Source organism: Glandiceps talaboti, chromosome 18 (assembly GCF_964340395.1).
Source record: "Glandiceps talaboti chromosome 18, keGlaTala1.1, whole genome shotgun sequence".
Taxonomy (NCBI): Eukaryota; Metazoa; Hemichordata; class Enteropneusta; family Spengelidae; genus Glandiceps; species Glandiceps talaboti.
This window is the reverse complement of record NC_135566.1, coordinates 5,123,397-5,267,575: the sequence shown is the minus strand read 5'-3', so window position 1 is coordinate 5,267,575 and position 144,179 is coordinate 5,123,397. Positions and strand designations below refer to the sequence as shown.

General features: G+C 36.0%; 14 protein-coding genes and 1 long non-coding RNA gene across 17 annotated transcripts in view; 10 read left to right on the top strand and 5 right to left on the bottom strand.

Annotated features, from left to right (window-relative positions):
- Positions 1-7,376, top strand: part of LOC144448870 (synaptic vesicle 2-related protein-like) — a 27,402-nt gene extending 20,026 nt beyond the window's left edge. Inside the window, exons 8-15 of the mRNA XM_078139184.1 lie at positions 337-410; positions 964-1,040; positions 1,803-1,910; positions 2,363-2,474; positions 2,891-2,972; positions 3,197-3,286; positions 3,831-3,944; positions 4,421-7,376. Of these exons, the coding sequence (XP_077995310.1) occupies positions 337-410; positions 964-1,040; positions 1,803-1,910; positions 2,363-2,474; positions 2,891-2,972; positions 3,197-3,286; positions 3,831-3,944; positions 4,421-4,486 (723 nt within the window). The 3' untranslated portion in view covers positions 4,487-7,376. The remainder of the gene's footprint in view (positions 1-336; positions 411-963; positions 1,041-1,802; positions 1,911-2,362; positions 2,475-2,890; positions 2,973-3,196; positions 3,287-3,830; positions 3,945-4,420) is intronic.
- Positions 7,377-12,205: 4,829 nt separating this feature from the next.
- Positions 12,206-13,725, top strand: LOC144448908 (uncharacterized). Its single transcript, XR_013482146.1, has 3 exons — positions 12,206-12,295; positions 12,739-12,824; positions 13,628-13,725. It is a non-coding gene; the product is annotated as an uncharacterized LOC144448908 (long non-coding RNA).
- Positions 13,726-14,960: 1,235 nt separating this feature from the next.
- On the top strand, positions 14,961-19,300 carry LOC144449283 (RPA-related protein RADX-like). The gene is made up of 8 exons (XM_078139798.1): positions 14,961-15,038; positions 15,391-15,585; positions 15,799-15,919; positions 16,203-16,356; positions 16,792-16,915; positions 17,942-18,170; positions 18,482-18,658; positions 19,065-19,300. Exons 1-8 carry the CDS (start codon positions 14,961-14,963, stop codon positions 19,298-19,300), a joined length of 1,314 nt encoding a protein of 437 aa, XP_077995924.1.
- Positions 19,301-22,740: 3,440 nt separating this feature from the next.
- LOC144449282 (carbonic anhydrase 7-like) lies at positions 22,741-31,404 on the top strand. Its single transcript, XM_078139797.1, has 8 exons — positions 22,741-22,798; positions 23,032-23,058; positions 25,178-25,360; positions 26,428-26,573; positions 27,324-27,419; positions 29,157-29,223; positions 29,865-30,025; positions 30,793-31,404. Exons 1-8 carry the CDS (start codon positions 22,741-22,743, stop codon positions 31,402-31,404), a joined length of 1,350 nt encoding a protein of 449 aa, XP_077995923.1.
- A 7,245-nt stretch (positions 31,405-38,649) lies between these two features.
- Positions 38,650-48,091, top strand: LOC144449280 (uncharacterized). Its single transcript, XM_078139795.1, has 9 exons — positions 38,650-38,829; positions 40,880-41,083; positions 41,906-42,001; positions 42,781-42,874; positions 44,973-45,334; positions 46,041-46,244; positions 46,579-46,674; positions 47,106-47,202; positions 47,844-48,091. The coding sequence occupies exons 1-9, from the start codon at positions 38,653-38,655 to the stop codon at positions 48,089-48,091; spliced, it is 1,578 nt and encodes a 525-aa protein (XP_077995921.1). The 5' UTR covers positions 38,650-38,652.
- A 1,743-nt stretch (positions 48,092-49,834) lies between these two features.
- Positions 49,835-72,793, top strand: LOC144449237 (carbonic anhydrase 14-like). Of its 2 annotated transcripts, none has more exons than XM_078139749.1 (8): positions 49,835-49,960; positions 67,654-67,692; positions 68,016-68,183; positions 68,732-68,877; positions 69,592-69,687; positions 70,908-70,974; positions 71,416-71,576; positions 72,175-72,793. In XM_078139749.1, exons 1-8 carry the CDS (start codon positions 49,891-49,893, stop codon positions 72,280-72,282), a joined length of 855 nt encoding a protein of 284 aa, XP_077995875.1. In that variant the 5' UTR covers positions 49,835-49,890; the 3' UTR covers positions 72,283-72,793. The 2 variants fall into 2 exon arrangements, with proteins under 2 accessions (XP_077995875.1, XP_077995874.1); XM_078139748.1 differs by lacking the exon at positions 49,835-49,960 and adding an exon at positions 62,658-62,831.
- A 1,712-nt stretch (positions 72,794-74,505) lies between these two features.
- On the bottom strand, positions 74,506-81,847 carry LOC144449279 (carbonic anhydrase 3-like). Its single transcript, XM_078139794.1, has 8 exons — positions 81,727-81,847; positions 81,304-81,345; positions 80,338-80,508; positions 77,793-77,938; positions 77,064-77,159; positions 76,119-76,185; positions 75,442-75,602; positions 74,506-74,637 (listed from the first exon to the last, which is right to left on the bottom strand). Exons 1-8 carry the CDS (start codon positions 81,788-81,790, stop codon positions 74,506-74,508), a joined length of 879 nt encoding a protein of 292 aa, XP_077995920.1. The 5' UTR covers positions 81,791-81,847.
- A 4,243-nt stretch (positions 81,848-86,090) lies between these two features.
- Positions 86,091-89,530, bottom strand: LOC144449277 (uncharacterized). Its single transcript, XM_078139791.1, has 5 exons — positions 89,237-89,530; positions 88,453-88,572; positions 87,498-87,653; positions 86,741-86,812; positions 86,091-86,177 (listed from the first exon to the last, which is right to left on the bottom strand). The coding sequence occupies exons 1-5, from the start codon at positions 89,249-89,251 to the stop codon at positions 86,091-86,093; spliced, it is 450 nt and encodes a 149-aa protein (XP_077995917.1). The 5' UTR covers positions 89,252-89,530.
- A 1,585-nt stretch (positions 89,531-91,115) lies between these two features.
- Positions 91,116-95,493, top strand: LOC144449276 (RPA-interacting protein A-like). The gene is made up of 7 exons (XM_078139790.1): positions 91,116-91,211; positions 91,640-91,840; positions 92,238-92,313; positions 92,853-92,964; positions 93,645-93,708; positions 94,400-94,537; positions 95,401-95,493. The coding sequence occupies exons 1-7, from the start codon at positions 91,116-91,118 to the stop codon at positions 95,428-95,430; spliced, it is 717 nt and encodes a 238-aa protein (XP_077995916.1). The 3' UTR covers positions 95,431-95,493.
- A 2,753-nt stretch (positions 95,494-98,246) lies between these two features.
- On the bottom strand, positions 98,247-104,458 carry LOC144449396 (INO80 complex subunit B-like). 2 transcript variants are annotated; one of them, XM_078139924.1, is made up of 8 exons: positions 104,375-104,458; positions 103,385-103,571; positions 102,649-102,713; positions 101,688-101,914; positions 101,009-101,164; positions 100,807-100,863; positions 100,386-100,501; positions 98,247-99,494 (listed from the first exon to the last, which is right to left on the bottom strand). In XM_078139924.1, exons 1-8 carry the CDS (start codon positions 104,412-104,414, stop codon positions 99,356-99,358), a joined length of 987 nt encoding a protein of 328 aa, XP_077996050.1. In that variant the 5' UTR covers positions 104,415-104,458; the 3' UTR covers positions 98,247-99,355. The 2 variants fall into 2 exon arrangements, with proteins under 2 accessions (XP_077996050.1, XP_077996051.1); XM_078139925.1 differs by having other exon boundaries at positions 98,247-99,491.
- A 223-nt stretch (positions 104,459-104,681) lies between these two features.
- LOC144449273 (rab GTPase-binding effector protein 1-like) lies at positions 104,682-106,365 on the top strand (the record flags this gene model as incomplete). The annotated part of the gene is made up of 3 exons (XM_078139788.1): positions 104,682-104,812; positions 104,980-105,120; positions 106,286-106,365. Coding segments are annotated over exons 1-3 (273 nt in total), but the record flags the coding sequence as incomplete, so codon positions are not given.
- Positions 106,357-120,227, top strand: LOC144448889 (rab GTPase-binding effector protein 1-like). Its single transcript, XM_078139231.1, has 19 exons — positions 106,357-106,459; positions 106,760-106,922; positions 107,665-107,758; positions 108,345-108,461; positions 108,840-108,965; positions 109,720-109,855; positions 110,663-110,931; positions 111,268-111,429; positions 111,855-112,044; positions 112,393-112,520; positions 113,317-113,439; positions 113,598-113,696; positions 114,252-114,350; positions 114,532-114,570; positions 115,436-115,727; positions 116,090-116,256; positions 116,776-116,892; positions 117,564-117,677; positions 118,028-120,227. Exons 1-19 carry the CDS (start codon positions 106,372-106,374, stop codon positions 118,190-118,192), a joined length of 2,688 nt encoding a protein of 895 aa, XP_077995357.1. The 5' UTR covers positions 106,357-106,371; the 3' UTR covers positions 118,193-120,227.
- Positions 120,228-120,919: 692 nt separating this feature from the next.
- On the bottom strand, positions 120,920-128,707 carry LOC144449158 (transducin beta-like protein 2). The gene is made up of 12 exons (XM_078139632.1): positions 128,566-128,707; positions 127,585-127,785; positions 126,839-126,890; positions 126,326-126,388; positions 125,559-125,670; positions 124,689-124,788; positions 124,175-124,261; positions 123,718-123,853; positions 123,378-123,427; positions 122,302-122,484; positions 121,734-121,923; positions 120,920-121,342 (listed from the first exon to the last, which is right to left on the bottom strand). The coding sequence occupies exons 1-12, from the start codon at positions 128,612-128,614 to the stop codon at positions 121,288-121,290; spliced, it is 1,278 nt and encodes a 425-aa protein (XP_077995758.1). The 5' UTR covers positions 128,615-128,707; the 3' UTR covers positions 120,920-121,287.
- Positions 128,708-129,229: 522 nt separating this feature from the next.
- Positions 129,230-132,034, top strand: LOC144449495 (DNA polymerase delta subunit 4-like). Its single transcript, XM_078140037.1, has 4 exons — positions 129,230-129,391; positions 129,923-130,018; positions 130,785-130,896; positions 131,072-132,034. The coding sequence occupies exons 1-4, from the start codon at positions 129,289-129,291 to the stop codon at positions 131,094-131,096; spliced, it is 336 nt and encodes a 111-aa protein (XP_077996163.1). The 5' UTR covers positions 129,230-129,288; the 3' UTR covers positions 131,097-132,034.
- Positions 132,035-133,526: 1,492 nt separating this feature from the next.
- Positions 133,527-136,609, bottom strand: LOC144449272 (mitochondrial import inner membrane translocase subunit Tim22-like). Its single transcript, XM_078139787.1, has 4 exons — positions 136,375-136,609; positions 135,345-135,529; positions 134,512-134,584; positions 133,527-133,914 (listed from the first exon to the last, which is right to left on the bottom strand). Exons 1-4 carry the CDS (start codon positions 136,607-136,609, stop codon positions 133,832-133,834), a joined length of 576 nt encoding a protein of 191 aa, XP_077995913.1. The 3' UTR covers positions 133,527-133,831.
- Positions 136,610-144,179: the final 7,570 nt, after the last annotated feature.

The window sequence follows — 144,179 nt, the reverse complement described above, 5'->3', positions numbered from 1 at the left end:
CTATTGAACCTTTAGAATCTTAGTTCAAGTAATACAGAACCAGTGATGTAGATGCATGTTACCATGTCAAAGAATGACTGAAAAATATATCCTGTATTTTCTGTTCAAATGTGTGCAAGTTGGGTAGCATGTTGTATCTGATACCAACAGACAACCACTTGTTCTTCTGATGAGACTCAATTTTATGAACACATTGTACATACTATAAAACTGGACTTTAAACTGTAAGTGTAACTGCATTCTTATCTTAAAATGAAATATGGGTATTTTTGACATGATCAGTTTTATCACGGGTATGGCTTATTCTTTCTCTTACCTTGTTTGTTTCTTTTCCAGGAAAAACGAGGCAAATTTACTGATTTATTTACACCGGAGTTACGAGTTACAAGTATAATGTTAATGTTTATATGGTAAGTTGTTTGTCATTATTGTGAACATAAGCATTTAGAAAACAAAAACGCATTAATATGCAGAATTTTTTTTTTATTTATTCTTGAAATTTTTTGTCACAATTGCACAACTTAACACATGGACTGAAACATCTTGGCTATTCAGATTTACTTTGTAAATTGTTAGATGTGTGTCTGTGCTGTGAAGTTGCACAAGTTCTTTGAAATACCTAACATGCATGTTATCCATCAAAGTGACAGCAACATTTTTGGGTGCGGACCCAAAATTCAATTTGATTGGATTTATTGTAGTTGTATCATATTATGTGTAAAGCTATCCAAATATGTTTACTCACACTGATTCAATACTGTTCAGCGTGTCCGATATAATGAGAAAAAGTAATTATATATTGATAAAGTAGAGAAATGGTTAAATCAACATTTATGCCTAGATGTATTTGGTATTCAAAGAATCAAAACGGAGAATTTTTTCTTAAAGTGCAACTTTAATGTACAATATTGTATTCTAGTGTACCCATTTTTTGATGATACTAAATCTCTTTACTTTGTTTAGGTTTGCCAATGCTTTCTCCTACTATGGTCTTGTTTTAATGACAACTGAATTATTCCAGTCTGGCACTACTTGTCCAGGTAAGGCACAACACATAAGGCAAAAAAAATAGTTGTGTGTTTCCGATAACATGCCCTCAGAAAATAGGATAGGTAGGTCAGGATTTTATTTCATTTTATCTTTTCTTTAATTGTTTATTTTTGAAAAATATTTCTTCAACCCAAAAATTAACGAAATGTTGATCAGAATAACCCTTGTGTGATACTTTGAGGAAAGAAAACAGATGTGTATGAAGGTCAAAAAGACAAAGATTTTCTTAGTGTTTTACATGTTGAAATAATGTCTAGGGTTGGCGTCTTAAATTAGGGTCGATCAGGTTATCGGAAACACAATTTTCTTTTTATTTTGCCTAATAGAGTACTTAATTTTCAAGGCTGTTTTCTTGATGCTTTCAAAAATCATACATACAAAATAAAATGTGTAATTATGTTGTACTTAAAAATGACATCTGAATTATTATGTGTGTGTGTGATTTATAGATTGCCAGTATTTATGCAAGCAAATGTTGTTTATAGTAGAGTTATATGATAACATAGTTTGCTAGTTTAGGTAAATTTTAGGCATTCATAAGCAGCATATTACATGTATATGAATTAGTAATGTTCCCCTCACTGTACTTTATATAATTTATGTAATATGCCACACACTTGCAAGTGCACACACACATCCAACCATCCATACCTACCCATTGACAGACTTCTGCTGGCTGGCTTGTTCGCTCACATACATTCTAACCATTAGTACCTTACAATATGTTTATACAATGTTTGGTATAATTTCAGGAGCACAACAAAGTGGAGGTGACCAACAAATGTGTTACACAGAATGTAGAGGCTTAAATACTAAAGATTATATCGATCTACTGTGGACATCAATAGCAGAGTTTCCAGGTGAGTTAGTTGAATAATTTACACAATGATACATATTGGTGTATACAAAACATGGGTCTTTTTATTCAAATATATATGCAGACAATTACATATGTCTTTCCCAGTCTTGCCTTCTACAGTGCTGTAAGTCTCCCTACTATCATTTCAAGGGCGATTCTTATGCTACATTAAAAGATTTTCTCAGCTATGACACATCAGCTTGATAGTACCTGCTTAATACAAGCATATCATCATATATTGAAAGCTTATGATCAAAATGTTCATTTTCAAAATTCCACTAATTTCTACACTTTTGTAAAAAGAGTATGCTCGGTAATTTAGTAAAAAAAATGGTTGAACTTCCCTACTAGTTGCATGCCTCAGCATATTTAATATGATATAGCCTTACCGTACTAATTTACCAATAGTATCAAAATAATTTATTTATTTGTGTTTGTATGCTTCTTTCACAGGTCTTGTTGTTACATTTTTAATCATAGAAAAAATTGGTCGCAAGAAAACTATGGCATTAGAGTTTGTTATCTTTTCCATCTTCACATTTTTAGTGTGTATATGTACAACAAGGTAAGCGAGCAATTTATATTTTGTATATTGATGTTTATAAATTTGACTTCATTTCCACCAAGACATACGAGAAGCTCAGCAAACTTTTATCATGTATCCACAATGGATTTGTCAGTGTTTTCTTAAGTCATGCATGTTTGACTTCAGGCAATTGTGTCAATTCTCAGACGCTTTGTAATGTTTCCCATCCTGGTTCATTGAGGGTTGTAATTTTAAGTCTATATATGAATTGCTTCCTTTATCAATCCTCCCAAACCAGTCTGGTTGACAATTTGTGCAAATTGACTGAACATTTGCACAGATGAGGTTTCATTACTTATCAATTTGGATGAAATGGAATGGCACAAGATAACTTTACCTGTCAAGTAGTCAATATTTCACCTTTCATGATATTGTATTTATTTATTTATTTTCAGAGCGGTGTTAACTTTGTTCCTGTTTGTAGCAAGAGCTTTTATATCTGGTGCATTTCAGGCAGCGTATGTCTACACACCAGAGGTAAGTTTTCAACTTTATATCAATGTTACTGAACCTATTTTTTCTAAATTTACACTCACACTTGTTGGATTTCCTGCTGTGCTTTCATTTACTTCACTCATGAAAGTACTGCCATAAATACTGCAAGCACATGTGGACTTACCCCAAGTTCACCACATGAGCATGACAGATTGTTTTGTAAGCCACACACTACATACTAACTGCAACATTTCTTTTCATCCTAGGTGTACCCAACAACCATCAGAGCAGTTGGGCTTGGCTCTTGTAGTGGTATGGCAAGGGTTGGGGCAATAATCACGCCATTTGTAGCTCAGGTATGTTATAAGATACAGAAAAACAAAATATTTTACAACATTTGACACTTGAGGGCGCTCTTCAGCACCCCAATGTCTGAGTATAGTGATCACCAATCTGATTAAAATCTGATATGGTGAAAGTGGCTAGATGTCTTTATTTACTTCTATTTCCATCTTCCCACATCTAACCCAAAATGATAGAAATAGACGTAAATAAAGGCATCTAGCCGCTTTCACCACGTCAGATTTTAATCAGATTTGGCTGCAATAAAAATGATGGAATAGGGAACTTGCAAACCCGCCATGTTGAATGTTACATCATAGGAAATGTGATAATAAATACCAATGAATTGGTATTGTAAACAATACTGTTACATTGTTTGCAACCACAAATGATCAATTCATAGTCACACCTGGCCATTGTGGGAGGTTAATTTTATCGGTAACTCCAGATAATCCCATAGTCCTTTGCGTCTGAGCATGCTCCCTATTGTTTAGATCACTGAATGACAAGGTAAAAACCATGTAAGATCTTGCATCATCTATCTTTGTCTGATATTAGGTTATGTTGAGGATATCAGAGTACTTGGCCATATCCATCTATGGTACTATATGTCTGTTGGCTGCTGTAGCTGCTTTGATGTTACCTGTAGAAACTAAAGGTAGAGCTATGCAGGTAAGTTTGTTCTACAATATTCAGGATTGCATAGTTTCAACTTTTATATGTAGTTTTGACAAAAAGAAAAAAAAAAAAACTTGATGGTCACAACAAAACTCAAGTTTGTAAGTACTTTGATAAGCTTTGCAATGTTCACAGAGAGGAAAGCATCATGAAAATGTATACTGGTTGATTTTATTTTATACAAAAGGTGATAAAATAGTACTGGGAAAGAGTGGGGAATAGGTTACACTCAAAAAAGATCAAGTTTGTCCTTTCTCTTGAATATGAAATAATCTTATGGAAGTTGACTGTCCGTACTGAATGATGTCACACACATGTAAGCAAGTTTAAGATGTGGTATGAAATTTGTATATTTTGGGCCAGAATATAGAATCTATTTTATAGTGAGCCAACTCAAAAATGAAATTAGTGCATCACTTTGTACTTAAGCTATGTTGAAAGATAATGCTCTTTCATGAATTGCTTTTCAGGAAACTGCTCATACATCAAATACACAGACAGATTCAAGAACTAATCAACCTTCATCAAGTGACTGAAACACTGACAGGTGCAATTTGTATGAAGTACTATTTAAGTTATCAAACATTTATCACAGTTTATTTTGTAAAAAGTGAACTCTGTGTGTAATAAGGCCATAATGTTGGCCATTGTAACTAAATTAATACTATTAATAAGGTCATCTCAAACATTGAGATGGTGAAACATAGTACTAAATAATGTCTTTATGTTGGTAATGCAATGCAAGTACAGCAGCAAGAAAGATGCTGTATATATATGGCTAAGAGGCTTAATGAAATGATAAAGAGAGTATACAGAAATGGGGGTATGTAAAGTATACCCTCTTAGTGTTTGTAAAAGAAGGGAAACCGTTCACTCAACACACCTGTAGAATGAATAGCATTAAATTTACCCATATTAGCTGTGGAAACCAAGCTGTCAGCTTTCTAGGATAAAGACATACACTAACACTATTGTTGTTCAGTATGGTAGATTACACAAGTGGGTGATAGCAGTACCTTTCTTGTACTGATATAATTACACTGAAAGTCCCTACAAATATATACAAGTCATGAGAAATTCCACCCTGTGAGTACAACAATAGATATAGTTTGTATCAGTAGTAGGCTGAAAGCTAGGTTTCTGTTGTTGTATGTCATGAGCTACATTTTGTATATATGAAAGACTTCATGCAAAGACCAGATTGGTATACATGTAACACAACAAGATCCCTGTGTGGATATCTCTGATGTAGATTATTGCAATTTTTTCTTATCAGCTGGTTTGTCTATATCTGTGAAAATTACTCGCACAGGAAATTGTCTGCCAATCAACTTTTCGAGTATCAATAAAACACAGTTGGTTGGAAGCCCAGGTGTTTGATCAATCTTGTCTCATTGTTAATCATTACAAATGGGCAAAATCAATGCTTTTCATTCCATCCTATAACATGGTATGCATGAACTTGCAATATTTCTCTTTACTCTCAATATTTTGTAGAATCACTATTGAATTGCACACCATCTTTTTCAGGGTAGTTTATCCAAAAACAAAATGTATTCCGTCAATTTTTGATTTTCCAGGGTGATACTCTTGCTGCAAAGTAGTTGAATAGTTCTAAAAACTACTTAAAAATGTGCACAAGAAATGGTATGTATATTTGATGAAAAGTGTAAAACTTGAAGTGCAATAACGTAGAAGTATATGCAAAGCTTGTTTTTTTTTGGTATTCAGGGTTTATGTATTTTATATAAAAGTCAGTTAATTATGGCTATCGAAAGACTTCTTTGTTTATACATGTATGTGAATGTGTCAATATTTCTAGAAATTGAAATAATATTAGCAGTAATAGTATGAAATATAATGTATGAAAGTTTAACAAGTCATAAATTATGAAATATTGTTGTACTAGTAAATGTTTATATCTTTTAGTGATTTACATGATCATCAAGATACTTTTTTTTGTTTTGTACGAATTTAATTTACAAAAAGTGATGAAAGAGTTAGGGTTGGTTAACAAGATTTGTTTTCTTAGCTAAGAAAAAATTAAGGGAAACATTTGATTCCTCTTAATGCACCAGTTGTAAAATATAGAAGTGTACATTGAGTACTGTACTGTTGTTGAAAGTTACAATCTTATTTGTGCCAGTTGTGAATATACAGTTTCTACATTGAATCAAAGATGCTACATACTATGAACTAAGAATGGCAATTAGTTTATTAATGAAATATGTCCTGGTACTACAGAGATAGTAATATATATATTAATTGAAGCCTCCTACTAGGTCATGGAAAAATATTTGTTTGATTTCAAACTTTGTATTTTTGTGTATAGGAAAGATAATTGAATACTTGTAAAGAACAATATAGGTATAATTTCGTTTCTAGAGGTACTTACCGTATGACATACAGGGTCAGTGAAGTGATCATCAGCAAGTCAAAGCGACAGCAACTAACTACAACATCCTATGATTTATGGGTTCTAGCATGGAAAGAAAGACATTTTATTAGTTTTGACGAATTTAAGAGTATGAATGGTGGAAATTATCAATTTGCCAATGTGGTGATAGCTTTTTGCTACTGCAGCGATTGCTAGCGCTAATCCTGCATATACCAATATTTACTTGTAATGATATCAAAAGAAAACTTCTACTCTAAAAGTCTGGAAGTGAATCTGATGTATTGCCAGGGGTATACTTCAGTGGGTTGTTGTGTGTACTATAGTGAGACACATAATAACAGCACATCATTAGTATACTCCCGACAATGCTGATGAGATGTCAGCGAAAATTTTGGATTCACCTCAAAAATTATTTGATACTGTGTAATGCTATATAGAAATCATGAGCTTCTACTCCTCTAATAAATATCATGCATGGCCCACATTACCCAAATAAAGTCATTGTATCTATCAAACAGCTTTGCTTTTATTACAGTTTTTAACCAAATGGTAATTAACTTTCAATATCACGTCCAACATTGACACCAAATATACATGTATGGTTTATATTTATCAAAAACATTCAAACTTTTCATTGGGTACATGATAAAACCATTACAGACTGGACATGGATTTTGTGGACCTTGGTACATGTAGTAAGCCCTCCCATACAGACTGTTATTAACTAGGATGTTTGTACAGTAAATTCTTGCATGTGAATTTGAATAATGAATAATTTTAGTTCGTAACCGTCAAATAAGAATCTCATCAATGATTGTATCTTTGAGATCTCTAATAAAACTATCAATTCCACAATTTGATCTTTGACTTGAGGTGATGTGACCACCAAATAATGAAATGTAAGTAATTTGTACTTTGATGTTTACCACATCCCCTGTATTGTATTGTCTTGTCATGACTTTCAAACCTAGAGGAATACCAAATGATGTAAACATTGTATATGTATGTATATTTATGAGAATTAATACATGAAGTATAGTTTATTTTTTAGACTACTAATTGTTGTCAAGTCAGTCAGTTTTGTGAAAATGTGTAAAGTACTCCCTACTTGTACATGGCATGAGTGCCAGAAATAAACTAAAATGTACAAAGACTATTCCCAATGAATGTGTGATTTTTCAGTTCATGGATGTTACTTTCTCTCCATTACCCAACATGTGAAAGACATATCTATTTATCAGTATAGTATGAACCAGGTATGTTTATGCTAAAAACTTGAAAGATAAAATGATCTTTGCTCCAAAAATGTTATAAATAGTATGATGTCTGGGTTACATCCATAAAACAAAAATAAAATTTTACTTTTTTTAAAAAGTTACCCTAAGGCCTAAAAAAAACAACTGTTTGGTTCCGGTTACCCAACCCCCACCCACAGGGGGCAGCGGGCATGTAACTGATTGATCGATCGGCTGATTGATTGAATGATCAATTTTTGTGGTGCAATATAACATTTTGTGTGTGATATTGATCAATTCACTCATTGAGTTTTAAAACTATCTCTTTTTCTTTCCCTGGTTACTTTGCTCTCAGCTATATCTCAGACCACTAGCAGTCTGAGGCTGTATGTAATTCTCTCTTTTCTTTATTGACTAAATAAAAACGCCTTGTCCATTCTTCTCATCTTATCTGAATTAAAACATTCCTAATCTTATAATTGGCGAGAGATCACTTACATTAACAGTTTGCTTTATCTCTCATCTGCTGGGAGATTATCACACTGGACAAACATTCGATCATATATATGCATGAAAAAAAATAGTAAAATCGTAAAAATTGTGTCTCACGAGAACTAGTGGATGCAGAAACTGCCATCAACTTAAAAAGACACTCTAAAACTGTTCTTCCAATCTGTAATGGCTGTACATCTGACAGGAAGAAATAAACAACACAGAGACCATTTGGAAAGCCTGAACTCAAGTAGACACTCACACAGAAAAAAAACATAATACAACAAAATAAAAAATCTACCTACCCCCACCTATTCTAAAATTGAGCGTGAGCGTAACCGGAACCGGAAGCACACAGTTTTTTTTTTATTAGGCCTAATCCCTCTAACTGTATATGAAATTATACAAGTATTCACCAACCTATTTTAAGCCGAAGTTGAAAACAAAAGATGTGTGATGTTAGTGCTTCATACCTGTAGAGGGCGTTTTGGGGGCGCCATGTTCGAAAACGTCAACATCGCATCTACGATATGGCGTCAAGGAATCTTGAAGCGTCAGTTATTGATCAGTCCACAATTTCTTTACACTCTGTACATAACCTAAAGGAAGAATTAAGGGTCTTGAAAGCTGTTGGCGGTAATATCAAACCCATCAACCTTCTGGTAAGTCTGGCAACATAACTATATACATTCTGTCATGTCTGTCCAGCTTGCACTCGCACTGCAGACGAAGTTAGGATTCTGTCTTCTGACATTGTCCATGTTTTGGTGTACAACTACAAGAGACAACGTCAGAATCGAGTCCCGACTTACTCCGTCTGCAAGCTGGACTTTTGTTCCTGCACAGCTAATACTTTTTTCCGCTGTATTTAGGCTCAATACATGTATGTTTCAAACATATTTAGACACGATGGGATAAGTCCCCTTTGTTTTATATGCATGGATCTACTAGTAGTATCTCAATAATAGATCTATAGTTTATGAACACTCTCTTTGTACAAGATTATCATCAGTACATGTACTGCAATGGTTTCTTTTTGTTCTCTGCATAGGTGTATGCAGTACAAAGGTACCAGGTTGATGGCAATTTTTCAGCTGAAACGGGTCTGAGCCATGATGTAGGAAGTGATGGTTATGACATCACGCTCACTGATGGCACACACCTCATCAAATGTCTGCTTGCTCCAAAATTAAATACTTATGTCCAAAAGAATAAGGTACTGTTAATTACTTTGTTACTCTGAATAAGGTACTGTTAATTACTTTGTTACTCTGAATAGGGTACTGTTAATTACTTTGTTATTCTGAATAAGGTACTGTTAATTACTTTGTTATTCTGAATAAGGTACTGTTAATTACTTTGTTACTCTGAAGAGAACACGTTTATAATATCTTCTACAAAACTCACACAGTTATAGTTTGTTATTAGAGAAGGCAAGCATCAACAGTTATGAAAATTATATGATACAGTCATACCTCTAGGTTTCTGTAAGTAATAATAACTTTGAGTGAAAAAATATTATAAACACAGCTTGTGCTGCTTCAGAACTACTTTTATGTTTTAGGCGAGAAGGAAGTTTTGTAGACTTGAGATTTTTTGATATATTTTGCCAATGTAATTCAAAGTGATATGTATATTTTTTTCTATTTAGCTGCATGCAGGATGTGTGGTTAGATTACTGGACTGTAAACTACATTATAATGAAATGAGTTTGAAAGCTGAAAGTTACCTGATACTAGAAGAATTAGAGTACTTACCGATTGAAACACCACATATACAGAATGGTAGGTCTTGTCTTCAATTTGTTCTATAATTGTAATGAGAAGATAGCATTGTAAAACAAGGGGTAATGTCATGGATTGGGGACATTGCCCTGGGTAGCCTCAGTCGGCTGTGTACCTGTCTAGTATTGGGGAGATCTTGGGAAATGTTGAGACACTGATCCAGGATTGAAAATTAGCCCTTCAAGCAGTTATTACTTGTTTTGTAAACTAAATAGAAAGTGAATTAAAACTCTTTCTGGATGTCTTGATTATTTCCCTAGTGGATCAACTGTTGTTCTGGCCTGGTGCAAGTGATCTGGAAAAGTCAAATCAACCATTGGCAGTAAGTAGGGAATACTACCTACCACTCTGGAATGATAATGATCCATACGGAGAACAATGGGAAAATGAAGGTGGGAATAACATACATTTCTAAGTAGCTGTTTAGTTATTCTTTATTGTAATATACCCTATATGTGGTTAGATTTAGCAGTGTAAAGAAGATTTCTGTTTGTGTCAGCATCACAAATTTACATTCACATATGTGAAAGAAGTAAAATTTGCTGTTTTGCTATAAATGTAACTTTGAAGCGTTGTGCCGTCTAAGCTGACATGCCACTGACAATCAACACAGCAATTTGAAGTGATGCACCAACATCTGGTTTTCCCCTCTCCCTCGCTAATGTAAGTGGTGAGTCACTGAAAAACCAAGGTTTTATCAAATTGAAATCACATGATATCTATTGTCCCAGCGTACAGTGGAAGAAGGTTTAGTACACTAGTAATTTTCAAAGTGTAGACTCTTCAGATATCTTTGAGTACATGTTTCAGTGTTTTTACTAAGGTTAGGGAACCCTGGTTACAGAAAGGGGGAATATAGTAAAACTGGCATAGTTTCTAATAGATTGTACCATAATTTTGGAGGGGAACCCTGGTAAAATGACTTAGGAACTCGGATAGATTTTACCTGCTTAACAAAAACACTGTTGTTTCAATAATCATAACATTACCAAAATATTCATTTAATTTCAGTGAAACCAGTCAAAATATCCAGTCAAGTTATTCCGTCCATTACCAAGATTAGTAAGGTTGTTGAAAGATGGCAACGTGGTCATCTACACAAACCACATCCACCAATCCTAGGCAGGATACTTAGTGTGGCTAGACTTCATTATTATGGTAAAGCTGATAAATTTAGGGAAAAGTGGCCATATCAGGTAAGGAGAGTGTTTACATGGTCAATATTATATTGAGTTCATATTCATTTTTCCAAGAAATATAGAATGTAGAAAACAAGATTATATACCAACAAATACAACGTAATTAAAAACTGGAGAAAAAGACTCAGTGCTTGTTGACTAGCAAGCTACAATGTAATCAAGTCTAACTCCTGCAAACATTAAAAAATACAGCTAAAATAAGTCAAAAGTTGTTTTCTATATAGAGAACAGAAATTACATTTTTTTTATCTATCTATATCATTATGTCATATCATGAGTTTAGATAAGTGTAACGGTCTGTCTGTCTGTCTCTGTCATTTGTTATTTACCTAGGCTCTGCTTAAAATGCATCTATATTGTATCTTGTGTGATTGTTAAATAATGCAGTATATCTGAACAGTATACCTCTGGTAACTATCTGTAATCTTGACATACAATATTGTCATTATCAGGTGTATTTAGACATAGCTGATAGTTCAGGGTGTCTACCGACTGTACTATGGACAAGACTGGCTCCAAAGTACTTCAATAGGTATGTATGATCACAAACTTCCTTGTCTGTGGTAGGATTCATTCTCTTGGCCAACAGAAGGAACAATTTACTCACTAAATGCAAGAAGAGTGTTTGGTATTATGGAAAATGTGTACCCAGCTAAAATACATGTTGTACTACCAAACGGTGACCAGAGTGACTTTAGAGTTTTCAATTACTACCAAACCAGAGTGACTATAGGGTTTTCAATTACTACCAAACCAGAGTGACTATAAGGTTTTCAATTACTACCAAACCAGAGTGACTATAGAGTTTTCAATTACTATCAAACCAGAGTGACTATAGAGTTTGTCTTGTTCTACTTTGACCCTCTAACATGAGTTAAAATGCTATTACAGGTACTGAGAATAAGTCAACCTTCTTGTTCTATTTTGACTATAATGTGAGATAAAATGCTTTTCAAGTACATGCACTGAGAGTTGTGATTTAAATCAGTTTCGTTCTATCTCTCAGCCTGACTGTTGGAAATGTGTTACTGGTTGAAAACTATGAGGTGAAGAGAAGATACAGTCTACACAGCAAAACAGTACTACACAACCCAGATGTGATTTTTTTAGAAGCTGAACTGAGTTTAAATTCTAGTCATCCTGAAGCAGTCATCAAAATCATCCAGCCATCGAACACATTAAATCATTTCGATTTACCAACAGTCAAGTACAAATTTCTAACTAGGAAACAGTTAAGGTAGGTTGGTACTTATATATGTAGGGATTGTCTTATTTTCTAAAAATCATTTCAGTGTCATTTTGGTCAAAATCAGTTTTCAATGTCCCCTCTACGACTTATTTGCACAATAAATGCTTTGTCACCATCAGCTATTTATGTAAAATTTTGTGTTCCAGGTAACTTTTTTGAGTGTTTTGATATTTTAGACATTAGACTAAAAACTGAGAAAGAAAAAATATCGCATTTTCCTATAATTTTGATCCATGAAGAAGTACTGCATTGTACTTGTAGACACAAGTTTCATGTGATTGAGAAATTGTCTTTGTGAAATGTTACATTTGATAATTTCAATTCACATCTGACATGTGGAAAGCAGACTTAGGTGTAGATAACTAACGTTTTGAAGGATCTGCTGCCTTTAATACATTGTATTAATGCGATTGTACTTTCACTGCATTCAGTGGTGCCCCAGACCAGTTGATATGTGATGTGTGTGGCATTGTTACATTTGTTGGAAGATGGCATAGGACAAGGAATGTTAGGAAAGGTAAACATCATTTTAACTATTTGTATTATTATAATAATGCTATAACAATAATACTAACTCGTATATAGCACTTTCCCACAATGCCCTTTATAATTATTGCCCCAAACAGGAATCTGTAACATCTCTTAGTCTTTGACTCTATATTTTCTCAACTTTCTGAGGAGCATACAATCTCATTTGGAGCCTCTGTAAGACACATAGGATTAAAGCCCTGCTTAGCAACCTTTATCCTACCAGGTCCCCAATTATACAGCAGGGTTTACTGGGACATAATCATGGTTCAAATCTTGCACAAGGACTTTAGCTATTGAAAACAAAGAAGCTGAAAGCCATAACCTGCAGATTCCAACCAGTAACTCTATTAAACCATTAACCATCATAACTCATAACCAATAATGGGTATCACCTTTAAACTTCACCAGCTGCAACTGGAATACTTTTTTGTTAGAATTGAATCACCTGTGGACAAAAATGTATCTGTGCCACTGTACACATAGTATGGTACGATAAATTCAATCAAATTGATTTTTTGGTCCACACCCAAAAATCAGTATCCCAATGCAAGCATGATTTCAACCAGTTGCTGTACTAGTTATAGATACAATCGACCCCTAATTAACACATACAATGTCTAATTATTGGTATTTTAACAATTTTCTTTGAATATATTGTTGGTTGTCTGATAACAAAAATAGTACCCCAGTTAAAGTTAGTGCAGCAGTCAATAGTGTTTCATAACAGCATTACTAGTATCTTTGTGCTCACATTCACTTTTATGACTATTCTTTTACTTCAACTCATAGGACCTCAGAGTGATTCTTTTTGGTGCAGTAGATGGCTTCACATAGTTGACCATAGCAGTGACAAACCAATCATTCTAGAAATATTTAGTACATCACAGGTAAACTTTATTGCTAACTGAATCAAACTTTTATGCATTGTTCAAGTTCTGTGATCAAGTGCAATGCATCATGGGTATGCTTATGTTTTGAGATGTTTACAAAGAAGAGTTTAACACTAAAATTCAAAAGTTTTGCATTTTAATAATGCATCATGTGTTATCTCAAAGTATATCTTGGTGTTCTCTTGTACTGATTTGCTTCTCTTTCTGGCCCCCGCTACTCAGCTGAGCATAGTAGCCATCCAAGTCACATGTTGGGTCCCCACACAACAGAATTTTACTAAGCAGCTTTGAATTATAACTCATAATTTTAAAAAACATGCAGATTTCACACTTTTAATAGTTTCAACATTTGTTTGTAAACATCCCAAAAAGACATGTGCACAGATGTGCAGCGTACGACCACTGAGCATTAAACCGACTTTAGGAAGTGTTGCTCCAATAACTTCTACTTGTAAAATTTCAATGATTTTTGGAAAGTGAACCAAATTGATAATATAAATTAGAAATGAGGTCATCATGAAAGTTTTCCAGCTAACTAACTTTTGAATGGAAAATGAAATGTCCATACGAATAGAATAAAACAAAGCAAAAAATGATAGCTGAAAAAATAGAAACTGAATAGTACTTGCTGTGACAGTGTAAGATTTTCATAATGGTTTTATTGAAAGAGCAGGAAAAGAACAACTGATCTGTGTAATAAAAATTCAGGGTCATCTTGCTTGGTTTTTAGCTATAGCTCAATTTATAATCACTAACTGTCACTTAAATGCAAACGTTATCATTGGAATCAATGTGTGTGGACATCCATCCAAATCATGTCACAAACAGAATGTTGTCATATGTCTAATACAGAGGGAGTACCAAAACTTCTTGTGATAGATTATTCTTATATCTCTATGTAACTGTTGCTTCTTCAGCACAATTTTGCTGTAAATCTATTGACTGTTAAAACCATTTCTCTTTGAAACTTTTAAACCAGTTACGACTATTTTACAAAATGTAACAGAATACAGAAGGAATTTGCACCATGTGAATATAAAACCCGCAGAGAAAATACCAAATCAGCATTTTCTCTCTCAAACAAATTTAGTATGTTTCCACTGGGATATTTGCAAGGCAGTATCAGGTCGTGACCTTTTATCAGGAGGTCATGACCTTTTATACCATTGATATCTTTACAGCCATCTGTACACAGTCAGTTGATGCCTGGTATGTTACTAGTGTGTAATCAGATGAAGGTGATTAATCAAGTTGGTGATAATTCAAGATCACAAAGACATGTATACCTCACATCAACTAATAAAAGTCGGGTAAGAAATTATTACACATGAACCACAGATTACTGGCACTGTTGCATGCACATACTAGTGGTATTTGCATTACTGAAAAGATTATTGCATACCTGCATGCAAATGAGGACACGATTGTTCAATGTACATGAAAGCACACAATTGCACAGTATTATTTTTACAGAAATTTGCTGTTTTGGATAAACATATGTAATAATAACGGAACCCGATTCCGTGTGAGTTCATTTCCTGGTCTTCCTCAATATCAAGGTTGCCAAACCATAGTAAATTCATATGTAAATTATCTTTCTGCTGTTATTTCCTCAGTAGTAGCAAGGTCACGACAAGAATTTTTTTTTTTTTCAATTGACAGTTGTACAGTAATAACCATGTACACAACGCATACAAAGATGAATTTATCATTGGTGTCTTACAATCATGGAGTAACTCTGAAGCCATCAGAAGACTACTCGATGTGTCAATCATTGGTGGTTACTATGGCTACCCACCACTAACATCAAGTCTAGAGGAGTTTCAAACACAATTTTCAGCAGATGGTGTATTCAAAGTACGTAATATTTTACTTTTTGGTGTTAGCATTTTTTTGAATGTATCCAATTTTAATAGCACGAAAATGATCATGACTAAGTTTTGCATCCAGGAAAAGTGTATCGTATAATGTACGTGTGTGTAACATTTAAAATTCCTGTAAAGGTTTATGTTTTGGGGTTGTTTTTTTTTATAAAAGTTTTGGAAAAAATCTGTTGTCGTTTAATTCCAGTTATTACCAATGGAAGGATTAAAGTCTGAGTTAGACCATTTACAGTATAGAGAACACAAGAGAGTGGTTATACAGGGACACGTAGCAGCTATCAAGATTGTTCACCGTTCAAAACATACAGGTTTGTTGTCACAAATCATTAATATCAGCCTAGTTTTAAAAGCTATCGGTAGGTGTGAAAAATAGTTGTCTGGCCATGATATAGAAAAAAAATTATGATGTAAGATCTGAGCTATGGGAATCGTAGATGCAAAGAAATCTAGTAATATATATCAGTGAATTATATTCTTGCTTCAACTAAAACTATATAGTATATCTGCTGTCAAGACCATTATCTTTCAATTTCTGTTACAATTTTTATAACAGGACATAATATGAAACTTATTTTCCTAAATATCTGTTAGATTCATCAGTGAATGCTGCAACACAACAGCTGGGTGATTCACAAGCTCAGTCAAAGTCAGACACAACGCTTGTTGGTGGTATCTCTTCTCCAGTACAAACAAGAGCTTCAAGAAAACAAGAACAGACAAAATACACCGTAGAGAAAGTTCTCAGGTACAGCATAATTTAGTGTTATTTTATTCTGATAGTTTTCCTGTAAGGGTAGCTTATTTATTTATATATTTCTCATCACCTAATCAATCCTATATTTCTTCAAATCAGCAAAATAATAATAAATTGGTAAATCCTATGAAATTATTAAAAATCTCAACATCATAAATGGTAAGATGATGACCTCAAAATCACAAGGAACCCTGGGGTGTGCATTGTATAAATCAGACCACTATTATGTTTTTATGTGTGCCAGTACTTAGTCGTTTCTTTCATTCACTTTTCAATTCATACTTTTTTGTGATTCACAGGGTTTTAACGTGAAATATGGCTCAGAAGTGGTTAGAAAGTATATGATGTTGTCAACAAAGCTGTGCACTACAGATAAACCATTTCGTGTAATAAAAAATGATAACATGTTTTTCTCATCACCTCTAGGAATAGAAGGGTTAAAGTTATGATAACAGCACCAAAAAAACGTCTACAAGATGGTAGGGAAATGATTGATAAGAAACAGAAAACAGCATCTGATCAAAGTGACAAAGATGTTGAAGGCAGTCAGGTAAAATATATCCATTAATGAAAATATTATGCAAATAAAATCACACGTAAATATTATGAAATTGTAACAATCCTGTAAGATTTTAGTTTGAATAGCTTGTAGTCACTTTATCTACTTTCATAATGAAAACCCAGCCATTCTTAACCATGACACAAAAATGGTTTAGAATGTATGATGATGTCATGGTTTATGTATGATGTCATGGTTTAGAATGTACGATGTCATGGTTTAGAATGTACGATGTCATGGTTTAGAATGTACGATATCATGGTTTAGAATGTACGATGTCATGGCTTAGAATGTACGATGTCATAGTTTAGAATGTACGATGTCATGGTTTAGAATGTATGATGTCATAATTTAGAATGCATAATGTTGTGGTTTAGAATGTATGTCGTGGTTTGGAATGCACGATGTCATGGTTTAGAATGTATGGTCATGGTTTAGAATGCACGATGTCATGGTTTAGAATGTGTGATGTCATGGTTTAGAATGCATGATGTCATGGTTTAGAATGCATGATGTCATGGTTTAGAGTGCACGATGTCATGGTTTAGAATGCACGATGTCATGGTTTAGAATGCATGATGTCATGGTTTAGAATGTATGATGTCATGGTTTAGAATGCACGATGTCATGGTTTAGAATGTATGATGTCATGGTTTAGAATGCATGATGTCATGGTTTAGAATGCATGATGTCATGGTTTAGAATGCATGATGTCATGGTTTAGAATGCATGATGTCATGGTTTAGAATGCATGATGTCATGGTTTAGAGTGCACGATGTCATGGTTTAGAGTGCATGATATCATGGTTTAGAATGTATGATGTCATGGTTTAGAATGCACGATGTCATGGTATAACACTTAAAGTGACTGTGTTGACGATGTAACTCTTAAACTGACAAGCCTTCAGAATTAAAAAGCCCTGATAATGAATGATTACTCAACATTTCCTGCATTTCTATTGAAATTGTAAAATCTGTGTGATATGTATATCTATGTGCATGGTTATACCTATACAGGACATTAATGAATCATCTACAACATTCCGTCCTCAACAAGACCTGTCTTATGATGTAGACCCACAGTGGTGTGTACTAGAACAAAAAATACCAATCATAGGTAGCCATCATATCTGTCAACAAACCCTTCCTAGAATATACTCACAGAAATACAGTGATGTACTGCAGTATTCATTTGGTTTGCAACCATCTGTGGTATCAAACACTATGCTTAAGGAGACACTGGAAGGTATGTATATATTTTTTTAAAGGAAGAATTTGCCTTTTTTAAAACCAGAGTTGTCCAAATTACATGTGAAAACTTGTTACCCAGTGCATTTCAAATCACTATCAATTTAATTTTCATTATCTTGTTTTCAAGGGTCAAAAAATAAATAGTTGCAGGTCAAAGTACTAGATCTAACAGTTCACCATAAAACAACAACAAAGTGCTAGATCTGAAACATTGTTCGATCCCACACGATCTAACCTTTCACAAGAAAAACCTCCACTGCACTGAAATTTATACATCATTGAATTTCTTTCTTTTTGTGTTTCTAGATGTTCCAGTGTCTGAAACGCTACAAGACTATTACCATGTAACGTTAGTAGGACTTAACCGGACAGCAGCGGTAAATACAGTGTTTATACCAGACATTTCAATGACCAGTAACAGAGAATCACTAAATACTGACAAGATGTCTTTCTTGACATTACTAACTGGGACCAAAACTACAGGTATTATGACTTTAATGTTTGTGTCTCTTGTGTGGTTTACTCAGACACTTGTCCTTGTGATCAAAATGAAAGGGTTTATCTTTACACAGCTTACAATATGAAAGGGAGTGTAGCCAGCTGTGAAGTTTGAACTGTTCAAGTTTATGAGACAATTAGCCATGCTATCGTTGCTGTCCGTTTTCAATGAAAGTTCAGCCTTCTTTACTTTAAATCAATCAATCAATCAATCAAATTTGTATAGCGCCAACCTCCAAAGCTTTGTTGAAGCTACTTAATGTTTTCAAATAATTTAGTGTTCATGAGACCACTCTCACTTACACAAGCAAACATTCACCACAATACAGATGTCTCATGTATTTGGTAATAACATGAAGTAATTTTGATTTTATCACATTGAATAACACAGAAAGGGGAATCTCAGTTGAGAGTGACCCACTCAGAGATACTGGTCCACAAACACAGCAACAACAGGCCAATAAGACTGGCAATGCTGCAGTTGTCCATGGAAGAACAGCACCTAATGAAGGAGTTGAACATGACTTAGACAGTCTCAGAGGTGTTCGATTGGTTGCTGTACTGGATTTATATTGCTGTGGAGATGGGCAGACTGAAATAATTCTGAATAGAGCTTATACTGTTTGAAGTGTAGGCTTATCCCCAGGATCAGTTTTCTATACCTCTGAAAAACTGTTTTTCACACATAAATTTTAATCAACTTTGCCTTTACAGGAGATTTTGTCTTAGCTTGCAAATGCTATGAAACAATGTATCAAGATCAGTGAGTGAGTGAGACTGATCACAAGGTTTCATGTGAAGATAGACACAATAAAGATAACGCACAAACATCCCTCACACAGTGTCTACTCTGTATTTTGTTTTACATTTGTATTTGTTTTTAATATCGTTAACTGTTGAATACAATGGAATGAACAACAGTGCTGTAAATAGGCACGAAATGAAAAAGTTCAGTGCAGGCAATGTACATATATATGTATATACATTTGATGATGTCAGTTATTTAAGACATTTCTAAGTTTGAATTTAAAGATACCATTCATATATTTATTTGTAGCTTTAATGACATTCATATGAACACATGTAACATAAACCATTTTTAGAAATATTACCAATATTCATACTCCTTATGAGACTATTTCAAAATACTCAGAGTTTTGAAAACTGTCATCAGACAAATCTTGACGATACATTATGTATTATATTGAATTCTATGCTTGTCATTCACCTATGTAACCTATCAGTGCCAACTCTGTCCTGATAAGTCAAAGTGAATGAAACCAGCACATTTTATCTCATTAAACACCCAAGTTTTTATTGAACAATGAATTCACAAACTTTACCTTTAAATGGAAAATTAAGACAACATAGAATCATTTGTTACCTGCTGATGTGGTATCTTCTTTAGACATTTTATATTGACTATTAAATGTATGGTTTATGTTGTTCAAGTGTATAACTAGTTATTACCACAAAGGATTTTTGAAATACGTAATATTTCAACTTTTGCTGTACAGCAACTAGAGGTTTTTTTGTATTTAAATATGACAGTGTTGTCATTGTAAAAAATTATAGAATGCATTTATTTGTGAATAAAATTATGTTTCTCCTATAGAGCAGATACAATGTCTGTCATACTATAGAGTAATTATTTATGTTTTGTTGTTATTCCGAGACAAAGTTTGAACAATATCGAATCTCACTCCCTCTTTTTAATTACCTTTGTATGTAATGGAGTTACACAGCAGTGCCATAAACAAGCTGATATATCTGTGTCTGTCTGTATGCATGTATGTGTGTATGCCTGTGTATGTGTGTGTATGTATGTATGTCTGTCTATGTATGTGTGTGTGTGTGTGTGTATGTATGTATGTAGGCATGCATGCATGCACTGATTGATGGTTGTACATACATACATTTGTACCTATGTGTATATAGCTCTGCATGGTTTCAAATTCACTTATTAGAGAAATGAGAAGACAGGAGAATTCTCAGTACCTGCAATAGCTTTTTACCTCATCCTTGAGGGTCAAAATAGGACAAGAAGGTTGGCTTATTCTCATGTGTGCTTATAGCAATGCGCATGGAGCAGAAGCTATAGTGTTGACCAAGAAACTGAATGTTCATTATTTCTATAATGCATCAAGATGGTAATATTCTATTTAAGGTACGGAAATCATGTATAGTATAGCATGTTTTATGTTTATCAGCAGGAGAAAGAAACATGGAGGACAAAGGGTTATGAATGCTATATTTGGAGTTGGGTACAGAGATGGGATTTATATAGTCTTTTGCAAAATATAGTTTGTAATCTCTTCTGAGAATAGCTTTTAAAGTGCAATATTCCCATTCATCCAGTGTCATGGTTCTATATGAAATGCTGAAGTTTTACTAAATTACAGATTGATAAATAGAAGTTGAATATTAAACAGTCATTATCGGTAGTTAGGTAAAAACAAGTTCAATATTAAATAGTCATTTGCTTATTGTTAATTAGGCAGAAATGTTGCATATTCAAGTAGAAATTTGCATACTGGTGGTTTGGTAGAAACGTTACATGCATATAGTCATTCGCATATTGGTAGTTTGGCATACATGTTACACGTACATATTGAAGTTATTTGCATAAGTTGGGTATTTGTATATAACCGGATATGACCCTGTTATGAACAGTTGAACCATATTCAACAAAGGTTTTTAAGGAATTTAATAGGCATTTTAATGAAAATATGATGGACAGGAGTCGGTCATGAAACAGTAATTTGCATACATTAAGTTATATTCATATGCAACTTTGTGTTGTGACAGTATATAATTGAAGCAAGTAAACGGCAATGGCATTGGTGGGTTTGAGGTGAAGGATGTTAATCAGCAGATTTGAATGATACAGAGTACTTGTCGGGATAAATTCTCACCTTTTTAATTAGTCATTAATCTAAAATACAAGATAAGACGACGTTTAATTTGCTTATCTACCACGGTGACTATCTTTACTGTCAGCTCAGACAACTAACATTGTGGTCTGAGCCGTCAGTTAGATCAGAGGCTTGGCGTAGACGGTGAATCTTATCTCTCACCCTAGAGTGATCTCCCCACGTTGAAGGTTTACATGTATGTAGGTTGTAATCACTCAACATTCCAAAACTACTGTGGAAATTTAAACTATATAAGTGTACATCTGAATTCAATACTTAATACACTGATTAAAACGCTATTTGAGCAACGTGTAACCTCCAATTAGATGTTCCGATGCTCCAATTTTTTCTTGGTTAGTTATATTGGCAGGTTTCAAATGACAGTGCAACATATTTCATGTACTTTTAACGTTTCCCTTCAAACCCGACTAGATAGTATGGTTGTTGTTTGTCTGCTTCTTGTGGGTGTTTGCTAGACACAATACGTGACAGAGTTCAAAATGATAATATTCCAATCATGATTAGTGCGTGGCGGTGCCTCTTCCTTTATTTGTAGACGAAAATAAGTTCTTTCAAAAAGATGACAAATTTAAGTAAATCTTTTCCTTAGAAACAATTCCGCTATTTTGATAATAACTCAATAACTATCGTTCGAATGGTTTCTAACCACAGATCTGATACATATAAGGTAATTTAAGGTAATTTCCAAACACGTAATTCAATTAGTTAAGTATTTTCTCAAAAGTATTTTCTCAATTTAAAAATGTTCTTAATTTCTGAAAATTTAGACAATGAAAACGCCTACTCGAATATTTCACGCCCCCAAAGAACGCCTGTGAGTGAATCACTATTGATGTCGTTTCCAGATAACGACTTGCAGAAGTATTTGTCCATGAGATGCGATGTACACGATTAAAATTAGGTTTCTCGTACGACCTTTGTGTTACTACAAATATATCTATAATTGCGTGCACCATTCCCAATCAATCTAAGCTTAATTATTAATTTGGAAACCCAGGGCAAAGTGTCGCGTATTACTCCTCTTCGCATTTATTCTCTTTAAGGACGTACGGTTCTGGTGTCACGGTTGTAAGCGTAGCAGTACCCGTGAAAAAAAACAACCATCTATATACCGAAATCAAAGCGTACGATATGTTAAAATTGGCCGTATTTCTGTGTCTCATCGCTGCCTCGGTGCATGCCAGTGGCGGTAAGTGTCCAATTGCGTTTTGTTTCAAATAAATTGATAGATGTGGTAAGATCGAGTATAATCGCCATGTCTGACATGTTAAAGTCATTTTGCCAATCTTCAAGCTGATCATTTCGACTCTCAGTACGAAGTTCGTGGTACAGGCATAATATCGTCAATATGAAGCGTAATAAAACAAATGAATAATGTTTGATTTATATATTTATGACCATTTACTTTAAATTATTTTACAGGTCACTGGGAGTACAGCGGCGAAACAGGTGAGAAGCGTTGATTTATATATGTTCCCACATCTGACAGTTAACCCCAAATCTGACAAAATAAGTCAAGGTTGTCTAATTTATCATTACACCTAAATCGCATAAAAAGTCCTAAATCGTGCAGTGACTAGAAGTCGACAGAAATCATACAATGTCTCAAATTTTGTCTACAACGTGTAAAAAGACTGATAAGTTAGATTTAACATTAACTCCTTATCTGTGCAAGTTAATGTTAGAGAAGAAGGAATTCAACAGATACAGATGAGGAAAGCATGGCATAGAATGATAACCGGTTTTGTAGTTTGAGCTTCGATAGTAAACTTTACAAGTTTTTCTAATGTTGGAATTTTCTCGTTCAAATATCCCTGTCATAGAGCGATCAATAAGTGGCTCCTCTTGTCTAAAAATATACTTACACGATGTCAAAAATAAGTCAAAAGTGACATTTCTAGAGGACAGGTGTTAATAATAGTACTTTAATCTCATTGATGACAAAAAGTAAATATTGGTAAAGGTCAATCGGGGTCAGACTGTGACCACAAAGGCTAAGATAGTCCGATACACGTTTTATCCGTTTTCTTAACCTTATTTCGAATATTAAAAAAAACCCTATTATTTTCGTAAAAGTAAGGATGAAAATAATCGATATTAAACCAAATGTGCTGTCTATGTTAACTATCGTAGAGCATAATTGTGAAAATGCAGAGACAAAACATTGTGATTCTTTACTATACCCCTCAAAAACAAAATGTCAAAGCAAACATACATTTATTGTCAGTAAATCATGAGTTCGTATTTCTAATCCGTGCGCGCATTGACGTGTTTCTCTTTGGCGCTTTACTTAATATGACGTTATTGTTGTTGTTGTTGTTGTTGTTGTTGTTGTTGTTGTTGTTGTTGTTTTTGTTGTTTTTGTATTAGTATAGTTTGTAGAAAATGATACTTTTACTGTCCTTGTGTTATAAGTACTTTTCGCAATGTACTACTACTCGTCTAGCTACTCATATTGACAAGGCCCCTTACGTCACTCGTATTTTCTTGACTGAACGAAGACAAATATTGGGGGATAACATCCAAGTATTTCTTTTGTATACATATTTGTATTGTATCTGTTCTTATATTTAATTAATTCATTCATAAAATCTACATATATCAACTGACAAGAATTTGCTCCCAATTTGATAAATTTGAAATCTTTAGTACTGCGTTTCGATTCTGTACAGATAAGAGAATGTATGTTGTATATTATATTAAATAAACTATAATTCAACTTTGATAAATTTAATAACTCATTCCACAAATACATGAACTACGTTCAATAATGACGCCCTCGTAATACAATTGACCTCAACAACATTGAGTAGAATTATTTTAGAATTTTTGGGGGATTTTTTCCTGACTATGAAACCATATGGATGAGAATTTATTTTGAATGTTTTGAATTACTAAAACAACTTTACAGTATTTTTCTATTTAAAAAAAATGTGAAACAAAGTAGACTAAGTTCATGTTTATTACTCGATGAATAACAAAAAAATAATATGTAAAAAGTTCAAATTGAACAGTGCGATACTTGAAATGGGAATCATTGTCAGATAGGCGACTAAATGCCAGGTTGATACTACTGTTCCAAATTGTAAATGAGAAGACAACAATCACTAGAGACACTGATCTCCTAGCACCGGGTAGAAAAGGGTTTCAAGCACCTTGAGTTTAAACACCAAGTGTATCAACACAGTTTCTTTCCTAAAACCATTAGGGACTGGAACTCACTAAACCATAATATGAAAGCCAGTCAGGACACTGATACTTTCAAGGCTAAACTCCCTAAGCATTACTACTAGGTTTTTGTGTGCATCCCTCCCCCAGCTGTGATATCCATAAGGAGATTAGCTGGTATTAAGATAGCTAGATAGCTACGTACACACACGCACGCACGCACGCACGCACGCACGCACGCACGCACGCACACACACACACACACACACACACACACACACACACACACACACACACACACACACACACACACACACACACACACACACACACATACATACATACATACATATATACCAGGTGATAAGTTGAAATAAACGTACCTTTGTTTTCTCACCAGGCCCAGAACATTGGGCAGAAATGTACGAAGATTGCGGTGGTGAGAGCCAATCACCTATAGATATCAAAAAGAAAGATGCCGTCAAGAAAACTATGGGTCCTTTTGTTTGGATTGGCATGAAAAATCAACTCTTAAACGAGGCAAGACCATCTCAAATGAATATCATCAACAATGGACATAGTGGTAAGTGTAATCGTTGTATGATGTCATCCGTGACAATACTGGTGAGTAAAGTCTTTGTATGACGTCATACATGGCAATAATGGTGTGTGTGATCGTTGGATGACGTCAAACATGGCAATAATGGCGAGTATTGTTGCCTGACGTCACCCATGGCAATACCGCCGAGTGCAGTCGTTGTATGACATCATACAAATATCTGACACTAAAAAAGGTTAATTTTTAACTTATTTGAATTGGTTCTTGCAAGGTCAAAATGAATTGTTAGACTTTGAGACTTAAGAACGAATGAGCTGCAACTAAAGGCTTGGCCATTATATTTAGGCAATATCTATGTGCCAAATAAACGCTAAATTACACCATTACATTACACAACATAACATAAACAATTGTACGATAAATGTTTACTCATTTGTCATTTACCTCTATGGTTGAAACACTCAGTTGTAAGAATTCGAAATACTCTCCCGATATAAAGAGAATGAGGTTGATAAAGTACTGGTCGGTACAGATCTAACTGACAGTTTGTTTAAGATGATACAAATAGAGAGATGTCGTGACTTATCGTATAGTATGCTAGTACTACGCTACGCTTGTGTCGTTTATTGATTGTGATTTGTAAGACTTTTAGTGTGATTGTGGATTTGTAAGAATCAATGTGAGTTTGATTTTGTTTCATGCCTTCGTTTATATATAGTCGATATTATTGCTGTCCGATATATGTAGGATTTGGAGTATGTATCCCCCTCTTGGTTCAAGTGTCAAACACGTAGATTAAACTATAATTCTAGTATAATAATTTATTCTTGAGGCCTGAAAACTTTCTTCTTAGCACAGTCGATGGCAGATGACTGCAGATTTGAGTTCTGTCAATGGCAAATAGTGGTAGAAGTATAGACAACTATCGGTGAAGGAGGACTACAATGTCTCACTCGCTTAATATGAAGCATATTATAAGTTACTGCGCAGACTCATAACTCAGCCCTTTATTTTGTGTCTGTGGTAGTTTTGTGTTTGAAATATCGCCGCCTTTTGTTTTTGACATGTTCTGTCTCTGTGTTTACACACAGTTCAAGTCAATCTCCAGGGTGACTACTACGTATCTGGTGGCGGACTCCCAAGTGCTTACAAGGCAGCCCAGTTTCATTATCATTGGGGTAACGATAGTATGAGAGGGTCTGAACATATGTTGAATGGTAAGCGGTATCCGGCTGAGGTAAGTTTAAATGACCACTGGCAGAAACGAAAAGACTTTTCAATAAAATTTCTTAATTATCACATGATTACATATTATTTATAATTATCACCACTAAGTAATCACACTGTAGGCTAAACCTCTAGAGTTTAACTGAAAACAACAACAACAACAACAACAACAACAACAACAACAACAACAATTAAATTCAGTCTTTAAAAACTCAAAAACGTTACGAGAGTAAGCAGAGTTATAGTCCTAAGGATGTTGAAAAGAAATAATGACCATTAAAATAAAAACAACTGATGACATCATTCTGTTAGTGAATCTGGTTAAAATGAGCGTGATTGAGTGTTCTGATTCACGTTAGTCTGTAAGGTACGCCGTGACGGAGCGCCCTCACACATCGGTCAGCTCCGTCAACCAGGCCAGCCGGTGAGGGCGGAGCACTGAGCACGACGTATTTTACAGTCTGTATTCCAATCCTACATCAGATTTAGATTGCTTAGATCTAAGACATCAGCAGACTGAAATACGAGCGAGTGCATGTTTAGACAACTTGTGATTGGATTGTTTTTTCACGTGTAAGATGTATTACGAGATTATGCATACAAATATAATAGTGAAATCAATACCAAAATCGTCTAGTATTTCTACATAGCGTAGTAAAGCAGATTACACATCAAAACCAGCTAGAAATAAGGACAACAATTGTAATAATTGTACGTAGTTTTGAGCACCGTTCACCATAATTTCTCATATTCTTTTCAGATGCATTTAGTGACGTACGATTTTATCCAATTCGAAACTATTGGAGAGGCAGCGACACAGCCTGGTGGATTGGCTGTGTTTGGCTCATTTGTTGAGGTGAGGATATAGTTTATAGTAGAATTATACTATCCAAAATCTGCAATTTTGATTTCTGTGTTACAAAAGTTGACGGTGAGGCAAATTTTATCCCTAAAGAATGGAGGCAACAGAAAGGGCTATGTCACGATCGTTGCCAAGGGGATGTGTGTCGTTGACAGTAGTGTCGGAAAGTTGATATCCCAACAATGGGAAACGCATATGGAAGCTTTTACTGATACATTTTGTATGGTTGACTAAATGACAATCATAATGATAATGTACGAATTGCATCTAAATATTAGGGAGTATATAAAATTATATTGAAACCTCCCATCCCACCCCACCCCCAACACATACAAACAGGGACATTAACATAGTCAACGGTGTTCCGCACGCACTTTTGGTTCTCCACTTGTTAAAGTCAATTTACAACAAAATAATCATTGTGAACCACGACAAGTATATGTTTTACGTTTGCTCCGTGACAGTGGGGTAAGCAATACAATCTAAATTCCCTTTGTTATTCAAACTAACCTACTCTCTCCCATAAGTACGAATGTGACATTGCATAAATTGTAAATATCTGTACACGTTGGAGAGAGACTTCGTTTCTATCGTCTATGGTTTAAACTAATAATTTGAACACTTCCCTTGTTTCACGAGTACATTATTTACACGATTGTATCACTTTGTGATATTGCACTGCCACTGGTTCGGTGTAATATCTAGACATTGCACTGGACAGCACCGTAACGAGGGGAATGCTCTACACTAGAATGATTATGTTTTGTATATCAGACAAAATGCGAGTGCGATACAGATTTTGAAAAATGTACCATACTTGGCAACACTATATAATTGCACTGATTGTTCGTGAAATGACGTAGAATTAATGTTCAATTAGTAAAGACCCTCGCTAACGATCGGACTTACTTACAGAGAAGCTATATTAAAATTGGCAAAGTTTGGTTAGTGAACTCACATAGGGTGTTGAGGCACGCAGAGTCGATTTCGGGTCTTGTGGACGAAACAAATTTAGGAGGTGTAAACATTTATAGAGGTCACGAGAATTTTACTCAGTTTTACTCACCAGTCTGTTCTCGAAATTGTGAAGAAGCCAAACTAGATTTACTATCTCTACAAACGGCGAAACGCCCTTCAACTATGATAATACTTGTAGAAAGACAGGGGAAGGTACAGTGCAAACACGCGACACGTGCTTTCATTAAAACCAAAACTCTCAATAACAAAATTTACAGAACCATGTCTTCCTCAAGTGCCATGTGGTTAAAATGAATTGGCCAATCATTGGCCTGTTCTCAATGACTTGCTACTTTGTGTACACATCCTCAAACCTGATTGGCCAATTTGTGACCACACACAGGTGTGTATAGTCTGTCATTCAAAAGTGTAATCTTCCTTTCTCAATACTCACAGTTGTGTGAAAATTAAGCTTTTTTTATCGTGTTATTCAGTTTTTTATCGATATTTTGCCGAGAAATGTTATCTTTAATCAAAAGTTTTTAAGCAACTGTCATGTGATTGCTGTGAACGTGGTGTAAGCTGCGAACTCGAGTCGGGCTATAGTGTAGATCCTGGACCAACCTCGTTCTCCGCTGCTACGTACTCGGTTAGAGCTGTATAACACTCCTCTCATTAATAACCATTACTTATATCATTCGATAGTCACTTACTAAGTATTGGTATATTACATATCCAATGGACTTAGTTTTGTTTATCTCCATTTGGTTTTAGGTTGGCAAGAAAGAAAATGATAATTATAATGAACTCTTTGATGGGGTCGATGAGGTGGAGTTCAAAGGTGAGTTATAGAATGATACAGGGCGCCGCCACAGTCAGATGCTGCTTACACTTCACATTTTGTTTCTGTCACAGTACCAGTATGTTTTATACATACAACGAAAAGACAATTTGGAAAACGATGGCGTATGAGATAATAACAATTGATGTGAACCGTTTTTCAAAGCCTTCCTACCATGACTGAAATCTAAATACGTGTAATTTAAATCTCACCATGGAAATAATCACAAAATATAACTAGACAACACACATGGTTTTGATTGTTGCTTTTTTTAAGGATTCAATACATTGTATGAATGTTTTGATAGAAGGTTCCCATCAACCTTGTATATTTCTGATAATATCGATGTGGTCATTCGCTTTATGTAATTTTATTATTCTTCATGGTAACTATAATTTACACAACCTTTACTCGTATCATATCGACACTTGCACCTGAAAGGGCCACAAAACTATGTAAAATACACTCTCAGTAAAAACCCAAACATCACGAAATTTAGACATCGCTCAATTGTTTTCACTGTGAAACATAGCGAATGTTGAGATGAACAAATGGAGTTCTCGCTATTTGTCTCGTTTGATGAATAAATAATCCTTATGTCGTTTTATTTTGTTACCAATATGTTTCTTATTACCTAACAGATGAAACCTACGACTTCGAGGAATCTTTTCCTATTTTCCCACTGATGTCTAACAACCACAGAACTTACTTCCGATATGATGGTTCTTTGACAACGCCAGGGTGTTACGAGAGTGTCTTGTGGACAGTATTTGAAGAGCCTGTGAAAGTATCTAAGAAACAGGTAAGTAAAAGAACGCCCCCCCCCCCCTCTCCCCTCCCGGGAGTTCACTTGTTCACAAGCGGTTTACAGACGGGGACATGTTTTTGCTTGTCACATGTGTTCAATCAGCGTGATACATTACAGCAAATTTCACCCAACCTCGCCTCAAATAGTGTCTGTCTTAAATGTATTTTTTTATTCTGGTTCATACAATAGTAAGGACAATAGTTCAGACATGCTCAAAATACAACATTGTTGTACCACTGAATCCATTGAAGTATGGGAAATGCATACACGTTTACCTCCTATGTAGTCTATTGCTGTAAATGGGCCAAGTATTAACAGTGTATCACAGTTTGTTTGTTTTTGCATTTGTAATGTGTTGGTTTGTCTGAAGTGTTGTCTTTATCGCTATCAACCAAAATAAAAATACATTTATGGCACACATTGTTTGATGAAATCATGTGTAATGAATGAATTATTCAAATTCGGCTTGGCTCGTCTATGTATTAGTCTCACTATCAATATAGCCGTGGTCCGTCACATACCTATTCATGTTATTCATTTGAACAAAAGTATTTGCGTATTCATAGCTTGCAAAGTTCGAAAGAAGCCAGTAGAAATGTCATTATAAAGTGAATTAAAGTGAAGTCACCATCAAAAACATTTCTGATAAAATCTAATTTTTTGAACTGTCTGACAAGCTAGGATTTATATTTTCTATAAAACATCACGCTAATCTTGAATATAATCATAAACATACCATGTTTAAAAAAATTAATTTGCAGATGAACTACTTCAGAGACGTGTTAAAAAACACGGTGGAGGAATACAACGCTGCCAAGGAAGCAGGACTGGTTACCGGGGACAACCATGAGGGCGCTGCTCCAGAAACTTCACCAGAACATGGTGAGGTTGAACATGGAGATGTTGGACATGATGTTGGACATGATGATGGACATGATGATGGACATGACCAGATGCCGGTAGAACATGAGGAACATGGCGAACATGCTCCGGCAGAACATGATGGTAAACACGGCGAGGGTGAACACGGTGCAGCAGAGCAACACGGCGGTCACGGAAAGGATACACATCACTTCAAGAGAAGTGCTGAAGCAAATAATACCGCAGCGCCTCAGGCTGCAGATCACGGCGGACACGTGAAAGGTACCGAGGTCCCCGTGCCTGTCACAGTAGGCCATGATATGCATAAGAAACCACTAGTCAATAATTACAGACCAGTGCAACCATTGAATGGTCGGAAAGTTTACATTAACGATGTACCAAAACCAAAAAAGGCAGCTACTGTAGATTCGGATGACAGTAACGCGAATTCGCTAACTTCATCACTAGTTGTTGCCATGGTAACAACTGTAATTGCTCTTTTTATGAGTTGAATCCAATGTTAAGAATGGTTGTATGCACTAGTCTAGATCTCAATGCGGTGTTATTGGACATTGAAAGTAGATAACGAAATCTACTTTTAATATTGAAGAAATATTCAACCAAGAACAAAAAAATTGATCATACACGGATGTAAATTTAATAGAATGTTTTTTGTATGCCCATTTTATATGTCAAGCATAAAATTCTTCAACAACTTCACTATAACAGTGGGGGTTGACTATTAGACACGTCGTGTCGTTCAGTTCTAATCAGGTACCTGTTAGGATGACATGTATGGTACATCGTGTCTAACACACTAACAATGGGGTAGCGTGGATAGATACAATATTTGGGTGTTTGTGGATTGATTGATTGATTGATTGATTGATTGATTGATTGATTGATTGATTGATTGATTGATTGATTGATTGATTGATAAGTGTAGAAACGTTTGTTGTTAGTTTTTTTTCCAAAATATAAAATATTCTATCGACACCACAGTATTTTGAATGATTTCCAATTTAGCATGAATAATATATTCAATTGGTGTATGGTGATCGAAATGTTGCCTTGTTTACCTAGTATATTACTGTACTTTTAGTTTGCTCGGGTTTTTCTTCATTCCTGGTGGAATTACTGTTCTTGTATTTTGTCGACTATTAAACCAAGTAAAGAACTTTGCTTTGTTTGTATACTTGCTTCAGTTCTGGTTCCGGTTCCGGTTCTGGTATCAATTTAGGCGCAGGAAACTTTATGATGGAAACCTCGTTAAGCTATACTTAAATTTCACGTGATTATGAATTATGTAGCCTTTTGTTAAATTAACATAAATATTACATTACAATAACATGAGATGTAGAAAAAGTAAAATACAAACTGAACAGAACATACACAAACGAGGTAAAATGAAAACTGAATAAAAATTACTTCAAATAATTGTGTATGAAAACTGACCATTTTGATTATACAAATGCATATCCCCCCTTTTTTTCAATAACAAGTTGTACTGAATAGACTTTTATACAATCAAAAAGGAAAATGGAATTCAAGCCTAAAGTGAGGCTCTTCACTTGTATTTTCGGTGCTACTTTACGCACCACAGAGGTCACCGGCCTCGCTTTCGCACTAAGCACCATGAATAATATAAGGAATGTACGATTGTGATAATTTAATTCAATTTATTGCATTAGGTCTCTTGACAAATGAGCACATCATATAAATGACGTAACAACAGAGCAACTATGCAACAGCATGTTTAAGTGCTGAAATAATTCAACACAAAACCCCCAACAAGGTTGGAGAAGGTACGAATATACCACCTTCAACAGAAGTGTGTTTACCAAGCCCTTAACAAAAGTAGACGTTTATTGCCGATTGTGTCAATACTAAGAAGTAGTTATTTGTCATTAAGACGATTAGGTTTTACACATTTTGTCGACACTTACGCGTATTTGCTTTTCCTTTCAGAATGGTGGGTATTACAAGTGGCCTGTTGGTTCACAAGTGTTTTTGTATTGGTATACAATTGTAGGTGTTTGCCCACATTTGGTCGCTTTCGGAATAAAATGAAACAATATGGCGAACATCCTAAAACTCGTCTCATTGTGCTAGAACTCCGAATAGTTTTTTTAGTGGAGTATTCCTAATAAGAAATAAATAATAATAACTTTATTGCAACCTTATCTATGTTACCAGATATCAGTACAATACAATAAAGTATATAATAAGAAATTTTACGTATATGACAATCAAACCACGACAAGCTGATGTTAATGTTTAGGAGTGTCCTCTTATTATTCGCATGGGGATGCGTTGATAAAACGCGAGATGAAATACTGGGATATGATTAAGGGGGTTGGAGATTCCATAAATTTTAAATGACATGACTGCGAAGATAAACGGGTATCAGGATAAATTTTAGTCTCACTATTACCCATTACGGTTTACCTTGAATTGTTCTTTATATTATGTGTCCAGGTTTTGGTCTCGTTGCCATGTCTACGGCCGACTAACACTGAGCAACACCGAAGGTAATCGAACTGAACAACTAGCCAACCACGTCATCGGGTTTTAATCAGGCTGATCTAATCCACATGGTTCAACTCATAAGATAGTAGTCATGGGATGGAATCACGGGCCTTTAACATATTGAACACTCATGATATCATAATCACGGGCTGTATTAGTCTGGCTGTCACAGATGGCATAGCAAGGCACTGTCGAGGACTTGTTCAACGTACTGTTATTGGCTTTAGTTCGCAAATCTTCCCAGCGCAGATCCAGGGTCTTACCATGCACCATGCTTACTACTAGGACTGTCCTGTATCTGGAATACACACGTATCCATCTTTCCCATCCTGTTATGTACATAGCTAATATGGTCCCTTTACCTATATACTGTGCACCATATGGTCATAATTGGACGCCTGAAGAGTTTTATATATGAACACGTTTGACAAAGAGATATGTTAGCTAGTAGATTGTTTTCCTGTTTATCATCGACACTTTCAATCTTGATATAGTGGATACAAATTCAAAATAAATAAATACCCCAATTCCTCATCCATATTGTCACGAATAACCACCAATGGAAGTTTGGAACTGTTCACAAATTCGTTACCCATCGCAATGGCAATCAATGTTTGTATGTCAACTAGTAAACGCACCTGTTGCAACACACGAATGTCTACAGGATTAATGTTCGTGTGTTTATGATCTTTCCTCCAATCAATGAAAAAATTATGCGCTTAAAAGAAACCATCTTTTAATGAATTGTCTACATTATTAAAACGATTTCGTCATATTATGCTAAATGTACAATTATATTGTTTAAACACTTACGATTTAAAAGTTGTTTTCGAAATTTGAACTGAAAAGGTCAGTTGCGGCCAGTTACCCGAACTCGTTTTTCAATCAGATTTTGCAGATAACTTCAGCATCGTCCTGTTGCAACTCAACTAAGAGTTTGTGTGTTAGTTGCACATCACGTGTGTAAACCTTGGTTTTACGAGTATATCATTTACACGACCACATTGTGTAATATTGTACTGGTTGGGGCTAATATCCAGATATTGCAATGGTACGATGCAAATAACTTTAGTGCAAACCCACGAACAGTAAAAAGCTCAAAACAAAACCCAATGCAGAAATTACTGTAACTAGTCTCAATCTTTACAACTATCACGCCTTGTTTACATCAGAGCCATAAAGAATTTATGTAGCACATTCGAGGTCTTTTTACGGGTCGAAAATAGCAATGTAACACCACATTTGGGGTAAAATGTCCAATATTAGTAAAGACTGTAGCTAGCAATCCCGAGACGCGATAGTGACAGTGAAATCACGTAAGATTTTGAGGCACACATAGCTGCAATAATTGTAGCGTTTGATATGATTTTGAGGGATTTTTCTTTCCGAGGTTTAACCCGAATCAAACGCTACAATTCCTCTAACGCAAACACAAATAGACGAGACCTAATTGAAAACGTGAGCGAGGTGTCATGGTACCGCCTGTTTCAAAATGCTGCATGCCTTGCTATATTTGCCGATTTTGACGGAATTGGGGTACCTCTGAACACTTCTTGGGTCTTGAAGGCTCCGTAATTAATGTTGGCGTTAGGAAATGACCGATATTTTGCCAGGTAAGGCGTAATTTAGCAGAAAAATCCGCCCAACTTTGCGATTCAGATCTGAATCGGTTCCGTCTATTTGCGTTTGTGTAAGAGGAATTGTAGCGTTTGATTCGGGTTAAACTTCGGAACGAAAAAAGGCACAAAAACAGACGAAAAAAACCTAAAAGCACATCAAACGCTACAATTATTGCAGCTAAGGCACACAAAGCTGGTTTCAAGTCTTGTGGACAATGACAACATATTCAGAAGGTGACGTAAAAATTTAGAGTACACGGGGATTAAATTTTACTCACCAGTCTGTTCCCGAAATCATGGAGAAACAAAACTAGATTACTACCTCCAAACGTCCCACAACGTATAGTGCCTACGGCATGACTGTCCTCTCATATCAAAATCAAATCCCGGAATGACAAAACTGATAGAAACACGTGTTCCTCAAGTGCCAGATGGTTTAAAATGAATTGGCCAATCACTGGTCTGTTGCATGCAATGACTTTCTAATTTGTGTACATATCCTCAAACCTGATTGGCCAATTTGTGACCACACACAGATGTGTTTGCTTTATTTCGAACACTTTCAGTAGTTATTCAGTTGCATTTAACTATAATATTGGGCTAAAATGTTTTTATAATACGTTTATAAAAATGTCATTATTGTGAACGTGGTGTAAGTTGTACGTTCACTATCACACCTATTGGATTGTTCGATGACAACGTGTGCTTCGGATATCCTCGTTACTAATGAACGGGCTCGTCGTTTCACTAGGTCAAAATCTTCATGATTGTCCTAAAATTGTGTCAGCTTTGAACGCAATTTTTGCTCGCCACTGCAATAACTGACGCGACAACATACTTTATTAGAAGTCCACAGTCTGCGCTCATCTTCAGAACACCCAAACCGAAAGTGACGATAACAGAATTTCGAACAAATATCGATCGAACATATATACTCACGAAGTAACCTGGTTCTCAGTAAACATCATGATACTATTCGGCTAATAACTCTTAATGATATCTCAATATCAAATCAAACTATCGTGTCTTTCAATACTACATACCCCAATCCTCTTACTTCACATTCCACAGTTCTGGGTAAACACCAGTCCTTTAAAAGTCAGAATAAAGTGGCGAATTCTCCTTCCTGTACCTCGAGTGTTTATTTTCAAGTCACCGCTTGTTCGTGAAGGGGGGACGTCGCAATTAAGTTTATTTGTAAAAGCCCTAAGGCAAGTTCGCAGATGTGAAAATTGAACAACACAAGACTTCACGAACATGTTGTATTAAAGTCACTTTCAAATACATATGCCATAACCATGTCTGGGTTCAATGTATAGCAGGAGTACTGTAGTTTAAGATATGCCGTGTTGGGGGACACTCATCGACCCGCCCCTTCGGTGAAGTGGTGCCTGATAGGGTGTGTCCGGCACGATACAACGTACCTTACCGTCTAAATATAGCGTACTACTGTTTAAGCTAACAACATTCAAGGCGAAAATCATTTTTGACAGTGCATATATAGTCTTCTCCGGGGAACGTGGCTTTAAATTATTGGCATATACCGAGTTGGGCGATAACATTACTGTTATAAGGATACGTAACAAGGTAAGAACTGTCGATGTCGTACAATATCACAGATGAAATGTAAATATAATATACTGGGTCGTGAAACCCAATTGATATGAAACACGTCTACAAGTATCTGACTAAATTTACTATCATAGTTTGGCTAGTCAAAAACTTCTGACCAAAATTGTCATCTTTTATCGTCGTTTATGACAAAAAAATAGTCGAATCGTTTGTTTCAATCCCTTTAATAAGGATATGTGGATCACCTAGAGATAGCTCACACTAAATGTAGCAATGTTGATGAGAATTTTTGTTACTCCAGAAAATTGATTAAAGGCCAGAAGAATGATTCATAAGTGGAACCTAGTAATAATAGTTATAGCTGTCTGGTGAAGCAACGTGACCTTTCATTGCATAGTGGTAATCGAGGAGGGAATGTTATAGAAGGCGTCCCTGCTAGATTACTAGTAAACAGAAAGACTGCCGAGTTTCAATTAGGCAGCACGATGTTTTGTTTGTATTTGTAAACAAAACTAACTGAGCCTGAGCTCCCTATGATGAAACGTTATCTCACTGTGAAGGCAAACAAATACTAGTAGTTCTGTGTTTGAATCGTCCTTGTTTAATCTGACATTGATGTTGATTTTTTGTGTTCACAGTGAGATAAAATATATCAATTTCTATGCTTGTTTGCTATCAGTGTCTGTACTTTGTTTTATGGAATTCGTTCAAAACTGAAACATTGTGTGAGACGTAAAAAACACATTATTAAGTTATTATGCAAATTGTGAAATGTTATCAACAAATATGGCTCCCATTCAGCCTTATTTAACAGGGTCGAAAAACAAAATGATGTCTCACATAGTATGTTACCTTTGTGCCAAGTTTGGTTGAAATTAGTCGGTGCATGCCAGAGATATGAGGTTAAACAAACGCACGCACAGACGGACAGAACCCAATGTAAAAAGACCATGGGAAATACGTATATTTACTGTTTTTGTTTGTAAGATGTGTCATGTGACCCTATAGTATCATTAATAGGGCTGAATGACATGACGTACCTTCCATTCAAAGGGATTCAACTTGACAAACTTCACTTGGCGTACCAACAGAACATAACTTTTAAGAATATTTCCTTTATTCGTCAAAGTCTCCCTTTCAGTAAGCAAAACATAGTTTTAAACGCCCCCCATTCAACCATCATTTATTTCTTCCCCCCCCCGCCGTAAATTTTGACCGCAGCCTTAGGAAGTAGTCATGCAGAACAAGTATCCCAAGTTCGTGTAGGGTCTATGGTTGCAACTACTCGCTCTATAATGTCTACAGGTGTAAAGCTTTACGTAACAATTGGACGCCATTTTTTAAAGTGAATAAATGTAATTCATCTGTATGTACATACGCAAATGGCAATTTATCCCTACCTCCGTTGTTTATTTACGTCATGTACTCGGTAAGGAGAAGAGTACTGTCTTTATACCGGACCTTTTGTACTTTCGGATTGATCAAAGTACATGCTAAGTAAACACTGCCATTCCATCATTTAGCCGCTCGAGTTGTCAGTAAGAATTTAGTAACTGCATGTCAGTGGTTCGAGAGTCAAAGGGTCAATGGACGTTAGTCTGTGATTTATGAAAAATATAATGGTTTCAGCTTTACAAGCAGCAAGCTGAAAGAGGTTGTTCAACTCGCCCCATTGCCTCATGAATAGTTCTAGAGCAGGGTGTCTTGTACATCTACACTCTATGGAGTTAGCAGCTGTCCTGTCAAACACCTTAGATGCGTATCATCTTTCAATAGATAATGCTATGAATAGGTCCGTATGAATACAGTGACACCCCCGTCCGTCGCCAACCATAGTGCTTCGGTGGCATACAGCTCTTCACATTCAGGATTGTGTGTTGAAAATCGAAATTTGATTGTTAATTTTTTTTCTCCCTACAGTGCCTGTACTTGGCTCGAATCAAGAAAGTCACAATGCTTGGGAATGCTCATCCTGTTATCCTCCAGATTTTGACAGCATTGGTGGTTGTGTCGTTCGGGGATGAGTCTCCGTTTCTCGATATGACGTATTATTTCAAGGAAGGAGAAACCATTTATTGGCCAAACGTTGAAGAACCGTTCAAGCTCAAAAATGTGGCAGGTGGAGATCAAGAAGGTGGTTACTACCTGGAGATGAATAATTTCTGTGCACCGGAACACGGCGGTACACATGTTGACGCACCTTCCCATTTCTACCAAGTAAGACGTAATTATGTTATTTACGAAAATGATTTATAATCAATGACATGTACTTTTCCGGTCTGTTTAAATAACGGCGTCAGTTAACACATAATATTGTGCTTAGACTTGTTACCATTTTATAGCCATTTCCACATGCAACTAATATTGAACACAAATGTTGGTTAAAAGTAAGCCCCGGATAAGAAACCACAGCTAAATTAATTCAAGTTGAGTAATATACCCAATAAAGGATTTACAAGACAGTGACACTGTAACCTTTTCAACTTTCGATTCATTGAGATCAACAACTGAATGCCACATACGTATTAAATGACTATAGGCTATCCATGGCTTCGACTCTCAACTGAGATCTCGCTTGATAACAGGCTAATTATAATCGGCTAGAGTAAAAATTCGAAGACAACCTCTAGACAAAAGTAATTCAAACAAGTTGAAATTGTCACTGAACGTGGTGGCGTTCAAATTATGCGTGATCCCTCCATGGTTCTATCATCATCATACGCCTTGAATACATAAATCAATTTTACATGAAATGGACAATGGAAGTCAACATCAGTATTACGTAACCACTTTCAGTTCAAGCATTCCTCTTCTGTACGTGTATAGCGTGTTACATACAATTTTGATATGAAGATATATTTACAATTTTAAAACTAGAATGTAACGATTTTGACATGAAAGTATATTTACAGTCTTGAACAAGAAAAAGATTCAACGAGCTATGGCCAAACGTATCGATATAATGGCTCCTATTGTCTTTTAGCCAAGCACTTTAGCAAAACCAACACACAATTATAACTACAAAAGAGTACATTCCAATCAAGTACAAAGACACGTGAATAACAAAAGAATACAATTGAACGAAACAATGGAAAAAGCTACCAGTAACGAGAACAATAAGTGCCTAAAAACCTAATCTCCGGTGATGTTATTATAGCTTTTGTTAGTGATAATGTCAAGTTCAAGTTAGAGTGCTGGGCTTGAAACAAAGGGAACCATTGGATGAGCTTTCAACTCTAGAGACATCGGATGTTTGAAACGTCTCTTGACGCCGGATGCAGATTTAGAATAAGAATTGTGTTGTGATTTTAATATGCTTTGCATATCGAGAAACGCCCCTTTTCTGGGCTATAAGATAGGATAACTATTGTAACTAGGGATAGAGAGATATGGGTGGAGAGATGGATGGTAGCTTGAGGCTTGTTGGGGAGATTCTAAGATTTTAAATCTCCCGAGATCTGTATTGAAGTGGTTATCCAGCCGGTGTCAGCTAATAAATCATCTTGAAGTTTTATTCTGGTCGTGTCCCTATACAGTGATTTCGTGTGTACCTCTTGCTGAGTGTAATTCCCTAAAATACGTTGATCGGTAATTCTATTTGACATATCGAAAAGAGATTCATAGATTGTAAAATAAGCAGATTTTATCGATTTTCAACAAGCGATTTGCGAGTTTGAATCGACACAGCCTGAATGCATACATCTGGCTTTGAACTATAGTCTGTAAAATATAACGAATCGTTCTACCCTGTCAGATATCACAGGTAAGCCTAGGATTTGAGTTGAACGGCGGGACTCATTCATGAAAAAATTAAAGGGGCACAAGCCGAGTTGATATGTTTTGGGCATTTTCCTGCATATTCAAAAGGTACTCACAATATTCTACTTACTAATGCATACCACCACTTGCAATAGATTGAACTCAAATCTGGTATCAAGATATAACTTATAAACGATATGATGACGTAATTTTTCATACGTATCAAAATAGTACAGGAACTCCCTTCTATGCAATCAACAATTCTAATAATGCCAGAACACAAACTGTAATGTCATAGAAGGCATGCAGAATAAACATTATACTAGCATAGTTTGATCGACGTTTTTTGCAAGTATTTTCACTCCAGTAAAGCGTATAAGCTCAGGTTGTGTCACTTTAAAAACACGAGTAGAATTTGTTCAAGAGTAAGACTTATAGTTCCATATTTTTTATCACAAATTTTTTTACAAAACTTTCTCTTTTCTGGCCATTATTTTCAATAATACAGGGGAAGTGGAGAGTTCATGAGATAGAATTAGATTCGCTAATAGGACCAGTCATCAAAGTTGACATTAAAGACAAGGCAGACAGTGACGTCAATGCACAGTTGGAAGTAGCAGACCTAGAAGCCTGGGAGGCAGAACATGGCCAGATTCCTGATGACGTCATTCTTTTGGTATACACTGGTTGGGGTAGTAGGTATCCAGATAGAGTAAGTAACGTCACACTATCTGATAATTGTTATCTGATAGTTACAGTATAGCCCTGTCCCAATTAAAAGGGAATGCCATTTGTTAAAAGAAATAAAAGTATTTTCATTTCAGTGTTACTAGGTGTAATGACACATTACATAGTTGTGGGTTGGAGACCTTGTGGCGGTGTTAATGAACTGTTTACGCAAACTTTACTAGAGAACGGGTGCATAGAGTCTTATGGGTGTGGCAGCATATGTACATACTAGTTGAACTGTTATTGATTGTGATGGCTAACGAATTTGCCAGCACTTTCACCGTGATAGCTAAAGCGCACGTGGTTTGACACAATTTCATGGTGATAGCTAACGTGATTTCAGACACTTTCATTGTGATAGCTAACGTGATTTCAGACACTTTCATTGTGATAGCTACTAGTAACATGATTTCAGGCACTTTCACTCTGATAGCTAACGTGATTTCAGACACTTTCACTCTGATTGCTAACGTGATAGCTAACGTGATTTGACACACTTTCATTGCGGTAGATAACGTGATTTCAGACACTTTCATTGCGATGGCTAACGTGATTTCAGACACTTTGATAGATATGGTTTGAACAACAATGGCTAGAGAATAGTAATATAATTGCCATGGTTACCTGAATGAGGTCTACGGGTGGTGTATATACCCTTTAACGTTAATAGCCATGGCAACGACACAGGTGACGAAACAGCAGAATTGTGGGGGGGGGGGGGTTGCCGTCAGCATTAATTCTCTTATAACGTTGTATCTATCCCATGTTAATCCTATATATGTTTTCCTTTATTTCTTTCAACTAGCTCCAATACTTGGGTACAAACACGAATGATACGTCCCTACTACGTTTTCCCGGAATTCATCCTGAGGCTGCGCAGTGGATAGTTGATAATAGAAAGGTAATTGAAAGAAGTGTAGAAACATGTGATAAAAACAAGCATAAAATGAATCACAGAATACATGCATATATGTGCATACTCCTTTTATCGTGATTGCGTTAGAATAATCTTTTACTGTAATCCATTTCCATGGAAACCAACATAATTCAAACCATTTCTGAACAAAATTATTGGCTTGTCCAACATTTATCTCGGGGATTTGTTCATTTATTCATTTTTGACTGTCCGTCATTTTGTTATTTGTGGATCGTTATTCTCGACGTATAATCATGAACATCTAGGTCCAAGACTCCAAAATTCCGAGCCATGTAAAGTGTAAATTGTTTGTTGATGTCGTAGTAGCTAATAGTTATAATAATTAATTCTAATTAAATTACAATGAAAATTGATTGCGTTGAGAAAAGGAAGCACTGCATTTGGTTTAAGAACTTGGTATGAAAGCATTCATACATTGATTCGAGTCTGAAGGAAATACTTAGTAAGTAATTAAACCATGTGTGAACTATGTACTGGGACACATGGTTTTGATTTCTGATTATGGACTCAACACTGAAGGAATATATATATATATATATATATATATATATATATATATATATATATATATATATATATATATATATATATATATATATATATATATATATATATGTATATATATGTATATATATGTATATCTCTGAAATAACTGGTATGGCCATTCTCTATTAGCAGCTTGGTTGATATTCATTGTAGGAAGCAATTCCGTTATACATGTATTTCATTTTTGATATTTATAGGTCAAAGCTATTGGTATTGATACCGCATCCTTAGATTACGGAAAGTCTCTGACATTCGACACACATGTGATTTTGTTTTCAAAAAATATTCCAGGTCAGTATCTATGGAAACCACTAATACATTATCTGCACAGTTTATAGCTAGACTGGTACCAGTACCTGGGAAATTGAAAAACAATGTTTTCTTCTCATTATCTTAAAATGTTTTGGTTTGTTATTCACTTCTACTTTTTCAAGGAAAGTGTCGTCCTCATTTCTTTTTTATTTTCCCAAGTTACTAGTTATCTCTTGGCTTACGTGTTCACCTGACTTTTTCGCCATAAATCACACTCAGGTTATCATTTAACACAAAAGCACACACTTTCCCATCTTTATAAACAACTGCAATATGATATAAAGGCAAGTTATACATCATTGGAGGAAGTTTACAATTAAATGCGCAAAGTAGTGTGTCACTAACACTTGCAGGGAGTCACTATCTATCACGTGCACATTCACGGAACTACTTTGTTGTACCTTAGTCTTGTCGCATAAGCGCATTGATCTGCTTTTGGAAGATTAAAATCAAAGGTAAAGGATGATAGTATCTCTGCTTACAGTCCCTATGGAGGACAGGCCCTCGGCTATGGGAACTATATGGTCTCTGTTTAAAAGTCAGCATACTGGAAGTTGCCTGAGGGTCTAGCAACTAGATTAGTTGTGTGTGGTATGCGACACTTAACCTGTTATCGTTCATCCACTAATACATTAAATGCAAAGTAAGACCAACTGTAGTGTACAACCTTTGGATTTTTTTCATCATGAATGGCAACAATTTTGGGGTTCAATATCCTGTACTGTATTTAAGGTACTTAAAATAATTTAAAGTCAACACACGGTCCAGTACATGATTGCATACAACTATAGTTGATTGCGACGAAAAAGAGATACATTCTAAGCAGAACAAAAGATACGATGCAACCGGGGGAGAAGGTCAAATGTCCGCAAGGCAATGAGTGGAGGCTATTGGCGAGGGATAGTGTTGAAGACAAAGGACATGTTTCGGTATAACAGGGCATTGTCTGGGAGATGTTTTGCATCGAGTGTCTACTTAATCACTTAATCACAGCAAATCGCATGTCTGAGCTTGTCAGATCAAAATAAGTATGTTCAATAAAAATCAATCTTGTGTATTGTTGTACATGAAAACAAAATCATAAATATTCTAATTCATTTCTTATCATTTCAGTGAATACTGATATGATAAGAAACATGGTACCTATAGGATTATCGCACTGTACAACATTTTACCCACAACTCTCTCTGATTTGAAGTGTTGGACATCATCTCCTTGAAGTCAGACAAATCTCACCAGTGTCTAGGGTTTTGTAAAAACATTGTTTCCATTTGGCAAGCGTAGAATTGCCACTGATGAGTTTCTGCATACCCATTTTCATCGGTTCTGGTATCACTGATTTGTTGTAGAAGGAGTAGCAATTTTAGGAATTTTTCAGCAGATTGAAAGACATGCAGAATATTTGCAACGAAACTAAGGAAAATATATGCACCTGTTATGACTTTGCCAAAGATATAGATTTATTTGAATAGGTATGACAAAAGAAATTTACATACTAAAACTCATCATACACACTGACTACCCAAGTTATTGACACTTTTACATTGAAAAGTGTTTTATTCACAGCACATGCTTAATTTAGTTGTTGGTACATTTTTATACAAAATTTAGAACTTTATTTTTGATTCCTAAGCGTTTTTTTGCTACATATTAATTAAACTTGATTACTATGTTTAAAATGTTGAAAAGTATGGATTATTGAAGAAGTTATAAAATAAGGAACCTCCAAGCATACCAATCAGAGAGAGTTGTGGGTAAGATATTGTACAGTGTACCGTTGCTAAAGATACTGTAATTTGTATTAAAAGACCCAGATGTCATATCCATGAGGGAAGAGAAGCATTCAACAGGTGTCACGTCCCATTCACAGCGGTAGGGATACCGGATACGCCAACTGATCTGTGTAAGCGACAGACACATGTCACTTTTTATACTGTTATCAAATGAAAGCCTGCTAGTGTGTTGTAATATTTTCATTGATGTATTCCTTGCTTCCATATCTTACTTCTGTCATAGTTTATCGATGCTAGCTGCAAATCATTTTTGTCTTTTTTCCTTTGTATCATTATGTATACAGGGTTGGAAAATGTTGCAAACCTTGACAAGTTACCAACGACAGGTGCAAAGCTGTATGCATTGCCAATGAAAATTGTCGACGGCAGTGGCGCCCCAAGTCGTGTGTTTGCCACTGGGTGGCGCTCTGATCTGCCTGATCCCTATCCGGTTGATACTGCACGGCAGGATGGGCAATCGCCTTATTTGGACTTGACATATTCATTCAAAGAAGGCGAGACACTTCATTTTCCAGGAGCCCTGCCATTTGAATTTGAGATCGCTTTCCGTGGAATGACTGGTGCTGGTTTTTACTATGAAGCAAATAGTGTATGTGGTAGTGAACATGGTGGTACACATATGGATGCCCCAAGACATATGTACAGAGTAGGGATTGTACAAATTTTATCTTTGTTTTCAAGATTAAAAATTACTACAAGATCATTTCATCTAAATACCGATTCCGTTTTATTGAAACAATCAGCCAATGAACCAACCAACCAACCGACCGACCGACCGACCGACCGACCATAACCAACCAACCAACCAATCAACCAACCGACCAACCAACCAACCAACACACACACACACACACACACACACACACACACACACAAACAAACAAACAAACCAATATATTACAAGCTAAATTTGATTGATCAATTGACCGAATTATCACCAAATCACCACCCACGAACTCGTGGTGTTACTCAAACTGCCATACGGCAAATCATTCGATAATCAATACATTCTGTCATAATATCTTTTTACTACTCCACCCATGTATTTATAAATTCACGTCCTATTTGTGCAGTGATATCTATTATTACAACAATACATAGCCAAGACACTTGTCTTGATGTTAGCGTATAAATATCAAGAAGCTCTCTAGAACATCTTACTGCGCCAAGACAAGTGTCAGATACATTAACCACTCGTTCAGTATTAGAAAGACTATTGCGGTGTGATCCCGAAAATATAACATGGTAATATATTACAGTATTGATTACCAATAAATATAACCAAAATGAAATATACACAGGTCAATCATTCATTAGACCATTTACCTTCTAAATTGTTCAATCCATTGCAGGGCCACCAATACGCCCATGAAGTGAGTTTGGATGACGTCATAGGACCAGCTGTTAAAATAGACATCAAAGATAAGGCGGATAAAGACGTTGATGCACTGATGGAGATGTCCGATTTGGAAGCCTGGGAAGAAGTCAATGGTCGTATACCTGATGATGTCATATTGTTGGTCTATAGCGGTTGGGGTTGTCGATGGCCAAACAGGGTAGGTTCAAAGGTCAAAGGCAACACTAACTGTTACATGTATCTACACTTTTAGTTTCGTTAATAACAATTTAATCGTCCCTACAGCGTATTATCAGATGTCACGTGATGTATAACGTCGAAATTGCTGACAACAATGAAAATTGACCGAGCTGCAAATGGGGTGGCTGTTTCGTCGGATGGTTTCAGGTTCGGACATTTTTGGACTACATGCCTGCACATAAAAATTATGGTATATGGTTAACGTTCGGATAGTTTCGGGAAACACATATACGTGGTAGACAGAAGCAGACAATTATAACATAGCGACCGTTTCTCTATCTTATCTTTTGAAGGAGAAATATTTTGGAACAACAAAAGAAGACGTGTCCCAACTTCATTTCCCAGGTATCCACCCTGATGCAGCACAGTGGCTAGTAGACAACAGAAAGGTATGGATTATGAGTTTACATTCCTCTGTTCACTAGTATAGTAACAAGATAGACAACGTCTTGTTTACCCATTCATTTTGCCGATTCTAAAAAAATTAACATAATCTCGGTCTATTTCCCAGCTGTTTCAGAAATCTAAAAGTGATATTCGATATTGCACAACTACCCAGCAGTCAGTGCACAATCTACTTCAGGGACAAAGTTAAAACGTTGACAAAATTGTCAACTATTTGGTTTGCCTCCTCGCAGACGATGTTATTCTTCGTTGTGGCAGCGCCAAAATAATTGTGAAAGAAATGCTCTGCGGCTTGAACGAAAAAATATGATGAGTTGATCCACACAGAAAGGGACTGTATGTTTTTAGTACAGTGTTCCTATAATTTGAATATCCCAGTGATTTTATGCAACTAATCTTTCATATCCATCTTTAGATCAAAGCTGTTGGGATTGACACCCCTTCCCTTGATAATGGACCGTCTTCAAATTCGTTCGAATCTCATGGAATATTCTTTGGGAGAAATATTTCTGGTGAGTAATTGTATCAGACTAAGATTTGATAACGTTTAGACAACACCAACACGTATTTGCACATATGTAGATGATAAGTAAGTAAAGCACGTCGTCCAAGGCGTGGAAGTGATGCACCCATCACCAGTTTAGAACAACTAGAATGTATCAACATAGCAACTAGAAATAGAAACGTAGCAACGACACAGCAGTTAGAAACAGAAACGTAGCAACGAAAAACAGAGTATACTCATTCTTAGGACATCCCTATCCTCCTACCTGAGTGTCCCAGGTACTTTCCCGGCCCCGGGGACTCCCTACCAAAATCATGGTACCTTGTATGGTAATCTATACAAATTTTGCCAGATTTCCCTCTCTGTATAAAGCTTCCAACCCTTACCAAACAAACTAAAGGTGCAAAGCTTGAATATAATGCAGTCCTTGAAAATCAGTAAAAATCACCGACGCTTCGAATGAAAATTCTTTAACAAGGGGGTAACCGTGAGGTAACTCGACGGCTAATAACCTGTACAGAGTGGAGTACACGAGGAATATATATATATATATATATATGATTTAAAACGTCCACACATGTTATATAAGGATGTCAACTATGATTTATACCTTTTTTGTAACATCTGTTATCTTACATTTATATTTAGGTTTTGAGAACGTCGCCAACCTTGATAGAATACCCGCCACTGGCGCCACTGTGTTTGCTCTCCCGTTGAAATTTTATGAAGGAAGCGGTGCCCCTGCTCGAATCATTGCCACTGGATGGTCCTCTGATCTTACAGACCCATGTGAAGTTGGCGGCACAAATCGGCTTGCTTCAAGTGTTATCATTGTTTTGTTCGCTTTCATAACCTGTTTTGCTACACATGTTCACTACAAATATAAGACTTTCTGAAATCCTTTCATTGTTGTTGCGGTAAACTTGTTATTATGCACACCGATAATTTGTTCATAATTCTATAGTTTATATACCCCCTGTAGATGAAGTGTAGTAACATTATATATTAGTGACGTTTTCTCTAGTCAGACGATGGAATGTAGCTAGCAATGTTAGTAAAGATTTGGCGCGCTAGACGGCACTCTATTTCAGGTGATCCGGCTTTCATTGTAAATAACCTAAATATAGTGAGTGGCATTGTCTAAAATTGGAAGGAAGAAATCTGTTGTTTGATTTATTACATAAAATATAAAAGACGTGCACTATTTTTGGCTGTAGAATATCAGTAATTTTTTGTCTCATTTCTGCATGATCAGGCAAGAGCAGCCGTCTGTCGTTTCACCACATGTCTGTCTTTTTCAAACAATTCTTGGCTGCAGACCTAGTTCATATTCATGTACACAATTCGGCATGTGGTTGAGATAAATTGATTATTTTCATAAGAAATAAAAAAAAATATGATGCAAACTGCTTTCTTACATGCTGTCTGATAATTTCACAGACATATGCAGACGATATAGGGAGTCTGTCAGTCAGTGGGTGCCACAGTTTGACATTTACCAATTGTGTGTCACTCGTATATTTCTATCGTTGCTAGGGAGTCTTTAGAGGGAGAGGGCCGGGGGAATGGTGGGTTCTCGGGGGAGGGCCATACTTTAGAAAATGGGATAAGGGGTGGGGGTAACATTTTACTTTGACTCATTATATTGTCTACTTTTGCATTTTGGGGGAATGTGGCATATCACTGCTGCCACATCGATTAAGGAAAGAGTTAGGGTTAGGGACAACAACTATTGTCCTGTTTTTTATTACTGATAATGGGTAACTTTTTGACATTACAGTTTTGTAAGTCTCTGACATTTTTAACGAGTACTCATACATATGCCGCGAATAGATTCGTCAATTCTCGTACAACTGAATGAATATAATGAATGAATGAATGAATGAATGAATGAATGAATGAATGAATGAATGAATGAATGAATGAATGAATGAATGAATGAATGAATGATAGGTGATTGTGAACACCTCGATGATGACAGTGGACCGAAGTCAGAGCGGTTCTTCGAAATGATAACAAATCTGAGAGGTGTCAAATAAAACGGCCAAGCGAGTCAGCTGTTTTGCAATTTTGCCAAGTTGGAGAAAACGCGACACACAAAACGAGTATAAAGTTAGTCTCGGATTCAGAATCAAGTTAGTCTCGGATTCAGAATCAGATTCACACTGGACTCATGACAATATTATGAGGGCCAGTCTCATATTGAGCCTCGGGTTCAGTCTCATATTCGAAAAATCACGATTACACCAGAAGAAAAGCAGTCAAACAAGAAATTATACCATAGGGACTACAGGAAATGTCCCACTTCTCGCCCATCGTAAAATATTACGTTATCGTGATTTCTCGAATATGAGACTGGACCCGAGGCTCAATTTGTCATCCAATGTGAAGCTGATTCTGAATCTGACACTAACTTTATACTCGTACACACAAAACGAATAAACGCCATTATCATACATACTGTTTGCACGCATAAATCTCGTGACTTGGTGTCTCAATAAATCATATTTCTTCATGTACACGTATACAACGTCCTGTAAACGTGTTAGAATTCCACAATAAACTTTGAAAAAAAATCTATTTTTGATTTTTTGTTCGTGTGCAAAATCAGTCAAAAGAAACGATCCATGTTACCATCTTGTCAAACAGGCTGATCTACAAAGTTGTAAACTCGGAACACACATCGACCAACAACATGAACAACTTTGCATTTGTGTTCGCCCTAGCTATCCTGACTGAGGTATTCGTCTGTGCAACAAGCACAGGTAAGAACATCCCTGCTATCTGTAGTAATTCATAATGTAATGTGTTTATAAATGAAATTTAAATAACAGGAAACTAATGACAATATCACCGAACGTATATTGTGCCATACAGGACAGGTTATGAGACGAAAGGTGAAATAACGTGGGAGATTTAATTTAGGCGTAAAAAAATTGTGTGGTTCTGATGACATTCTATTTTAAAATAGGTGGGGTAGGTAGATTTTTCACATTATTTTATAATACATTTGTTCATGTGTGAGTGTCTAGTTCAGGTTTTCCATTGTTTTCCAAATGGTCTCTGTGTTGTTTATTTCTTTCTATCAGATGTACAGCATTACAGATATTGGAAGAATAGTTTTATATTGTCTTTGTAAGTTGATGTCAGTTTCCGCACCCACTATTTCTTGCGAGACTTCACGATTTTCGCGATTTTATTATTATTTTTCTCGAATATGTAAAAAAAAAAGTTTAGGGTCGGCGTGAAAAACTAGGTGGTAACCGGAACCAAACAACTTTTTTTATTTGGCCTTACAATGTGGTATGTTATGAAAAATCTTTTTATAGATGTTAAGCCTATTCATCACAACTTTGTCACTGTAGTATTTTTTTTTTATATACATAGCTATTTGATCAAATTATTTGTCCATCGCAATAAGTTCAATATTCGAAGATAGAAATCCACGCTGTAATAAATAAGATTGAGTGTAATCGTTCGTAATTCATGATCATGAAGCATCCTGTGTACACCAACTGAGTTCGGGCGATTTCTGTTCTCGTGGCAACGGAGCTGTTGATTCACTGTATATTTACAAATATAATATTGTCTATGCGTGATTCACGCCAAATATAGCAAAGATATTGACAACGATTTCAAAGGTTTTTGTCGTAAACCAGTGTCGTGCCAATTAAATAAATAAACGCGTGAGAATGATCAGAGACTAGTCTGTCCCCTTGAATGAAAGTTACAATCGAATGAAGGGTTGTTGTTGTTGTTGTTGTTGTTGTTGTTGTTGTTGTTGTTGTTGTTGTGTGAGTGTTTTTCGAGGGGGGTTAGTTGCATATCAAAATGTACTTTTAATGACCTATTTACTGTAATGAAGCGTTGCGATTAGCAGAATGCAAACACAGTAGAAGGAATTTTACATAAACGATTCGATTGTAGGGTCTACGGTATACACTATTTAGTATACTTTAACATATAGACTTGCTCAAGTCTACGGGCTTTTTGTCATTTGTTTATTTGAATAAATATTGTGAAACACAAATGTGTTCCGAGGGTGATTGCGAAACAGTGGTGAGATCGCATATAGCCCTTAGGAGACTACTAGAAACTGGGAAAAATAAAAATTTGAAATGAGTAACAAATTCAAAACATTTGAAGATTATGAGACAAAATAAATCTCCCAATGGACTGGTGGCAGTCTAACTTATATACAAAAATGTCGGAGACCCCTATTGTTAGTAATTCCCATCGTCCAGAATGGTGTATTTGTTTTTCTGTCACCAAAGGATGGGGGGGGGGGGGGTTCCATTGTATTTTTTTATGGTTGGTTACGGTTCGATAGAGCAGGGCCCACGGTATATTCAGTCTATTTCCGTACAACACAAACGAAAACTGGCCCATCCCCTGCCGTAAAAGTTGAATGTTCCCTTATCACCATTGCTACATTTCATCATCTGGCGCCAAAATTTTTCCAACATTTCTACATTTACAAAGTGATAATTCTACTTATACATTTTTGTGGCAACGGACTAAAACTGTAATATTAGTGTTAGACCATACGACTTCCGAAACATCTGTTCCAGGTTAATGGTCTTTTATTGCAGTACTGTAACATACAAACGTCATGCAAACACGTGTACGTTTCGCTACTTGACAAACAACAATATGGGTTTTCATGCAATCAAAATCGCTAGGAAACACATTGTTATGATTTATGATTGACCACACCATAGTATAACCCTTCTCTCATAATTAATATTGTTGTATTCCACCTAAACCGTGAGTAGACTTCGATATGTTTGTGTGGCCCTGTAACTAATATATAATACCCCATGTCAGAAGTGTACAACGACAGTCCTTAGAGACTGGTCAGTTTCTTCGGCCTGGGGGGGGGGGGGGGCTAGTAGGGGTTACCCTGTTTTCGAAATTGGCGGGGGGGGGGGTATCCTGTTTTGAAAATGTATTACTAGTACCTACCACACTAGTTACAGAACGTATGTCATGTCAATACTTGGGTGTTTCACAATCAATGGCGAATATGCTTTCGGGGCAAAAGTTCCGTAATGGTATAGATAGTTTATAAATTTAAAGAAGTTAATCTAACTTGTTCTACTCTTCAGTATGAAGGGATTGATACGCATTGTATGCTTTCTATTTTGGACGTCACATGTTATCGACACTGCAAATTACCACATCTCATCAGATTCCAGTTTGTATTATACATAATACATGTAGTAGGTATGACTGAGGACCTTTATTCTCTAACATACCAGTGAGTTTACTATATCTACAACAGCAATGCCACTATACCAATATTACGGACACTACGTGGCCAATTTTTATGTGGCCTGCAAAACTCATTTACAACTTAAATTAACTTAAGCTTTTCGAAGCTGTGTAATATTATCTTACAATCAAAGGCTATGAATAACCCGGCTAAAATTGCCTTAATAGAGCCAAAACATATTCAGATCTGGTAGGGGGAGACCTGCTAGGACTACCTCACCCCAAAAGTTACTCATGTAGTCAACCAACAGTCAGATGCACCAATCTTTTACTGTCATAATGGTATTAAACTTTTCTTAAACATTAATCGTTAATTTTAAATGTACTGCCTTTTAGAGATGTGGAATTATTGCCAGAATAGTCTAAAACTTGGCTTAAATGACTCAAACTCTCCAACTCTCCCCTGCCAATGATACAACCATCATATGTGCTGACCTTTACTATAATCATGTCATGTAACTGTTTAAGAACACATTTCAACCGTATGTGTAAAGAATAGTTTAATTTCTGATACTTGGTGGTGCTGTCTTGAAGTTTTTGAAAGGCTCTAAATACCCTAAAAGCCTAGTTTAGCTTTAAGAGTAAAAACCTCCAGAGCTTCTAAAGCGGAGACCTCCTAGGACTCCCACAAGAGGCAGACATATCCTAGTCTAAATCTCTTTCCCCTACCTCTTACTGTCAAGATGTTATTAAACTTTTCATTTATGAAAATTAATTGAGAAATTCATCAGTGAAAATTTTGGAAATTGATATCAACTGAGAAATACGAAGTGAAAACGTCGGAAATGCAAAAATCACCTCAGATTTTTAAAATTAAACCGTGGCACTAACTAGCCACCGTAAAGGATGGTTCAAGATAGCCTAACGTGAACACTATTTATGGTAGCTGTGGTTTAGGCTGCCGCCATAGTGGACACTGGAGACAAGAATTCTAGAGCAAACAGGAACATGCAAGAAGTCTCTGTGTGAGGGCGTTTGTATATGTAATTGCTCTTGCACCACTTCACGTTACACAAGTATATTATTTACACGATTGCATCACATTGTGTAATATTGCACTGGTTGGATGCAATATTTTCGCTTTTTAATTTTTGTGCTTTTCATTCTTCCGGGGTTTGCTCTCAAAACTAATTTTAGTGCAAACCCATGAACAACAAAACGTTCAGAACAAAACCCAACACAACTATTATTGTAACTAGTCTCAAACTTTACAACTGTCACTTCAAAAAAATAGATTACAATACCTACGCCTTCTTTACATCATAGCCATAAAGAATTTATGCTGATCAAAAAATCGAAAATAGAAATGTAATTACACCACGTTTTGGGTAAAAAAATACTGTAGCTAACAACCAGACTTACAGAGACGCGACAGTGACAGTGAAATCACGTAACATTTTGAGGCACACAAAGCTGGTTTCAAGTCTTGTGGACAAAAACAAAATATTCAGAATACATGAGGATTAAATTTTACTCACCAGTCTGTTCCCGAAATCATGGCGAGGCCAAACTAGATTACTATCTACAAACGTCCCACAACAAATAGTGCTCACGGCATGACGTCCTCTCACATCAAAATCAAATCCAGGAATGACAAAAGCGATTGAAACACGTGTTCCACAAGTGCCAGATGGTTGAAATAAATTGGCCAATCACTGGTCTGTTGCACGCAATGACTTTCTAATTTGTGTACACATCCTCAAACCTGATTGGCCAATTTGTGACCACACACAGGTGTGTTTGCTCTATTTCGAACACGTTCAGTAGTGTGAGGATTCGTCTTTTTGATGGTGTTGTTCAGCTGCATTTAACTATATTGGGTTAAAATGTTTTTCTTTAATAATATTAAAGTTCGTAAACATATGATTGGTGTGAACATGGTATAAACAGGGGTGCGTTCGATTATGCAACCCAGGGTGCCTCGAGGCACCTAGCACCTAAAGTTGCCCCAAGTTGCGTTCGATTACTACATGACGTCACACTCGGGGCGCCCCAAGTCGACCCTCAGGCCTCCTCATGGAGCAGGCGCAGCTTGGGATTGACCTGACCTGAGTTGACTCAAGATGGGGACGACATGTGATTGGTTATTGTTATCAATTCCGAAAGAATTATACCGTATTTTGAGGATATCTTTCCACATTTTGTGAGGCAATAATTTTTCACTTCAAATTGTCTAAAATATTTTGGAAAGACGGACCAAATTATTTATCGTGAATCACGGATTTAATTATAGGCTCCCAGGAGTACCCCAAGTGCAATAAAATACGTTAGATTTTCACACGACCCGAGGTGCACAAGTGACGTCAGTTACACTGGTCTGAGGCTCCCCGGGGAAGCATAATCGAACGCACCCCTACTTTTAATGAACTCGAGTCCAGCTGTAGTGCAGCAACCCGGCCGGTTGGTGTAATATATTTGGACTATAGTCCGACTCGAATTCATTATTAACCATTACATAGTGATCGTGACATATGATTTCATCTCTGATTTTCGTACTTTTGCTACCACCCTCTTTACATAAAGAGATAACGCTACATATTAATCCACCAACCGGAAGTGCACATAATACGCTAGTGATGAGATGAAATTATAAGGCATTTCTATCACACCAAAATGCTTTTTCTTGATATTCAATTTGAAGTATGCATTCTTAAGATTATATAGACTAATAACTGAAATCGTTCATTATGTATGTATGTATGTATGTATGTATGTATGTATGTATGTATGTATGTATGTATGTATGTATGATTACCGAGGCAGTCCACCCCCACGCCCCAGCGGGGCCCAGGTGCAACTATAAATCCAAAATTCGGTCTGCCCATTTCATCCCCGGCTTCTCCAGTCACGAATACCTACAAAGTCGTACTTATCTACTCAGTTAGACCAACACGGCCTCTTTGAGTTTATATACAACATTGTAGAATGTTGCCGTGACTCAAAGATTGTGGGCTCATTACTTCTTCATACATCGCAAATAGTCGGTATTCCTTGTATCTTGCAGTGTGTCATCACCAGATATACATTTTATGGCATTTCTCACTTGTTATCAGCGGAAAACTTATTTGCTATCTCATTTGCGTTGTATCCTGTTGAAAATGGGGTAAAAACATTTTGATGTAGCTTTTGGTTTTGATAAGTATTTGCGTATGATCAGTTGTTGGAAGGTGGCGATCACCCAGAACAAAGTAAACGACACAAAACGATGGAAATAGAGGTAAATAAAGACATGTTATCGCTTTTACCACGTCAGATTTTAATCAGATTGCAGCAGCTAGACTATACTACATCATGATTGTTTGAAAGTTTGGGTCTATGAGAAACAAAACAAAGAATTGTAAGTGATCGAACATTGTTAAGTCGTAATAGTACTATTCTGTATATGGTATCGCTGTAAAACGTTACATATAACACAGACAAGGAAACGTGTGTCTGTGCAGTTACTTCAACAGGTGTCGCTGAATAACAGATGGCATAGTTAGGGCGACCTGTATGACCGGACGTCATCTGAACAGGAAGTGACTCATGAAAATTTCATATTTTATCTTAGATTGTGTATTGTCTTTGGGGTGAATTTTTACAGTGTACAAAGTTATTTCCTTTCAAACTGACATCACAATGTATTGAAACTTGTAATCTTCTCTTGGTTATTTAAAATTAGGGGATACATTATTGAATATTAAAAAGACAACTGGGGTGCTCTTCCATCTGTCCATTCATTTGGAACACCCACCTACCCTCAACATTAGAGGAAGGTTAATGACGTCACTCCCTTCACAGGGATGTTTAAATGACCTTCAGAGAAGGAACATACCATCATTTTTAGTGTGTTAAAGATCATACATGGTTCAAACTGAAAGCCGTAATTGAGAGATTCTGGGATGATTTCTACATCCCATATATGGAATCAAGGTCATATTTGTTTTGCGATTTTTTTCTACTGAAAATACAATACAATAATGACAATAGATAATTATTTATCTCAGTTGGGACATATTTAATTGACAGTGCTCAGACGTCTATTAAAAGAATCTGGACAGAAAAGCAATGAAACGTGTCTTGATAGTTTAAACCGAGCGTTACTGTGTAGATCTGTGTAAAACTTCAAAACGATAACCACGCAGGGCGTATCCATATCCGTATACGCAGCACCCTGCACTATTTCAATGAAACATTCACAAATATATGTATATCATGATGTATTTGATTACAAACTACCAGTTATGCCCGAGTCAGAGAGATCGTGTCAAAGTATTAAGATTAGAATTGATACATCATACCTTTTTATAGACAAAAGTGTGTAAGTTGTGTTAACAAGCCAAAGACTTGTTTCAAGGTATAAAGAATTGAAGTAAAGAAATAAATCATTTTCTACTTATTTTCGGTTATTAACTTTTGAATGGTTTATCACACGCTGTAGTGATTTGCGCAGGAATATGTGATATAGTGATCAGATGCTAATTATTCTTTGGAAAACACAGCTGTAGAAATAGAACAGCCCAAAGTTGTTTGTTTGTGTGTGTGTGGGGGGGGGGTGGGTGGAGAGGGTCATTTTGAAAATCACTACTTTAAGTGGAGGGGGTCATTTTGGAAAATATTACTTCAACTAAGGGGGTCGTTTTGAAAAACATGAAGATACATGTCATTTTGGTGCCGTGAAACGACTGCTGAACTGTTATTTGTCACTCTGCGGGAGGGGAATACCCCTCCTGTGCCACTCTCTCCCTACCCATATTTCCACATATGCACACGCCATGTACATTAATTCTCTCAAATAAGAAATTCAACAGTTTAGTATTATGGTAAATAAGTTAGGGTTAGGGTTAGGGTTAGCTTTCATGGTCTTTAAGATCAATGAATTCATCACAGGGTAGATATTGATCAGCAAACACCTGAAATTTTAACTGAAGTTTGAAGTGGCCATTTGTCTTTTAATCAATTAGTCATCCTCAAGATAAAAAAAACACGTGTACTGAATACAATTATAAAAGAAGTGTGATTTTAGTTACATATAAAACATTTTAAATAATGTACAATTGATACACTGCTCAGAGAGCTGTATTTCAGTCCCCATATTTTTATTACATCATGTTATATTGCAGTTCATAATACAAAATAGGTATATTTACCAGAGGTAGCTTTATCAGAAAAATCTCCTTTTTTGTTGGTTTCTGTCAGCAACATTTGCTAATTTTTTAAAACCCAACTTTAATTAGTAGAACAAATTGTATTAACTACATGGATGAGTCTCCCGTTGATTTATTATGCTGTGTTCTGAGATACCCTGAGGAAATTAAACCCTACACGAAAGGGACGCGTCTCTGCCGGCATTTCTTTCAAACAACGTCAGTAATAAGTTAGTTAGTTAGTTAGTTAGTTGGTTAGTTAGTTAGTTAGTTAGTTAGTTAGTTAGTTAGTTAGTTAGTTAGTTAGTTAGTTAGTTAGTTAGTTGGTTAGTTGGTTAGTTAGTTAGTTAGTTAGTTAGTTAGTTAGTTAGTTAGTTGCACACTCCACTAGAGAGCTTCTCCATATTCTTGTACGCACAACTTCGTCATTGCCCACGATCAGTATTAATCCCTTTAACAAAATGCGTGACGCGATTATGTAAACGAATATGTAAATACACTGACGTCTTACGTGACTGACCACAAGCTTGTAATCAAAACAAAAATGGCGGATGTGCCAGCCGAATTTAACGACGTTTCTAGCGATTTAGTTATTTACCTTGTGATTTTCACAAGTACGAAGACGATGACAAGTACGATCCAAGCGAAGAGGACGAAGTATGGAACAGTGTAGGGTCTATGGTACCATAGATTCCAGATAAACATGTAGAGAGAAAACAAAAAACTGTACAAAAAAGTAATTTATGCTCTTCATAAATTATTCAATTACTAACATGGTGTTATAACAAACATCCTTATAGTAAGACTATGTATAGTATACATATATAGTAAAGTGATACATCAAAATATGCATGGGGTGGGGGTTCATTTTGGCTTTGGTCATTTAAGCTGGAGGATCAGTTTGAGAAATCCTGTGTTCAACTCTAAATACCGAACAGCAGTCAATTAAAAAAATGGCCTGCAGCTTTTCATGAAGACCAGAATGGAAGTGAAAGATCAAATCCTACCTGCTCTTTTTAACTGAACGCTGTATATGTTATTTATAGTGTTTATATCTAAGGGCTGCTGTGTCTATAATTGTAAAGCACCCAGTCAGCAATAAGTTGTCATAGTGTCGTCTTGTTTATCCTCATAAATCTATGATGCCTTTTGTGGAGATTGATACCTGGAAGTTGGACTGAAATTTTATAGGCAGACACAAAAATCAGATTGTTAAAGAGGCTTCAGTGAATCAGAACTCTACTACGTTCAATGAGACATGTCACATTGTTAAGCCGTTAGTGACGTCTCCTACAAATTATGGTGATCTTTTTCAAGATATGTTTTAATATCTCACAAAATATAAACCATATAGGGAATGAATGGTTTGACTTTTTAAAATGTTACAGTCAAAATCTCAATAGGGGGATCAAGTTTTAGTGTTTCCTGAAAATCACGTCAATTTTTGCCTTCCTCAAAATTATTTGAAAAGTTGTAAGTTTGTTTTCGTGGTTGTTCACTTATTTATTTGCTCATTTATTTGGTTGTTAGTTTGTTTGATTTTGTTTGAAAATTGACATTGTCATGTGACCATATTAATTATGAATGTAATCATCTGTTTTCACCATGGCAACGGGTTGCTATTCGGTGAACCTTTCTGAATAATGACATATTTGATGTACTTTATAAAATGAGTACGAGTTGACGCAATGTAGATGTTAACATCCCATAATATTGCCATGTGCTGAATTTGATGACATATTCAAATTCACAAGGTCAATGCACTGGCCCATTTACATCTATTTCAGACTTCCAGTATTCAATATTATCTTGATTCAGAAAGGCCTGACTCAAGAGAAAATCGTTGATGTTTTGAATATGCCAAAGTCATTGCACTTTAACACGTGGGGAAAGAATTGTTTGTTTTTGAGTGGTGTATTTCAATTAAAAAGAAGTTATATTCTTGATTATACAATGTTATATAATATTATAATATTAGTTTGATATTATAGATATTTGCTGTCATCAAATATGCAGGATATGTCAAAGGTCAGACGGCGGTATGAAACTATATTTTATGGTGGTGTCATAGGTAGTCGTACGATAGTTGAATACATAAACGCAGCAAGAAGATAAAACTGAAAATTAACCCAGACAGAAGGGGAAACAAACAATTTTCAAATCTTGAAAGATAGAAATGTATTGGTGGCAACTAAACAATTTTCTTTATTTCTTGTCAAACCTCCATTGCTATTTTCTTCCGCATCTTAATACCGAATGCGTACCAAAGCTATTTAAAGCTTATAATAAGCACTTAGTATGTCCAGTTTTCTAAAGATACACCATACTTATTCAGTTGTTGTGGAAGATTATATAAGCCTTGTCAATTATACGGTAAAAATTCGACACGTATTCTTAAAATGAACGTTTCGTTCACACGTTGTATCAAAGAGACACAAATTGAGTTTATATGTTTTGGATGTGACTTGTTGCTGCACTTTCAAAAAGTAATCGCAGTATTCTACTTTAATTTATACTGAGCGACACTTAACCACCAATTGCTCTGGCTATAATTATCAAAACAGTCACTGGTTGTAGGCGTAGCTTTGTCAGTTGTATTGCATATTCATTATTCTGCAAAACAGCCAGTATTTTTAATATCAGATTCTAATTCCGGTGTGTAATATTGTCATGCTAACATATTAACACCGAGTTATTAAATGTCATAATACAGAGATACAGTAAAATTCTATTTTTGTGTGCGTTATTCAACAACATTTCCGTTTGAAAAACAGTTTCATAATATTGTTCCCCGATTTATGGTCCGTGGGATTTCACCACTGTGCAGGGTCGTTTTAAAATCCAGTCTCCTTTAAACAAGAGCATAGTAGACTGCAAGGACTTCCGGGGTCATGCCGTTTGCCCCTAGGGTTAGAAATACAGAAATTCACTATACTGGAAATAATGAGACAAATGGCATTATTTCACAACAATTTCTGGTCAATAGAGTCACGGACCGATGTAATGTGCAATTTGCTGGAAGAAGTAATTAGAAAATTTAAATGCCAAGCTTTCACAAGTTTCTTGTCTTAGTGTAATATTGAATTTACCATAATTGACAACAAAATATGCCATGTTTTCACAAGTTGTGATTACAATGTATTCAGAGTTTTGTGTGGAACAATCGAAATAAGGTCATGGCAAAGCACGACTCTTTGGATATGTTAATTTTTGACTTATTTTTCAATCAGAGTTCGATTTTAAATGAAAGAAGATCATATAGACAATGCTTTTTCACCTTGGAGTGGTTGTTTTCATGTTTCCTGGTAACTTACTGAGGGGATCTTCTGCTTAACAACCAGTGGTGATTCTAAAAGAGTCTTACAAAAATGCTCCAATGATCCATAGAATGACAACGTTTCCGTATTTAGATGCCTTTCAACATCAAGTTTAGTTCAGTCAACATATAAATGATTCATTTTTTTTCGGCCAGAAGTTGATTAATACCAGTGAAAGGTCAAATGTCAAATTTGTGTGATGTGTTGTCTAAATGTTATCTGTACAAATATTCATAAAGCCGCACAATTTTCCAAGGTCATCGATAAATGTATAAATAACGAATATCATGAATATGAAACTGTGCAAGTACTCAAATTAACATATTTGAAATTATCTCACACCTCAGTTGAATTTATGGTCCTGGTTTAAAAAGTGAATACATGATATCAAATTAAACCCATCATACTAAATCCACTTCCCTTATCGTTATTCAAAATAACTTTAAAATGAACATGGTGATAAAAAATCTTACGATGGAGAGTCATCTGTGTAGATTAATAGTTACCAAATGAGAACTCGGGTTGAAAGCAGAGAATTATCTAAGTATTATGGTTCAGTGTAAAGTTTGGTGATTGAAATCATACATATCAAGCATGAACAGGAATGACATTATATGTTAGTTAATAGAGTTCCCTTTGAATAATGTAAAACCATTCGCAGTGGATCAAATGGTTTGTACAAGTATGGAGATCAGTTGATATAGAATATATACACTTTATGTTCGTCTCATTGGCTAAGAGTCGTGTACAGTTCAACTCATTTCATTGACTCATACTGCAAATAAGGATTATTGAAATTGTGTGAGGAAGCTATGAAATTATGAATCGGTGAATACACCTACACTCCATGAAAAACCGATTTACAATTCCGGGTGATTCATTAACTGGTGACGAACATGTTTGTACACACAAAGCAATTTCCATAAAATTGAATTTATTAAATGTGAACATCTTGTCAATTTTAATTTTATACTTGTTCAAAGGTTATATGCATAAACGAAGTGGCTACCTGCAAAAATGCAACATTCATGTGACGATCTTTATATTGTCGATACGGTGACGGATCACTTCGTCCCAATTTCAACTCGTCCCATTTCAAATCGTCCCACTCAACTCGTCCAATTTGGAGGGTCTGTGGTATCTCGTATTCCACTAATGAAGTAACACATACTGCAATACTTAGTTGCGTTAACTAGGGAGAGGAGACACGTCTCCAAAACCGGTACGCGCGGAAGTCGTAAACGTGTCAGTCACTAATATTCTCCCTGGTTATATTTTCATTATTATTTCTTATTTGGGTTGTAAACATTAAGTTCTAATGTGAAAAGTGATATTCCATGACTGAGGAAAGTTGTTGTGCTAGTATAAGTTCTAGATCTGCCAACACTTAGCCAAAACCCACATCACTTTCTGCTACGAAATGTTATATTTGCTACGCTTCAACTGGCCACATAGGTAAAATCATGTGGTTTTTTCGGCCCCCGTACTTCGAGTCCATGTATCGTTTAGATTTACAAACGTTTACTAGTGTTGGTGGGGCGAGTTGAAAATGGGACGAGTTAAAAATGGGGCGAGTTAAAAATGGGGCGAGTTGAAATTGGGGCGAGTTGAATTGGGACGAGTTGAAATTGGGACGAAGTGAATCGCAATCGTTGATACGATGGCAGGGTACGTGGCATGGTATTAGTGAAATTAAGCATAGAAAGAATCCCAGATACGTAAACTACTCGACTTTGTGGCCGTGTGCAAACGTATTTAAACGAACGAAAAGTGACTCTCTGTCATCACAATTTGATAAGAGACTTTCAGGCGATTCATTGTAAAGTGGTAATAACCAATAGCTGATATGAGAGTACTAGCAATTCTGTCAACTTTAGCCTGTGTGGCTGTTGTCCTTTCCAAGCCATCGAAAAGAGCCGGTAAGCTGAGCTTTGTTCTCCTATATAATCATTCTTGAAGGTTTTAATAGCATCTCTGACTGACATTGGAAAACCGAATTCATTTTTACATGACACGCCATAGTCTGGTAGAGTAATATGGAACGAGTAATCATATATTTATATGCCTTTGAATGTATTCCTCAGTTTGGACAGTGAATTCTTTTTTTAAAAAGTCTATGTTTGTTTTTTATCAACACGTATGTAATAGTGTAAACGTGTGTCGAAGCCAAGTTCAATATGGCACTGTTCACATTTAATGTTGTGTCGGACAGGATATATGAGATAAACCATGTAGTAGGTTCTAATGGTAGCATTTTACCATTTATGATAATAGATCAACATTATAGACTTGGTTAGCCTTTCTCGACTTTTGGATGAATTGAAAACACTTACAAGAGCGAAGGGCATTTGTGTGGTGAGCCGTCTATTGTTGGCAAGTTGATGAGTGGTATTATGGTTTTGTCGAGGTTTCAACTTGTCATATTTCTTCTCATCAAACCGTCGACAATAGAGATTGACTTTATTTACCGGTGCATTTTGAAATGGATAATTCGTTCAACATTAGAATACATACAGAGACATCAATTATTAGTATTCAAAGGTTGGCATCAGTCCGCCATTAGGAGATCATTTTAAGTTTCATAGTCTTCAAATGTTTTTAGTTTTTATTTTAAAATAAAATACCCTCCACTGTTTACATTTTCCCACTTACTAGTAGTTCTCCACGGGCTTGGGGGTTAACCCGACTGTTTCGCTATCACCAACACAGCTTATCATTTCACACAAAAGAACGCAATTGGTGTTTAAGGTAGGAGGTGTCAAATTCGAATTACGTCAACGACGCAACTTTTGGCGCAGACTGAAACTCGCGCTCTTGTCAACATTCGAACGCGAAACAAACCCGGGAGTGAAGTGAAGTGTTAAATGTTTTTCAAGCACTGTACGTACTCTTGGAGATTTTGGGGGTGAACGGAAGGTAATCTCGTATAATTGTGTTTCAGAAGTCCTTGCGAAGAAAATAAGCTTTACTACCATGCATGACTTAAAAAGGAGCTGTTTTATAAATTTTAGACTTGATGAAATGTATCATCAACCACACTCCCTACGCAATATTGCCGGTCTGGAAACGTGGCCAACAAACCATTCACACCTTCCATCTCTACAGAGGAAGTTACGCTGTCATGAATATCATTTTAATACCGGTGACGGGTTTTGCCAGTGTGGGCTTTTTGCAGTGACGTGAGAAGGTGACATATTGATCACTATAAAATTATCTTTGCATTTTAAAATTTTCCACACTACACGTAATTTGTCACTCTGCGGGAGGGGAATACCCCTCCTGTGCCACTCTCTCCCTACCCCTATTTCCACATATGCACACGCCATGTACATTAATTCTCTCAAATATGAAATTCAGCAGTTTAGTATTATGGTACATAAGTTAGGGTTAGGGTTAGCTTTCATGGTCTTTATGATCAATGCATTCATCACAGGGTATACAGGGCCGTAGCCCGACCAAATTCCAAGGGGGGCAGCACTTCGTCTTGGTGCAATCATACATTTAAAATTTAGAAAGGTGCTAATTTACATAAATTTGTATGCAATTTACATAATATATATTTTAGCATACGAAATTAAATATCATATGTAAGGCCAGAAAAAATAAAAAAGATGCTGGTCAACGGGTAACCTAACCCATCACATTGGGTAGGTTGGTCGATTTAATTTTTTCACAATGTTTGACAAGGATAATACAAACTATATATAACGTTAGCAAAATATTTCAGGTCGAGTTTAGATAGAACTTATTCAGTCATCTTGATACTATCTCATGCAATTTGTCTGCATAGCTATTAGGAAATGTACACAATTTAGTGTGGTTAAACAAATGGTGTAGTTCCTCGCACCCTCTCTTCTCAAAAAATGTTAAGCCCCGCCAATTGAAACTCAAGCATTATTTTAGCCACCCCTTCTGATATTAAAATCATATGGTATAATGATGCATAATAGAAAACCAACTACAATAATACTCCGAACGAGATTACTTTACACAGGATGTGGATTTCACATTCATAAGGAGATGTCTCTAATTAGCTCTAACATATACAGTGAGGTACTCCACCAGACACCTTCCATCTTGTTTTGGGAGAAAGATAATTGTCACCTTGATTGCTACTGATCGGAAGGAGAAAACTCAAATTGTGGAAAAAAGACAGTGTAGGAGGCCATTTAGAGGTATAAAATATCAAACCATAGACATAATTTAAAGTCTTACAATGCTTGAATATGGTAATAAAGTACCAGATTTGAAACAATTATGCTATACATTACATATTATCTGGAAGTGTATTTTGTTGTGGCAAAGGTGAAAGATATTTTGCGGATGTGTGCTTTGTAAATGAGTTCTCTTGAAGTTTAATTTGGTTCCAAAAAATTCAAAAGCGAAACATTCAAAACTTTCAGACTTTTGATGGCCCAGTGACTGCTCAGCCCACTATAATGGTCGTAAACTTTTGTTCAATTAGTTTTAGTGCACATTGGATATGCAACAGCTTAATTTAATCTCAATTCATGCTTGTATGCATCATCAGAGCCAAGTAACCACTGTATAAGATATTATATAATTTGGAATAGACTCAAATGTGTGTGTTACATGAACTATTGAAATATCCTTAATTTTGAAAAAAAAATGCGAAGCCCGCATGAAGATATATTGCTTTTTCATTTTTTTCTGGCCTAGTGTCGTATCTTTCAAAGTAGTTGCCGAAAAGATGTCACATTCAAAGTAAAAAAATGGATGGTGCTTTCTCAAATAAGTAACACAACAAAATAATCATTTTCTTAACCCAACTCCTAAAACTCACGGCACGCAGCATAGCAGGCGACCTCACGTTGAACGACTTTTTCCGTCTTTTTTTGAGTTTCACTCGCTGACATTATAATTGCGACTTGCTATCTTCAAATGAAGGAGACTTTCAAGACTGTACTGTTATTCGAGGCTGCCCCCCTTGCCCCCCCCCCCCCCCGCAGGCTACGGTACTGCTGTATTCATTTCCAATAGAACCCCCAGACATTATACATGTATCAGTATAATAACGTCCTGTCAACGAATTTTAATGAATATAGTTTGTTTTTCAGATGTATTCAACCAAAAATAGATTTATTTTTTATGTCTCTCCAACTATACTGGTACAGTGGTAGTCACACTGACTCGCGTGAGTCGAGTGTTTATAGCATACAGTTCAAATTGCAACAAATTATACAAGTTGTACTATAAAAACTATTTACATTGTCTCCCCATAAAAGAAGTATCCATGGTAACATTACTATAAAGTTTCAATGAGGGGTTCTACATGTATTTTTGTACCCAAAATCAATAAATACATCTAGTAGCATACATTGTAGCTTTTGGTTCTTCACAGTGCAGTGCAGTGCGAAATATGCAGAGCTAGAGGTACATATACTCCAGATGCCGAGTTCAGTGGATCAATAGCTAATGATAGTATCATTTATAGTTGAATTTGATGAGTTCTTTCCTATTTTTCATAGTGACCACACTCCACAATAAACACTACCAATTTCATTATATGAAATCAACATTTAACTGTTTCAACAATGGAGATATAAGGTGCGAGATCAATATATATTTCAATGTAGGATGAAAATCTAAATTCTTTTAATTTTGAATGTTATGACGCCTTTGGCTTTTGGAGAAATACATAAATTCTGCACATGAATAGTTCAGTTGATTTATCATACATACGTACTGATAGATATATCCCTTGGTGTCTGTGTGTTCCAATTTTGTACAATTTCATGTGATTTTTAGCCAAAATGTTGAAATTTTGAAGGGTGGGGGATTATATTTTTGTGAATATTATGAGCACTTTGGTGTTTGGAGAAAGAAATAATCTCCATATATGATTAGTTCAGTTCATTTAGCATACATATGAACTCATAGATATATCCCTTGGTGCCTGTGTGTTCCAATATTGTACATTTTCCTGTGATTTTTGTTCCAAAATGTTGAATTTTTGATGGGGTTGGGGGTCACATTTTTTTACTGGCATTTTCAAGTTAGCATACACACAATGATTTTTGTTGCCTATTTATGAAGGGGAATTGGTACATTATACATAGGTGCAAAGATAAACAAATTCATTTTATTTTTGTCAAAATTCAACAAAATAGATATTTCTGTCGAAAATGTCAAAATTTAGATGGGGTGTGGGGTGACAATTTCAGTTCTAGAATTTAAACGGACGTGGTGACCCCATATGTTTTTGCCATTCATAAGTAGCTGGAATGTACACATACATACAGTGTATAAAAAAATCTATCACGGGCTTTTATCCTTTTTTGCCATTTTCTTATGTTTTTCTTAAAAAATAGTAAACCAGCTGGGGATAAAATAACATAATATTTTATGAAATAATGAATATAAATTCAAAAAAATATGTCTGGACACCCTTAGTTTCTGGATGAAAACTGAATGCAATCTATAGAATTCGAACTCCCAGAAGAACTGGTACCCGGATGTGATGCGCGTTGAGGAGTGACATGGTGGAATGATAGAATGTATTTGTTTTCATGACGACACTTTGAAATCAGTTCTGATCGTTTATTGAGGAGCCCCAATTTGTTCGCACTTATAATAAACATCCTCTCCGTAAGACACAGGTTGCACCTTGCGGCTGCATGGGCAACGATAGCCCAGTTGATGGAATACTGGTGGCCCGACTCCTATTTGTATATATATATTTACACTTATTCCTGTTTTTGTTGTTGTCTTTCTTTTCAGCTACATGGACCTACCATTACGATGCTAAGCACGCAATAGGTAAGTTGTCATTACTGTAAACAACATCTATATGGCACAAGCTGGCATATGTCAGTCTCCAGAGTATCGTTGATGGCGCACTACTGTCTCCCCAAGATGATAAACACCATCTTGTCATGGTTCAAATGATATTTTGTATTGCTAATAACTTACTCGTTGACAGTTTTCACACCCTACTAGACCATTAACTTTAAAATACTCGATTATATTTGTTGTGTATACTTCAACTATCGACTGACTGTTCTCATATTTAGATTAATTCTGCATAACAGATATTGTTGCCATTTTTGTAAGTATTGGTATTTTTTGAAACACAAATGCAGGTCCTGACAATTGGGGTTTGGTTGATTCACGATGTCTTGGTAAAGCCCAATCTCCAATCGATGTACGTGATGATCTCGAAGTAGAAGAGTGCATCGGTGAAATCTCATTCAATGGATTTGGGGAGCAAGCAGGCGCTTCAATGGCAGTAGAAAATACAGGACATTATGGTTAGTTTTTTTTTTTTAAAGAAAACTTAGCGTCAAATTCTGGAAAAAATTATTACTTTGTCCTTATTAATAAATATTTTCTATTAGTAAATTTTGTTTGTATACTTTTCTGGCTGTGTCGTTGTTATAATATGGACTTTATGCTGCAAAGGCTCGGGTATTCAAACCATGATCTAAATTTAGAAACCATCATATTATATATATATATATATATATATATATATATATATATATATATATATATATATATATATATATATATATATATATATATATATATATCTTTGTGTTAGTTCTTTTCATAAAACCAATGCGCATATTTTCAAAGCAAAATTTTACATGCTTCATAAATAACAAAGCTTAATAGTTATACATGTACCTATATCATGACCTGGGTGATTCGGAACATTTGAGTTGAAATTCACGACTATTGTAACAATATAAAGATAAATGTGTCACCCTTAACCTTGAAGAAGCGACATCTGATATGACACATTGTCAAACGATGACAAACATTTTAAAATGTCACATGTTTTTATTGTTTTCAGCTGAAGTATTCCTTCATGGTGATTACACTGTGACCGGTGGTGGATTACCTGCAACCTATCGAGCAGAACAATTTCATTTCCATTGGGGAAGATGTGATTCCCTTGGCTCTGAGCATTTCATGAATGGACGGGCTCATTCTGCTGAAGTAAGAGAAAAATCAATGGCTTGGGCTTTTGATTTGCCCCATTACAACAAATATCGTTATGTAGATTTACCTGTGGATACTCAGATATTATCCCAATCATTTTCGTTGTTCATCCAATGAAAATACTCATCATATACCTAAGGAGCCTAGTCAATTTTAGTCGAAGACTGGACGTGAGAGTACTCTTAGGGCACGAGTTTTTTCCTGCTGATTGAAATACAACATTGGGGAATATTACAATGATATTTGTGCAAGCATACTATCTGATATTGTTAGACCAATAAATTGCATAGACTAAGTAGGATTTCCTCAACATTTTTCATACGTATCAAAAATTATGCAATGTGATTATTTTTCAGACGTTATCTTAATACCAGGTTTAAGTTGTCAATTTCAGCTCTCCCTCCTTGTAATTACTGAAGGCTCCCTAAGATATTGCCAAATTATTTTAAAGAACTCTGGTGTAATGAACTATATACATTACACATATGTTAATTTTTATATATGTCATTAGAATGAAGTGGTGATAGAAAGGGGTTTTATTTTACACCATTCACTTTGTACCTGTCCTATAACAGCAAATTTATCGATAATCATGACATTTTGAAACATATTACGGATGTACAAGAGGTGGGAATAGGATGCTGTATTCAGTTAAACTGGTGAGCTCCCAGGACATTCAATATTAACCTCCTTTATTAATATTCACATTAGATGCATATCGTGACCTTTGACACAAGCCGTTTTGGGAGCGTAGGGGAGGCTGTTGGAGCAAAAGGGGGACTCGCCGTCTTTGGGTTCTTTATTGATGTAAGTATACATGTATGGTGACACGTGTGATTAAAATACACCTGTCCCCTTGTTTCAGTTTTTCCGTGAGCCGAAACACCGACACCTTACATCCTTGACTCGTAGTAATGTTAGGTCGTCACTTTTTCAGCCTGCTAGGGAGACAGCAGTCAGTGTATATCGATATTGATAACTATCGGGAGGAATAGAAATTTAAGGAGGGTTAGAGGAGTTTCAGAAGGAGGGTCAAATTAAAAGCCAGATTTACACTACATACTGTTATAATTATTTTGACTTTCTATTACCTAATGGGCAAACGGTTTGCACCTGATATTGATTTGGATTGACTTTGACAAAATACACAGACATTCTTCAAGAATATATAGCAGTTGACAGATATCAAATTGGAATTATGTCTTGTACATTCTTATTCTGAAAGCAGTGTTTTCATTATTTACAGACAGACAGACAGACAGACAGACAGACAGACAGACAGACAGACAGACAGACAGACAGACAGACAGACAGACAGACAGACAGACAGACAGACAGGCAGGCAGGGGAATAAGCATACGCTTCTTTGTTTTATTTAGCACAGTTAATAATACAATATAAAATCACCTACAACACCAAAACCATGTGCTTGGATAACAACATAAAGTTGGAAGACGTATTTCCAGTGTGATTCAAAAGTAAAGTTACTGTAACAGTATACAATACAATTAAAACAGGAATTCATGTAAATGCTATACGAGTACAAACAGATAATTAAAAGGCACTCTTAAAGTGGCCATATGGATGAGAATTTGGTATTTATTTTGGATTTTTATTTGATAAAACAGCTTCACTATGTTTTTCTACTTGAAAAAATAATGTGAAATAACATATACCAAGTCCATGTTCACATCTCAATAAACGGCAAAACATTAAACAATGTGTGAAATGTTTGTTATTGTACGTACAATAACAAACTTTTTACACTTTGTGCATCTTTTTGTAATGTATTGAGTAATGAACATGGACTTGGTATATGTTCTTTTGCATTATTTTTTCACAGTAGAAAAACATGGTGAAGCTTTTTTATCAAATAAAAATCCAAAATAAATACCAAATTCTCATCCATATGGCCACTTTAATCAATCGAATTCCATGATAGTTATACATACTGTTAATTTATTTATAATTTATTCACGTATTGGTAGTCACGTGAGTATACGTCATCTGTTCATGTTATTTTTTAGGCTGGAGAAAAAGACAACGCAGCGTTTGAAGGTTTATTAAAACACTTTGGTGCAATTAAAGCTCCAGGTAAGTTTAACACCCAACATAATATTTAAAACAGTACACACATGAACTCTAGGTCTCTGACATCTACGTGGCGGAATGCTAAGAGGGGTAGTTTCTTCCCAAGTAGTAAGTTGTGGTTATGCAAATAGTAAATACAAACAACACACAGAATAATTAAACGTCGACTGTATACTACCTACTTCGAATTCATAGCAAACACATCCCGGAAACGTATCCTCCGGTAAATAGTGTGTCACACTTTTATGTAAAGCTCCGCGATTTTTTTGATATCTCCCTTTAATTTTGCTCAAGGTTTCAGATTTCAGTGATTCACATTGTTTTTTTTCATTTCTTCCTCTTCGACATTTCGACACATCAATGTATACCTGTAGTTACAATTTTCTTCTTTAAAAAATAAAACGTCCTCCACAGTTTGAGATGTTTTCATCCTATTCTTCACAGAGGAGGAGGCTGAAATTGAGGAGGCGTTGAACGTCTTGGAAATGATGCCAGAAGACAGATCCGAGTATTTCCGTTACGATGGCTCTTTGACAACACCATCATGCGCTGAAGGTGTCATTTGGACCCTCTTCAAGAACCCTATTTACCTCTCACATGGCCAGGTATGGTATCTTCCAAGTCTAAAATGCGAGTTTTGTTTAGAGTTGTTGTATTTTCGCCCACTATAAAGAGGGGTGGGGTGTTGATGATGATACGAACACATGCTCTCCCCAGTATTATGTTTGCAGACTTTCCACCTTGTATCACCAGCCGGCTTTACGCTTACAAAGTCTTAAGCTACCATCCATCCATCCATCCATCCACGAGCTAACAGGACACCTTTGAGTGATATGAGAACTAAATTTTCATCTCTCTGTTACAGTCTAAATGCTATATTACATACCACATCTATCACTTGATGTCATATACACATTTTGTTCTTACAATATAAGAGAAGAATAACGCCTCACAAACGATATAATATACTGGTCTGAGTTACAACACTCCTATAGCGAGACATCATAATGACACGCTGTTGATAATGACAGCCATTTGCAGTGTCTGAATTTTATAATTTTGATTTTTTCTTTCTCTGAGCTTCAAACATCCTGTCCACGTTATGAGTACAGTACGAACCATATTACTGACAGTGCATTGATAGTGGAGGATGTATAATTAGTTAAACCTGATACACTAAGTCTATTTATTTCCTCCCTGCAGCTGGAGAAATACCGTAGTCTGGTGGACGAACAGGGCAGCAGCATGGGCAACACCTTCCGTCCTCTCAATCCATTGAATGGCCGTACCATCAAGTCCAACTCTTGTTAGGAATATAATTAGAATTGACACCTGACGAAGCGTTTTCATTCATATTTATTAGTCAGCTTATATTACCATAATCCTTAATAGTCAAAGTGCAATCATTTGATTAGCCAGTGCTGCGATATTTTGATTATCAATTATCGAATTGGTTATCGATTATCGGATGATATGATAGTTCGATTATAGATTATCGGACGATGTGATAATACCAATGTTCGAATGCTACGATACTTGCATAATCAAATGATTTGTACTTTAATAGTTGGTTTTCAATTAGCTGTGATAATTTGATTATCGAATAAAATTAAAACGACGTTGCTTGATACGTAACCAAGTTACCATTTTGTCATGTTTACATTTCGAAAACTTTAAAAAATGTAAATTAGTCATGTATCAAAGGAACACTACTTTAGTTTTTTCAAGTTCCAACCTTTAAGTAATATGAACCTGTCATACGATGTAGTTTGATCATCGTGTACTGTTGTAGTTTATGAAGAATAAAATGCATAGCAGAATCATCAGAACAATGTCTCCTTGTCAATTTTTATTTATGATATTATTACCCGGAATACATTTATTGATCATATTCCCATGCCTCATTTCCTCTTGCATATTTTTTATTGTAGAATAATATAAACCAATAACATCTATAGTTATATCTTATTACACTAATTTTGTATAATGATGATGATGATGATGATGATGATGATGATGATGATGATGATGATGATGATGATGATGATGATGATGATGATGATGATGATGATGATGATGGTGATGATGATGATGGTTTGATTTATAAGGACAAATTAGTTGGTGTATTAAATGCATATGGCTGCGGTCAGCAGGTAATTCATTACACTGCATTTTTAATCAATCGACTTCCAAATGAACAAACTGTAGCTGGAAGACCAGTTGGTTTAGTTAATTAAATTGTATCCAACCCTCAAAAGAACAGCATGTGGATGGAACAGCATATAGTTGATTAAATTTGGTGTTTAATTAATTCAACCCTCGTGAAAAACATGTGGATGGAATAGCATATAAATTGGGTGACACTGTTTAATTAATTCAACCCTCATGAAAAACGTGTAGATGGATCAATGTATAGTTAATTAAATCACATCCGACCCTCATAAGAACAACACGTTGGATGGAACCACAGACAAGGAAGAAACTATAGCTTCATGGTCATGAAACTATACCAAACCAGCGACCAAACGAGACATGTGACATGGCATAATAATAACCTGCATCTTGTTGACTATTCCCGCTAAAGCAATAGCTACAGGTATTTGGGCCAAAATTGCCAAAATATTCGTCTTCTAAAATCATGAAAATACCGTCGTCATTGACGTAGAAGTTACTTACCTGTATTTTAGACTGGCACAATCATTTTGTACTTGTACGTTATCGCCACGCATGCGTTTTTCAGAGAAGGTCGTGAGCCATTTGCTTACGGTTGGCGCACATGATGGGGAATTTTTCACGAGTGACCGACATGCTAGATATTTGACTCTTGGCCACACATGACCAAAATGTCACTGAAAGTTGCCCGCACACGAGAGAAATTGCCACGAGTGAAATTTTGCTCCGCTGATTCCTCTCGTGTGCGTCGGCACTTATGGATCGAAAGCCACTCCTTTTATATTTCTGACTAGAACAAATTGCTGACGGAAACACATTGTCATTGCAGTTGTATTTGATGGCACTGACAAATAGTGAGGTGTATAGAAGCACCTTGTAGACCGATTATTGAGCATAACAATGACCTTAAATTTGTTTCAGTAGATATATAGCGCTGAGATCGGAAGAGGCAGACAGAGCCCCGTCCGTCCATTGCTAAAGCTATCTCCATGGTGATATCTCAAAAATACAGAAACTACAACATGTAAACTTATTCGACTCTTTTATTCTAATTACATTAAACAATACAACATACATATTGGCATGGCGTAAAGCAAGGCACAAATCAACTTGACGTTTGTCTGTAATCGTAAACAATTGTATGTGTGATATAAAATCATGAAACGACTCTCAAGAACCCATATAGTTTATGAAAATGAATCTATTTCCTATAGTGGTGTTCCCCTTGGTAGTCCGGATGTCTACTGTCGAATTCTGTGATAATACTATTTACATTATCTACTCTATCTAATAGTTTGATAACTCGACTTCGCAGTTAATCTATCAATTAACTCTCAATTCGAAGCCATTTTGTTCATATATCTAACAACACTTATTATGACCAGTGTTGCAACAGTTGGACTTGATGATACGGTCATTCAGGGTTTGGAGAGGACGGAAGGTATTACCCATGCTGCTGCCGAACTCGTCAAGCAGGCTGCGGTATGTTTTCATCTACAGAAAGGGGAGGAATGAAAAGTGTATTAGGTATAGCGAATCATTTTACTTTGTCTCTATTATAGCTATGATATTAATTTGTACTGTTTCAATATGTAACGTCAAACCATAGTTACTAGCTAAGGGTAGAAGAGTCTATATATATCAAAAGGATGTAGGAAAACCTCTGAACCGTGGCACGGACCATGTATGTGATCGTGGCATTTAATGTACCGCCCTCTTCAGGAAATGAGAGCACATGCGACAAAATCAAATAATCATGTATGTCTTCTAATTCATGCTCGTAATAATGTATACGTCGGATACTATAGGTAGAATGTGTTTTAGCTTTTCAGGCACCAGGGGAAACCATAGTCAAATTTTAAAAAAGGAGGTAACATTGTCATAGTAAACGTGGTGTGTGTGTGTGTGTGTGTGTGTGTGTGTGTGTGTGTGTGTGTGTGTGTGTGTGTGTTTGTTTGTGTGTTTGTTTGTTTGTTTGTGTGTGTGTGTGTGTGTGTGTGTGTGTGAGAGAGAGAGAGAGAGAGAGTGTGTGTGTGTGTGTGTGTGTGTTTGGTTTTGCAAATCATCACTGTCACCATATGGATCAAATATCTATTATTTACATAGTGGTCATTATGGACCGTGTCAGATCTTTTCACATCACAGTTCACATAGTGAAATCGATGGCAAACTTAAAAGATGATAATTTCAAAATGTTCCAGTGCCACTAAAGTTCATCAGTTTCGAGAAAGTACTACAAACTCTAGAAATAAAACCTTTTCTCCACTGTCTGTGGTTTAACCTGAAAAAATGACATACTTGAACACTTGAAAGGTAGATGGGGTTCTTGAAGACGGTCCATATGACCCCTTCTGCGCATGGCGGTGTTGTCAAAGATCCATCGTAACGGAAATACTCGGATCTGTCTTCTGACAGCATTTCCATAATGTCCAGCGCCTCTTCAAAATTGACCTCAGACCCTGAGAGGGAGAAAGGCCCAAAATGTAATTACTCTTTGTTGACAATATTTCTTTTATGAACTAATAAATAACACTTTATATTAATTTTGGAACTTTTGTAATGAATTTCATGATTGACAGATCGATTATTAACGTGGGTTGTACAGCGCCCTCACCCATTGGGTAGAGAGGAGTGACACGGTATCTCGCTGTGTCTTAAAGTATAATGTTACAGTACCAACTGAATCAGTCTGGTTGACCAGGCTCTGAGACTATGTGGTTAATCACACTTGTGAGTGAAGTCGTAACGATACTGTATATGAACTAGACTACAACTGAATCAATATGATCTTTTCTGCGACGATATTTCTGTGATGATCCCTGTAAAGCAACGCAATAATACGTCGCCAACATGATTTTTGTTTGTGTTAATCTCTTCAAACGTATCTAGCAATGCCAATGTCCTCTCTCAAAGCTAGGAACTACCAACATGTCTGTAAGGTGTGATTTAGAGCCCTAGTATTCTGTATAACCTACCTGATAGTTTGATTTGAGGAAATTGCAGTAATAAATCCTTGAAAGCTTCGTTCACTTCATTTCCGACCTAAACAAACGAATGAAAAATTGGAAGACGATTTTACTGACGAAATAAGAAATGTGTAATTTAAATTGTTACAATTATACTCCATATAATCTTTCCAAGCTGAACGTTGTCTAAACAACCGTTAAAATGTGGTGGGGAAACAACATTGGGTTTGGAGAGCTGCGCGGAACTTCCTCGTGCAATTCCCCATGGAGTATTATAGATACAGTAGACCCCCTGTGACGACAGCACTTAATTCTAGAAAGAAATGAACACAGTAGTATATCCCTATTTCTTCTTCTTATATCAATTCGTATCTTCTTCAAGAGCAGAAATACACCCAGGCAATTATACAAACTAGAATTAACGGGAAAGAGAGACCGTTTTCATAGCAAATCCCTGGTATATTCTGACATGTAATGGTTATGAATTAATTGTTGTTACATTGGTTGTGACATGGTTTTGGAACCCTGTCTAACGTGAAAGATAGCCATGGAACATAACTCAGATTTGATCTTTAAATAAAATCTCTATTTTAACAATTATACCCTTTCTCAAAAGCGAGAGCGGTAAAAAATAAAAAATCTACTTTTCGCGTGGACCCTGTCCTTACTGCTATGACAGTCAACCCCCCCCCCTCTCTCTCTCTCTCTCTCTCTCTCTCTCTCTCTCTCTCTCTCTCCCTCCCTCCCTCCCTCCCTCCCTCCCTCCCTCCCTCCCTCCCTCCCTCCCTCCCTCTCTCTCTCTCTCTCTCTCTCTCTCTCTCTCTCTCTCTCTCTCTCTCTCTCTCTCTCTCTCTCTCTCTCTCTCTCTCTCTCTCTCTCTCTCTCTCTCTCTCTCTCTCTCTCTCTCTCTCTCTCTCTCTCTCTCTCACGCAGCAGCATACTTCCATTACTTACATCAATGAAGAACCCGAAGACAGCGAGTCCCCCACTTTGCCCAACAGCCTCCGATACGCTTCCAAAACGGGATGTGTCATAGGTCACGATATGCATCTAATGTGAATATAAAAAAAATTTAAATAATGTTGGCATTCACAAATTGTAAAGCGCTTTGAGCACAAAATGGGAAAACGCTATATAAAAACCAACATTTTTATTATTATGGCACAAGTTCAAATACAAGCACAGTCAGTAGGGGGAGTATACCTCACCAACGCTATCCATTCTCGGTCCATTGCGAAGCTGTTGTATAAATGACAAGGCTGACACTAAATAAAATCATCATTTGACACACATATGCAGTGGTCATATATCGTTTAATCAAATGACATCTTTTACTAATAAAAATAAGTACACAAATGTGCCACTCCAGTGGTCAATAGTTTAATCAATTTGTATTTTAATTAAATTTTTCGATTGTATTTGTAAAATAAACGCTACAGTCGTCAGTTGTCTAATTAACTTGCCGCAGTTTTAATTAAAAAGAATAACTTGTGGATAGAACACCCGGGTTTTAAAAAATGAAATTCGATTTTAATTAAATCGAAGCTTTTTACTTCATACGAACAGTACATGGATGGAACACCCTTTTTTAATTTTTAATAATTTAAAGATTTTAATTCACCAGAGCAAGCTGTAGATGGAACATCCAGTTTTTATATTAACACATCTTTTTTGTTTTCTTACTTCAGCAGAATAAGCTCTTCCATTCATGAAATGCTCAGAGCCAATTGAATCACAGCTTCCCCAATGGAAATGAAATTGTTCAGCTCGATAGGTTGCAGGTAATCCACCACCGGTCACAGTGTAATCACCATGAAGGACAACTTTAGCTGAAACCGATAAAAATGTAAATGTTGTGTGTAATTATCTTTGGACCAGGTGTCTCAGATGTTGTATGCTCCTTCGGGGACAAAGAGTTGATTCCAATACGGCGTATTCCGGTTATCGAACTTCCGGTTGTTTCGCAGGAAAGTATCGCGAGAGGGCGCACCATATATGACAAAGTGAGGGCCAGAATTTTCGTCATGGCATCTAATAGTATGGCGATGTATGAAGCTGTCAACAAAATGGCCGTAAAAGAACTCCGTGCATTCATAAAAGAGTGGAAAATTACTACTTCTAAATCTACTAGATATCGCCAGAAATGCTGTCAACCTTGGTCTTGAAACACTAGAAAATGATAATTTTCTGAGAGAACGGAAGAGGAGACGAATAGTGGATGTCAAGCATCAAAAGATAGAACTAATCGACAGCGGAAACATTGAAAGTTGGACGGAGGACCTTCGAAATATACCCGATGTAGACATGATAAACATATTTCTTTACCTTACTGGTGTCTGTTGCTTGACAAAAGAACGATTAGAAAATTACAAATCTGACAACAGCTTCCAATCTGATTAAAATCCGATGTAGATGTTGGCTGATCGTTCATTGCTATTTTACCTTCGTTATTTTGCCTGAATTGACCTTCTTGGTACATGTTTACATTTTTTAGCTTGCCTGATCGCCTCCTCTACGATCAGGCTAAAAAATATAAACATGTACCAAGAAAAATAATATCAGGCAAAATAACGAAGGTAAAATAGTAATGAACGATTAGCCGACATCTACATAGGATTTTAATCAGATTGAACAGCTTCCAGCTACAGTCATTGCAATATTGAGAGTTCGGTCGACAATAAATTACCAAGCCACATGTTTATATTGTAACTGATGTCGCCGCATACTTAGGCCTTTCTTGTTTATTAGAACAGTGGTGTAGCACCACGGGTGAAATCATAAAACTTTGTCCGGAAAAAAAACATTTCATGTACTGGTTATAAGTTGGCATAAACATATTTGTATTGATATACTCATCTTTACTATCACACTTTGGTTAGCTTGCTATTCTTCATTCAGGACCATCAGTGTATAAAAAAACCCATTGAAGTCGGCAACCAATCATAAATATTGTTATTGTGATTGATGTACCACACCGCCCACCCCTTCAATGAATCGGCCTTCCATGTAACGTTTACGTGGTTCACTCATCATACCATACCTTATACCGATCTGATTAAAATCCGATGTAGATGTCGGCTAATCGTTCATTGCTATTTTACCTTCGTTATTTTGCCTGAATTGACCTTCGTGGTACATGTTTACGTTTTTGTCCTGATCGGTAGAGGAGGCGATCAAACATGTACCACGAAGGTCAATTTAGGCACAATAACGAAAGTAAAATAGCAATGAACGATTAGCCGACATCTACATCGGATTTTAATCAGATTGGTTTTATACAAGCTGCAATAACTGTAGCGTATATTGTGATTTTGAGGGTTCTTTCCTCTGTTTTTGTACCTTTTTCCGTTCCGATGTTTGACTGGAAGCAATCGCTACAATTTCTCCAACGGTAACGCAAATGGACGATGTCACACTAAAAACGTGAGTGAGATGTCAGTGTACTACCCGTTTCAAAATGTTGCTACTTTTGGGTTTTCCTCACGGTCGAATTGCAGAGCCAAACTTACGCGAAATATTAGGAGAACAAGAGGTTAATTTGCTATTTCGTTATTTGATGGGCGATAATGCAATATTATAGCGTAAAGTTACCGGGAATGACAGAAAATCTTTAGTCAGTGGTTACGATGCCTATAGACTCTGTGCTTTGCAACAATGCGCTACAATTCTGGCCCTCACTTCCGGTTCTAAAACAGCGCCCCTAGTGGCCAAACAATCATATCTTTTATCTTTTCGGGGCTTCTTCGATAACCGGAATACGGCGTATTAGCTTATATCATGTCATATAAATGACTCTTCAGGTATGAGTAGCCGTGACCTCTAGACTAACATTAACTAGTTTTCTATGAGATCATGAGCTTTAAATTACAAACTGTTTCATTGAGGTTTCAAAGGGAAACATGTGAGTAAAAGTTTGTGGAAAAATATGTCGAAAGCTTCCCCAGGCACTATTATTCCACTGACGCCACGAGAGAGGGGCCTTAGGAGCCTAACTCATTTCCAAAAGGTGGCTCGTGGTTTACAACGATGGAAAAGATGATCGTTATATATATGGCGTTTTCATGTTTCATTTCGTCTCATGGTTTGCTTAGTTGAATCTTAGTTGCATCTTTGTAACGGTACAGCCCATAAATAAAATTACCAAAAAATGTAGTTCACTTTGGTATTATCATTTTCGGGTCTTTTCTTTTCTCTCTCCTTTTTTCATGTTTTGATTTCGAAAACTAACCGTTGTGTCCGGTATTTTTCAATGTCATCGAAACTTCTTCTTCTTCTTCCCCAAATCCGTTGAATTCAATTTCACCAATACACTCTACTACTTCGAGATCTTCACGTAGATTAATTGGAGATTGATTATCACCAAGACACCGTGCGTCAACGGAACCCCAATTGTCAGGACCTGTACAAAGGCGATTTTAGAAAATCGTTGTTTATCAGGCACCACTTCTCACTCTATTTGATATAGTGGAATAGCTGCGATGAACACACCTAGACATGAGTCATTCAAACATTACAAATAAATTGTAGTTTTTCTTATGTCCTTGAAGCGATGTATTTCTTTACAAGAGATTAACATTTATTCTCGTCGAATCTATAGAGTATATCGTACCTTCAAGTAACTATTAGTATTTGTACGGTACATTGAATCCAATGGAATTGTTTTGGGGTCCGCACTCTAAAATCAGCTCCCCCCCCCCAAACGAGATCATGACTTCGACCTGTTACCGTACTACATTTGGGTAATATCAACCTAGTTAACATGCACAACATCTAATTATTGGTATAATAGTAACACTTTTCCGTGACTATATTGCCTTTTGTCAAATCGAAAATACAGTGCTTCAGTTACAGCTTGTTTCGTTTTAAACTACTTAAAACTATTGAATCATAAGCTTATATCAGCCAAGACTTTTGACCACCAGGAATTCATAATATGATTCAAAATTACATATAAGTGTTGGGATGTACAATCCTCACAGTCTCATCAATTACCAAGTTTCCTTTGATCTCATCACAGACTTATTTGGTGGTCTGAGGGCACATATCACCACTTCAAACCCACTGTGTCCACTCTTATTTGCTTGATAAACATTTCATTGGTATATACATGTATAATACATGTTCGCTTTGTACTCAGACTTTGGCCAAAATGAGACCTCGGCTACAGACTCGCCACGTGAACATAGTTACTTACCTATGCCACTGTTATGATCACCAGTATGGTACGACCATTCGGCTGAAAAGAAAGGAAACCAATTTTTGATTTATGTATTATATTATAAAAATTAACATAGATTTTGTGATATTTATTGCGAAAGTCTATTGTTCTCTATTTCATATCAATAATTTTTATCACCCTTGGGCGAGTACTAGTTTTCTATACCAGCTTAAATTTGATATTTTCCACATGGAACCAAACTATCCAGATATCAAAGTATGGATTTGGGGCATGTATCTTATACGTGGCATGAATCCTGGGCATGTGTATTCAAGTGTTCGGGACACACGGATCCTTTGTTTCATCAGTGTCAGCTGTATATTTCTGTAATATTTCCTATGTTAAGTCATAGACAGTTCCAAATGTTACTACCAATAGACAATCAGAAGTTCTTCTTACCAGGTATCGATGGACTCGAAAAGACAACTCCAAAGCAGGCCAACAGAATTGTCAACGGTTTCATATTGGTACGTAGATTACCAGGTGTGAACGTAAATGGATTCTCGTAAATGTTTCTCTCTATTGTTTATACGTGATTTATAGGGGTGGTAATTCCTATATATATATAATTCCACACGACCATGGTATTTTCATACCCATGCATTCGCCTCTCTATGTTTAAATCTACCATACCATCACATACGTGTACTTCTGATATCATACACGGAGAACGAAAGGAACAACATTTGTCCTGGTAGATACACAACGATTTAGAGATAAGTTTACAAATATGGGAAATGAGGACGCTTTGATATGAATTCACTCGATATCAAATTTAGATATATTTTAAGAACATCCATTATAGTGATATGCCATTCCAATTTGGCATTAGAATTATAACTTTTTTGGAGAAATCTCTCTATAGTTTGATCCACGTTACGTTTTTACTTCCAATACTGTGGAAAATAGTATCCTCTCACTTCGACTTTGTCGCTTTTCTATCCCTAAGTTGAGTTGGATTTCATGTGTTTGCCGAGAGCCCATTTCAACATTTCAACAGAGCCCATTTCAACATGGTTATTCAACCTTGCTACAGGGTTCTAGTGTTTGAGTGTTTGAGTCTAATACAGGTGTTTTATAAGTAGGGTTTTGAACTGTGACTATAAAGGAATGTTCGCTATGAAGCAACATAGCGGGATATGCTTCTGTTGAGTCATCTGTGGTCTGTGTAATTATGGGATATGCTGTTTGTACATCCCTAGTTACTAGACACAGATTTTCGTAACATGAGACCCAATGCAGGCATATGTAAACACAGACATTAACTCAAACAACTGTGTGACATATAAACAAAATAAATCCACCATAATCTAATAGAAAGATCAGTTTGATTTAATCATTTGGGTATACCTTTACAATATACATTATTTATACATACAAAATATCTGCAAGAAAACCAACAAAGTGAGTGAATGATGGGGTATCTTGTACATTGTATAGTCATGTCAATATGATTAAACAATATTTTTTACACTGTTTGTCACGTTACATCAAATCTTCACATATTATATTACATTTTTAAACATAACAAACCACCGGTACTACATGTATCTACAATGTCTTTATCAAACCCAAACAATGAAGCTCAAGAATGCTGAAATCTTGATGAAATTGTCTAAAAATACAAATGTCTGTATATAAAACCAAAATGTGTGTATATCTGAACACTTCGTGCTGATAATTTACATAAAAGTTTCCATACACACAATGTCAAAAATTCACTATCAAGATTATGAGAACATGAAAAATATCAATTTTATTTTAAACTAAGAACCTATTATTGTAAGGTGTTCACAAGTTTGACATGTGATGGTGATTTAAAAGACAATCGGGTAAATGTTTACATATGAAACCCTGTCGACTACTCACTGATATTACCTTAAATGAAAACAAAATCATATATAATTTTTTGCAAGCTAGCTGAACTTCATGTTTAGCACCATTCAAGTTTAAAATTATAAATTTAAGTACAAACCATAAATTACATTTAAAAAAATACTTGGAGTCCAATTATAGGCTATACACAGACCTAAATTGATTGGTTATGACATTGAATGTTAGGAATGAGACAGCCACAATGGGATTTTTTGGTAGATTAATATTACGAAGTGGCTATGATGAGCTAAAAAGAGCTTCATTTTGATGTTTGACCATGAACATCAAGGTGACTATGATTATTCTTAAAGGCAGATAGACAGACTGACTGACTGACTGACTGACAGGCAGCAGGCAGACAGACAGACAGGAAGGCAGACAGACAGGAAGGCAGACAGACAGACAGACAGACAGACAGACAGACAGACAGACATTGGACAGAACCAATCCTAATAGCATTTCAAGGTGGTGCCCATTATTCAGATATAAAATGACATACATACAGTAACAAACATATTTTAAAAATTGCAGAAGTTCAAGCTACTGCGCCTGTATGATTTACACATCAAACTGGTGTATTCTATCAGGGACGTATAAACTGTTTATACGTCCCTGATTCTATTGTTATGAAACACATGAAGTGCAGGTAGCATATCATATGGTAAACTAATCATAATTTATATAAGTGCTGGCACCACAATCTTTGTAGAACAGATGGAACTAGTGAGATGTCGTCACTAGCACACTCGGAACTACTGCACCCCACATAACCCTGTCATTCATTTTGTATGTCCTCACATAGAGCACATGAATAAGTTGTTAAGCTTCTAATCCCCATCATTCCATCATGTTGTCTAAAAGAGAACTTGCAAACCTGTGCTATCTTAAATATTTTAAATGATGCATTATGGGAAATATCATCCTAAACATAAATCAGTCACCGACACATTGTTTATAACCACAAATAATCTAGTCTTGCTTGGTTACCTAACCTTTGCAGGAGGGCCATTCTATGGACCATCCCCTATCAGCTGTTACAAAAACCACAAATTGTCACGTGTCAGTGCAGTAAGGTCATATCTGCCTATACAATTGCATAGCAATGACCTTTCTGCACTGATGTGACAAAATAATCTAGTCTTGGTTAATGTGAGCAGTCCAGTGGTCTATTCTATCAATCATACCAGATTAGGTATTGCAAAAACTAAAAATAATCCCACAGTCCTTTGCATCTGGGCATGCTCAGTTTGTACTGCAAATTTTCTATTGATGTTCAGTAAAAATACACAGCTTGTAAAAATGTTATGTATTTTATATGTAATAATGTTGTGATAAAAATACCTGGAATAAATATTTTTCACCAATGTTGAGCAATAAATTAACCTCAGTAATGTTCTATAATTTGCAGTTTATGTAAGTAATCTCATATACAAATGTATTTTGATTTGGAGTAACATCTTGTCATGGTAGTGTCTATCATGGCCAAATTTTCTTTAACTTGAAATCACCGATAACATAAAAAAAAAAATTGTAATGCTGAACAAATATTAACTCAAATTTTGATATCTTTCTAATATTTACACCATTCATACCATATTTTCATAAGTACAGCCTTTTAGTACAAAATATATAGTTTCTGATCTAAAAAATTCAGATTAGTATTTCAAAAGATGTACAATCTTTATAATTAATCACTTGTGTCTGAACAAGTGAGATATGAGAAAGTTCAGTGATGATTACGTCCACACTTAACATAGACGGAAAAAATTGTCAGGTGGGGGGGGGTGTCAAATACCAGTTGAAGTCCAAGCCAGCTGGTTGCTAGTCACATGGTTGTTTGAAGGTGTTAAATAATTATGTAAATGATTGATTCTACGTAATTTGATTGGTTCCTTCTACATTGTTTAGTCTCCCATAAATCAGTGATATTGTATATGTTATAAAACAAACAAAATCTCAAAAATATACACTGTGAAACAATTTCACCATTTAAAGTCTAAAAGGGAATACAACTCCAGATAAAATAGACACATTTTCATAAATTATGTCTGGAGAGTCATTTAATGATTTTACATCACCAATAATTACTTGTGCTTGACTCCCGAGTTCTTATTCTCATCATCTCAACATCTCTCATGAATATTCATTGTGTAATCATGAATATATTATTTCTCCTGACTCCCATGATGCAATGACCCACAGCAAAGATACCCTATAAAGGCACAAAATCAATTTCACGTTTTTCTGAAATCACAAGTAATTGTATGTGATGTAAAATCATGAAATGACTCTCCAGAATCCATACATTACAAAAATGCCTTTATTTTCAGGAGTGGCGTTCCCCTTTAAGTACTAACAACCAATATATACATTATAAGTACAATGAATGTGTAGTTGTGTGCAATGCTTTACAGTGGTTTCGAAAACAGTCTCTCTGTCCTTTGATTCAACAATGAGTTCACCACTCTTGGCACTTTGAGCAGTACACGGATAGTGTACAAAATAATGCATATTCGTATACAGTATGTTTCTCCTTCATTGTCTATGGTTTACCACACTACATGAGTGTTCAAACCAATGTACAATTATTCCCCTTGGGTCGGAACAATAATAACACAACTGCCCTTGTACATTTTCTACTTCTTCAAATTCCTGGGAAGCATACAAAAATAAGTATTCAAGTGAGAATTCTTCACTTCACACCAAAATGTCATGCACTTGATGTGTTTTGATTGTAGAGTTCATGTCCAGTTTTAGAGTCTCAGGGCAGCTCATGTTCAACTTTTGAGTACGGTAAAAGTCAATATCAAGTTTTCCACTACTGTACTCTCTGTAACTTTGAAGGACGGAGTGTGGTATCAGGATGGTTTAATCTACAGCAAGTCAGTCTACTTCATATTTAACTTGAAGCACAAACAGTTGATTTCATCACATTCCGGGGTCTGACAGTTACAGGCACAGTCACATGCACCACACTGAAACATAAACATACAACATGTGGTGAATACTGGGTATATGACTTCATGACAATAAATCAACTTTTACATTGAACTAAGTATAAACAATAGGAAACCAATAACTTATGTACAGATATAAGAAAGAAAACTGTCAATTTTAATATTTGATGGTGATAAATATTTGTAAACCTATGTGTTTCAAATCAATACAAGGAATACACGTTACCCTCCACCCCCACCCTTGTCTTAGGATCATTCATATGTTCATAACCAACATTTTCTATCCCTCTACCAGAATACTGTTTTTTCACATCTAAATGTTCATTTTTTACCATATGAGCCTTTTAAACATTTGATAGTGGCTATATAAATACCTAGTAGCTGATGCTAAATATTCTGTTGTTTTGATGATTATAGAAAAATTGATATTTGTTAGATTACACAGAACAAACATACATGTATATACGCATGTGCTAGCCACATCAAAACATTGCTCTATAAATTGTTGGCTTGGAAGTAAGAATGACATCTCCAACTTGTCATTTTTATCATATAATATACAGATAGAAGTGTTGACTTACATCACACATTTGATTATCACCACAAGCATTGTTGCAAGCATCACAATTCATACAGCTGTTACAGCTACATCTCTGGAAAGGATTAAAAACACAATTGTCATACTTTCCATGATCAAACATGAATAGGAATTGTTCACATCAATAGCTATGTCAACCTACAGTGATGTCAATCCATATACTGTGAAATATTCTATTTCCACACAGAAATTTGTTTTTGTTTCCTTTCGTGTCACAAATTTTCAACGTAAATCCACTTCAGTGTATTTTTAAGCTGGAAATTTGTTATTGTTTGCTTTTCATGGGGCAGATTTTCTGTACAAATTCACTCCAGCGTTCTATAGGCTATCAACAATACATAAACATGAATGACTATCTCAACCTACACACAGTTACATTATCAACTAAACTCTATAGTATGATTCTGGACACACACACACACACACACACACACACACACACACACACACAAACACACACACACACACACACACACACACACACACACACTTCACTATGGCTATAGCACTACTGAACTTCAGTTGTGCTATAAAAAATCATGCACATTATTCTGACTGTACTGTGAGATAATATTGATGAAAAATGCTAACTCAGAGAAAGAAGTTACACTAGTAAAAATGTAGAGAATGAGACTTCATACCTTGGTATACACCAATTGTAAAACAGCTATATGATATGGTACATGTACTTTGACATGTATTAGCTGGTAGTACAAAATATACAGGGCGACTATACTTACGTTGTTTGGTGGTCCACAAATAGAATCTAAACAAGATTTGAGGTTGGGATAGGCACAACAGTTACAAGCCTCAGCAGTTGATACCCAACAATCACAACACTGCTGGCTTCCATCTTCTTTCCCACATGGTGCACATTCACCACAAAATCCCTGTGCCTGAAAAGTTTGACACAATAGAAAGCACCTCATAAGACTTACATAAATAAAATGCAAGCTTTTTGTAAACCACACATCTGGTTACTCTCACAGTAATAATTCTGTTTCTTTAGAAACTATCATCCTAAATGACTAAGTTGCTAAAAAAAAAGTTACAAATGTACAACTTTTCAATATTTGCTGCCTGATATTTCATAAAATAAATTAGTTATCCCATAATCAAAATTAAGATGCGCAGTAAATAAGAAATAACACTACATATAAGCTCTTTTTATTTGATTTTGGGGATATTTTTTGCAGCATGTACATTGTAGGAAAGGGTTTCATGTCACTTGTAAGTAAGGTCAAGGGTCACTTGTAAGTACAGGGGGACACAAAGATAAGGCTTAGCTGCATTTCTTTAGGGAACACAATAAAGTCATTGTCACTGAACTTGTTTTATAGTGTGACCTCTACAAACCAAGCTACAAACATTGGAAAATCTGGTTTAGAAGAGCAGACAGCTGTAAGTACATGTACATGTAATGTACACTGGGGTGAGATGCTGTGAAGTAAATAATGTTAGGAGTTTCTCTTTCTTCTCACAGATGGCCTCAGCATTGTGTGGCCATTGTTTCAAGAGGTGTGAAGCACCAAACTTTGTTTATTTCCCCCATAATGCCTAACCCCATCAAATAACAAGGCAATCAACACATTGGATTCTCACCCTTACATGTTCCTATGCTTGTTTACACATGCCTGCACACACATACACACACACTCAAAATCACCCTTGCGCCTTCAAAAAAAAGACACTTACCAGAAGACATTGTCTAATACACAGTATGATGCACACTAATACCAAATAACCGCCAATAGCAATGACAACAATAACTGATGTTGGCAAAGCATCTTCACTTGTAGTTTCAACTGGTGTTTGCTGAAAAAGATAACAAAAAATATGTAAAGGGAAGATAGAAATCTTCTATTATAGTTATACCACTTGAAAAAGTAATCACAACTATCTTGTGATATCATTTACTTATGTATGTATGAAGAAAGTAAATGAATGTTGAAAGCACTTATATACACATACCATGGAAGTATAACTATAAGTGGGTTATACTTCCATGCACATACCAACATGTTAGTATGTATAAATATTGGCATCTATCAAAATAGGCATAATATCGATTCATGGATGTACTAGGGGAGATACAAGTAACATCCATGGTAATATGCACCTCATAAATAAAAACGTTGTTTTGTTCAAGAAATGGACACCATACACCACGATACAAATCGTTGACATAGATGACAGGTAAAATTGATATAAAAATTTAGAGCCCAATGCAGCCACTGAATACAGTGTACTTTGTATTAGGGTTACTGCAATAACTCTACCGGTCTACTGATCCTACAAAATGTGTTACTCTGTGATATGATTATCGTATGCTTGACACTGAATATTTACATGTACACAGTACAATGATCGTACAAACTGCCTGGTTATCCATCAACTCGTTACTGTAGTTACCTATCTAAGTAAAGGTTTTCTAAATGCAAACTTGAATTCACTTTATGAATATTACATGTGTACTCACCCCTGCATCTGCCATTCTGAGTTGATTTTAGTTTTAGTAGATTTGCAAAGTCTTGTATGCTAGCAAATGCTGAAAAAATACAAAAACTCTAGCTAACATTGTTTACGTCCATGGACGCCGCCATCTTGGAAATTGTCCAATTACTAACCCAAACAAGAATTTCGTCACATTTCCTTCAACTACTGCATCAAATAACTCGATTAAGTCTTATTTCCAGACGAAGAAATTCTTCAGAATAACTTGACCCTGCAAATTATGGAAAAGGTAACGAAACTGTCAAAGATACCAGGTGCTTTTTACTCCGTCACTGACAATGCAGACGACTGTGTTTGAAATATGTACAAGCCAACCCAGCTGATCATTGGTCAATTTAGGTCATGTGATACGTATGATATCGCACGCACAAGAAAACATGTCGGAAGTTTAGCAGAGTTTAGCTCTATTTTACTAGACCATGATAAATGTTGACGTGTCTTTAAATTAGACCAATAAAATCCAGGCCTTGAATTTACAGGGAAAATGTGGCAAGCCATTCAGTAAGAAAGATACGCCGTTTTCCATGTAATTTGTTGCCTACACAATTACAAATCTTTCACTGACACTATGCCTAGCCATCAAGACAAAAGTTGGGGGGTACTGAGGTTTCAAAATATCCGAGTGAGCGGGAATTAACAATCAGCTTTCAATTTTAACGATATGTATTTTCAACGCAAACTCTCCACGAGAATGACTGACATCATGTATGGCAAGCCGAGTAGAGACCGAAAAAGAATTTTCTGCATTTTCCATAATTATATTCAATTTTTTGAATATTTAATTGTGCGATTTTTTGACACAAAGGAATAGAAGGATTGGGGTAGCCGGCTCGCAGCAAAATGGATATTATTGGGCAATAGACACTATGGTAACAAGTTAAAGAGCTGTCTTCTTTATATAAACTATTTTGAAACAATCGAACTTATAGTAATAAAACACTTTTACGTCAAATTTTGAGGTTGTTTTCTTTCTTTGTCTCAAACAAGTTGTTACTTGGCTCTGGATATATACTCGCTCTGCTCCAAAAAACTCCGACACTCATCTTTGTCCCCAAAGATATGTAGGAGTTCTCGGAGCGCATTTTACCAGAGCTAATGTATCTGTTCTAAAGTTTCCATTTTTTCATGTTTAAATATAAACAAATCTAAAATTATGCTTCTTACCCTAAAATAAAAAGAACGGCTAAAAGAAAAGAGATGAAATGAAATGTAATAAGTATTAAAGCTTACAACACAATTATTGCATTCGATATTGTTACTGTTAGCTTAAACTCGAGTAGAATATTTAGTTGACACGGTCATGTTTATGGTTGCTACAACCGGGTTTAGATCGTGTGTTAGCCAACTAAAAAATGCACAAAATATTGTCAGAAAAAGAAAAAATATTTTCGACCTCTGGCTTGTTCGACATAAAGCGTTGTCGTCGTACACATTTACACCATTGATGGACATGATAGAGGTGTCTAGAATGACCTTTAGTTTTAGTGCGGTGCTTGGTATCGAATCACCATAACATCTTGAGATTCGATGCATGATAGCACTGACTAAACTAAATAACTTTGAACCGGGAGAGGTTTATTCATTATATAAGGTGTTGATAATGTACATGTCATGCAGAGAGAGTGGAAAGTAGAAACATCAACGTGACCTTCACAAAAGCCGAAAGTATTTTCACATGGGGATTTGACTGCAACTTTTAATTGTTCGTAGTACATATTAGGCTATGCATGAGCCTGGGCACGAGCTTGATTATTTTTTCCATTAGTATTAACGAAACTTGTCTCATGTGTCTAGCCATCTTGCCCATTATGTCGTTGAGGGCGTCGTTCATAAACAGCATAAAGATGGCTGCGCCGAAATCACCGGTTGACTCACGCCTGTCAAAACATAAACATTTGTACAAAGGCAAAACGCCTCCATGGAAAGATACATATCGAAGGGTAAGATATCGTTCAGGTACTTGGCGCAAGTAAATGCACAGTTATTGTGTTGTTTGAATGGGGAGAAATAGCGAATTTCCGTACACAACATGCATTTCGTAGACGTGGTGTACATCACACGTCTACAAGTTACAAGTTACAACTTACAAGTACAGTCATAGAAACACACATAAAAGTCAGCTTATGCGCTTTTAACATATCAGGAAATGAGATTACATGTATTTCCATATTTACACGTTTATCAATCCTTACCATTGATGGACATGATAGAGATGTCTAGTGTTTGCTTGTAGTGCGATGCGTGGTATCGAATCATCATAAACATCTTGAGATTCGATGAAGGATAGCACTATTAAAACTAAATAATAATTTTGGACCGGTAGACTCGAGGTTTCTTCATATAATATTTCTACTCTTTTTCCCACAAGAGATGTTTTGAACGACTTCGAAAAGATAGACAAAGTCTGGTTGATAGATTCCGACAAATCCAACCAGAGTGTGAACATGGAGAGCATGGAGAAGAGGATCTTTCATGTGTTGATAATGTCATGCAGGAAGAGTGGAAAATCTTACAATGTGAACATGATCTGCCCTCTCTCAGAAAAAATGTCTCCCAAAGTATACCAGATGTGAGTATTTTTTTAAAAAAATACACATTTCTCATACTAGTTCCAAGCTTAAAATTTCATTTTCACTTTGATAAAAGTAGACTGTCATATTGAGATATTAAAAGCAGTCAATGTTGTGATAGGTTCAATGAGTTGAATGGGTCACCTGAAATTGGCTGTGAGTATTTATAGAAGTAAAGTAAAAAGTTTTTTGCAAAGGTGGTAAATAGGTAAACTCTAATGACAGGGTTCCTTAGTCATTTTACCAGAGTTCCAAAACAACTTAGGTGAGATTTTATGGTGTCACTTTTACCCTTTCTGTTACTGGAATTTCCCAACCTTAGCAAAAGAACTGAGGTTGTTGTTAGGTTGATGTAGTAGTCATGAAGTGTTGTTGTTATTGTTATTGTTGTTGCAGGTCGCCGATGGAGCTGATAACTTTGAGGAGATATTCTCCGTAATGGAAGAAATAAAAGCAGAATTATTGAAAGAAGGTAGTCAATATTATTTATTTATTTTTTATGACTATCATTCACTGTAAAGTGGAAATGAAAATGAAATTTAACTGAATAGAGTGCCAATGAATATTTATACATGTTGCTAACAAGATCTGTATTTTGATTGCTTTATAATGACAAGCTGCATCTAGCACTTCCCAAAAATATAATTTAGTCTGTTTTTTGTTATTTTGCAAATTCATGACTGCCAATGATTTGTGGTGTTTGAGCTATTAACACTCACAACATAAATACAATGTGTAAACTCGGACATCTACTCAATATTATTCAATGGGGATGCTTTAAAACCTAGGTTTTTTGAGGCTGAGTGGTGATACCACCTGCTGCTGACTACTGTGGTGAGGGTTCTAGCCTTAGTCTTGGCTTGATTAAATGTGTCCCGTTGTAAAGAAAAGTTTCATTCAGTTTGACTCCAACAAGCAATGCAGGTTTTCCCCAGAAAACTCTCATGTATTTAACACTAAACCCATGAGGGTTAGCCATCACTAGACTTTCTCTTCGGATATCTTCACCAGAACAAGACATTCTAACCAACTATGAATCCAGTGTCAAATTTGATGAAGCCTCCCTCTGTGCAGCTGTGGATAAATTAAACACAGATGAACTTGTATGTCCAGTATGCAGAAGGTAGGTCAGACTCACATTTTCAATGGGCTCCAATGGCTCTAAAGGCTTGATAATTCTCCTAACAATGTTAGTTTTTATATAGTGCTTGCCCACTTTGTGCTCAAAGCGCTTTACAATTATTACCCCTGGCTCGGATCTATATCGGCACAACGGCCCTTTACACTTCCTCAACTCCCTGGGGAACATACAATCCATTGCAGCCTTTATAAGGGCATAGGATTAAAGCATTCACATTGCAACCTCTATCCTACCAGGTCCCCAATTATACAGCTGGGTGGACTGAGGCACAGTCATGGTTCAAATCTTGCCCAAGGACTGATGTAGTGAATACATCTTTATTTCTTTATTTACCTCTATTTCAAATGTTTATCATCCACTGATTCTATTGTTTGGTGAGTAAGTGCGTTCTTCCAAGACCAAGACTAAAACATGAACATATAATATAAAGAACAATATTCGATTCAAGCAAAAAACAAAATTAGGGTGTGAATAATCAGCAGCTCACTATATCAGATTTTAATCAGATTCATCTGTACGCTATCTCCAGTGGTTGTATTTAGTGTTGAACATTTGCAGTATGGATACAAATTTAGAAACCAATACTAGTAATCTTGTCTTAATAAGGTACAAAAGAAGGGTGTATGTTTTTTAACAAAGTACAATTTATTTTTTCTTGGCAGGAATCCCTTAATGCAGAATAAAACTGTTATTTTCTGTGCTTGTGGAGTAAGAATTGATACAGAGGTAAGTTCTTCCTCAATAAAAAGAAAAACGGTGATAGGTTTGATAATTGATTTCTTTTTGTCAGAATGTGCTTTGATGACCAGTCTTTCCATAATGATATAGTTATAAGTTACATAAATATGTGTAGTTGTAGGGTTTTTGTCATAATTTATGCATTAGGTCAGTATGAATTCTATCTATCACAAAGTGATCTATTTCTTCACATTTTCATTGTTGGATGTGAAATTTAATGTAAACAAACATAGGAAAAGAAATCATAAAAAGTTTATTTGCCCTCATTATCAAAAACCGTATCATAGCATACAGTACTACATTGCAAGGCAGACTACCTTCTGATTTTGTATGCTATATCAAGCACTGTGATGCATGATTTGGTGACACCACCTTTTGTGCCACTGTTCCTAACTAGTGAAGTAGGAGGGGGGAAATAAATGACACACACACCCACACACGACTACAATGTGACAACATGTCCAGCGACAGTGACAAGCTCCAAAAAGCAGTGTGGCTTATGTCAGAATATTTTAGCATTTTCAAGAGATGTGAAAAATGTGCATGCACATTTTCCCAAATAATTCAGGTTGTGACTTTTATTGTGGTAGCAGTCTATAGTAGTAATTTTATGATAAAATCTGGGATTAATAAATGGAAGGCAGTAGTATACCTCTATGCCTATATTTTCTGTGTACAGCAAGACTGTCTGACACTTTCCCATGTCAAAGTTCAACTTGAAGAAGCAGTAAAACAACACAGTACTTCATGCACAGGGGAAGCTGTCTTCTCTGTTATGGACCAATTTGGTAATAAGAATCTACTTATGTCTTGCAAGGTATGTTAGAAAAGTAGAACTATTTCAAGTTTGAAAGTTGCACTAGCTGCAACTGGATCGTTTCAGAAAATCAACAGATCACCTTCAAAATTTCTTGTTGAAAAGATAATGGGATGTTTCTAGGGGTATCAAGATGAAGAATTGTTCATGACAAAAATAGCCCCATCATAGATATAAATGTGATCAAAGAATAGATGAGCGCTGAGCACACAGTTGTGAGACAGCTGTTTTCCTGCATTTGAAAAACAAACTGGATGCAATACTGACAATACAAGTAATATAGACTGTAAGATACGTTGTGTTGCTCTTTCCTCACAGGCCAGCTCTATCTAAACGAGTTGAGTGATGTGTGAGGGCACCCCATCATGGCGTACCTTACAGACTAAATGTAATCCTGACAAAACAAGCCATGCTTGTATTCACCTTGTAACAAACTACATTACAGGAGAAATTAAGATGTCTTGGCTTTTCGCTCATGAGACATGGTGTATACACACACAGACACTTCAAATGCAAAATAAACAATAATGGAGGTGTCGTGCAAAGTGGGAATGTAGATGCAGACAAGTTACCATGTTTATTACTACCGGGTAGTTCAAAAGTAAACAATTGAATGCATTAAAATCATCAACTCCATGTGAAATCATTTCAGTAGAAGCCTGTTTCTACTGCACTGTAAAAGAATTGCAATGTTTATCACTTTTCAGTGTGATTAGGTACAGGATACTGCTGTTTGTTGTGTCTCTGTTATTGTTAGTCTTGAGTTGAATCATGTATATTATTATATTAAAAAACATCATATTCCATGTTTGAAACACCAAGGTAACTTCATTTCTCCTGTACTCTCTCTATACTCCATTCAGGTGTGCGATTACCTGTACATTATTCTGTAATGGAGGACTGGTCTTTGATTAAAGTTGGAACAGAACACCATACCGACATCGGGACAGATACAGAGTATCAGCTATCCACATCACAACATTGTCCGTACAGTATCACAAAATATGTGGCACTGTAATTATAACAGATATGTTGCATCAATGGCCATAGAACTTGATTGGAATGCTAAAGGGGATGCAACCTACCTATAGCATAATCAGAAAGACCCAATATACAGAAAACCACATCGATGTCCATACAGTATTTAATGTAACACATGTGTCATGCTGGAATATGTGATTTTGTGATGATACATGATGTCACATTGTTGGTTATAGAACACCATCCAATGGAATCACAATGTCTGTAGTATAATGTTGTATCTTAGAATCTACAGGAGGAACCCAACCAGACAACAAGGGTTGAACTCTTTATATATGACACAAATAGAGTCTGAACGTAATCTTTGCCATTCAGACCTAATGCAGATACTACAACTTACACATGACCGAAATTTTTGGCAACTTTTGGTAACATAGCATATTCAGACTTCCACATTGCTTGTAATTCAGATTCTAGTGGAGGTATTCAAACTTCAATATTGGCCACAAAATGTGTAGGAGTTACAGGATATGTACTTCACTGTTGCCATAGGAACAACTCTGGTTGAAAATTGGGATACAGATTGCAAAGGCATCCAGAATTTTGGAGTCTGAATATAGATTTCACCATTGTCTGTGAGACATCCTGCAGATTCTAAAAACAAAACATCACATGTAGGATGTCACAGATTCTTAAGTAGGTACAAATGTGAATTGATATATTCAAGACATCGTATAGATTCTTCTGGAGGAATGGCATTCAGACTTCTATATTGTTTACTGGATATCATTTGGATTCTATTGGAGATATCGAATCACAACTTCTTCATTGCCTCATTGAAATTGTATCCATTGTGCAATATTGTGCATTACTTTCTAAACAAATTACAACCATTACGGATTGTCAAACTTTCTTGCACACAAAAGCGACCAAACTATTAATATTAAAAAAGTTTAAAATAACTTCCATGATAAGAGAATGAATTTGCTACTCTACATGATTTCAATGGTTACAAGTCTCTTAGCTGTAATCAATATTTGATTTGATGGACAATTGATACTCTATTGACAATCATGTCACAAGCTAACCATGCTGCCATAAGTTCTCTATGCAAATAAAATGAACACCACCACCACCACCAGATTGTGAATGAGTAGATGTATTTATTGTTCTATTATTTTTTTCTAGATGTTTTGAGGTACTTACATTTATGTTCAGATTTATATCAGTTGCAGAGTTTTGTGTTGTCCTTTTTGTGTGTATTTTTTCAATGTAAGATTCAATAAAGTAATGTCTAAATAACAGTTCTGAGAAGTTGTAGTCTTTGAGTGTAAGCGTATTACTAGTTTTGACCTTTTCAAGCTGTTGTCAATGGTAACGTTTAATCTCTAGAGAGAACAGAGGTGTAAGGGTATGTGTGACTCTGATGGAACAGGTAGGAGTAAACCACCAGTGTCAGACTCTGATGGAACAGGTAGGAGTAAGTCACCAGTGTCAGACTCTGATGGTGCAGGTAGGAGTAAACCACCAGTGTCAGACTCTGATGGAACAGGTAGGAGTAAACCGCCAGTGTCAGACTCTGATGGTGCAGGTAGGAGTAAACCACCAGTGTCAGACTCTGATGGAACAGGTAGGAGTAAACCACCAGTGTCAGACTCTGATGGAACAGGTAGGAGTAAGTCACCAGTGTCAGACTCTGATGGTGCAGGTACGAGTAAGTCACCAGTGTCAGACTCTGATGGAACAGGTAGGAGTAAGTCACCAGTGTCAGACCCATGATGGTACAGGTAGGAGTAAACCACCAGTGTCAGACTCTGATGGTGCAGGTAGGAGTAAGTCACCAGTGTCAGACTCTGATGGTGCAGGTAGGAGTAAACCACCAGTGTCAGACTCTGATGGAACAGGTAGGAGTAAGTCACCAGTGTCAGACTCTGACGGAACAGGTAGGAGTAAGTCACCAGTGTCAGACTCTGATGGTGCAGGTACGAGTAAGTCACCAGTGTCAGACTCTGATGGTGCAGGTACGAGTAAGTCACCAGTGTCAGACTCTGATGGAACAGGTAGGAGTAAGTCACCAGTGTCAGACTCTGATGGAACAGGTAGGAGTAAACCACCAGTGTCAGACTCTGATGGAACAGGTAGGAGTAAGTCACCAGTGTCAGACTCTGATGGTGCAGGTAGGAGTAAGTCACCAGTGTCAGACTCTGATGGAACAGGTAGGAGTAAACCCCCAGTGTCAGACCCATGATGGTACAGGTAGGAGTAAGTCACCAGTGTCAGACTCTGATGGAACAGGTAGGAGTAAACCACCAGTGTCAGACTCTGATGGAACAGGTAGGAGTAAACCACCAGTGTCAGACTCTGATGGAACAGGTAGGAGTAAACCACCAGTGTCAGACTCTGATGGAACAGGTAGGAGTAAGTCACCAGTGTCAGACTCTGATGGAACAGGTAGGAGTAAGTCACCAGTGTCATGTGACTATACATGTTCATTATTTTGTAGTTATTTGAAGAGTGATCTATATAATATTTCTTTTCCATTTTTGTGCTGTGATAAAAACATCAAATGCAGAATAATTATTTAGAGGACAATTTGGTTAAACTGAAAAATACAAGAACATACAAGTAACAGTTCTAGTTTAATTTTTTTTTAATTTCAGAAATAATACTTCTATACAAAACAAGAAATACATGATCAATCCTTACAAATTACAGATAAAGTACTTGCTTTAAAGAAGAACAAAAGTGAGATTGATTTCATCCTAGCTGCATTTCTTTTCCATTTTCATCAACCCTGCAACCTCTCTGAGTAAGAGTCATAAACACTATCAAAGCTTGCTTAGAGACAGCACTGTTTTATACTGGGGTAAGGCATCATGGGTACGTAAACCGTGTTAGGAGCTTCACACTGCTTAAAACCTTAGCCAAACAATGTAGAGGCAATAATATAATGGAGTTCCTATTTGCCCATGGCTACAGCATGTTTCTTTGATTGCTAATTTTGTAATCCTGTTTAAAGAGAGGTCATGTGCTGCAGGGTTGGTAAAGAAATTTTTCTGGGCTTCACTTTTCTTCCCCTTTCAGCCTTCTGCAAATGTAGTACAGTGATAGATTCTACAGTACTAATGCAATCCAAACATCTACGCGTTTGCACTAGGAGCGTATGTTTAAAAATCCTGGCTTTAACGAAAGATACTGTACATTGAAATCATTTTGTTACTCACAGAATAAGTGTCCAGATTCTAATTATGCAATATGCAAAATATCAGGAATTTTCCACAGCAACAGCCTGAGCGCAGCATCTATTACCACCTAGGTAAGTCATAAATATAACATCACTTTTTACCACCTAGGTTAGCCATTAAAATTATTTTTTACTACTGTTACCTAGGTCAGTCATTAAAATTCACACCTCGTTTCTTACCACCTAGGTCAGTCATAAATATCACATCTTATTTTTTACCACCTAGGTAAGTCATAAATATCACATCTTACTTTTTACCACCTAGGTAAGTCATAAAAAGTATGCCAAACTAACATACTGGAGGCAGTGGTGGGCATTTACTGCCTTGATCTATCAAAACCAACACAAGCCAACTGAATCCACCTGATGTACTGATGTTGGCTTATGAAAGACTGGTTTACATCAATAAACTTCATTGGTCTACACCGTACAGCTGGTTTGCCATTGGCTGATGAACAGCTGGTCTACAACCAACAGCCACATAGGTAGCTGTTCTGATGGCCAATTAATGTCTTTGATTGGCTTATAACCTGGAAAACCTCATCAAGACAGTTGTAGTAGCCAATAGGATAAATCCTTACATCGTTGAAACACTATGTAGCTGCAACAGTCACCAAGTTTTTCTTATAACACTCTAAACTACACAGCGGTAGACCTGTTTTTGAACAGCAATATTTCTTTGTGTTGTTACATCCTGTAATTCCACACACCTGTCGTTTTCTGGAAGGTCTGCTGTAAGAAAGAAATGAAATTTTACATTCAAATGTGTACAATACTTCTACATGTTAATTGTATTTGATTTTGTATCGAGTATTTTCACAAAATACATATATGTGCTGTGTGATTTTTAGCCCTTTTACTCTACATTATTTTCAATTTTGTCTGGTCTAAATTCATAAATTCTCAACTAATTTCCCGCCCTCATAGATATCAAATATCAGGCTTAGCACGCCCTGATATATTTGTATTTAGATTCCACCTCATCATGCATTGCACCGTTGACAGTGCATGCACATCACTGTTATCAAGATTAACATTCAGGATGGAAGCTGATTGCACTAAAAACTAACATGGGGTATTGATTTTTTGTCAAAATGGGTCTAAAATGCACCTGGGGCTGGCAGCATTGTCTCCACACCTCTACCATATCTGATTACTTGTACAGTAAATCTATGGTTTACATCCCCATTCCAATCTCTATCCAACCACACCTTAGAAACATTGATGATACATGTACAACCTTGGGACTGCTAATTTCATGAAGAAGTGCAAACAGGGTTCACAGAGTCACTTACTCTACAATTGTCTGTTTAGACAGCGGAAAATCAGTACTGACAGGTATTGCTATAGACAAACTCAATGTGGGGAATCCATGGGGGGGGGGGGGGAAGGGGTGTTCATACTTACTCTACAATTGTCTGTTTAGTCAGTGGAAAATCAGAACTGACAGGTATTGATATAGACAAACTCAATGTGGGGAACCCATGGGGGGAGGTGGGGGGGGGAGTGTTCATACTTACTCTACAATTGTCTGCTTAGTCAGTGGAAAATCAATACTGATAGGTATTGATATAGACAAACTCAATGTGGGGAACCATGGGGGGAGGGGGTGTTCATACTTACTCTACAATTGTCTGTTTAGTCAGAGGAAAGTCCATACCAACTGGGACTGATATAGATGAACCATGTAAACTGTTGACGTACGTCACTTTGGGGATATTCAGTCCTTTCTGTACTTTCTAAATAGGATAACAGAAAAAGTATTGTACAAATGCTGTATTCTTGACAGTCATTGAAATATAGGATCTTTTCACAAAATATCACATATACCTGGATATATCAATATCTCGCTGTTGAAACATTACCTCTGAATTGGACTAAATCTTCATCACCATGGCAATGCTATCATCTATTTATGTGACCTACTACTAGTTTTAGAATACGTCTGTCTTTGTTTGTTGCTTGTCAAAACTAAGGGTACCATAGTTGTATCAATGTTAATGGTAAATGTAGCACATTCTAACAAACTGAACTGTTTACTCACCTTGCCTTGTTTACCCTTGGCTTCTTGTTTCTTTAATAACCTCTCAATTGTTTGTTTCTGAGGAGAAAAAAAATTGAATTTGAATGACAAATCTGGACATACTAACTCATCTTACAAAACTTCCATATGCTTGTTTCTAAAGAACAATGGATTTTACTGAATGTTATATTTTCAAAATGAATAAAAATGTACATGTACATACTTTATTTTCCTCAATTTTCTTCTGTGCTTGTTGTCTCCTCTTCTTGGCTTTCTGTGCCTTTCTTTGCAGCATTTCTTCTGTCATTTCTGGTTGTTTGTAACCGGATGGCAACTGTAAGAGTTGTTCGTTTTGGTTGGGTCCATGCAGCATTGCTCTCTGTTGTCAAGAAAAAAACTCATGGATTACATATACATTTTTTTAAATTCAGAATTCAACCCCCCAAACCCATACTCTGTATGTTGTTGTGTTAGCTATAAGGACAGCCCTACATTTGTTTCATCCAACAAAATATATTTTGAAATGTACTCTTTGGCCAGATCAGGAACATAATTTAGTATACATGTACATATACTGAAATGTCACAGAAACCATTTTTATGCAAACCATTTGGACTAACAATAGCAGAATACTACCTAAAAGGCAAGTATCAACTTGGCATGTTACATGAAAAGTGCAAATGAGGCTTAAATTCATGTGATCTAAGTAATATTAACATTATAAACTTAGCCTGTGTAACTTTAGACTGTAACTGTATAAGATACGTCATGTTGCTCCACCCTCACCGGCCTATTCTCTCTGCAGGGGTTGACGACCGATGTGTGAGGGCAGCCCATCATTGCGTACCTTACAGACTAGTGTAACTTGAATTATTCTTAAACTTTTCTTTCAATTTACCAACCTGTCTGGCAGTCAATAAAGATGGGTCTTTCTTCCTCCAGTCACTGTCATCATCTAATTTGCCTGATTCTAAAGCCTTCAGCCAGGCTTCTTCATCAGAATCATCCCCACCTTTCTTATCTTTGCGGTCTTTTTTGGCAGGTTCCTGAGGCAGCACTGGTACAGGTACAGGTACAGGTAAAGGTATAGATACTGGTTTGGGCTCAGCTGGTGGTGGAGGACTTTCATCTGAGAACATTGACAAACAAGATGCAGAGAACAAGATAGAGAAATAGATCAACTGTACATGATTTATGTGTATGTCAATGATATGTACCATGTGGTTTTTAACTCCAACTAGGGAAGGTGATGTTATACCAATGTTTGTCTGGCACATAAAAAAAATGAAAATTGTTTACCTGAAACTATCAACTGCCCACTTCAGTCACTGTCAACAAACTGAGTTGCTATTTAACAGACTAATAAGCCTTATACCATAAAAGTCAATCTGTTGACACAGACTGAAGTGTGTAGCCATAAATTTTAGACAACAATTAAAAGTTTTGTGTTTGGATAAAAAGTTTACCTCAACAACATGGTTTACCAACACAGGTAAATTTCCATTTGAAGTTTCCCCCTTTGTTAGATTTCTCACAGCCATTCTCAAAATCCTGTTCAGTTCTAACAATAAAAATGTCTTATAAGAGACACGTTCAATTAAGTAACATTTAACAAAAACTGAGATGGGTGGATGCAACCAGACATCACAAACAGTGAGTGTAAACTTCAAATAACTCAGCTCATGTTAATTTTAGCTCACTAGTTGGACTTTGTGTGCAAGGTTATAGAAGGGTCAGATTACACCCACTGATTGGACAGCTGGTAAATATATCTTAGTTTTTGTTGAAATTACATTACTCAATATTTGATCATTATGGGAATGTCTGTAAAAGCTGTGTATAATTCATATAAATATTACCAACCTTGCCATGGTTCAAATGGCTCTTCTTCCTCACTGGATGGGTCTGGTATACTAACTTTGTCAACACTGTTACAAATAAATAACAATTTGAGATGATTCACTATGTGGAAACAGTGTTCATGGTGATACCAACAAACAGACAAATATAGAGGTGACATAAGGCAATAATATCCTATTCTTCAATATATGCTATGTAGATTAACAATCACATAATACATTATATCACTTTTTTCTTATACATAAAGGAAATACACGTTAGTGCTGAGTTGCAATTCCTACTAATACCACATCTCCCTTTGTGGCGATGACTTACCTGTATTCATTACTTATTCACATTCACGCTAAAACTGGATCACAAATTGTCAATGGTCGGTTGTCAAGACAACATGGTATTAACCCTTTAAAGCCTGATACCGTCTATGTTAATGTGTAATTACATTCGAGTTACAGAAACCAAGTCAGTTAAGGGTTAAGGAAGCATACTTGAAATTGAAAGATTGGTTGCTGTACTCACATAATGACTTGTTTCTGTGTTTAGTTTATGCTTACAGGAGTGAAAACAGTGACAGTTCTTTCAGTCTACCCTTACCTAGTCTGTAAGGTATGCCATGACGAGGTGCCCTCACAAATCGGTTAATCCCTTTCACGAGAGAGGAGGGCAGAGCGACATGACATATCTTACAGTTGAACCCTTTTATCTAGTACAACATGTACAACTAGGCTGCAATATTACTTACCTCTTCGTACCAAATGTTTTCCCTCCTATTTTGATTTTGAGCTTTAACTGTGGTTTGCCTGTGTCACTTGTACCTGTATCTGATGTATGACTGGTGACTGCATGCATATAACATTGGTGCTCTCTCTTCTTCTTCTTTTTGTGTTTGTGTTTATCCTTCTTGTGTTTCTTGTGTGAGTGTGATGACCCTATAAAAGACAATTCAATTTCAATCATTCTATTTGTCACAAAAGGGATTTGATTTGGTGGACAAAAAAACTACACAACACAGAGTCTTCACAATATCACAAAAAAATGGAAATCAAAAGAACATGACTGTTATAGATAACAACATTACACAAGGCACAAGACAAGTTATTGCCTTTCAACAAAAAATATGGACTGTATACCCTGATCATTCTACAACAACCCATGTCTACATCACTGGCATTGCTCAAATCAATAATAATATGAGTCAAAATTTTCAAAATTTTAATTATTTTTCCTGTTTTTTCATAAATTATGCTTGAGGAGGTATAACCATACTAATCGCCAATATTGTTCCTCCTTCACCCAGAAAATACTCATGTAAAAGGATTGTCACTACTCGTTTTGTGACTCATAGTGACAATGCCCCCTAGGTCACTCACAATTTCCTAGGCTGAAGGTAGAAAAATATTGGGGAGTACTATCTAATTATAAACAAAGTATATTCGATTGATGATATAGGTCTGAGAGATTTTTTGTAAAAAATACGAAGTTTAGATTTGTTCCCAAATTCTCTTCTTTTTTTTCTATTCATTGGACGGTATATAGAAATATCGCAAGTAATTCATCATGTATCTAGGTATTTGGAGAAAGAGCAATACCCCCGCCATCCCCGAACTTGTGCAGTGAACTTTCCCTTGATATACGCCGTTGTCATACTAAGAATTATTGAATGTGGACATTCACCGGTTATGTTCTACTGACGCAGACATATTGTATGGTGATAAATAATTTTGATTAATACCTTTCCTTTCTTCATCGTCTGGATTACGGGTTTTAGCCATTTCAACAACGATCCAGGGTACAAAAAATATCAACAAAAATATTATCGACTTCCGGTATTATAGTTCGATTGTTTGTTGTGTGTTTACACTTGTACTTAATTAGCCAAATTTGAACATGTCATTGCGGCCACTTAAAAGCTTACGACAATATAGATTTACGTTCCTCAGAACTGTAACGACACTAACTAAAATTATCTTGATATGTGCATTAGTCCATGGAAAGTAAATTGCCCAGGTAATACAACGCGCTGTGCAGTCTGGGTAATCAACTAACATGGCTGACGTCAATGGCTGAGTGATATTGCTCGAAATTATTTTTTTTTCGATGTTTTAACCCAAAAACGTCATGGACAACCAGCAATTTGTAACAAATTTTAGTGAAAATATGAACCAGCAGGGTAAGTATTGAAAATTTAGCTTTGGTTTACAGAAAATATGTTGCTGTCTTTGTATTTTGGGTGGACACTTATCCATAGTGTCAACACTTATTTTGATTTACATTGAAATTTGATAAACAAAATTCCCAAAGAGGTGACATATTGCTTTGGTGATCCTCCCCCTACAGGTGACGAAGTGTCACTTCTAAGAGCCAAGGTGTATGAGCTGACACAGAGAGAGCAGCAGTGGCAACAAGAAAAGGTGGTGTTGGAACAAGAATTTGGTCAAAAAAGAGCCAAATTTAGAGAGATATTCCTAACAAGAGAGAGTAAGTAAATTTTGTCTAATAAAATGTCATAAGTAAAATATTCAAGACACTCCTTTAGGCGTCTCATTTTAAACTGGGATATTAACATTGTGTGGGCGTGTATTTTTACCTATTTGCCCATCTCAGTAGTATGAATATATACCGCCATCATTTGCAAAGTTCACCAAAGGTAATTATAGATATGCATTATCAGTCCCCCTATCACATGGCTAGATTGACTGTAATGGTATAATACACATAATATACAGATACTCTACACATGTAGAGTGTATGAACAAAGTCTATGGTCATGCAAATATCCACCAAACTGTTCCACTTGTATTTTTAATTTTGTAAATGAAGACAGCAATATTTTAAAGCAGCACAATCTGTTATTGGAGTATTTTTTATTTGATCAGACAACCAACTATTCATTGACTGAAAATTATTAAAATACCACTAATTAGACTACATATATTTAGTTGAGTTTGACTGTATCAAGAACTTACGTACATGTAGTACAGCAAGAGGTTAAAAATGTGATCATGCTGGGGCACTTATTTTTGGGTGTAGACCCAAAAATCAATTTGATTGCATTTATTGTACCTAGTATGTGTACAGCTGTACAAATATGTTTACCCTAATGTGATCCAATACTGTTCAGGGTGTACTGTATTATGTGAAAGTGGTTACATGTGTATTGAACAAAACAGTTTCAAAAATGTTACTGTTACAGCTTGTTCAGCTTTAATTAAAGTGTTTTTTGTCATGTAAGTAACTCACATTTGATTTCATCGAATGGATAGCTGTCTTTGAATATTAGTGGATGAGGAGTGGGTCACATCAAAATATGCCTTGATTTCCATACCTTGTATCAAGAACATGATTTTGTTCAGAAACCCTCTTAAAATTCCTTGAGAACCCAGACACGGTTTACCAACTTGAAAAATACTAATTGTCACCTAGTACCCAAATATTCATTATTCATTTACATATAACATTGGAATCTTCATCAAATCATGAGATTGTTTCCTTGCCCCATTTCATGATGTACATGGGGTTTTGGGGTGGTTTTTTTAACTCTCTTTTTAAATTTTAAATGAACTAAAACAAGAAATGAACAAATTGAACACAGCCTCACATATGCATAGTACATTATTTTCTTTAATTTCCTTGTAAATTTTAGATGAACTAAAACAAGACATAGACAAATTGAGCACAGAGTTACAAAAATCTCAAGCTGAGTTGGAAGATGTCAGAACTGTAGCTTCTATGTCTGTCAGTTCTAAACAAGATGAACTTGAAAATACCAAACAGCGCTTAGAAGAGGAATTGGCATCCATGCAACTCATGATGACAGGTAATAAGTCAGTGTGTCCTCTCTATAAATAAGTAACAACATTTTTTGTGTTGTTGGTTAAAATGATAAAAACTGGGTTTGCTTATAATTCAACATATACTTATATAGTGGGTGATAGGAGAACATCAAATTGTGGCATGTCACAGGCAATTACTGTGCATCAATAGGGAGCTAGCAATCCAGACTGAGGATACTCAGATGCAAAGGACTATGGGATTATCTGTAGTTATCCTAACACCTAATCTAGAGCCAGTTTCTTGTGTGCTCTCTTTACTGCATATGGTATATTTTACTTGACAGAGGCAATGGATGAATCAAGAGAACAAACTGCAGCAAGTTATCAACAGGAAAGAATGAAACTACTCTCCATCAATGAAGACTTGACTAAAGAAGTGCAGGATTTACATAATAAAATAGCTACACTGAATATTGAATTAAGCACTGCATCTTCTCAACAAGAAAGGTAGGAATTGGGTTGTGTCTTCAGTTAAGACTTGTTAAAACCTTAGATGTTTAAGTTTTAGTGAGTTACTTGGGGAATATAGTTGCCATCAACCATAGACAATAGAGAGATGTCTATGCATCAACTCATGAATCTGCCTAGTTGTACTTTTTAACCACTGAAAGTCATTTTATGCATGGTATAGAGCAAAAAGTGTGACAAAACAAGGAATCTCCTAGGTAGATCAGAGGTAAGGGTCAAATCCCTGCCAAAGTGTTCAAAGTATGAGAAGCAGATCAGCTTCACTGGACTTGTAGCTGTGGTTTTGTTGTGATTTACACTTCACTTTCATAAGGTTTTGTCCTTCATTGCATTTCTGATTTCTAGGACGTTATCTAGACCTGTGTCACGTTTGATGACATCTATAAAATCTGTTGGATTTCTTCCTCGTTTTATGTTTCCACCAGTTGGTTGCTAGATTAAGTTGCAAAGCAATGTCCTCAGGGTGACAAACACAGTGTCCTGCTAGTTGGCAGTGGTACATGGTGTAACTTACAGTAGTATGAAAAATAGACAAATGTTACAGTGTTTGTAGCTAGTGCTATCACACTTTTCATTTTTGTGCTTTGAAGCAAAGAAATGTGGGGTTTTTTGGTGTTTTCACATCTTCATATCCATCAGGATGTATGCAAATGACATTATACCATAGATCTTAAAATATTGGTACCTTTGAGAACTTAATAATTTTATACATATTTTTCAGGGAAAGTGTTCTATCTAGTGTTACTAAAAGCATAAGAAGTCGAGTGTCTCAAGGTATGGGCCAAGAAGATAGTCTAGAAGCCAGTATGAAAAAGGTAATGGAACCTGTTTAGACAGGAATGTAGAACAGACTGTACAGTACATGTAGATATATGCTTTTTGGTGAAGTTAGGGACTCAGAGTTAGACTCCCTAGCATTTTGTATGATTGAAATATGACTACAAATGTTATGTATTGCCTGTAGGTTTATATTAATGCCTCAGAAATTTGGAATTTTAAACAGCACAATATTCCCCATTGGTGAAAGAGTGTGTACATGCAACCTCAAGACGGACATCAGTATCTGAAACAAAAATAAGAAGAATGATGTTAATTGGGATTCATTTGCATAGCGTTTAGGAATGGATGTTTGAAAGTAAGATGCAAACGTTGGAAATAATGCCATTCCTAAAAAGTAGTATAAATTCATCAATGTTTCAAATGAACATTCATTATACTAATATGTCGAGGTAAGATTAAACATAAGAATATGACCAAGTGGTTACTCTGTATGAACGGAATGAGAATATGAATTGTCAAGATTTCCTAAGGATCAATTCTTTAACCAGTGAAAGGCAAACCAGCCATCTTTTGATTGAAAATGTCATCCATGACGAAAATGTTTTTTTTTTTGTCTTGTAGGCTCAAAAGGATGCAGAAATGCTGCGATCTGTTGTCATGCCAATGGAACAAGAGATTGCATCACTCAAGACTAAGCTGAGAGAAGCACAAGGAACAATTAGAGCACTTGAAACCAAGGTATGTAAAATAAGTTACAGTGTTCCATTTGAGTAAAAATATATAATTGTGTTGAGCAACAATAACAATGTGTCGTTCATTTAATAACCGTGCATGGTAGTTCAGTTATTGGTAGACACATTACAGCAATTTCAAAGGTATGAATTGGGTACAAGTGTGTTACCAAGAGTGTAAATAAACAAATACCAAAAATCATAAACCTATGAACATTTTATATACTCAACACCATTCACATGACACGTTACCAACTTCTAACGTTCTGAAAGTGATGTAGAACAAAGGCAAAAGTAAATCTCAGAAATAAATGGTTCAGTTAATAAATAAATAAATAAATAAATAAATAAACGTTATAAATGTGTTATGAATTGCTTGTCTTAGTCTACTACTGGTAGTTCACCTACTGTTGGAAATCTGTTAGATTTGGAGAATTCCGATTCCAGTGAATTAAGCAGCCCTGAAAAATCTACATCCAGTATTAAAGACAAAGAAGACATGGATGAAAAGGTGAGATAGAATTACCTGCTAGTTAATAGTTGTATCAGGTGATAGTTTTGACAGAAAGGCCCGTCTTTGTTTCCGCTGATCTTACCACTCATAAGCTAGTTAGGAACGACCACATGATGTCACACAAACTCAATAAATGAACTTTATAGTTATAGGATAGCAGTCAGGAATAACTTAGATAGAATACATCATAGATGTGTTAAAGGGACTGTGGATACATACAGTATACAATGCTGGTGTATGTAGCTGTGATGTTTACTAAGGCCTAACAAAAACATCATGTGGTTCTGATTATGCTCAATTTTAGAATAGGTGTGGTAGGTAGATTTTTTTTAAAATTTAGATTTTTTTTCACATTTGAGTGCGTATTATAGGTAGTTATGTTTGCTATTACAGATTGGAAGAACAATTTTATATTGTCATTTTGAGTTGATGTCAGTTTACTCATCTACTATATCTTGCAAGACTTCACAATTTTCATGATTCAAAAAAAATTGTGAAATACGTAAAAAAAATGTTTAGGGTCAGCAGTGAAAAACTAGGTGCAGTCGAGTAACCGGAACTAAATTTTTTTTTCTAGGCTTAACTTGTACAGCAACATATTTACATTGCACGGTTTGAAACATACATATGATTGTATGTGATTGTGACATTGATTAGAGTTTAACAAAAATTATGTTTTAGCAATGTTTTTCCAAATTAATCAAAAGGATAGTGATCAACGACTGCTCATTTATCCACATTTACCGTGCAGGTCAGAGAACTAAATCATTATTTAGAAGCAGAAAAGGCATCCAGAACAGACCTAGAGATGTATGTAGCAGTATTAAACACTCAGAAAAATGTACTTCAAGAAGAAGCTGACAAGCTAAGATCAGAGTTACATGAAGGTACTGTGCAAATGTGTTTATCCTTGTGTGAATAAAGTTAAGTTACTAAACAGAATAGTATATCTGGTTGTTTACATATATATCTAGAGTATGATTGGTAATAGTGAACTTCGGAGTATTTGAAAGATGTCAGAAACAAATGCCCCCACAGATTGTGGGGTGCTGTAATATTGGAATGTACTCATATAGTATATTTTCTGAAGATGGTACCTGAGGAAGTGGGTAAAATCTACCTTAGATTTTAAGATACTGTATCAGGGTTCCCTAGCCTGAAAGATCCAGGTGTTCCGTCTGCTAATATAATGCACTCACTTTCACCAAACTTTATAACCAGTTTTACCAGATTTTCCCACTGCCTTGGCATACACGCTCCAGGGGTGAACAAATCCACTGGTCCTGGGTCTGGGACTAGCGATTTTTTTGGGCGGACCACACAAATTTTACCTTGTCTGGTCCGTCGGACCAGTACCTTACTGTTAATAACTATGTTAAAAAGTCGTATGAATATACAGATTCATAGGCAAGATTTAGTGTGTCACATTAGCGGGACCTGGGACCACTAATTCTTTCAGCAGGACCACTGGATTTTTTACGGCACTGGTCCGGGAACTACCAGTTCACAAAAATGATTTGTTCACCCCTGCGCTCAAACACTCCCATGTAAGTTTTACAACTCAGTGATGCACTATTGATTAAATATAAAATTTATCAATGGAGTACTAAAGAAGTCAGTTTGTGAAGAAAAAAGGCGTTGGTTTATTTATTACAATCCACTGACATCTCACAATGTCACTATTGTCAATTCAGTATGCAGATTGCTGGAGAAGGAGAAAAGACAACATAGTGATCTGACACAAACATGGCAGATGGCCAACGACCAATTCTTGGAGTCACAGCGCTTACAAATTATGGATATGAAACGAATGCAGAGTGTGCTGACGGAAGAACAACAACGACAGATTGCAGAACTGCAAAAGAAAGACCATGAAAGAGAACTGCAAGAAAAACGAGTGAAAATGTTGGAACAGATGAGAGAAAAACATTCACAAGAACAAGAAGAAAGGAGGGCAGCAGAGGTATGTAGCAGAAATTTACTTAAATCATCCATCTTGCAAACCACGGCCTCTTTTACGACACTGTCCAGAATGTGCCATTATTTTGCAGTGTTGGAAAAGAAATAATAGCTCTGGTTTGCGAGAATGAAATCATCCAGCATTTGTTGTGTTGATCCATAGACCCTGTTGGTGGAGGGTCTATGGTTGATCCCATCTCTGTTTCAGTATTAAAATATGAAATATTCATAGTAAAGATGTGAAAATTTGTCTCAAATTAGCCAAGAAGTCTGATCTAGAATCTTAGCCTTTGTACAAACTTGGTAAATCCTTGTGTTTGTTTTGGTGTATTTTTTCTAGAAAACAAAAGAGGAAGATGTAGAATCCAGCAGTCTGCTATCTTCTCCAGGAGAACAAGAGAAATGGCCATCACACAGTGATCAAAGTCTGTCACCTGGAATGATGGCTGCTAGTTCAGAACCATCACTGCGTGCATTTGAAAACATTGAGGATGATGATGAGGTAATGTTTTGTGTATATACTTATAGTACCATGAGTAGCCATGTGCTTACATATTAGGCCTCAATCAGAAATTTAATCTTCTAGTTCTTGATGTAGTTGCAGCACATAAAAGGAACAATACCAACAACGCTGACAGGTTTATGTACTCAGAAAGAGATGAAGATAGACAGACATACTGATTAGTCTGTAAGGTACGCCATGATGGAGCGCCCTCACACATCGATCAACCCCTCCCACAAGAGCAGGCCGGTGAGGGCAGAATGACACGACCTATCTTACAGTCTAACATATTGTATGAAGTATTGTTGGCAACTTTTTATTATAAATGCTCTCCATCAAATCACAAGTTTGTCATCCTGACTTATTTATACCACAATAAGTCCAAACTAATTTATTGCAAATATTGTATTTCACTATTTTTTCAGTTCTCAAGGAGGGGATCTTTTCCTGGCTCACCACTGCCATCAGAGCATTCACCAATTTTATCCAAGAAAGTTCTGACATCAACCATATCACCAGAGAGAAGTAGAAAGGGTGATGACAGTGTTGAATTTGACAGGATGTCCATCACATCTAGGGTCAGCCTAACTGAAGCACAAGAAAGGGCCATCACAGGCAAGTAATGTTTTACAGGGGTGGAGGGGGGGGGGGGGGCATGGAGGTCATACGTAGGATCAGCCTCACTGAAGCACAAGAAAGGGTCAGCACAGTCAAATAATGTTTTACGGGGGAGAAGGGGGGAACATGGAGACTAGATCCATGGTCAGCCTCGCTGAAGCACAAGAAAGCCATCACAAGCAAGTCATATTTTACAGAGGGAGGGGGGAGCATATGTATGAGAGATGAACTCTGAATAAGAATTGCTGTGTACCAGTGGTGCATCAAATTGGCTAAGAGAGGGTACACACTGGTAAGCAACAGTATGACTGACTAGATTGTACCATTTTCTCATTGAACCAATAGGTATGACTGCAGAGAAGGAAGAAACTGAATCAGTGTTAGCCAGTGCTAGAGCACGTAGTGAGTCATTGGTGTCTACTGTTGGTAAAAGATTGGTCAGTGAGAAAGAATGGGAATGGCTACAGAAAGAGGTAAAGGATGTCTATATTTCATTATGTAACTCTCAAGTCAGATGATTTTCTGTTTGCTTTGATTCCCTAGAGTAAGCACACTACTTTTTCTAAATACACCGGTGCAATTTTGTTGTTGTATACTTTTGCCAAATAGCAGCATCAGAACACTTAAAGGCCCACTTCAGATTAAGAAAACTGGTTCTTTGGCAGAGCTATAGTAAAAGTTGGCCCAGAGCAAAAGAATGACCCAATGTAATCCTTTTTAAGATAACACTAATGTGATGATCTTGGATTGAAACATAGCCCCTTCATTTAAAGCATTACAATTGTTTTTTAAATATCTACTTCTCAAAGAGACAGACAACATGTGATGAAACTGCACCCTAAATGATGCATCATTATTTTAAGTGTTTACTCAGTTTTCATCATCATTGGTGATGACAAATGCCACAAGTTTATCATCATACTTTTGTTGTAGAAAAGGAAGTTCTTTTTACAATGCAACACTACTTATTTGTCATTATGACACAGAGAGTGAAATGTGGTTACTTTGGGATGGTAAATAATAAATGAACGTGATGTTTCCATCTGTCTTCCAGGGTTTTACATCACTTTTGGATTATGGGGGTCTTCTGTGAACCTTGATCACACAATGATTTAATTATTCAGTGTTGATGTCTTCAAAACTCACAGAATAATCTGACTGTAAGTTGGTGGTAGTTGACGGATCAATACTTCACATTCTGTTTTAATGTAACGTTCCAAAGTAGCTATTTTGCTGTCTGATTGTTTTCCATTTTCGACTTGTTTCCAGGTGAAAAGTGCAAGGGAGAAGCTGGGCAGGCCATGTGATATGTGTCAAAACTATGAACAACAGTTGCAAAGTTTACAAACTACAGAACATGAGCTAAAGGATCTGGCTACAGATCTTAGGAAGGTAAGTGTGTTGTAAAAATATGAATGACTGTTACAGGCTTTATTCTTATATTTCATTGGCCAGACAATCTGAGAGAGTTACATAGATAAGAAACCTCCCAGTAGTTCAGTCATTCAATTTTTAAATATTACAAGTTTGTTTTTATGTCTTCATTCCAGCAATACAATCATTCAAGTGAAAAGCTAGCTATTGAGCGAAGACAACGTGCTGAGTTGGAGGAGAGTTTAAAAAATGCTGCTTTAGATGCCCAACAACAGGTAGGATGAATGATATGCAATGATATTAACAGAAACGTCCACACAGCCTTATTTCTTTGTATTTGTCTAGTCAAAGTATAGGGTAATAAATGTGATGTCATCACCAGAGGTTTTCCCATAAAACCATGCAGGACATACTTAACATGGAAGAACACATATCAAGTGCAGTATGGCTCTTTAAAAGATTCTAAGTTGAGTATTAAAGTTACCAAGATACTATTTTATCATCTAAAATCATATGTAAGTTGATAGCAATAATCAAGACAACTTCAAGTGCATTAAAGGCAGAAACAAATGTGACTAGACTATACCTTTAACACATCAGGACTAATTCACCCCTGTCTTTTGATAACTGTAAAAATTTCATCTATGATATGGAAAATTGTCCAAAGCATTTAGAACATTGTACAACCACAACATGTCATAAAATCACCTGATAGCATAGTTGTGTGATCAAATCATTGAAATTATAATTAGTTAGAAATGGGAAAACAGTGAAAACAGCATTCGTCCAAGACTTGACTTGACTTGATACCATGTTGTCCACTTTACCAGATAACCAACCTTCAAACTAAGAATCAGGAACATGAGAGTTTCCTGACAGACCTAAGACAGCAGTATCTGAGAAGTTATAATGAAATTGGTGATAAACTGGTAAGTCACATTCCTCTTTCTTCTCGTAATGAACCCCCAAAAATATATAACTAAAAATAAATGTTTCCAAATGAATGTTGCTAAACTTCAACTATGTAGTAATGATATGCTATATTACTACAATGACAGATTTTGTTATGACGTACGTGTCATTGTATTTTTATGTATGTTTATTCAACAGAAAAGATTACTAGACTCAAGAGATACAAGTTATCAAGAGGTGAGATGTGGTACTTGTATTTACTAATGTAAGGTTATGTGCATTAGTAGTACTATGTAGCAGTACTAGTATTATCAAGTGTGTGTCTGTCAGCCTGTCTATCTGTGTGTGTGTCAAGGTGTTTATTTATGTGTTTGTCAGCCTTGAGGTGTTTGTGTATGTGTTTCCGTGTGTGTGAATCTGAGATGTGTGTCAGTATGTATATCCATGTATGTACGTACGTATGTATGTATGTATGTATGTGTGTGTGTGCGTGCGTGCGTGCGTGCGTGTGTATGTATGTATGTATGTATGTATGTATGTATGTATGTATGTATGTATGTATGTATGTATGTGTATGTATGTATGTGGGTTTGCATGTGTATGTATATGACTGTAAGGGTGCAAAAGTTGTAGACAATCCCCAAAAGTAGTGAAGTGAATGTCTTGAGATAATATATGTATGTCATTGCATGTATATTATATAGTATGTGTATGTCTTTATGTATGTGAGTGTGTTCATGCATGTACGCATGTGTGTGTATATATGGGTACATATATGTGCATGTATGGGGGCATATGTATGTGTCCATTTAATAGCACCTATTAGTGTATGACTGTCAATGAATTCTAATATCATTTCATTCTCTTTTGTCAGTCCAGACACAGATATGTGTATATGTGTGTGTACACTTCACATGTCAGTTATGTTTTAGCCCAGAGACCAGGCTATATGGCGTGAAAATGTCGCTAAAACATATTTTGTCAAGCCAGTATGTGGAATCAGATAACCAAGTCTCTGGGCTAGTTATGTTATTTAACAATCGTCCCATTCCATGTACAATATTAATCATTAATGACTATTATTTATACTTAATCATTTCAGGTTCTAAAATTGCGTAAAGAAAATGAAAATCTCCATGGCAAGAGAAGTCTACATGCATCTCTCCTAAATAGTGAACATTTCCAAATGCCAAAAACAGTGGAGGAGTTGCAACAAGTTATTAAAAAATACAGACGAGATATAATCAGTGTCAGATCGTCAGCTGAGAACATTGAAGAAACACTACGGAGTGAAATTATGTTTCTAAAAGAAAGGGTACAAGCTGAACAGCATGCCAAAGATACTATAGAAGATACCTTACAAGGAGATTTAGATCAAGCAAGAGAAGAAATTGGTAAGATATATTTTAACCTCTTCATTTCATTGAATTGTATACAATAACAGCTGAAGAAGAGTGAGTGATTTAGCTGAAATATTCTTAGTTAATTATTGAGTTGAAAAGTCAGAGACACTTGAACTAACAGCTCAGCCACTAACAACAACAGTTCGCCCTAAATTATGTGTATTTGTTCATGCAGTAGGAATGGGGTCATTTTTGCTGACAAAATTTGAATTGTGGAGAGATGTCATTTTGATGACCACTACAACCTGTGATATTTGCCCATCTTGACTTAGAAATCGTGATCTAAGTGATGAGAATAAGCAGTAATGTGTATACTGTTGAAAGATATTGATAGTGAATTTGTCTCTTTTCAGCAATACTTAAGAGTACAGCTGATGAAGTTGATAAAATACAAACACAGAAAAGAGAAGCTGAAGAAAAACATAATGAAATGCAGCAGTCTTTGAAAACAACTCAAGCCCAGGCTAAAGAAGTCATTAAAGCATTAGAACAACAACTAGAAGAACTGAAAAGTATTCGTGTAAGTCAATGTGCTATCATAAAACCTAATAATGTAGAGCATGTCGCCCAGAGTATGAGTGTGTGTGTGTGTGTGTGTGTGTGTGTGTGTTTGTGTGTGTGTGTATGTGTGCATATGGAGTGAATATTTGTGCATGTGTGTCTTGTGTATCTTCTAGCAGATTTTGTATGCAAATGATGTGTGTGTGTGTGTGTTTGTGTGTGTGTATGTGTGCATATGGAGTGAATATTTGTGCATGTGTGTCTTGTGTATCTTCTAGCAGATTTTGTATGCAAATGATGTGTGTGTGTGTGTGTGTGTGTGTGTGTGTGTGTTCATGTGTACATATATTTGAGTGAATAAATATGTGTGTATACTTGTGTATGTATTGGAATAAATGCGTGTATGACCTTCATGACAAAGCTGTGTTAATCAATAATTTTTGTATCGGACATACCCAATAAGAAAATGTTTTCTCTTTTGATCACCATCATGAAATATTAATGTTGATCTTTTATGTTGCTTTCTATGTGTTTACAGGCAAAGCAAGAAGCAGATATAATAGAATCTAGTACTAAGATTCATTCCTTACAAGTAGAACTAGACAATAGTGAAGATGTACAAAGGGACTTTGTACGCTTGTCACAGTCACTACAGGTGAGTTTAAAGAGACTTTTTATGCTTATCAGTCACAACAGGTGAATACAGAGGGATTTTGTATGCTTGTCAGTCAAAACAGATGAATACAGAGGGATTTTGTACACTTGTCAGTCACAACAGGTGAATACAGAGGGATTTTGTACACTTGTCAGTCACAACAGGTGAGTTTAAAGAGACTTTTTACGCTTGTCAGTCACAACAGGTGAATACAGAGGGATTTTGTACACTTGTCAGTCACAACAGGTGAATACAGAGGGATTTTGTACTCTTGTCAGTCACAACAGGTGAATACAGCGGGATTTTGTACACTTGTCAGTCACAACAGGTGAATACAGCGGGATTTTGTACACTTGTCAGTCACAACAGGTGAATATAGAGGGATTTTGTACACTTGTCAGTCACAACAGATGAATACAGAGGGATTTTGTACACTTGTCAGTCACAACAGGTGAATATAGAGGGATTTTGTACACTTGTCAGAACTGGCTGCAATGTGTTGGGAATTGCCCCATTCAATAGAGAAGTAAAAAGGTAACTGAGGGCAACATGACCTGTATCTTACAGACTATACGATATTACTTGTTGTAAGTAACATATTTGCAATCTCAAGTATACATCCTATTGTAGTGAATAGAGAACTCAAACATGTTGTGATGATTTTATCATAGGTGGAATTGGAGAAGATTCGTAGTACAAATAATGAAGTCAGATGGCAACATGAAGATGATGTCACTGAATGTCAAACTTGTAAATCTCCATTCACTGGTTCCAAGAAGAAAAAGGTAAAGGTAAAGTATGTCAGTGATAAATCTGGTGTAAAATGTATTAACTATTGCATACCAAAATTTTCTGTAACTACAGATGTTGCTTATGTTGCTGTTGCTAGAGATGATGAAAATGTAAGAGATTTAACAAGTCTCCTTGGAGACACAGCACCCTAGACAGACAGAAACCATTGTAACCTCCTTCATGTGACTAAAAAACAGTAACTTATATATGGGGTTTATATGAAAGATGTTATCAAAAGCAGAAATTTTGAAAAATGAAATTCAGTTTCTTTTAGTAGTATTAGTTGTAATGAACATAGTGTTTATCAAATGCTAAACTTCTGATTGCGTTTGATTTCTCTTAGAATCACTGCAAACATTGTGGAAAAGTGAATTGTGTGGACTGCCTAACGAAGACAGTTGAAAGTGGTCCAAGACGTAGAAAACTGCCAGTCTGTGATGTCTGCCATACATTATTAGTTAATGACTCTGCCCCATATTTTAGTAATGAACCTCCCCCTACAACATGAACACCAGTACAAGAATGTCGTCAACCACGTTTTTTGCATCACTTTTTAGCCACTACGTCAGTACAACACATAGATACAAGAAATTATAATAAAAGTACAACTGTTTGTGCCCGACGTAGCTACAACTCATTTAGTTGCCTAGAAATGCATCGTTTTAACTGTACTAGTGAAATACATATACCAATGAGGTGGTGTGTGACAAAGGGGTGATGAGCACCTGGATTTTGATGTCAACCAATCAGAACTCAAGAAGGGTTTATGTATGCACACAAACAGATGTGCCTTTGTGTGATGATGGAATGAAGTGCAAAGTGGAAGTCAATGGTTGATTTGCTATCACCATGGAGAGGTACCGGTACGAGGTGTCCCTTTATACATCCATGCTATCACCATGCAGGTACAAGGGGTCCCATGTCGTGATGTTTCCATCAATGATACCGACATTTCAGAAACAGTTTGTCACATTTTATGCATCTAATTCAAAACTTGTACCAAATTGTATATTATTGTATTCTATTATATAAGTGAGAATGTGATAATTATGATAAAACCGAAAGTCAGGGAACTTATTCCCAGGGTATACTAATATTAAGGGGAAACATAATTAAATGTTGTATGCTATCAGAAATAATCGGGATACCAATAAATGATGTATACAATGAATTTATTACATCTTCCCAACATTTCGAAGAAGTAGATTTTGACAATTTGCATAACCATACATGTATGAACTACAGTTGCCTAAATTAGGACATACCCCCAACCCATCCATCACAGGAAGATAGTCGTACAATATTATTATTATTGCTTTGACTAGCTGAGTCATTTCAATTACAGCACATCAACTAATTAACATTGTTAAATGAGATATCCAACAAGAGTTCACTGTATCTTTGGAAAATACCACTGGAAATCAATCCATCGGCATACTACCATTGACAAAAATTAAAACAATCGTTGCAGCATGTTGATATGAGCTATCAATGGCTATTGATGTAATTACGTTCACAGTAAGGTGTGGTCTCTGAAAGCAAGTTTTCCTCAAGTTCATCCTCATTCAGTTTTTACACTATCTTGATTGCAGGGTGATTATATCCACATAAATATGTACTGTGTCATGTCTTTGTGCAAGGTTTGAATGAATTTGACATGTCATTATGATAAAAATGTGCATATGTACCATGTCATGACACATCTTTGTGCACAATTTGAATGAAATTGACACGTGCAGGTGAAAAACATCAGCATGTATGCCATGTTATATCTGCAAGGTAAAAGTGACATGTCGGTACGATAAAAATGTGCATATATACCATGTTATAACACATCTTTGTGCACAGTTTGAATGATATTGACAAGTGCAGGTGAGAAATATCAACTGTCAAGTGCTGAAGTATGATAGTATCTCTTTACAACAATCTACAGTACATAAATGAATTATGTACCATGCCTTATCTTTGTGCTAAAGTATAAGTTTTAAGTGAAATTGACAAGCACAGGTACGATAAAGTTTCATAACAAAAATGTGCATAATTATGCACCATGCCATGTTTCATGTTCATGTAAGTTAATATAAGTGAAGTGATGCTTACCTGTGACATACCTAACACTAACATGGGGGGGGGGGGGGTGTTAGATAGTTCATTTGGAGTAAATATGTGGCCACCTGGGGTGTTTTTACGGAGAGGCTTTATTTTCAATGTTACAGAAACCCTCATACCATGGTTAGAAACACTGTAAAAAGAAACTTGTTGGGGTTTTAGCAAGGTTGTAGACGCTTTAACACAAGGTAGTTCCATAGAATGTAGATTTAATATACACTATCTGAAATGTCAGTGGAAATCAAGATATTGCAACCAGAAAAATAATAATTTACAATGTGCAATGTAATAAAGTGTAGAATACTGTTCTCACTCCATAGTAACTGTTGTGAAACAACATGACTGTATTTATAATCACAACTAATGTGTAAGTAAAGTTGTTGAAAAAATGGAAAGTTTTTTAATTGTCACTCAACTCTTATGTGTTTGTGATCGGAGTTGGTATATATAATTGCTCATATATGCAATGAGTCATTTCATATTGCATGTGTGCATTAGTACAATAGGGTGTGATTGTGTGGATTTGTGGATTTATTTTATTACTAAGCAAGTCACCAAAACCCCATCTGCAAGATTACACATATGGGGATCTTGCTCAGTTGTCGTCAACTTTGCCTGAGCTAAAAACACAGTGCAAGATCATATGTGCAGTTATCACCACTTGCCTCTTACAACTGCAGTCGGGGTTTGAACCCATTCAGGGTTTGATTAAATTTACCACACTGTATGTAAGAAGTGTCATTCAGTTTGACTCGACTGAACACTGAACCCATGTGGGATGGCCCTCAGTGGACTTCTTGGGAGACAAGTGTTTATATACTTTAAAGAACTATCCAGAATAAATAAAGATGATTATTATTATTATCATTATTATTATTAATTTAAAGATATCCAAACCATGTCACATGCTTTCACATTCAGTCAGTTCGTAATTATCACCATCGCCATAGTCTTGTCATCACCATTATTATCTACTTTACTATCACTATCATCATCACCGTTGACAACACCATCTTCACTGACAGTTATCACTAACATCATCATCATCTTCAGTATCACATGTCTATATATATAGCATCACAATAATCCATATATATTTCAAAAATTTTATTGAGATAAAGGCAACAATTGAAGAAAAGACTTTTTAAGTGATTTTTTTCTGGGACATCAAAATCTTGTAGGTAAAGACACCTTTAGCCTGTGTTTCACACTGTTCAACCCCAACAACACAATCCATTTTTCTGAGGATTACTACAATTTTAATTATTAAATGGACATTGTCAATATGAGACACTTTGAAATGGTAGAGAATGCTCAATAGTTGGCAAGTTGAAGAGAGGACCGAAATGATTAAGAGATTTGGAATAAATTCAACAATTTATTGTTATTGTTGTTGTTTACATGTTTTTCAAAAATTCATTGAAGGTTAAAATGATATCCAGTTTTCAGATAAATTCATGAACAAGAACAGACAACAGGGAATTATTACAGCAGTTATTTCTTTGGTTTCTCAGTCTCTTTGGTTTCTAGGATTGCATTCAATGCTTCCCTGAAATGTAAGAAAAGTGGACATCATCACAGATAAATGTTGACACAACTCGATATATGGGCATGAGAAAGCATTAACTCTAGCCTTATTCTTTGGTCAAGAGCAGTAGTAGGTACATGTAGGTAAAATTTATGACAGTTACCAAACAAAATTATACTACAAAAAGATTTGGAAATCTATATAATTTTTAATGCAGGTACTGGGGTTTCTCACCAACCTCATGCTACAAGCTATGGAAATCTGTGTAACTTTTACTGAATTTCCCTCTATCTGTTACTTGGGCTCACTCTATCACAGACAGTGAGATTCATCAGAGTTGAAGTTTCTTCACTTTTCATGTAACAATGTAGTTTAGATGAATGTAAAAGTAACTGAAACCAAATCAACTTACGTGTATTCTTTAATCATAGACTCCAGTCTACCTTTCATTGCCTGACTGGTGGTAGATTTTCTCATTTTGTCTTCCATGTCAGCTATACACGCTTTATATCCAGCAACATTATGAAATACCCTGAGATGTTTATCACCAGCTGTCACCAAATATTTACTACTTGGTGAAAATGCAAGTGTGCTAACAGGTACTGGAATAAATACAATATGTGGCAATCAGTTCCTATAATTAACAGTGACCAAATATTTACTACTTGGTGAAAATGCAAGTATGCTAATAGGTATTGGGATAAATACACTACATGACCATTAGTTATTATAACTAGCAATAACCAAATATTTAGTACTTGGTGAAAACACAAATGTGCTGAGGGTACTGGAATAAATACAATAGATGGCCATTAGTTCCTATAACTAGCAGTGACTAAGTTTTTCTATTGCTCTACAAGACAACTGTTTTTTCTCACCAAAACCTTAATACCAATCTGATATGAAGTTTATAATTCCACACAAGTTCACAAATAGTCAACAAAACAAACAAAAGTAATCTTGACTGACAGTAGACTTACGTGAATGAATTTCTCTGAAGGTTTCCTCTTCTTCACCTGATGTAGCATCATACAAGGATACATCATAACCAGTTGCTATGGCAACAGAAAGCCCATCTGGGGCAAGGGCAATTTTAGCAGGTCCATTGTGATCAAATTGTCCAGTATAAAGCAAGTAGGGATCTTGATTTTTCTCATATTCCACTGTGTAAAGAGTAATTCTTTTAGTGAATGTAATGGAATAAAAATGAACAAAGATTTGAAATTTGAAGGTAAAGTTGGTGAAAACTTGACCTGTAGACTATCATTATTGGTGAAATGGCCTCTGAATCAATGTCAGCAGCAGAAATTGCATTTATTTTAATGATATTGCAAAAGATTATCTGCGATTTAAAAGAGTGACTCGCACAAAGTCAAAAATAGCTTCGTTCTATATTGGCTGTACTTCCTATCTGCAACCATTCATATATACTTACAATGAGCTAACAAGTTTAAAGCATGTACAGGGGCTATGTTTAAAGTATTGTCTTATCTCCATATTGTTAATCAATGATAAGAAATTGCATCTGACACACAGTTTTGACAATGTTTGATGAAACTGCCTTAAAAACTAACAATGACTACCTGATAGTACTGACTACTGTAACATTCTTATAGATACCATGCATGGCTTATGTCCGGGAAATCTATTTAGTTAATTTTTAGTGAACCTCCACAAATGTGAAGTGGACATGTAGCTTTTTAAGGAACTTTTGTGTTTGTTACATTAACAGCATTTTGTATTAAACTTTGCTGGTTTCATATCTGTATGGAGAATGTACTATGTGTCCAATAATAAGTAACATCACAATCAAACTATATGCAGGGATGGTATAATGTAATCGCACAGAACGTAACAACTACAGTAAAATTTAATAATAAAACATGTGTAATCATTAAACCACAGTGCTATTTCAAATCGGCTGTAGATATAAATACACTTCAGTTAGGAGTGGAATTCTATCGTCTTTTTAAACATCTGAATTATTTTCTATAAAACGGTAATTCTTTGGACAGATCATCAAATTTGATAGTTATGGGATTATTGGGTAAATTACCATTTGTATCCCATATCTTCCATGTTCCATCTTTAGAAATTGTAGCCATTCTGTAAAAGAATTACAGAAAAATAAAATGACCATCATTAAAATGGATGAGAATAAATAATCAACTTTACAATAGTTTTCGCACTTTGCAAAAAACTATTTTATTAAAAAAGTGTAAAACTTTTGTTATTGCATATACTTGAATTCACAAACAATCTGGGTATACACATGTAATCAAACTATGTGTGTATGGTGGTGTTTCAGTATATGGGCAAGTGACATGCATTTATGTGACTCCCTGTATCACGTTACTTTATTTTGTTACAGTGGTATGCATAAAAGTGACACTTACCTTGTAGAATCAATGGAGAAGGCAAAGTAATAGACACTAGCTTTGTGTCCTTTTAACTCCATTGCTCGAACTACTTCTTTAAATTCACCGTTTTTACTGAAAGTCACTTCCCAAATCTTAACATCTGGAGTAAAGCCTACCAGAAATTGAAATCACAACAGAATATATATCTCTTTATACCATCTAGATTATTAAAATGAAGGATAGGACAAGCGACTATCACAGTATACAAATTTCACATATACATGTAGTGATAAAAAACAATGACAAGAACAGACACATCACATTATACATATGAGAATGAAAGTTCATGAACCATGGCTTCATAGTTACATATGAAATTTCTTTTCACTGAGTATAATAATTCAACAAATCCCAATAAATATGTAAATTGGCACAAATTAAAAGGCAACCTATGAAAGCTTGTAGGTCCATAAAGAACTGTCAGTATACATACCACATGAACCCACAAATCTCCCACAGGGAGACACAGCTGCGTAATTGTTATGCATTTGATTGGTATTGATTGTAGCAATTACTTCTCCTAAAGAGAAAGAGAAAGGAAATCCCATCTTTGGTATATAGTCAATGTTTTACTTACATCTAAAATACAAGATATTCACTAACATTTACACCTTTCATCTACCAACTATCTCCAGTGTCATGTTATGTCATTCATATGAACACACACACGTTATACATTTCAATCAGAAATTCACAAACCACATAATATTAAAACATCTGACATCTTTTTTCAAAGAATTCTGACTCCACATTCTGAATTCTGAGTGGGTTTTGAAAATGTTACATTGTAAGTAATGTGGTTATCAACAGCTAACTAAGATGCCAGTCAGTGAAGTTTGTCTATGCAATGCAGTTAGGACTTTCCATGAGTTTTCAGTATATATGAACCCTGAAGATGCATTGCATATAAATTCCATTTTGGTTTGAAATGATTCAGAAAGGTTTACCTTTGAGATCCCAGATCAAAATTGTGGTATCACTGGCTGCGGTCATCATATATTTACCATTAGAAGCTATACCAATGTTGATTATGTCTCTTTCATGTCTCTGAAATCAAAACAAAACAAATATCTTGAATCAATGACTTTCACAAGACTACACTTCTTACTAGTACTGTAATCGAGGAAAAAAATTGACTGGGATCGAAACTCAAATCTGGGACTTAGTGAACACTAGAAGGATGCACTCCCAAGAAGCTACATACATGTTTGTTATATCAATTTCTATACTTTATATATTCTATATCTATATTCATGAGTTAAGGGTTTGTCCTAGTTGTCTCGCAACTCATAGTGACAAGGCCCCTTAGGTCACTCGTCTTTTCCTCAGATGAACTAAGAAAAATATTGGGGAATAATATTTACAACCCATAACACTAAAGTAAAACATTTTCTGTATGTACCATAAACATTTATAGCAGCCATATCATATAAAACCCATAACACCAAAGTAAATCGTAGTTTAAAAAGTACACTTGTTTCATTTGCTTATTGACCACATTAGAACGGCTTGTAAATAAACGAATTGAAATAGCATATTTTTACACCTGATATGAATGCTATAAGAATGTAGCACATAGACAAAGTGCTTTACTTCAGTGTTATTCATTGTAATAATCCTCCCATCTAAGATTCTCCAGGATAGAATCTAGAATCTTATACAGTCATATACAAAATACTTATACATTATGTCTCTCTTCTATGCTCTCTCTAATTTTGCGTAGTCTAGTAACTGTAACCAAACTATTCATATCAGTAGATTAACATACAAACAAACAAACAAACAAACAAACAAACAAACACAAATATGGTACACACCTTAGGGAAGTCTTCAGGATTAGGTACAACGGTATTACCGGACCCATCTTCCTTCTTACCAAGTTTGAAGATTCTCAAAGTATTTCCATTAGCAAGACTTACAACGAACGCCCTGAAATAAAATTATAAATAAAAGTTATCCTGAAGAGACATTCAGGCTGAAAGTGACATCTTTATCATCAAGAACAACACACATCAAAATTTGGTGTTCCTATTTCCCTTACTATGTGGTGATGCACAAGAAATTTTGATCATTTTGGCCGACAACAACATAATTTTTTATAATACTTTGAGGGCACACAGTATGTTGCATACCTAGTCTCTGAGAGAACTACACATACAAAGTACATTAGGTATTGCACACTGATGACAAAGAAAGGAACCGATGACATAGAAAGGAACCATTTTAAAGAAATATGTGCAATTACTCTTTAAGGCCTACCCTGCATGTAAAAAGGGGTTGGATTAAAATGACGCTCATTATCCTAGATGACTTTGACCATGTAACACACTCACAGAGCCCATAGAGTGCCTATGAAACTGCATTTTAGAGAGTTTTACAGATTTTGTATCTCCTAATGTTGGACTATAGTATGAACATTCAGGAAAGAAATCTGTCACTGTATTTTTGAAATTAGTTGTGTTTTTGGGACTGTACTCATGAAAATGTTGGCTTGATACACGTTGGATAGTATCACGACACTGAGCCAGGGTTGAAAATTAACAATTTAATAAAATCTAAGGATTTCTATGACAGGTATTCCTACCTTGAATCTGGACTAAATTTGACCTTGGTAGCACTATCAAACTCTACATTCCCACGTAGACATCTACATTAAGAAAAGGACAATCATACAACAAATTAACTTTGGATATTATTACACTTCACAGTCATGGCCTGGAAAACAATCTGGCATCAATGAGAATCAATATACAGTAAAATATTCAAATCTCAGTCACAGAAAATTTCATGTAAATGTAACAAGGTATGCACAATAGGTAAAACAATCATAATTTTATCCAAATGATTTCCCATTCATCTCTCAAATTCCACATAAATTCTTGTAGGAAAATTGAAGTATGAATCAAAACTAATACACAAATTTGTTATTAGTCTTATTTTTTATGAAATAATTTGGGAATTCACAACAGTTTTGAATCTGGTGGACAGATGCCTAGTTTTTATTCATCACCAACAACTTGAGTCATAAACACTTGCAGAATCCTTCATTCTCTTTAGACAATCTAATATGTAGTATATATACAATAGTACACCTTACTTGTGTTCTTTTTCTTTGAACTCCTTAACACTCCATACACGAACTGTTCTATCTAAAGAAAAGTGAAAGCCAATAAAACAATTGAAATATTAACAAAGTTTCATAATTCCTCAAAATATCGTTATTATCTAGATGTGGGGGGGGGGGGGGGAAAGAAAAGTCTGTAACAATAAAGAATTGTTCTTCAAACATATATGACCAACCCTCAAAAGAGACTAAACACATTTCAACAAATGTAATATTAACTATAATTTTCTTTGTTTCCAAGAACAACAGAGCTGGGACGATGAAGCTTAATGAATTCCTCAACTAACAATCATGTAATTTCAAAATAGTACTGAAACCATTCAATAAGTTTTACTTAGGTTCTTAACTTGTAAAGTCCTATATTTAAAACACAGCTTTCATTCGATTCACATATGTACACATACATTGGGTACTAAACTAAGGAAACCTAGCGATTAGCTAGGGGATATTTTTGAATGATATTATATGCAAGACTTTTCCCCTAAATGGACTTTGCAAATACGGCAAATACAACATGATGATGGTTGAAACTGGGGAGAGCAACATGTTTGTCAACAACAAAAACAAAACTCTTTTAAAAGACTTCTATGTTGGACAAGTGATCATTTAACATACAGAGGTGCTTGATGGCAAAAAATTAGTAACACTGACAAAAAACAGTGATTTTTGGGCAATCCTAGGAGGAAACCATATTTTTTTCAATGAAATGTATTCCTTACCTTCTGATGCTGATGCCAAGTACTTGCCATTAATACTGAAATCTATATCAACAATGCTGTCACCATGGGCTTTCAAGGTGCAACAAAGATATGGATGGGTGAAATTACTTTGTGACCTTTTTGTCTGACGAGGCTGAGTAGTCTTTGGTTTTTTGCTTTGGTTTGTCTTTTTCTTGTTATTACTCTTCTCATCCTCATCCTCTGCACAAATAAAAGTTTAAAATGTAATAGAAAACAGTGAATTAACATTATTGTGTATTTATAACATTGCAAATCAAACTTCTATTTTCTTCCTCATTTCTTTGTATATTTTTTTTCAATTTCATCTTTTTACAAGAATCATTTTTGCGTATTTGAATTTTGCATATCAAACTTCTCATTTCTACCTCCCCTTTTTACATCTTTTATTCAAAATTCATTTTGTCATTTTTCTGTAAGTTTCCAAAGCAATTTGGGAATTGTGTAACATGCACAGCAAGACTTTACTGTCCTATAAGATTGAGAACAAATTTAGAAAGGGAGAATGTGTATGCAAATATCTTGACATCATTGGGTGCTCTGAATTACATTCTTTGGAAAAGTTTGATTGACTTTTGTTGATTGTAATTTATAATGACCAGCCTTTGAAACATATACATATTATTGTGACAGCGCCCTCAACACCAAATTTCAGTAATATACCAATTTAATTTGTGGCATATTTCGGGATGGCATTTTGCGTAAGAAGTCCAGCAAATGATGCAATAAAGTTAGAGTTTTTTCTTTAGTGCATACGGGCAGGTATTTAAGCAACTACACAGGCGAAGAATAATGCACTTCATTAATTAAAAACGTCGCCAAATAATTTTAATAAATTGAAATATTACTGAACGAAAGTTGCACCACATTCTGCAAGCTTTATATTTAATAGAACTAAAGCGATCACTTGCAGACTACAAGAAATAATATGAACGTCGATATAAATTTCTGATCTGGACTTACCCTTTTCTTTATTTTCTGTATCTGACTTCCTTCCAACATTCAAAACCATAATCACCAGTAAAACCACCGCTCCGACGGCAAGAGTGACGGCAACGCCAAATACAGGCGCCTGCTGCTCGGACCTTTCCGCCACGTTGTCCGCCATGTTTGAATCCGTAAATAAGTATCCCTAACTTCATGTACAAATTGTTAGTCGAACAATCAATGAATGAAAACCCTACTCCTGCTCTACGTTCGCCACAAAAATGTACTTCCTGAAATTATTGTCGTCACTTAGGTCAATCAAGCACTGTCTGCCACTCTGTGATTTGTATTTCATACATTTTTGTTCATATGAATGGCCTCGATAACCCAGCACTTAGCGGGTCTGATACGCATCATTCTATTTTCATAGGGGTCGATAGAGCGTATGGTTCAAACTATACATAATTTTATTTTCGACAATTTTTGACACACGATTCCCTTTCTTGAACAAAAGAAAGTATGCTATATTTTTTCAATCATTTAGAAGGTTTCATTCTGCTTGCTAGTTGAATGATCAAACTTTTTGTATGTTTACCTCTGACGGACACCCCTTTCAAAAATGATCATGGCTCATGTTTATCAAAAGAAATGACGCTTTGGTGGCTTCCGCGTCTAGCGTCTGTTTCATAACACGTTTTCAGCTGACTCAGCCGAAGCTAATATTCGCGTGATAACTTGCCGTTACGTCTGAAAGACACGATGGCGAATCCACTGATCACAGACCATTTCCAAACACATAAGAAACCCACAGGACCTTCAAAGAGTTCGAAAGTCGAGAAGAAAGCCAACATTTCTACAGCAGGTATACTATACAAATATATTTTTGCTCTGGGACATTTAAAAATGGTTGTAACAATGACATTGGCACCGATTTTCTACTGAAATACTTCATGCAGTCTGAGAAATAGTTAAATTTACAGCTTTAATATTAGTATATATGAGGACAAAAGTGTGTGTGTGTGTGTATGTATGTATGTATGTATGTATGTATGTATGTATGTATGTATGTATGTATGTATGTATGTATGTATGTATGTATGTATGTATGTATGTATGTATGTATGTATGCATGCATGCATGCATGCATGCATGCATGCATGCATGTATGTATGTATGTATGTATGTATGTATGTATGTATGTATGTATGTATGTATGCATGCATGCATGCATGCATGCATGCATGCATGCATGCATGCATGTATGTATGTATGTATGTATGTATGTATGTATGTATGTATGTATGTATGCATGCATGCATGCATGCATACATGCAATTGGTCATTTATATTATTGTAGCGCATGTATAATTAATTCTGTTTGCCTTGTTTTCAGCTACAATCATCTCAACAGCAGCAGATTTGTCAAAAGAGGAAGAACTTATAAAACTCAAACAATTTGATTTGACTTTAGAATATGGACCCTGTACAGGTATTCAAATCATTTCTAATGTTCCCATCTACATTGTAGTAAACCATTACTATAGTCCTCTAGAGCAGACCGATTACTGTGGTTCACAAAACTATACACACAGTGTTTTTGACCAAATGATTAGCCATAGTCTCAAGCTATCATTGGTTCTGATAGCTTTTGAGATACTACTCTGGCAAACTAGTTTACTAAGACTGTTGCAACATATTTATATATTGAATGGCCATTGGTCAGTTGTACTCACAGTAGGGTGGCATTTCTGATAATATCCGTGATCTTACAACTTGCACATTTTAAGGGATTTCCAATATTTACACTCTCATGAAACTAAATCAATGATGGCAACAAATGGGAAAAAATACATATCCCCATTTTTTTCACATGGAACTAGTGTTACATAAAATTAGAAGACAAATCTCCAAACTTTCATGTGCATTTAACCGTAAACCATGCCAGGTGTAACATGTTCAGTGACATGATCATTTGCAACAGGTTTTAAAATTCAATATTTCAATGCACATACAGTGTTACAGTGCCATGGTGTAAGTAAGAAGAGTCACTGAGTGTCATTCACTTTGACTCTACCAAGCAACGCATGTTTTCCCTGGGTCCTCCCATTTCCTCCTGCATTAACACTGAACCCATGAGGGATGGCCCTCACTGGACATCTTGGGAGGCAAGTGTTTATATACTTAAACAACTATCCAGTATAAATAAAGGTATACTATAGCATCAAAGTTTTACTCTCTAATATCATATTTGACAGGAATCACTAGAATGCAGAGATGGCAGAGAGCTGATAAACATGGCCTAAATCCACCTCTAGAAATCAAAGATCTTATAGACCAACATTCAGACAAAGAAGAATACACATTATGGTGAGTTTTATATATATAGCGGATTTCCAGGTTGGAATCATTGCTTTGTGACAGAGCACTCTCTGAATGGCATCAGAGTGTTGGGGTAGATTATTATCAAGCTACTACAGGACTGGTGATGTTGTTACATACATGTAGTAGTAAGCTGTATATTTAATAATTTTTTTTTTTTCAGTTTATGGAAGGACTATGACTTGTAGTAGATGGGCTGGTGAAGTTATGTGGCTAGTACACTAATATCACTGATGTGTTAGCACACTATACAACCTATGGTGCTGCACAATAACCTGAGTGTATCAGAAACTTGTCAATCACAGTACCACATTTCCGAACTCTCAGATATGCTTTCACTACATCCCCGCCACACTGGTGAAATTTGCCTGATTTCAAGGATCACTGCCTGACAGTACTCATCAGAGAGAATTGCTGGATGTTCTGCTTACTAAGTGTTGGTCATCAAGAAAGCTGTATTCATAGGAACAATACTGTACATAAACTGTGTTCTTTGGCCAAGGTCAAAGGAGGTACTCGTAGTACTGAAGATTGAAAAGTAAAAGTCATGGATTCATCCATGATTTTATGCTAGCAATACTGTAACACCTTTCTTTCAGTTCAGAAGTACTCCTCGTCTGTAAGATACATCGTGAAATTCTGCCCTCACTGGCCGAGAGGTTGGCCGATGTGTGAGGGTGCCCCATCACGGCATACCTTACAGACTAAAATAATCTTAGTCTGCTAAAATAAGCAAGGCCACACTAATCAGATTTATCTGATCATGCCTTGACCTTTGACCTGTAGCTTTACTGCTTGCATAGTACAAGTTGACTCCAACTAGCATTTCAAACAACTCTGCAGATTCTGGCCAAATTACGTAAAAATATACAAATATTTTAGCATAGAAATCATTCATATATTTTGATATGATAATACATTTGGAGACGTTTATGTGTTCTTTTAGGGTTTTTTAGGCAGTTTTAATGTTATATTGCATATAAATATATCTAAACTTTATTAGTATATTGTACTAGCTGTATTTATTAGAGCAGAGGTCTTAATTTTAAATTAATCGGTTTCTAATTATTTCTTAATCACCAATTGAAAATGTTGAACTAAAAACTTTGGTGTTGATTTTACTTGTCTCTGGTATTTCTTGAAGTTTTCTTTGTAAAGAGCATTTTAGAATGCTTTTCATGTTAAATTCTTGTTGTTGGAATTGTAACATGTAACATGTAACAAGATGATTGAGTCAAAGTAGATCATCTAACTTACATGTACATGTTTAGAACAGAAGAGAGTCAATAAAATATATATATTGTCAAAGCTTCATTAGCTGTAAATTTTCTTGTGTGATGGACTTTTGCCTGTTGAAAAATATGGCAAACCTATTAGAAGACTGTAAGATACGTCGTGTTGCTCACCCTCACCAGCCTGCTCTATGTGAAAGAGGTTGACTGATGTGTGAGTGCGCCCCATCATGGGGCACCTTACAAACTGTAACAGTATCCAGACTGTAAGATACGTTGTGTCGCTCACCTTCACTGGCCTGCTCTATCTGAAAGGGGTTGACTGATGTGTGAGGGCGCCCTGTCACAACCTACAGACTACACATACAATAAGGGAGATGGGGGTATATTAAAGGGCCAGTGTGGCAGTATAAATCTGTGCCACAAGTCATCATCAATTCAATTACTAAGTGGGAAAGTGTTCTATAATGATAAAAACTAACATTATTATTTATTTATCTCCACCCATAGTCGTAAGCCGTGTCCCTCTTTACGATGCCCCTTATTAATTTTTGTTACATCAGCAGGAAAATTTCTTCTGGTTTTCAGGATGTCTCCACTAAACATAATTGACAAAAATTATCACACCATCACAGTTTTCAACACTTTTCTTGTATTTACAGAGACTCTTGATACAAATTCAATTATACAAAACATTCAGATAAAACGTCATGGCTACAAAGTCATTCTAATTACATTTCATAGATGTCACATCTCTTTGAAATAAATTTCAAATTCTACCCAAAAAATACACACCACCGAAAGATTCATCATTGTGGCAAAGCATTATCACTATTTCTTTCTCGTGACTAACTCATAAACGATGGAGACTGTCTGTCTGTGTATTCCAGAATACTCTTCTTTAAATAAATGACATGCTCAGATGTTGAAGGAAAGTAGTTTTTGACTACAAAGCATATAACTGCGCAATGGTCCAAAGAAATACCACGGCACATCCTTGTTGGCCTTGTAGGAGACTCCTTAGAAGGCTGGATGGTTGACTTGGCATCTACACAGCCTGAGAAGTCATATCAGTAATTCAAAGTTAGTATTTTCATGGATACCATGCATAGAAGCTGATTGGTTTAAAAATCACATGATGCCTATATTATGTTAATGATGCATGTTATGTTGAAAATGTCAAATTACCTAGATGTGACGTAGTTGGCCTTGAAATGTGAACTTTGTACAAATGAACATCAACAAGTGATATGCTCAATTCATGCTGATTTGATAATGAGGTGTTGACGAAAATACTGAATTTGAATTACTGGGTTCTCAGGCTATGACAAAAATACTGAAATTGAATTACTGGGTTCTCAGGCTATGTGGCAAGAACACTTGCTATGTCAACCATCCAGTCTTCTATCGAGGCTGGTACACTTCTATCACAAAGTGGGATATGAAGTCGGTCGAGTTGCCTTTTAATTTTGCAGCAAGGCATTCATACACAGCTTTTGACAGAGTCTGTACGATGAATCCTCTCCGTGTTTTCTTGCTACTTTGGTTCTAATGGAGGAAAGGTTTCTTTTTTTTCACACAAGAATACTTAGTTTGTGTGTTGGAAGATGTGAATGTTCACAAGTTTCTGGCACTTGTAATCCAAGTTTTGAAATTCTATGGTCTTTTCTCCTCTTCATTTCTAATTCCTGTTATCTCATATGGAAATAATAATCTATGGCAGCAGAGAAAGTAGCGAATCCCACACACCCAGCTATTGCTGGTTTGATTCCAGCTGAAATATTAAAAATAAATACAATATTTCTTTTAGACACAGTTCATCATGATTTACAAACTTATTAAATATGTTATTGTTAGTACCATCCATACCACCTAGGCTGCCATGATTGGCCATGCTTCAAGGTGTTTAACCATGCTTGAGCTTTCATGGTCTTCCTTAAAATGACAATATTGTATATTGATGTTGTAATAATACAATTTACATGAAGAGTAATGGCTGATCCCAGTGTTGATGTGTATACGTATAAACACATGAATATGTATTTCAATGCTGAAGAAATGTATATATTATGCAAATTACAATGCTATCGATATGCAAATATTTATGCAAATGAACCGTCTTCCTTGTGATTGATCCTTGTGAGAATCCTGTTATTTGCATACTAGTATTGTAGTCATATTGTAGTCATATCATCTATTGCAATGTACAAGTTATCCCATTACCAGCAGTATTATAATTACTTGCCAGTATACATTATGGTTTAATGAGAAATAATGATAGATTCTTCATTTCTAACTTTGTGTGAACTTAAAATGTCTTAGCTGGAGCACTGGTTGTGACAGTTAGAGTCAATGTGTTATGGTACCTTACCTCGAAGTCCTATTGCACCACCAGTTATACAACCAGCTAATGAAGTATTCTGTGTTCCACTAACTCCTCGGTACTGTAGTACAAGAAAACACAAAATCATAAATACTGCAAAACATTCTACCGTACGCAATCTTGACCATTGATCATACAACATAGACACACAATATGAAAGTCTTAAAGTGCAATGACGGCATCTTATCACTGATAGTCAGTTGGATACAACCTGACTAAAATGCAGTTGTTTCAGTCACTTTCACTTATCAGTGTGAACTGACATGGATCCGAACTTATGCGGAAGTGATGTATGAGCCTTAATTGGGAACTTCCAGAACTGCCCTATATAAAGAGGATTATGGCTAATCTATGCAAATGCGGGAAATTCAAACTACTGTACAGAGCACTAGCTTCTGGTTATTCAGCATTTGCATGTGAAAAACCCAGATAGGGAATGTTTATATTTTGGTGATTACTTGCCAGTGAGTCATCACAAGTTCTCCACCTCCAAACATACAGTCAGTCATATGCAAAATAGGGTCCCAGGCCCAGGCAGTTGCGTATTTAAAGGTATTGTCGACTGCTTGCATTGTAATAAAAAGTCCAATAACAACAGAAACAGTCTACAAAGGAAGTTTCCAACCAAGGCCTGTATGTCACTCCTGCCTAAATTCAGATTGATGCCAGCTATATACCGATAAGTAAAAGTGAATAAAACCAATGCAGTTTATCTTGTTTGACATCCAAGTTTTTATTAAACATAGTGAAGTCACAAGGTATCCTTTCCTTTTAAGTAACACTACTAAATGACTGATTGTGGATAAATACTGTATACTTACTGATTCTATACAGCATTCTGTTGCTGAAAATACAGCTCCAATAACAGCAAAATTTTTGGCATGAAATAAACTTCTTTTTCCCATGTCTCTAAGAATGTCTCTGGCTTTCTGCTTGGCCATTGTATCAGGGTCTACTGGATCCACACTAGCAGCAAATAACCCTATAGCAGCACCCAAACCAAAACCTTGGACACAAAAACAAAACCAGCATCAACCAAATATACATGTCTCAAACCTGCCTCCAGAGATTCTATGAGAGAACCTCAAAGACCCACTTGACAAGAGTGGGACATTCCCTTCCCCTCCATCTAGCTCTGGAAAATACTCCAACAAATTCCTATTCCACTCTGCACTATGGTTACTCCCTAACTATTCTGTCATTACTTGTCCAATGTTTGCTGGAGTCACATCATGAACAACTTGACTTAAGCAGAAATGTGTTGTACTGTTTCTTGTATCGAAGCTATTAGAGCCCCCCCCCCCACCCCCGTGAACTGACTCCAACCTATATAAAAGTTTTTGAAAGTCACACAAGTCATTATCTATTAAAACAATAATGTGAACTGTATCATGGATATTTAATGGTACAAAATCAATATAATATCGTTTTCAAATTTAATAATAATAATAATAATATAATAATATTGTTGGTTTTTATATAACACTTTCCCACTCTGTGCTCAAAGCACTTTACAATTATTACCCAACCCCTGGCACAGATCTATAACAGCACAACAGCCCTTTATACTTCAACTCCCTGGGGAGCATACAATCCATTGTAGCCACTATAAATGCATATTCTAGATTCAAGTAGGCATTCACATTGCAGCCTCTATCCTACCAGATCCCCAATTATACAGCTGGGTTGACTGGGCCCAATCCCTGTTCAAATCATGCCCAAGGACTTTGGCTATTCAGAAACAAACGGCAGCGACGGGGTTAGAACGTGCAACTTTCAGATTCCAAGCCGGCCGATCTAAGCCATTCGCCCATCTTGACTCCACAAATTTCGGTACACTCACTCACTCACCTAAAACGCAACTCAATACACTTTTGAAAGTGCAACTTTCCATAGCTTTCTCTACCATCAGTTGATCTTTTGTCTTTGGCATTTGAGGAAACCCAAAAGTCCGCTCAGTGATTGGTCGCTTGTGTTCTCCTATCAAAACGTCCATCATCTTAGCGACATCGGTGTCAGTAAGTCCAATCATTTCGCTATTCTCATTGCCATGTGCATCTTCTCCAGGTGCACTGGAGGCCGCCATTTTGAAATGAGATGATTATTAGATCTGACAACAGCGCCCTCATCTGCTAATACAAATCTTACATGCAGAGATTTAATACGTGTGCAGATCCATCGGAACAACACAAGAATGTACAGAAAGAAAGAACGATTTTACATATATACAGGTCAATATTAGGTTATATCTTATGAATACAAGCTTCAAATTCCATATAGTGGGATGGCGAAATATAGAAATCAGACAACTGATGGCAGTTCAAAGCTTAGCCCAATCAATGGGGTTTCTCTAATATTACCTCCTTGGTCCAATATTACAAATGACACCACCCGGGACATCACCAATCACTGACAGGGTAGATATCACCTCCCTAAAGAACTTTTTAATGCTTTTATCGGCAAAAATATATTTAAACGGGCTCTGTACTTTAAAAATCCTAAAATCATGAAATAATGGCTATAAGAAACGGACGACCAGGTTTCGCTATGGTTTTAGTCAAGAAAAACACTAAACTTAGAAAACGGCAAAACATCAGGTTGGACCGACCGGGAGATTTTGGAAAGACCTTCCCAACTGGACCGGTACATATAAGTTGCTGTTCGGAACGTTTCGAAATTATGTTTAAAATTGTTATGTCAGATTGCATTCCTTAAAAACAATTGTTTTAACCAGTTTTTATCTTTAAATCAGTTGTATTCTCAAGTAAATGATCGACTCCGTGATGCGTCCACGCATGACTTTGAACGTATTGGAACGTGTCGACACTTTGCATGTTTTGCTTACATGGACATCGTGATTTATCGAAGGCTGTGTATACATGTAGCATGTGTAATGTATACTGTACCCCAAGGTCAAGCAAAACGGTCGTTAATAACTTAATTTTGTACGTATCATGTGTATGACATATTATACCGATATGTTTACAGCTGCAGTATCATTACTTTCTACAGTAAATCTTGTGAGTACTGTAAATATTTATATGTAGTCTGGATTATTTGACGACAAGTTCGCAGTGAAGAAAATTCTTTCATCGAACCATCTCACTAGAATTCCAATCCGGGATAACTTTTTCTTTTAAATTGTTACAATGTAACAAGAATAGAATTTGGAAAGATTGCTAATAAGGGTGCGAATACGAATGCCACTATGATTGTAACGTACTCCCAATAGAATACTGGTCCATGGCAAAGTGACACAATGTATATTAAATGTAATGACTTAAATAATACAATTTATAATAATTTATTACACCTCCTGAGAATATAATGTTTGGGAACATGGTTTTTAAGATGGTTCAAAACACAAACAATGGTACAAGTTGACATACATTTGTTCAAAGAGGATATACAGACATTTATACAGGTTTACCATACACATTTTCTCTCTATTTTGATTTACCATGATTGCATTGGTTGTCGTAAGTTTGGTAGGTAGGACCATAATTACTTTAAAATGGCAAACTCAGTCTGAAGTGAATGACCATTGTGTCACGCGCCTAGATGCACAAAATACTCAAATGTACAAAACATTGGGCAGGTAGAAAAAGTGGTTGGCATGAAATTTTCAAAGTTACCTGTCCATTGTGTGGTAGGGTAAATGGGTGAAAAATAAATAAATTGCGAGGCCTGTAGCATATCAAAAACTCAATTACAGCGTTTGAAAATGTATATACATCTACGTTACGTTAGGTTAGGTTAGGTTAGGTTAGGTTAGGTTAGGTTAGGTTAGGTTAGGTTAGGTTAGGTTAGGTTAGGTTAGGTTAGGTTAGGTTAGGTTAGGTTAGGTTAGGTTAGGTTAGGTTAGGTTAGGTTAGGTTAGGTTAAGTTAGGTTAGGTTACGTTACGTTACGTTACGTTATGTTACGTTACGTTACGTTACGTTATCTTATGTTATCTTATGTTATCTTATGTTATCATTTATTAAGGTACATAAATGAATAAATATCACATATGTTTTGATTGTAAATAAAGGTTTTCCTACAGTTAAAGGCCTCATGTTAAAAGTTTGTACAACTACATTTTGTACTATTCTAGATCTATGAGTATGACTGTCGTGTTTAGAAATTAAGTCGACCCCTACTACTAGTACTCGTTTAGTCGCATACAGGACGTTGAGTCGTGTAATATAGCCAACTTGTACTAAAAGAAGAAAAGAAAAGTATGTGTCACACCAATCTCATTAAAATCCGATGTGGTGAAAGCGGCTAGATGTCATTTTTACCTCTATTCATCGTGTTGTGACGTTTGCTTTGTACATGTTCGGAGTGATCGCCGCCTTCCCACGGCGATCACTCCGAACAAAACAAACGTCACAATACGATGAATACTAGAGGTAAATAAGGACATGATCTAGCAGCTTTCACCACATCGGATTTTAATCAGATTGGTGTCACACGATCTGCAGGTATACACAAATGGCTACAGTGGTTGGACATACATAAAGAAAACAATATACCTAATAGTATGTGAAAGACCTATAAATTATACTTGGAATGTGATTTTGTAATGCATCCACATACCAGATCTTAATAAGAACCGGTGACCTGTGACAGTCCAGACCACGGTTCACACTCAAAGACCTCAAAACGACCATTTTGCTTCCATGAAAGGAACTGATCAGGTGAGTTCCGATGGTTCTTTATATCTGCATGCGCATGTAAACAGATTCGTTATAAAAATCAGTTTGAAAACAAATGCATTTTTTACGGTGGGTGAGATGCCCACAAACGAATTCAGGGGAGTAATCGATAGCTAACAGCTATCGATTTGATTAAGTCTATACTCTGTGTAAGCTACTGGGGTGGAGTCCTCGACAATTCGTTCTCACTACACAATTCACTGGTCAATGTCACTTTATTTTCTGCATGATGTAATGTAACAACAAACGTAGCAATATACCCAAGTCTTAAGTCAAACAAATCTTGAATCTATAGTCGAACGTATGCTGTAGAACGAAAGTATGTCAAACGTATGTTCAATCATCGAACAATTGACTTTATACAAAGAAATTACCATCATAAATATCTACTAGTACTACATATTGTAATCAAAGGTAGATTCTACATAGTTTATGTGCAATGACTTATATTGGGTGAGACACCCCCTGGCATTGGAATGTCAATTCAAGTACTAAGAAAGTTTGTTTTCTTCATGATAGTTGTAATTTCTACTACCTACAAACTTCAATAAATATTATATTAGTCGTGTTGACATGTCCACTGAGTGTCAAAGTGTGGAGACTTGATAACTTTATAGAGTCATGAACTTACAATATGAGCATCAAGCAAAATGATACCACCAATAACTATGTACAACTTACTTGATTTTGAGTGTTATATTTACTCTTGTTATTCACTATAATTATACTATACTCAGCATAGTGATATTTATAGTCTATAAGATACAGACAATCTACGATATATAGAGACCTTGATTTGTTTGTTAAAGATTTTATTCCAATGGGTTTTTTTCCGTAGGTGTTACATTCAAAACAGTTTTGTATTGCCAAACACTATGTTTCTCCAACCAGCACAGTCGCGCCTACTGGCTCCTTTTTAGGGGAAAATGGGGTGATGTTACGAAGGACGACTGACCGAGTGCTCTTTAAACTTTGAAAGATGCGTCACTATCAGTCCTTGCCCATCCACGTTTCGGTGACGATTTTATGCTCTGTACAGAAGCAAGCGGTTTTAGGGGTTGGCTATTAAAGTCCTTTCGCAGGTTCAAGATGGTTTAGAAAAACCTATATGTTATTATGGTAGAACGCTAAATAAGCAACAACCAACAGCGAGAGAGAAGTGTTAAAAGCCATGCTTTATAACAATGTGATCAACACTGTGTGAAACTTGTGAAATTCATTTGCTCTGAAGTTGTTGAGTGTACATCTGTTTGCTAGTACAAGCAGGGGCATGAGGCAACAATTCTGGTGAAACCCGAAAATGATAATGATGTGATACAGGTGACAAAGGCCCAAGTTAGCTATGAGTCTCATTTACATACGTATTTCTTTATTCAAAGTATATTTTAATAAACTCATTATACACACATATTTGTTATTTTGGGTATGAGGCCAGAAATGATTTGTACGTATGTATTTGTACACTTTCTGGAAACATTTTTAATAATCGCAGAAAAAGTTTATATAAATAGGGAAGACTCTAAAATAGAATAAAGGAAAAGAAAGTATAAGGATAGATTTAGTCTGTAAATGCTTTAATGGAACATGATCGATCATGGTGCAAAATCGACGCTTAGTTCTCTCGCGACAGCTGACGCGCTGTTTGCCATGCTCGAGCTCCAAACGCATTCCTTGCTTAAACTTGTAATACAGAGGGGTAGGACACGACATCGAATAAACCAATCAGGACGCTTGAAATCGAACATGTGACCCATGAATTTTCGCTCGAAGCTCGAAACCACCTCCTGCCCTCTTGTGGTGAGATATATATTTCGCATGTTGCAGTACATTGTGGCGTTTGCGGGACAGTAAAACAGATTGCTGAAACAGCATATTATATGAACTGAAGCTCCGAAACGGTGCGTCTTTTGCGAGGGATATAAACAAAAACAAAATTGATAATATCTTGGTTTAATCAATATTTGGTGCCGTAGAGTTGCGGTAGGCTCGAACACACAGTCGATTCCGGTCTATATTATTTTCATAAAATTACGTAAAAATAATCATTAAACATTAGTCGTCATATCTGTGTCTCTTCAAAATATACCTTTGAATGAAAGAGAAAACGTAACAAGATCATTTGACTGCGTAAACAAATACTCGTAAGTTTGCCCGAAACAGAAAGCGTCCGTGAACGAGGGCGATGTGGTTTCAATCTTACGACGAAAAAGAACACCAGAATGTCCTACCCTTCCTTATTTAGCAAATGAGCAAATTGAGCAAATTGAGCAAATGTTGAGCGCGTGGAGGTTGAATTTTCAAATTCCAAGATTCGAATCATTCGATCTCGCGATCGAGCGACAAGACAGAGAAGTAAATTATACGGCCGTTGGGGGCGCTATTCAATCGGTACACTCCGCAGCCATGCTCCGCAGCAGCGTCGGATCCGGCGTCCCGTACATTCTATGTGTTCAAGTGCAATTCGATCGAGTTAAATATATGTGTTTCTCTGTGTATTATAATTAGATATTAATTAGCGATTCGGGATACTGAAATAATGATAAACAAGAACTTGACGAAACTTGTTGATGTTGTCTATATTCACGTTATTCAATATTGTTATAACTTATAGACACCAGAATTGTTGCCTCATGCCCTTGGTACAAGGTTTGAATATCAGTTAGATTCACAATTATTGTTAGGCGCACCATAAATGTTGGAGGGGACTATACAATCGTAATAATTGCCGACATTTGTAATAAATATAATGTTTTGTGGTGTCATCAACACTCAGTGTGGTTGATCAGGAAGTGTGTTGACCCGGTTCACGCACTTTAGCGAAACGACTTATTTATCCCCCCCTGTGCCACCGCGGACGAATAACTTTCAACTGCTCGGGAGTCACGTGCCAGAGATCAGCTGACAAAGTAACATGACAAGTCACCTGATACCCACTGAAGCACGTATTCAAATGTAAATATTCAACATGCCTTTGAATAACAAGTGTTGTATAAACAAAGATTCTACAGTCTTAAAACGTGATTTATTGCAACCACACCAAATCACACAGACTTTTAACCTAAAAAAATTGTTTATATCTCGTAAGTTAATCTACCAAAATTCGTACTTTTCTGTCGGTCTCCATCGAAAAATTCAAGGTAAGGTATTATTTTTCCTGTTCTATCTTCCAACCTCATGGTCCACTACGCAACACGCATACAGTATATTGTTGAAATTCGTCAAGGCAAACCTTAACGATCTTTTATTCAAGGAGGAAACTCGATTGTTTATCTTCTTCACGAAAGTTTTGACTCTATATGTATCGGCAGTCATAGTTGTTTGAAATGTTATATAACTACAAAAGACGGTGGAAATGACAAAATATGCATTTTCACTGTTGGCGATTGTAAATTTAAAACTGTCATTTCACTGTGAAGGTTCTGGACTAATGGTTTCTTAGCTTTTCGTAGCCATACAGGCAGTCTGCAATTTTGTTTTTGAAATTGTAGTAGTTGAGTCAAATAAGTTATCGAAATGCAAAACAAGTTGTCTAAAATATAGCAGTCGAGTAAAAAAATTTATCGATAATTATGTGACGCATACCGCGCCACAGGCAAGCGTTATGTAAACACGTTTCTGCCGTCTGAAACGTGATTTATTACAGCCATTAACCCTCTTTTTAGTCCAAATTGTTAAAGAGCAAATCACACAGACTTTTTGATCTTGTTTATATCGCGTAAGTTAATCTTACCAAAATTCGAACTTTTCTTTTAGTCTCCATCGAAAAATTCAAGGTAAGGTATTATTTTCCCTGTTCTAATAACTTCTATCTTCCAACCTATGGTCCACTACGCAACACGCATACAGCATATTGTTGGAATTCGTCAAATCTTTTAGTCAAGAAGGAAACTCGATTGTTTATCTTCTTCACGAAAGTTTTTGACTATATATATATATCTCTGAAGTCATGATGTTTCCCGGTGGTGGCAGTCCCAGACGAAACGGGTACGCATGCTTGTTAGCAACTTCGTGGAAAAGGGGTGATTTTCTCCCAGATTCACTAAAAAGGGGGGTGTTTTTCATTGAAATATTCCGGGAAAAGGAGTACATTTGAAATTTCGCTAACAAGGATGGGTACCCACCCATCTCGGGACTTCCACCACCACCGCCGGGGGTTGTTTGAAATGTTATATAACTAGTGTCCAACGTCGGACAAAGAGTGGAAATGACAAAATCTGCATTTTTCACTGTTGGCGATTGTATTTTGTAAATTAAAAATGCCATTTCACTGTGAAGGTCCTGGGCTATTAGGCGGTATTAATTAGTTTTTCGCTGCCCTACAGACAGTGTGCATTTTTTTAAAGATTCACACAGAGACAAAACAAAAAGGTATTCGTCAGTGTTAATTCATTGACAAAAGGCTTAGGGTCTATTGTTTATAGATTAAAATTCAACACATTTCAGGAATAGCTTGTTATGTAGTTTGGTATTGCTGGTTGAACTTGAATATATCTTATCTTGATACATGGATGTATTAGTAATACCTCAAAACCACGAAGAACCAAACACACACACACACGCGCGCGCGCATGTTTGTGTGTGTGTGTGTATGTGTGTGTGTGTGTGTGTGTGTGTGTGTGTGTGTGTGTGTGTGTAAAGTATAGAGGAATGTGAAAGGTATAAGCGAAACAAATCAGCGCTTTGTTGAAAATTGGACTTTCTCTCAAACATAAATTACGTAGCCAGAGATATCCCTGAGTTGTAGGTTGCTATAAATTCCACCGTATCTAGAGTGTATAATTTTAATACACGAAGGTGAAATCTCGTAAAAAAGGTTAGAATGGCAAGTGTCGCGACAACGGGTCATCGCTATAGAAACCAAGTCCTTGGAAGTTTGATGAATTTGCCTAATAAAAGTTTGTACCTTTGTTGTGTGTCGTAACCTTCGTCTAACACAGTCGCAGGTCTAACGGTAATG

Coding starts and splice junctions, on each gene's coding strand:
- LOC144449283 (XM_078139798.1), top strand. CDS start 14,961: ATGAAGGTGATTAATCAAGTTGGTGATAATTCAAGATCACAAAGACAT. Junction 15,039..15,390: donor CATCAACTAATAAAAGTCGG/GTAAGAAATTAT, acceptor TTCAATTGACAG/TTGTACAGTAATAACCATGT. Junction 16,916..17,941: donor AAGATGTTGAAGGCAGTCAG/GTAAAATATATC, acceptor ATACCTATACAG/GACATTAATGAATCATCTAC.
- LOC144449282 (XM_078139797.1), top strand. CDS start 22,741: ATGTTAAAATTGGCCGTATTTCTGTGTCTCATCGCTGCCTCGGTGCAT. Junction 26,574..27,323: donor GTAAGCGGTATCCGGCTGAG/GTAAGTTTAAAT, acceptor TATTCTTTTCAG/ATGCATTTAGTGACGTACGA. Junction 27,420..29,156: donor TGTTTGGCTCATTTGTTGAG/GTGAGGATATAG, acceptor ATTTGGTTTTAG/GTTGGCAAGAAAGAAAATGA.
- LOC144449280 (XM_078139795.1), top strand. CDS start 38,653: ATGACGTATTATTTCAAGGAAGGAGAAACCATTTATTGGCCAAACGTT. Junction 41,084..41,905: donor GTAGTAGGTATCCAGATAGA/GTAAGTAACGTC, acceptor TCTTTCAACTAG/CTCCAATACTTGGGTACAAA. Junction 46,245..46,578: donor GTTGTCGATGGCCAAACAGG/GTAGGTTCAAAG, acceptor TATCTTTTGAAG/GAGAAATATTTTGGAACAAC.
- LOC144449237 (XM_078139748.1), top strand. CDS start 62,759: ATGAGAGTACTAGCAATTCTGTCAACTTTAGCCTGTGTGGCTGTTGTC. Junction 70,975..71,415: donor TGGTGCAATTAAAGCTCCAG/GTAAGTTTAACA, acceptor TATTCTTCACAG/AGGAGGAGGCTGAAATTGAG. Junction 71,577..72,174: donor TTTACCTCTCACATGGCCAG/GTATGGTATCTT, acceptor TCCTCCCTGCAG/CTGGAGAAATACCGTAGTCT.
- LOC144449279 (XM_078139794.1), bottom strand. CDS start 81,790: ATGAAACCGTTGACAATTCTGTTGGCCTGCTTTGGAGTTGTCTTTTCG. Junction 77,939..80,337: donor GAAAAATACCGGACACAACG/GTTAGTTTTCGA, acceptor TATCGGTTTCAG/CTAAAGTTGTCCTTCATGGT. Junction 77,160..77,792: donor GAAGAGCTTATTCTGCTGAA/GTAAGAAAACAA, acceptor TATTCACATTAG/ATGCATATCGTGACCTATGA.
- LOC144449277 (XM_078139791.1), bottom strand. Junction 87,654..88,452: donor GTATTAGACAATGTCTTCTG/GTAAGTGTCTTT, acceptor CAAACTTTTCAG/GCACAGGGATTTTGTGGTGA. Junction 86,178..86,740: donor GTGATAATCAAATGTGTGAT/GTAAGTCAACAC, acceptor TTTATGTTTCAG/TGTGGTGCATGTGACTGTGC.
- LOC144449276 (XM_078139790.1), top strand. CDS start 91,116: ATGGCTGCGCCGAAATCACCGGTTGACTCACGCCTGTCAAAACATAAA. Junction 92,965..93,644: donor GTATGTCCAGTATGCAGAAG/GTAGGTCAGACT, acceptor TTTTCTTGGCAG/GAATCCCTTAATGCAGAATA. Junction 94,538..95,400: donor ATCTACTTATGTCTTGCAAG/GTATGTTAGAAA, acceptor TACTCCATTCAG/GTGTGCGATTACCTGTACAT.
- LOC144449396 (XM_078139924.1), bottom strand. CDS start 104,414: ATGGCTAAAACCCGTAATCCAGACGATGAAGAAAGGAAAG. Junction 102,714..103,384: donor AAAACATTTGGTACGAAGAG/GTAAGTAATATT, acceptor TATTTGTAACAG/TGTTGACAAAGTTAGTATAC. Junction 101,165..101,687: donor CTTTATTGACTGCCAGACAG/GTTGGTAAATTG, acceptor TCTTGACAACAG/AGAGCAATGCTGCATGGACC.
- LOC144448889 (XM_078139231.1), top strand. CDS start 106,372: ATGTCTGTCAGTTCTAAACAAGATGAACTTGAAAATACCAAACAGCGC. Junction 108,966..109,719: donor AAGAAGACATGGATGAAAAG/GTGAGATAGAAT, acceptor TTTACCGTGCAG/GTCAGAGAACTAAATCATTA. Junction 116,257..116,775: donor AAGAACTGAAAAGTATTCGT/GTAAGTCAATGT, acceptor ATGTGTTTACAG/GCAAAGCAAGAAGCAGATAT.
- LOC144449158 (XM_078139632.1), bottom strand. CDS start 128,614: ATGGTTTTGAATGTTGGAAGGAAGTCAGATACAGAAAATAAAGAAAAG. Junction 127,786..128,565: donor TACAGAAAATAAAGAAAAGG/GTAAGTCCAGAT, acceptor TTATTTGTGCAG/AGGATGAGGATGAGAAGAGT. Junction 124,789..125,558: donor ATCCTGAAGACTTCCCTAAG/GTGTGTACCATA, acceptor TTTTGATTTCAG/AGACATGAAAGAGACATAAT.
- LOC144449495 (XM_078140037.1), top strand. CDS start 129,289: ATGGCGAATCCACTGATCACAGACCATTTCCAAACACATAAGAAACCC. Junction 129,392..129,922: donor AGCCAACATTTCTACAGCAG/GTATACTATACA, acceptor CCTTGTTTTCAG/CTACAATCATCTCAACAGCA. Junction 130,897..131,071: donor AAAGAAGAATACACATTATG/GTGAGTTTTATA, acceptor TTTTTTTTTCAG/TTTATGGAAGGACTATGACT.
- LOC144449272 (XM_078139787.1), bottom strand. CDS start 136,609: ATGGCGGCCTCCAGTGCACCTGGAGAAGATGCACATGGCAATGAGAAT. Junction 135,530..136,374: donor TGTATTGAGTTGCGTTTTAG/GTGAGTGAGTGA, acceptor TTTGTGTCCAAG/GTTTTGGTTTGGGTGCTGCT. Junction 134,585..135,344: donor CAGAATGCTGTATAGAATCA/GTAAGTATACAG, acceptor CTTGTACTACAG/TACCGAGGAGTTAGTGGAAC.